The 121,896-nt window shown below is 35.2% G+C and overlaps 2 long non-coding RNA genes across 3 annotated transcripts; one reads left to right on the top strand and one right to left on the bottom strand.

The window, feature by feature from the left end:
- Positions 1-20,877: 20,877 nt before the first annotated feature.
- LOC308190044 lies at positions 20,878-72,057 on the bottom strand. Of its 2 annotated transcripts, XR_013946797.1 has the most exons (5): positions 67,685-72,057; positions 62,067-62,120; positions 48,918-49,181; positions 26,776-41,603; positions 25,762-25,889 (listed from the first exon to the last, which is right to left on the bottom strand). It is a non-coding gene; the product is annotated as an uncharacterized lncRNA (long non-coding RNA). The 2 variants fall into 2 exon arrangements; XR_013946798.1 differs by having other exon boundaries at positions 20,878-40,022; positions 67,685-72,040.
- Positions 72,058-95,156: 23,099 nt separating this feature from the next.
- Positions 95,157-115,893, top strand: LOC308190046. The gene is made up of 5 exons (XR_013946799.1): positions 95,157-96,211; positions 97,778-97,890; positions 98,256-98,361; positions 114,844-115,085; positions 115,628-115,893. It is a non-coding gene; the product is annotated as an uncharacterized lncRNA (long non-coding RNA).
- Positions 115,894-121,896: the final 6,003 nt, after the last annotated feature.

Below are 121,896 nucleotides of genomic sequence, written 5' to 3'. Positions count from 1 at the left end.
GACAGTCAGAAAAGTTTTTTTTTTTTTCTCCTATTTTTTTTTTTCTGTTGGGAAAAGATATTAAATCTTGTAGAAAAGTCAAAAGCTTACAAGTCAATAGTTAACTTTTGAGTCAGTCCAAACCCAGGGGGAAAGCCTGTGGACAGATCAGAAAATGTGGTCGCTGTGATCACTACAAACAGACAAGTGGTTTGGCCTTACCAGGTTCAGTGAGTCTAGTGTTGAAGACATACAAGTTAACTAACAAAGAACAATCAGTGTGAACTGGCCTTTTGCAATGTAAATAAAACAGCAGCAGCATCCATCTGGTTGTTATTCTGGAGGATAAAATATGCAATTTGATATAATGGATCAACACAAAAGACCATGTTTACTTTTTAACTTCATAAGGAAAAAAGATGAAACTTGTGGCGAGCCTGGAAACATCCCAGTGCAATCAAGAACCTTGCTGATGCAGGTGTTCGGTTTCTTAAACAGGAGTGACAAAGGCAATTGTCTTTACAAAAGCATGGTCAAAACTGTCCAGATAATGATCCAGATAAGGCTTTGTTGGCATCCTCAGTTGACTGTGTGTTGTGCTGTTTTCATTTTGGTTTTCAGTCTTCCCAGTGTGATCTGAATCACAGTCAGATGTTGGGAAAACATCTCTTCTCCAAGCATGTGAAGGATAAGAAGGTGATCAGGAATAGTCAGCATGGATTCACCAAGGAGAAACCATGTTGTGGTGGTTTTACTCGGGTGGGCGGCTGAGCTCCACCACAACCGCTCTCTCACTCCCCCTCCTCAAAGAGGAACGGGGAGAAAATATGATGAAAAATGCTCAAGAGTTGAGATAAGGATGAGGAGATCACACAGTAATTATCGTGACGGACAAAACAGACTCAGCGTAGGGAGATAGTGAGATTTATTACCTATTACTAGCAAGCTAGAGAAGTGAGAAACAAAGGAAAGAAACCAAAAGCACCTTCCCCCCCATCCACCCTCTTCCACCTCCTCCCCCCGAGCGGCACAGGGGAACAGGGAAATAGGGGTTATGGTCAGTCTGTAGCGCTTCTTCTCTGCCGCTCCTTCTTGGTCACTCTCGTCCCCTGTGCTGTGGGGTCCCTCCCATGGGATGCGATCCTTGTTGAACAGATCCAACGTGGGCTGCCCACAGGCAGCAGTTCTTCAAGAACTGCTCCAGATATGGGTCCGTACCATGGGGTCCATCCCTCAGGAGCGAACTGCTCCAACCTGGATCCCTCACGGGCAGCATCCCGTGCCAGGTCACCTGCTCCTGCGTGGTCTCCTCTCCACAGGCTACAGGTCCGGCCCGGAATATGCTCCAGCAGGGGTATTCCACAGTCCACAGTCTCCGTCGGTGCAGGTCCACCTGCTCCACCGTGGTCTCCTCCACGGGCTGCAGTGTGGAACCCTGCTCCACCGTGGTACTCCATGGGCTGCAGGGGGACAACCTGCTTCACCATGGTCCTCACCACAGGCCTCAGGGGACTTCTGCTCTGGCGCCTGGAGCACCTCTTCCTCTCCTTCTTCACTGACCTTGGTGCCTGCAAGGCTGTTTCTCACTCCTCTCACTCTCCCAGCTGCTGTGTGGTGCAGCATTTTTTTTTTTTTTAACCTGTCTTAAATATGCTCTCACAGAGGCGCAAAACAACATCACTTATTGGCTCAGCTCTGGTCAGCAGTGGGGCCCTTACCAAACATGGGGCAGCTTCTAGATCCTTCTCACAGAAGCCACCCCTATGGCCCCCTGCTACCAAAACCTTGCCACGTAAGCCCACTACACATGTCTAACCAATCTGATATCTTTCTATGATGAGATGACTAGCTGGGTGATGAGGGGAGGGCGGTAGAGGTGGTCTACCTTGACTTCAGCAAAGCTTTGACACTGTCTCCCATAACATTCTCATAGACAAGCTCAGGAAGTGTGGCCTCAATGAGTAGACAGTGAGGTGGATTGATAATTGGGTGGATGGCAGAGCTGAGAGGGTTGTGCTTAGAGGTGTGGAGTCTAGTTGTAGGACAGTAGTTAACGGTGTTCCCCAGGGGTCAATACTAGGTCCAATGTTGTTCAACTTATTCATCAACGACCTGGATGATGGAACAGAGTGCACTCTTAACAAGTTTGTTGATGACACAAAGCTTGGAGGAATGACTGATACCCCAGAGGGCTGTGCTGCCATTCGGAGGGACCTCAACAGGCTGGGGGTTGGGCCATGAGGAACCTCATGAAGTTCAACAAGGGCAAATGCAGGGTCCTGCACCTGGGGAGGAATAACCCCAAGCACCAGTACAGGCTGGGAGCTGACCTGCTGGAGAGCAGCTCTGCAGAGAGGGACCTGGGAGTCCTGGTGGACAGCAGGCTGACCAAGTCAGCAATGTGCCCTTGTGGCCAAGAAGGCCAGCAGTATCCTGGGGTGCATTTGGAAAAGTGCTACCAGCAGGTCAAAGTAGGTGATCCTCCCCCTCTACTCAGCCCTGGTAAGGCCACAGCTGGAGTACTGTGTGCAGTTCTGGGCTCCCCAGTACACTGGGGCTAGTCCAGAGGAGGGCTATGAAGATGGTTAGAGGACTGGAGCACAAGGACAGGCTGAGAGACTTGGTCCTGTTTAGCCTGGAAAAGAGAAGACTGAGGGGAGATCTGATCAATGTGCATAAATATCTGAGGGGAGGATGTCGAGGGGTTGGAGCCAGTTTCTTTATAGTTGTGCTCAGAGAGAGGATGAGAGGCAATGGGCACAAACTGAAGCACAGGAAGTTCCAGCTGAATATGAGAGGACATTACTGTGAGGGTGACAGAGCACTTGAACAGGTTGCCCAGAGTGGTTGTGGAGTCTCCTTCTCTGGAGATATTCAAAACCTTCATGGATTCCATCCTGCGCAATGTGCTCTAGGTGATACTGCTCAATAGGGGGGGTTGGACTAGATTACTTCAGAAGTCTCTTCCAACCTTGGCCATTCTGTGATTCTGTGATTCTGTGATTCTGTGAAAAGCTGAATGGGATGTGAAAAGTGTTGGACAGCTATTCCACAGTAAAGTCACCTCCCATTCACGCCAGAGATCAGTTCTTTCTGCTACTGCAGGCTTTCTTTGCAAAAGCAAAAAACCCACCTTGACTCTTTGTGCCTCAGGTTCCTTCAAAGAAGCTCAAGGTCCTATTGGCTGTCTGCTCTACAAGGCAATTGACGGCATTAGATTGCATAGACTGCCAGTTGCTCAATGCTGTAGCAAAAAGGGCTTAAGATATAGACAGTACATCACTTCAGCAAGTTATTTTATGCTATAATTAAGAGAACCAGGAAGTAGATTTGTGGGTGTGGCTACAAGAGAAAACACTTCCCTTGACTGTGAAAGAAGCACATTTATTTTCATCCGTGGAGGATGTGATCCACAAAACTGGATCAGGGTTTTATGTGGTTCCCATGTAACAGGATTGGAGATCAAAACACATCTCCCATGCAAAGTAATTATGTTCTAGGGAAAGTCTGAGAGCATCCTATCAGTATTGCCTCATAGTATGAACTTCCACCCCTTGGCCAACAATGAACATTTGACTCCTGTCGCCTACCTCAAGGGTGGATACTCTAATTACTGAGTTACTGGGTGGGGTATGAAGGGAGGGTGAGACCATGTTTTATGTGGCTGATTGGGAAAGTCTGCTTGAGAATGCATCTCTGGTCAACCTACTAGGTTTGTGAGTTTACAAGATTTGGCAGGTGCACAGTGTTCAACAGCATTAGATTTGGCAGTGAACGTGTTCAGAAATAGAGTTCTAGGCAAAAAGAAAAGTGATGACAACATCAATGCCTTTGGACTTCAGCTCAAATTTTAGAAGTTAGGTTCTAGAGCAGGAGTTTTGACAAACTACTTTTGATGAAGTTTATGGGTTTAATCCATTGTTAACTGATAGTCCTCCTTATTTGATAATGTAGTATAGTATGAGTGTGTTAATAGTTAAAGATACATGTAACATATGCAATGGAAGTAATATGTACTATCAATATTATATATTATATATTATTACATATATTATATATATTGATACATGTATAGTTATGTCAGTCAGCTGCATTTAGATGCCACAAAAGGCAGAGATCTGAAGATGATAGCTGAGCACATCTGCTCAAATAATTTGACAAATTTAGATAAGCATAGTGAAAACAATCAAAACTATTTATATATGCCTCAGCTCATGGCTGCACCTTAAACAGCTAGCACATGGGGCAGCTGAACAACCTTTTGTTTCTGCCAAGCTGAACAACCTTTTGTTTCTGCCAACCAAAAGGTTGTCAAAAGTACAACCTTTTGTTTCTGCGAAGTAATCATTTGCTTTGAATTTAACAACTGAAGAGGCATTAATATGAACAGATGGAAATGTGATATTAATGGGTTACCAAAAATATTTGAACCAGAGAAAAGATTATCTTTCCAGTGAAGGAATGAGAGGTAATGATGGCTGAGCTACTTTTAAAGTCAGACACAGTGGATTATATTACAATAAAACTAATGTGCAAAGGACAGCAGATTGTTCTTCATAATGTATTTAGTTATTTACTGGGGTTTAGTTATTTATTATTATTTAATATTATTTAATATTAACTATTTATTATTTCGCAAACTAGCAAAGGAAATATTGGGCCATGCATATTTTCATGTAAAAAAATCAAAGCAGGAGACATATTTGACATTAATCAAAAAAAGATAAGTGGGTCTAGTACAGAGTAATGTTGTATAGCAGTCTGGATATAATGATCCCTTCTGGCCTTAGAAGAACTTGAATTTGCCATCTAGAGTATTTTATTTTTTCTTGTATTCCCTAATAAGCTAGAACTTCTCACTCTGTAGTGAAAAGGGAAAAAGCCTGAAGAAGCTGGCTTCTTTCAACATGAAATTAACCCACAGGCTTATTTTTGCAACTCCTGTATGAGATAATCCTTTTTAGCTACAGTTCCCAGAGACAGACTACTCTCTCATCTAATTGCTAGAGCATTTCCCCTAGAGATGCTGGTTCAGTCTCCCTGATACAAAATTGAAATTAAACTATTTTCACAGCACAAACAAGTATAGTACTCACTAAGCTAGAAATATAAAAGAGGAGAATCCTCCTTCCCTGTTTTTATGAGAGAAGACTGACCAGCCATACTATTCTTGGTGAAGCTAGGTCAAGTCTGGAAGTTATTCCTTCAACCCCAGGCAAAAATAGCTATTTTCTAAAGATCACTTTTTATAATAAATCTAAGAATATTATTATTTTTTTAAATCAGGTTTTGTGAATCATATTTTTAGGGCAGATCTGCCTGGCCAGATAGGTATGGAGAAGCTCCCCATCCCAAGCTGGCCAGACATTTACTAGCTCTCTTTGGGGATATGAATATCTGTCTTAGAAACATATTCCTCAGAAAGATAGAAATGATGCACAGCTAGCATGATGTTCCTCCTCAGGTTGGGAAGAGGATTATTTTTTTTTTTTCTGTCTGCATGCATTCATGTATGCATCTGCTTAGATATCCAACTCTCCTCATCCATCACATATGGAAAACCTGCGTTTGTTTCAGCATGGTAGATTTCATTTGGAGATAAATCTTCTAAAATTCAGATATTAGAATGTCCTCTATTGAATAGCTGGAAGCCTAATCAAGAATCAGGGTTAGCTATTCACTGAAGGACAAGGGGGCTACTTACTGTCCTCTGAGAACCAGGATTCTGTTGAGCAGTTGTGTTTGGGTCATAGATAAATGCTCTTCATACAATAATAATAGCAAGATATCTGCTACTTATTGCAAAATAAGATATATGGTCAGCACAGGCTGGGACTGCCTCAATAAAATTCCAGACTAGGATATATCAGAAAAGAGAAGAGGACAGATCTCAGCAAGATTCCTGTAACTCAGCCAGGTTTCATTAAATTCACGAGTAACTCCTAAGTGATCGATTTAGCCTATATTTTAAAAGAATTTCCTTACCAGCAGAAAGCATATAATGTCAAAATTTCTACAGGCAGTTTATGTGAAATTCTTTACAGCTGTGCAGCCATGTCCAAACCATGTCCTTGCAAGGAGCCAAACAGTGCCATCCAAGGGAGTAGCCTGCCAACACAGGGTCTCCAGCTGGCCAGTGGAAAGGTCATCTTCTGATACTGCAGTCTATTGCTTTCCAGCTGAGGAACAGAAGGAAAAGCTAACATGTTACTGATTATGATTCGCTATCAGTATTCACTTAATGGAATATGACTGTATGTTATCCTGGATTCTGGAGTGAACTTAAAAAAATTAATCCACACACACCTATATTTTCTTTCTCCTGGGATGTCCAAGCTAACTGACATTTTTCAAAAGTCATCTTTGAATCCTTTTCTTCTGAATTTAAGCTATCAAGTAAGGAAGGTAATCATGATATAAAATAATTTGCTATTCTGTGTTATTTCTCATAGAAGGAATATATTTCTTATATCATTATTCTTTGCCACATCACTCCAGGGTGTGTAGAATGAGAGAAAAAGCTTTAGTCTTGTAAAATGTTGATCAGTCTTTCCTCCGTGAAATACATAAAGCTATCCATTTGAATAAAGACTGCTTCTACGGTCTACTCCTGAAAGTGTATGTTCTCTATCTTCAGTTCACAGTTGGATTGCAGTGTAATGGCTACTTCTTCAATGAAAGGCTTTTTAGGACTGAAATTTATCTCAGTGCACAAAAGATGAGTTAGGACCCCTGAGTTTTGGAAAGAAAGAAACCATGTCACTTGCCTCCATTTTCCAGCTTCAAGTATGTATTTCTCAATGTTAATGTGTTCTAGGAAGCAGTGTTTCTTGCCTGAAAGTAAGTCTTTGCTCTGTTTCTAGGGTTACCAGAGGAATACATATATATAAGGAAGTATATAGATATAAACTATATATAGTATATATCTCTCTATATAGTGTAGTATAGTTTAGTATAGTATATAGATATATACTATATACTATACTATACTAGATATATTATATATAGAAATAAAACAAAAAAGAAAAGAAAAAAAAAACAAAAGCAAAAACAAAAACACCACCAACAAGCAAGCAAAGAGCACACAGCAGTACTTAAAAGTTTCCAGGTCTGTTTTGCAATACAGAACCCAAGGGTTTTTGATAGGATCTAAATTTGGCAAAATCAGCTTTCCCATCCCTCCCTAACTTTATTTTTCTGTCCTCTAACTATTTTTACTCCAAGTTTCCCTCTGCATCTGTCGATATAGGGAAAAGATCTATGGACAGGAGCCTGGGAATAGGATAAGAAAAGTAAAACTTCAGTAAAAATGAATCTTATTATGCTCACAGCAAAACCAGGGACATAACACTAGAAATTACTATATATTAATATAAATTTATGGGGACTATAGGACTATATAATCCATCAATTCATGTTAAGGAATAGATGGAGTATATTGTCTAATTCACAGATAAACCCAGAGACTGTGGTCTCATTGCCACTTCTTTACCACTTGTGATGTTGTGTTGCTGTGCATGAATTTCCTGATGAGGAAATGGCTCAGAATTTTATTCCAGGATGGAAGGAGTAAAGCTGACATACTTTCATGAAGGCAGGTATCTTCCTCAGGTAGCTTCAGCTACAAGAGTTAGGGATGGAAAGTTTTGTAGATGTCATTTGTAGACGCCCACCCATGAGATTCAATTCTAGTAAATAAATCTAAGCAAGGCAGTAACACCATTTGTTTTTAGTCACAAATACTGTGACTGTGTAAGTCACAAATGTAGGCTTTCAAATTCCCTATCACATCAATGGAAAGTTGTAAGAGGCAATTCAGTACAAACAGATATTTAAATCAGGTACCCAGAAAATGCCTAGTTCAAATACATGCTCTGTTGTAATTCCTGGGGGCATCCATCTCACTTCCATTAGCTTAAGGGAAAACTGGGGGTCTGAAGTTCTTAATTAAGGTATAAAATTGTAGTCAGTGTTAATAGTTAATGTCTTTTGCACCAGATGAATACTTTGTAGACATGGATTTTGCTGGGCAATAAGTCTTCCCAAAATACTGCAACATTCAGGCTACTATGTAGTAACTGTTGATTTCTTTAAAAAGGCTGCATTTTTATTATATATATATATTTATATTTTTTACCAAACATCATTATAAAACAGCATTGAAACAATACACCAACTCTCATGTTAGTTAAAAAAAGATGATGAAAATCAGAGTGGATGACCAGTTGCGTAATCTTTGTTCATTCAGCAGGACTGTACTTTGACTTGAATGTAAAATGTACAGAAATATGCACAAGGCCTTAGATTCTCTCATGTAGTTCTAAACGCAAATTAAGATTTAAGTCTTCTTTGTGTTGTGTCTTTCTATTTTATTGAAAGGTTACATTTTTCATTCATAATAAAATAGATGCTTTTTAGAATAAAGCTGGAGACGTACTTTGTCTCTTCTTAGCTGGATGATGATACTGTGTTTTCCACATTATTTCTAGCAACACTTGGAAACATTAATTGGAAAAAATACATGTATTTATTGTGCGAATTTGATTAACTACCTAAAATGTTTTTAGACTTCATAAGAAGTATTATCAACAAGATTTATCTTTATTCAAATGTTAAAAAATAGTTTCAGTTAGGATCATTTCATAATGTAGATTTATTTAAAAATTCTGACATTATGACTTTTTAAAAATCTCAGGATTTTTTTAACTCAAGGATGTGCAGGAAATCCATCACTACTTGATATTTCTATAGGATCCTTGCTTGACTGGAGTGAAGTCTCCAGCTGCTGTGAGATTTAATAACACCCTGGTTATGATATCATCAAATAGCAAAACCTCCTGGACAGCTGGAACAATTTTTACACTAATGCTGTAATTAGATACATAGAATTGTCTTGGTACAGAAAGTTACTTAAGGCTCAGACAAAATACAATGTGCAACTTACTAGCCAAAGGTCAAGGAACTTACTTCCAAATCCATCAGGCTGTTCTTTAGAACAGTTGTCTGGGAACGTCTGAGTTCTGGAGAGTTTTACTGAAGTGCTGGTATAGAAAGTCAAAACTGCAGTTTCCAACTGAAATTATTTTTGTTTTGTCATCATATTTATACCATAGGCCAGTGGTTCATTGTTTTTCTCCTAGATGGAAATCTTTACCTTGGTTTTGACCTATTTCATAACAGACACCTTAAGATAGTTTTCTTTTTTTTCTGAGAACAAATATAAATATTTCAGATGTAAGTGAAAACAGAAACATAAGATTGTGGCCAGAAAGATTAAAAGCACATCTACATATCTGGGATGATTATATCCATTTGATCTCCAAACTGGCTGATGGTTCTCTTCCTCCATATGCTCTGTATCAAGTGAGTACAGGATGGGGCCCTTGCAAATATGGCATGCTTATCAAAGACTGCCATTTAGCCAATTTGTCTCATTAGTTATTGAATTATTGATGGTTCTTCATATAGCTTTGATAAAAGTGTATGGATTCATACTGAGTAAAGGTGCCATTTGTAATGTAGACTCTTTCAAGACCAAAATGTTATACATAGCACTCTTATTGACAAAATTGAATTTGGCACACAGATAAAAGCTTGAATCAGAAGTCCTTGAATGATCTGAAAAACTGAAGCGGTAAAACTTCTCAATGTGGTACTTTTTTTTTTTTTTTTTTTTTTTTTTTTAAGGAATTAAATCTATATGTGTTTGATAAAACATCAGGATCTAAATCTGTTCTAAATACAGAAAAGAACTGCCTATGACATTAGCCTGAATTTTTAAGTACTATACTAATCAGAAAGGAAGCTATTCAAGCTCTTTAGGCACTGCAGTATTATTTTTACTTTGTCAATAGCTACTTGAATGAATGTGAAATAAGTTAAAGTGATTTGGCTGGGATTCAGTAATGCATGGGAAATACTTAAGATGCAGTCAAGAAGGCTGCAATCAAAATTAACCCAAGTAAAATAAATACCCTTCCCCCCAAGTGGCAGAAAATGTAGTAGAATAGTGAAAAATATCAGTGCAAAAGATTAACAGGGGGGCTTTGAATAACATAGGTTTATTTGTATACTGTATTGTACGCAGGCTCTATAATAAAGCCTAAAGTTTAGAAACTTTTAAAAATTGATCTTTTGTTTTTCTCTGCGTAGAGGAAAAACAACCCCACAAATTTAGAATCAATTTTCTGGAGATAGAATTGATAGTGGCTGATTTCATGGAAGACAAATAAAAGAACAACACTGAGAGATGTGATTAACATAGTTAAGTTCAGAAGTTGCTTAGGTATGTTTCTGAAGGACAGCACTGAGGAACAAAGTGAAATGACAATATTCATTCAGTATGCAAAACACAGAAACCTTTTGACAGATATCTTTTCTTCTACTTTGCATATAGCCTGGTGTATTTGTGACATTGGTCCTAATACACATGGTAATGTGTAACATGCGGGGTTCAAGGTGATTCATCAAATCTTCATCAATCAGCCTCCTAAATCCACTCTGTCTCCCACATTGTATCTCATCATTGAGATCATGACAGATTCCCAAGTAAGCCCTGCCTTATTTGTGCTTCCTAGGGCCAGGGAGACTGACTGGGAAGAGATGGTGCCCTTGGACATTACACAGAGAGTTTGTATACAGATACAAAGCTGGAGAGCCTGTGTGGCGAAGTTTGTGCCATAAAACCCAACTATCATGGTTTGATATCTGACAGCTGCAAAATATCCCAGCAGCTTTTTCCTCTCCCAACCTACCAGCTGTCCAACTGAAATTGAAATGATTTATGTTCCCCAAGGACTAACTGACTGACAGGCAATGCAGGAAGGAGTAGTAGGGCCCTGAAGTGGCTGTGGTATCTAAAGCTATGAGAAGGAACATTGTGGAGATCACAGGGATGCTCACTGTGCTGGGATCAGGGAGATTTCTCATACCCACACAGGCTGAGCTATGCATGGCCCTGGGTGGAAGAGGAGTGGGCTGTGATTTTTATTGAAATTAAAGAAGACATGCACTATCCCATCGGGTATATATTTCGCTGATTTGTAACCTAGATATACATGGTATAATGGATTATATATGTTCACCATATAGCAAACAATCAGATATCTGTTTGACACAGTGTATGTGTATATTAATTTCAAGAGGGTAAAAATATAAACTTGCTGGAGTTTCTGATTTCCCTAGGTAATAAAGTTTTTTTGAGAATATTAGTTGACAGCTACACCCACTTGCAGTCATCAATTCTACAAGGGCTGGTACGGAAGTTTAAAATGCCAGTATTCATCTCTTTCTCTCCCCTAAGTCTTCATTATAATGTCTCTCGCTATTTTTTAATAACTTTCAGTCTACATTTTGGCAGATGTGACAGGCGGCTGCAACATTGATACCATCAGTACTGTTCATCCTACTTCTTCTCACAATGATTTTTAGCATATATTAATTAACAGAAATAGGAAAGGTGCAATCAATTTATTTAATGCAGTTAATTAAAAAAGAACTCACAAGCTACTATCAGATAAAATTTGGCTTGTACAATTACAATTCTAAGAATTTTAATGATTTTTTTTTTTAACCTAAGTGTGCTTCTCAAAGTTTTCTTTCATTAACCAAAGTATTTTAGGGCACATAGGAAGCAAGCTTGAACATATCTTCTAAAACTCAGGAAAACATAAAGACACTGAAAATGTAGGGCTTATGCTTTCAGTGTTCAATGTTCAGCAGAGGGAGGAGCAAGGAGAGAGGAAATGCTTTGAGTGCTTGTAAGAACCTTGTTACCTTTTTCTTATATTTGCTTACATATTGGTAGTCATTAGTAACATTTTAAAATATGATTTATAAGATATTCTTATGAAATGCTACTAACCAAATGCACAAATATGCCACGTGTTAATTAAGTCACATCATCTTAAATAATTGAGCTTAATACAGTTGGAGAGTTCACTAAGACTAGTAATGAAATCCTTAGCATAGTATTTAATTACCTTCTTGTGTGATCCAGCCAAAAAATAAAAAAAATAATAAAAAAAAGGTCTTAACAAGTAATCTAAAGGTCAGGAGATTCAGCCTGTATAAGATGAAAGAGAGGTAGGCAGATCAAGAAATATAGTTAAAATGTAGAGGTAGTTTATTAAAATGAATGATTTAGCTTTTTGTGTGGTAGGGTTAGAAAGAAGAAAAGGTTTTCTAATGAAATCAGAGACCATTTGAGGGCTTTGCAGCTCACTTACAAATAAGCTGTGGTTGAGTAAAACTGTACTTCTATCCACATGAAAGGAAAAGGACCTTAGACTTTGTGTCAGAAATGCTGCTTGAGATTTTGTCTCATTTTTCTGTTGGGAATAACATACCCTAGATCCTATTAAAAACAACTCTTGTTTTGAAATGTGTTTATTTATTTATTTATTTATTTTGCAATGTTGCATGTTCAGAATTGAAATTACACATTCCAAAATTGGAAAAAAAAAACAACAAAAAAAAACACCAAAATGATTAAGCTGAAGATTAAGTAGAAGACATGAGCAGTAACAAATATTTTTCTAATTTTTTATTTTGATTCCTATGCTGAATTGGAATTTTCTCAAATTTAAGAAAAAAACCTTGAGTGGTTACTGCATTTTGCAGGGATGGCAGCTTCCAAGTTTTCTGCCCATTTACAAGACATTGCATTAATGCATCCTGGTTGATCACAGATCTTTGTCTCTCCAGTTGTGGAAGCTTTCCAATACTGTGAAAGCCCACAGATTTCTTATTGCCAATGAAGGATCAATGCCTTGGCTTCAAGAATTACCAATGGAGATTCTACACAATGTTATTAACTGGAGGATATCATTTTCCTGGAAGAAATATGTTCTGTACCATGCTTTGCATTCTGTTTGTTACCTCCTTACTACCATGATCTCTGTTTTGCTTATACCTAGGTCCAGTCCACTAGGGTTCAGCTCTAGGCACAGTGGGTAGCAAGGCTGAAGGACAATCATCATAGAAAAGCTGTGAATAAAGATAATCATCACAGAAAAGTTATGAATTTGCATGTCACTGTTATAAACAATCAAATCCAAGGAATATCTCTCTCTCTCTCCCCCTCTCTCCTTCATAATTCTCCATGCAGATTTGTATAAGGAAAAAATTCTGTAATTGAAATTATGCTTATGTCATCCTGAGGTGAAGAGAACAGGGAAATTTCTGTATTGTTCAGTCTCTGATATTATCTCCATCTGCCAATAGCTTGTTTCAAAACATGAAATAGATTTAAAAGTATCATAAAGGGAATTTCTATATACTAGTACAATATTTTATTGTAAACATTTTTCATATTAAAATCAGAAAGGAAAAATGACAACTGCTTTCTGGCACAACATAGAAACGTTCTTTAATTCATGCCAGTTACTTTTATCCAGTTTGCAATGACTGTCAGGATTATGGTTCAGGAAAGATTTCAGAAACAATCAACAGAATACAGAAAATGGATTTGAGTTCCCATAAAAAATGTATTGTCAAATTGTATAAGAGGAATTAGGAAAGAAATTGGTATAGTTTCTAGGTAAAAGTAAAAAAAAATTGTGGACAGTTGGGAAGATTGAATTAGTGCCTTAAGAATTCTGAAAAGCGAAAGGCAAGCAAGAAGATAGAGTTGAAGCAGAAATTATGAATTCAAAAGTGGTAGGAGAGGGGTAATAAAATCAGATGATAGAAGCTTTATCTCTAGGTTTTTACTTCTGAAATTACTACTGAAATGGATTGTTAAAATACATCAACATTTGTACTGGGTGGTGCTTATTTCTACTAACAGTACCTTTGGAATTGTTTGGTGTAACTACATGTGTGTAAATGGGTCCATGTGGGGACAGTATGTTTTCATGGATTTACTGTATGTCACAATGTGTGTACCAGTTGACCTGTACTGAAAAATAACAGAGCTAAGCTCGTTTATAACATCTGAGAACATAGTCCCTACATGCATTGTACAGTTGTGATGTCTGTAATAACACAGTATGCTTTAGACATGTTTTAGCTTAATAAACAAAGCTATGAAAGCACATACAAAAGTGTATCACCATCACAGGCTTGGAACTACTGAAGGACTGTTTTATTTCTTGCATCATAAATATCTCCTATATACTAAACTAATCCTTTTGGACTGATGCAGTGTGGAGAAATGAAAGGACCTTTTTGCACTTAGCCTAAAAACCTTAAATGACATCAAAATTACTGTATTGATGTTGAGTTTTCTGTTTTTAGAGTCAACAAGTGATTCTGTAATTTAAGCCATACATTTGTTTCTTAGTATTTATCCTGCTACTTTATTGCCTTTGGAAGGAATTTGGAAGTGTATGGTACATAATAGTCAATAAATCATAAAAGGAAAGAAGACAAGCATCTTTGTTCTTTAGCAAACATGGATGCTGTAAAATTATGGCATTTTTTAAAACCAAAAAAAAAAAAAAGAGAGAAAAATAATTGCAGTTTCAGGATCTGATAGTCAAACTGCAACGAGGTTAAAGAAGTGAAAAATTATCCAAGTATTACTACCGTAAACTGTTGATTTTAGAAACAAACCATAGCCAAATTCACAACAGACTTTTTTTTTCCATTTAACTCTTATCTTTATGTTACGTTATGTCACTGATGAAATACAGCAGCCCAAGCAACAGTCATCAGGAAAGCAACATTTTAATTGCAAGTAGATGCAAGTACGTTAAATCTAATCTCAAAAGAGCAAATATTTACCAAGAGTTTATGATCACAGATAGACTAATAGAATAAACAAAGTATACAGTATCTACTTGAATATATGTATGTATTTTTCTTTTTTCTTTTTTTTTTTTAAGTAAAAAAAATATATATATATACTACCGAACACAACTGCAGCACTGGCTCAATGAAATCCTTCATTGCTCTCCAATTCAGCAGTGTTAAGGACCACACACGTAAAAACGTATTCTCATATTCTCATAAGAGAAAGGTTTGTAAAAGAACCTTCAGGATTTGAAGACTTTATGAGTCTTTGTAACATTTTAAATAAACCACATACATATTTTGAGCTTTATTTCATTAGACGTGATCTGTGGTTTGTTGTGTCTATATAGATGGTTATATGAATTTCATACTAGAAAAAGAATTATATGGTTCTTTTGTTCATTCAAATCAGAAACAAAATCAAATGAAAATTATCTGCTTTTCAAGTTTGTTGAAAATGATATGACAAAATGCTTAGCATTTTGAAGACAGATTTCTGTACGATCATATATCATATGCCAGATGTTAGGCAGTACCTAATTTCAGAGAAGATGGACTATAAAAACAGGCACAAAGAGGATTAAGTTGTATACTTTAAAAAGCTGGGCTTAACTATCTTGAATAATTGTAAAAGCAACACAAATTAGAATGACAGGAATTTCTCTTCCTGCATTTGAAGAACTTGGAATAGAGGAAATTCTGCTCTTCAGACAGCAGATACTGCATTTAATACTAATAATCATCACATAGGATAATTAAATACTTTGAAAAAGAAAAACTGTTTTATAGACCCTATTGGTTTACAGGATAATATTGACAATGTGCTATTAGCCTGTGAATTTAGGGACATGATAACTGCCGTGATGGAATTAAGTGCTTTATATAAATGCTGTAGGTCAATTCTTCCTCAAGGGTGGAAAATGACAATTAAAAAGTTACATCCGAATCTTCAGAAAAAAAATAAAAAATGATTTCATACCAACCTGCTAAAATGAAGACTATCACCATACTGAAATCATTCTAAGCCAAGATATTTGAGTAACTGGTTCCTATTGTGTTGTAAGAGAAATAACCTAAAATGCTAAATTACATGAAAAACAGTTTTTGGTAATTGATGTCAGCAAAATATTGCCCTAAATCCCAGAAATCCTTGAAATCTATTTATCTGAAATAGCCTCACTGACCTCAGCAAGATACTCAGAATAACTTTATTTATGTTTTTGTTTGTTTGTTTGTTTGTTTTTCTCTTTGATCCTTGTACATAAAGACCAATTGTAAATTAGAATAAGGGAGTTTGAGAAGGAAACTGGTATAATTTCCATTTTCTTTGCTCCATCAGCATGTCTATTGTTACTAACTTTGTTTTCCCATTGGACTGAAATTTTGCTTAATGTTAAAAAAAGATGAAATTCAGGTACAGTGAACAACAACTCTAACACCTTTCTTCATTCATCCACTCTCAACATAAAAGAGTTGAGTACTAATGTACATGCTGAGAAAACAGAAGTTTTAAAACTAAAACTCTTTTAAAGTAACAGCATCCTGGGGTGACTTTCCCTGTTCTTTGGATAGGTTATATGACGACTATGCTGAATTCTGCTCCTATCACTCAAAGGAGCACAAGACCTTTTAACTGCAACCTTTCCTGGCAATGCAAAATCCACTCCCTAAAATAGATAGGTGAGACAGAGGAATTTCCCAAACTCTGCTGCTCTGTCTTAACATAGCAGTGCTCCCTCTGGTATGATGCAGCTCCAGCCACCTCTCAAATACAGGCTAAGTAGGTACTGCACAATTAAACATGAAATCATTGTGTGATCCAGTGAAGGACAGTCTCCAGAGAGTTTGTCAGAGAATATGAGAGATCTACAGCACACCGAAAGCCCAATCCATGATGCCATTTCCACTTTGAAAAGAAATTGATGTTTAAGACAACCTCTTTCAAGCTTGGGTATACTTCAAAGGACATGCTCTGCCTCTTACATGTTCTCTAGTATTTTGCATGTCTTTCTAAAAGAGTCAAAAACACCTGTCAGTTTCTTCATGTGCTACCTCATCAGGTTACCTGTTCTTGCTGATGAAAAGTGGAGTAACCAGCTAAGTTTGTGGGGAGACAGAAGACAAAAACCCTTCTTGTAGTTCTGCATCTGTGGATAATGTGTCCTCTAGATCCCATTGTGCAAGACTCCAGGTTGTGCTTATAATCCCGAAAAAGATTTTAGCATAAGAAGTCAAAAATGAACATGTCAGGATCTCAGGTTTTGCTGTGGGGCAATATTTTCATGATGATGTTCTCACAGTCAGTCAACAAATTGTGTTATTACACAATACATAGTTATCGTAATTGAAGAGATTTGTTTTATTGCACAATCTGGTGACTATCCTGACTCAATGCCTGTGAGGGAGAGAGTTAATTTTTCATGTTGGCTGCTTCCTCAGTAAATTACTGTGAGCAACACTGTGATTTTGCTTCTGTCTGAATTACTGCTTACTACTTGTATAACCTCAAAATCCTGTCAATTCTTCTTTTACCTATTCCCAGATAAGATTCCTGTTCTCCCTCTTTCAAATTGTTGCAGCCTTCAGGAAAATGCCTTAAGTTGTCTGTGCAGCCAGCCTGACTTGTTGGTCAGCTGGCAAGAACAAACAAACAAATGCTAAATACACGTTGCTGACCTTAGGAGTTTTCAGCAAGCTTCATTACTGCTAAATCTTACTCTTCAGCCTCATTAGTCACTTCAGACACTTCAGGTCAAGGCAGTGAATCAGTGTAGCTGGCTCCAAGCTGGAGCGTCCTGCCGGCCAGCTGCCGTTGTGTGATTAACCAAAGGCACTGCCAGCACAGAGGCACCAGGCAGTCTACTGGTTTTGCAGACTAAGGGTGGCAGTGGTTGTAGCACTGAATCAGTCATCCTTCTCTGTCAAGTGGTGTCACTTAAACCACACAAACTCCCAGATGATGAAAAGCAGACTGTGCTATTTGAAGGCACGTCGCATTTGCTGCTACTCTTTACCTCCACCTACTGGAGCTTATTCCAAACATTCCCTGCTCCAACCTTTTCTCTGAGGACTGCAGTAAAAAAGCTATAGAAATGAAATGAAAAAGTTCTGGCTATGGTTATAACAATGCTGCAACTCGACATACATAGACTTGTGGATATGGGCAAAAATAATTTTAAAATGTTAAAATGCTACAGATTGACTTTTTCTTAATTAATAATTCAGCTTTCCCAATGGAGGGAGTTTTAATTTCTCTGTTTATGTTTGTGTTACAAAGTAACAGAAAATTATTAAAGTTTATAAAATGAAGAATCCAATTCAAAGCAAAGCATTCTGAAAATGCAAATATTTTTTGAGTTTGAGAGGGATTTATTTTTGAATTTGAGAGGGATTTAAATTTCTACTAGAACAGATTATGATTCAGCACTGTTAATTTGCCCTATAAAAGATAAAAGATAATTCTGATTTATGGATATTTGTTATTTTAGAAATAATACACATAAATAAGAGTTCTTTTTCCTTCAATATGTTAAGAAAAAATGAAATTTCCATCTGGTTACATTTAAATAGATCCTAGAACTTGAATAGATGGATAGCACAAAGTAGAGAAGTGTCAGAAACACTATTCAAAAACACAAAAGAGTAGGAGAAGGAGTTTAATTCATTAGTGGGGTTTCTTATATTTATGTATAGAACATTGTGTGAAGAAAAAGTAAATGGAAAGAATAAATTTTTCACGTACTTTGACAGACAGATATCTGTGGTTTATTTATCTCTTGTAGAAAAGTTATTTCCAGTGTATAGGCTCAGTGCTCTTGAATTTTCCATCTCCTCTTCTTATACATTTTTTAGGACACAGTTTTATCATTATAGTAAAGGTAGCTGTTATGAAACGTTATGGTCATAAAAGGAGAAATGATTTAGTATTCACAGATGTGATGAGGAGTAGCCTTTAATCCAGAGTTCATATTTACATTTTGTTCACTGACGTGCAATTAATACCAATAGGTTCAACCCTTCTTGCTGGCTGAGGAGGCCAGTGTTTCCCACTTCCTGGACAGAGATGCTAAGCACTAGGCTCTAATACAGAATCACTTCAGGCAAGGTAATATCTATTCTATGTTTTCAACTTGACTGGGTACTAGTGGCTAATACAGGAATTGCTCTGACTACACACAGAAGGTCTCTGATGAGTTGGTGTTTCCTTGTCCATTCTGCCAGCTGTTAGAGTATTTAGGGACAATGCAGATGGAATTATGAATAGTGACTTAGATTTCTTCAGAGTTAAAAACACATCGGCAGATTAAATATATGGATTTCAAAATTCTGGAAACATTGCAAAATAAGTATTCTGCATCACCTCTTTTAGTCATGCAATTACTATTGGTTATATATATTCTTAGTCCTATAGGATGAATTTGGCTCCGAAACTCCGAACAATGATTTTGTTTTGGGCTTTTAATGTTGTTATCTATTTGGTTTTTTGTTTTGGTTGGCTTGATAGGAAAGATGTTGTTCATGCTGAAATAAAAGAAGTTTGTCTAGAATCAATACTTATCTATGCCTGTATCTTAGCTAAGGAGCCACGGAAACCCAAGAATATGGAATCTGACTAGGAGATCAGGATTAACTGAGACATAATGAATATAGATTTTTAAATAAGAAAGAAGGTAAATTTTATGAACTTTTTCATCTTGTCAAAAAAAAAAGTGAAAAAAATGTTCATAGTTGGGCAGAATTAACAGGAAGTGGAAAAGATTCTTTTCTCTAGAGTGGCAATGTGGATTCACTCAGAGTCTAGGGTTCAGAAAGCTTATCAAAATTTATTGTCTCTGGATCTGAATCTGTAGTGAATTAAACTCTTTAGAGATCATGTTCAGCTAACGCAGAATAAATGATATCAATCAATCAAGTTTCTGTGATCAGAAAATACATTATACTATAGCACTCATGTATGAGTTATGTATTTTTCATAGCACATCATTCATACACTACAGAACATTTCATTTTGTTATGATGAATCATTTACAAAGAGAATCTGGAATGTAATGCTACAGAAATTGTATTAGTTTAAATGTATTCACATCTGTACAACGAATTGCAGTCTTCCCATAGCAGTGTTTAAATGTTTTAAATAAGATTTTCCATTAAAACTACTTCATTCTATATAAAATGCAATCCCAATTAAAAAAAATGGATAAACTAAATAATTTTCAATCAATGGATATTTATAATTTCTAATAAACCCAGATACTATAAGCTTCTTTCTATTTTATTGCACTTTTGGCATTGTGAAGTACATAAGTTGTTTACAAAACTATAACTGCTGAAGGAGTTCTAGGAGTATTCTTGGTTTAAACACAGCACTTCTGTTGTTTAGTCCTTATTAGAGGTGATTCTACAAAGTCAGACCTTCAATGTGTTAATTTTGTCAATAACTGAAAATGGGATCAACCAAATCTACACTTAGCTGACTAAAATCAGAGGATATATTGAGTTTCCTGAATTTAGGTTATTGAGATTTTATGGTGTCTTATGCCTGGCCTCCATCTGACACTCTGGATGTATTAGCATGTCCCTGATAGCCAGTGTCCTGCCTATAAACTCTGGTCAGATCTTTCAGATGATTTAGAGACTCTCAGATGGCACTATAGGTGCTCATGTTTAGTAGCCTCTGCAGGGTTTATTGTTAGGCTATCAACTAAGGATTCAGTTTAATATAGCTACATTTATGGGATTATTTGTAATCTAAGCTCCCCATGGAGTCCACAGAGGTTACTCATTCAATTCAGTTGTCTAGAAATAGTCACCTAGTGTCAGTTTGAGATGCTTTAGGATATCTCACCTTGCTTCCATATTTTGTTCTAGAAGAAAGTGGGTTTTCTATGATTTCTATCCATTCATCCTACGTAGATATCTTAGATTCTACAGGGCACCTTGAACTGCAAATGAAATTTATGTTTCAGAAACCAGATCCAGCCCTTTGTCAATTCAGATGATGGAGTATGGAGAGCCACCCAGCTGATTGGATGTAGGAATCTGCATTGGGTTCTAAATAGCTCTCCAGATGCCTCTAGGTAGTAGGCACTTACATTCATCTGTCTTCAGCTGTGAGACGAGTCTTACCTGTTTTCTCATATTTTGTTTAGAGGTAATGGGAGATAAAGAGACAGTCGATACACATTTCATTTGTAGGGAACTTAGATGACTTCATTTTATGTAGCTAAAATTAGGTGGAATGAATCACAGTAAAGATTTACAAAGAATAGAATATCAACTATGTTAGATTTCTGTTGTTATTTTGTTCTGTCAAGCAAGCAAGTGGGAAAGGAAGGCAGAAAGGGAGGAAGAGGAAGAGGAAGAGGAAGAGGAAGAGGAAGAGGAAGAGGAAGAGGAAGAGGAAGAGGAAGAGGAAGAGGAAGAGGAAGAGGAAGAGGAAGAGGAAGAGGAAGAGGAAGAGGAAGAGGAAGAGGAAGAGGAAGAGGAAGAGGAAGAGGAAGAGGAAGAGGAAGAGGAAGAGGGAAAGGAAAAGAGGGAAAGGAAAAGAGGGAAAGGAAAAGAGGGAAAGGGGAAAAGAAAGAGAAAGAGTAGAAGAGGAGGATGGGAGAAAGGAAGAGTAGGAAAGAAATAGGTAAAGAAAGAGGTAAGAGGAAAACAAAAGGAAAAAAAAAGTTGGACAGGAATAAGGAAAAGAAAGAATAGTAGGTGTTAAAGAGCAGGCTTCTGAATGTGCATACACTTGTGCACATTTATGTGCAAATAAGCATGTGCGTATGCGTGTTTGAGTGTTTGAAGCCATCATAAATGTAGAGAAGCATCTAGTGTTTACAAACAGAAATAAACAGTACCAAATCACTCAGGATATGTGAAAGCATTGACACTGTGTAAGTGTCCTGGAGCTATGTACTTTATCTCTGTAAAAAGCTCTTCATTGAACAAATGTTTTCTACTTCCACAAGGGACTAAAGATTACTAGCTGAGATCTACAACATTTATGTATTTGTCTATAATACGCTTAGCAGAAACAATTCAGTGACAGGAATAAGTCATACTCATTAATATTTTGTGTTAGTATGTTCATATTTCATTATAAATTATGTATATGGATATTGAGAAGAAAACAAAATTTGTTTAGGCAACTATGTAGATCTAGAAGTAACGAGAATACCTGAAATGTCTTGAACATGATAGATACTGACTAGAGTTTGCATTATTGGAATAGATATGGGAGTAACTTGGCTAAATATTAATCTAGAAAAGGCAGATGCAATAACAACTGGTAAAAGATAAAAGTCTGGAAGAACTGTTGTGTCCTCTCACTAGCAGAGGGAGGATGGAATTGTTATTTGTAAGTTTGAAAGCTGAGCTGTGGTTGCATGTCTTCTCAGTGATATTAGTGTGGGGAGAATTGCACATCCGTATTATGAAGACATATCCACAGCTTCTCACTGTGAAAGTGCTTAACATGGGAGGTGATTGTATTTAGGAGGTGATGGGAAATCTTGTCCAGAAAGGGAAACAGGAAGTTGTTTGTTTGTTTATTTTCGTTTTGGGTCATTTTATAAGTAGAGGTAAGAGCATTACTCCAGTACAATCTGTTTCATCACCACAGTTCAGGGTGTGGGGAGTTGCAACACATTCATTTCAAGTCAGAAAAATGGGAGCATTTGCCAATGGAGAAGTAACAAGTCACGTTCAAAGACAGTTCAAAAAGCACCCCTGACAAGTGTATTTTTCAGAGAAGTGTGGGAACACTGAGACCGTGAAAGATGAATTTTGATTATATGGACTAGCTTTTCCCTCTGCAAACGACAGAAGAAATCTCTGATGGACCTGTCACCAGAATCTAAATTTTTTTTTTATGCTGGACACATGAACACAGATAATATTAATTTGATACTGTGATCACCAATGCAGTAATATCAATACTGTTTTTCATAGTTACAAAGGCTTTGCAATTGGCAATATACAAAACACAACAAAACAGCAGAAACAGAAATAACAACCAATCACCACCTATGAATTAAAATTCAGGGATCTGAAAGAAAATAGATGTCATCTAGACATTTACTGATGTCAACCAGTCATGCCACTGGGACCACTACTTTAAGGTACTCTAGCAGCACACAACAATTTATCAGCCGAAAAAAAAGAAAAGAAAAAATATAAAGAAAAAAAGGTAAAAATTACACTCTATAGGCATTTCAGGAGTAAAACAGTGTTTATTAATGTAATCATCAATAATTCTCATACTGGACCATAATGCCCAGTGACAAAGCTAGAGAGGTACCACTAATTGTATGGTGAAATTGCTCAAGGCAAAATAGAATAGAGGTAGGAAAAAGAAAATCATCAACTACAAATGGCAGAAAAGCTAAATTTTTGCACTCCAAGCTGTGATTTTTTTTTTTCCTAGAATAGTTACGCTCCCTAGAAAAAAAAGGCTCTCTGAGGATATAGGATATAGACACATTTGCTTCATAGATAACTTGGGGAAAAGAGTTTCTTAACCTCATCTCCTGTTAATGCACAAGTAAGTTGTTCTTACTTTACTGCTTATTCTGAAGAACAAGATTACTATGATATTCCAGCATCAACCTGATGCTCATATAATTTCTTTCCTTCTTTTTCCTTCTTTTTTTTTTTTTTTTTAATATTTATTTATTTTCCCCACATATGTGGTTTGGAGAAAGAAGGGACTGAGGTTAGATGCAAACTGGGTCAGTATGTATCCTGAAGTACCTTATGGATTACATGTAGTTGCAATGTCCAGCATGTGATGGTGATGGAGAGAAAGACATACAGACACAACATATCCTCCAGGTATGTGAACACAGGTTTTAGGAAAGGCAGTCTCTGCTGTCCCTGCTGTGTACGGGTGGTATTGACACACTTTCTACTCTCCTGTAATCCAGACCATGTAGTTTTAGAAAAGAACTGAATTATGATATTTTAGGTCCATATATGACAAATGGAAATGTCCTATACTTTATTACATTTTCTTTCTTTCTTTCTTTTCACAATTATAGGCAATTATTCTTTTTGGTTACTAGATTTTTTTTTATTATTATTATTTTTGTGTCCCTTGATTTACTACAGTGCAATCTTGCTGTAGATATGAAGAGAGACAGGACCATGACAAAGGTAGGGAAGTAAGTGAAGGTGGTAACACTTGTTAGAGTACAGTTATAATTGAAAAAAAAAAAGAAGGAAAAGAAAAAGAAAAAAAGAAAAAGAAAAAGAAGAAAAAGAAAAAAAGAAAAAGAAAAAGAAGAAAAAGAAGGAAAAAAAAGAAAAAGAGAAAGAAAATAGAGAAAGAGAAAGAGAAAGAAAAAAAGAAAAAGAAAAAGAAAAAGAAAGAAAAAAAGAAAAAGAAAAAGAAAAAGAAAAAGAAAAAGAAAAAGAAAAAGAAAAAGAAAAAGAAAAAGAAAAAGAAAAAGAAAAAGAAAAAGAAAAAGAAAAAGAAAAAGAAAAAGAAAAAGAAAAAGAAAAAGAAAAAGAAAAAGAAAAAGAAAAAGAAAAAAAGAAAAAGAAAAAGAAAAAAAGAAAAAGAAAAAGAAAAAGAAAAAAAGAAAAAAAGAAAAAGAAAAAGAAAAAGAAAAAGAAAAAGAAAAGAAAAAGAAAAAGAAAAAGAAAAAGAAAAAGAAAAGAAAAAGAAAAAGAAAAAGAAAAAGAAAAAGAAAAAGAAAAAGAAAAAGAAAAAGAAAAAGAAAAAGAAAAAGAAAAAGAAAAAGAAAAAGAAAAAGAAAAAGAAAAAGAAAAAGAAAAAGAAAAAGAAAAAGAAAAAGAAAAAGAAAAAGAAAAAGAAAAAGAAAAAGAAAAGAAACCTACAAAACATCTTTGAAACACTCTGAGAACTAAAATTTGTCTGTCTACTGATAATATGGAGCTCTATACAGATACTGATTTTATGGCAGAGTAAAATCTCTATCCCTCTCCCCCTCAGACTTTCCATGTTCCACAGGATACTTTTCTTCTCTTTTCCCTGGGCTGCAAGTACCTTACCATATCTGCTTCTTTCTCCTCTTTCTCTAATTACATCTCCTCTATTCCACAGTCACCAACTGTCTTTTCTATCAAAGAGGGCTTAATTGATACATACCTAACTAAACTCTGAGCCATTGGTCTCTACTAGTATTTAGTTTTTAAAGTTATTTCAGACCTCAAAAAGGCCCCATGTGCTTGAAAGTGTGTCTAATTTCTCCAGCCACACCAGGTGGCAGAATAAAAAGTACTGTCTGCCTACAGACCTCATCTTACTTTGTTAGAAGCCTCCTATGGAGCACCGGTGTGAGTTCAGAATTCCCTCTTCTTGAACCTGAAGTGCTGGGGAGCAATTTTTTGACAAAGCATTATGACTCATTAGTGACTCAGAAACTGAGTTGGCTCAGGCATCCCCTGGGGGATTTATATCAAGGCATTCAATATGATTGGTTCACCTAGTACTAAAAGTAAGAAGTTCTTCAAGGTACCTGACAACCCTAAGACTGTCTTCTTAAATTGTCATCCCATATGACTCTGTTATGGCTCTCTTCTTGTTTGGTATTGTTGGTGTCCCCTGAAATGCCAGCTTCATCCCATTTTCAGAGTTGTTTTTAGGGTACAGAAGCTAAAAAGAATATACCCATTATCAGCAGTAAAATCTAAGGCCATGAGATAACTGTCACAAGTAAACTTTACTGTTCTTTGGATCCTAATATCTAATCTTTTAAGAAAAAGAATGGAAAATGATAAGGAATTTATACTAAAAAGTAAAACAAAACCAATTATTTTTGGTTTTCTTTTAAAAACTTCCTTAATATCATAACTTATTTAGGAAAATGCTTATTTAACAGAAAAACACAACAAAACAAAACCAAAAAAAAACACAACACACATCTATAAACCAGAGGAATAGCTTTACTTTGCCTTTGGAATGATCCCTTTTTTCTTATTAGTAAAAAAGAAAAAAAAAGTATATGTCTACTATGTGGAACAATATACGTCGATTTCTACTTGGAGGAACAATTATTTCTCTAGAGGTTTAAACTAAATTTTTTGAGTTTCCACCGTCTTTAGACCACAACTACTGCAGACTATTTTCAGTTTCAGGGCTTCTTGTGAATCCTCTCAGTGCTCACAAACTGACTAGCTTGTCAGTAGGACTCCACCATAAATCCAGTCTGGGTGTGTTCCTAAAGGAGACAGGAAAAGAAATACAGCTTTCAGGACTTGACAAAAGTAAAGAAACAAGATCACCATTTTGCAATTTCTTTTTCCCTATCAATTTTACTTTCTTAAAAAACTTTTTCAGGTGTGACAAGTAGTTTAAAGGGATTTACTTTTTGACAACAGTAACTGGACTTATAGCTAGATTCTTAAAATAGACATTAAACATTATCTGTACAATTATGTCTATTTTATGCATTTGCTTAAATGAACAAATATGAAAAACTTACAAAAGCCTCTGTAAGATTCTTTATAAAGGAAAGCTATTGAATGAGGATGAATCCTATGAAAGTACAGCTATATGGTTCCTGATGACATTTTAGCAATATAGAGGCACTCAATGTTTCCACCAGAGCCCAAGGTCAGATGGCTCTAATTAAGACTAAAGCTATGGCAGAATGAGCTGAAAATGAGCATTGTTAAAATCATTGACAAAACTGGCACTAATTTCAACACAAGTTATCATCTGTCCATTTCATTGTTTATCTTCTGATTTTTATTTTTTAATATAGTTTAATTTAGAAAATGCTAATCTCATTTTACTGTACAAAAGTTTTATCTCACTCAAGCTACTCCAAGGTTGACTTTATTGTGGCAGTCTTTTTTAGTACACCACATTACCATACTAAGCTGTCTGGTTACTTTCAGGAGACTACCCGTGTTTCTCTTCACTGTGGCATTGCCCTAATTCCTTGCCAAAGATAAATTTATGAATTGATGTTTCAGATGCTCAACATTCCATTGAAATCAAACATTTTATTTCTTTACCACCTGTGAAAGTCAGACTATAAATATAATGTTGTCAAAGAAAATTAGGCTTAAGGAAGTTCAAGATAAAGAGAAAATACATACCATAAATTAACAAAGATTCAAACTGTCTTCTTTGTTGTCTGAGAGGTCTTAAAATATGGTGTTCCTCCATCTACTTGTGGCCTGTATTAGTGAACCAGTGAGGACCAAGGCAAGATCTTGAGCACTTTCTTGTTCCATAATGTTTAGTTATTCATATTTCCATGGTGTGATTTTGGCTTTATTTTATCTGGTTTATTAGCACTATCCCAGACAATGCCTAGGTAACGATAAGGGGATAGTATTCCCTGAGGACAAACCAATGAGATCCTCCTGTTCTGGGCTCTGTCAAAGGTGGTGCTGACACATTTTCTTTGTGGACAACTATTGACCAAGAGGCTGGAGAACTCTCCTGACTAATTGAACTCTCCTGGCCTAATTGAGTGGGAGCTACTCTGTGATGGTGGCAATGCTCACTGCCACTTAAATAACCACCTGGCAGGAGGGGATTTATCCAGATATTTTAGGGGCCTTTGCAGCCAAAGAAAGTTCAACTGTAGATTTCCTGACTTCCAGGTGGCTGCCCAAACCACAAAGGGAAGGATTTGGAGAAACTGTGGTTTTGAAGTTTTTTTTTCTCTTGAGTCTTTTCTGTTGAATTCTGTTGAATACAGGCAGTCAAGACTAGAAATTGAAGGGCTACAGGACAGCAGGGAAAAGTAAGACTCCTGTCTGTTGGCTGAAGAAAGTCAAAAGTGTGCTCTGGGGATTATTTCATTCAGATAGTATTTTTTTTGTTTGTTTTTTGTTTGTTTGTTTTGTTTTCCTGTGATAATTCTCTAATGGAAAATGAATATATAAACAACTCATGGAACCAGATTTAGAAGTATATAACTCTCCACCATAAGCCATTTCATGTTAGACTTTCTATTTGGTTCTTCTCAACTATTATTGAATAGGTTACACAGTGTCTTTTTTCCACTTCTCCTTGAAGCTTCCTAATAGCTTTGAAATGAATTCTGTAGAGTGCTGTTCTAACATAAAATGAAAAAGACAAAATAAAATATATGAAAAATACATGGCTTTTTGTTACTGAAATTCATATAACTGGCTATTAGATTTTATGCTAAGTTATTAACTTGATTATTTGCTGTGCATGTGGTGCCATCTTGCTTTCTGTGTACCTTACGTGTTATGTTGAAGTGTTGCCTCCCTGTAATACAAGTTACTTTTGTCATGGAAAATAAGATAAAGAGCAGTAAAAATAATATTGTGTTAAAAAATGTGCTGAAGATCTGCATAGTGAGAACTCCTAGGAGGATAGGGAGAAAAAAAATCACACACTTTCAGAGACTTGTGTAATGAAGTCTGCAGTTTTTGGCTCAGGTTTTATTTTTCAAACAAATCTGCAATAGCAATTTCCTTTCTGAATACTCTCCCAAAGCAATGTAATTATTGGCAGCATTTCAATATGAATTGAAAACTGAAGTTGAATTAATATTTTATTAATTTCTTGATACTTAAAATTAGAATCTGGAAGATTATCTGGTTATGGTAGCTGTAGAAAATATTACACATGTCTGAATTTTTGAGATCATATGATACATTGTCAGACATTGTAGTAACCTGTAGTTTTAAAATGCAGACAAGAACTGTGTAATTATTTTACAAGTGCTAGATGGTGGGAAAGTGTACTTAAATGATACAAAAAAAGATAATCGTCCATACAGATAGGTAAATGGTTAGAGAAGGGCAATTATTCACCCGGATTTGATTCATGTATGCAACTGCTCTCTATTCAAAACAATTCAGACTATAATATGTCAGCCAAACCACTGTATAAATGAATTGCCACACAATGCTTGAAATGTGCTTAACTTCTTTCTATGAAATGGAAATTCCTTTTTCTGAATTCTTATTTTGCTGTATGTATAACGTTCCTACATTTAATCAGCATACTTCAAAATTTATTACTTTCTCGTCACTAGTATAGATAATATTTTCCTGTTTTATGAGACTTTTGACGCTGATCAGACCGTCATATAGTGTAAGCTGAAAATATATTAACTAACTTCAGCTACAGCAAATAATAAAGAGTAAGAGAACCTGATGATACTGAAGAAGCTACATTAGTAGAATTGTTACTGTGTACTATTTATATTGCTGTAGTAAGTTGATGTTATATAGTGTTAAATTTTAATTCAGCAATAATTTCTCATTTTAGGTATGAATCTAAGATGACTTTCACATTTTTTAACTGAGAATTAAATCTTCTCCCATTCTGATATCTAGAGGGTATGAAGTTGTGAGGAAAAAATTACCTGATGTAGTTACCAAACTGCAAAATACTGTTGTGCTCACATGCCACAAACACACACACAAGGTATTTTTTCTGTTATTACTTTTATGCTTTGTTACCGCAGTGTAATCCATAGATTCTCTTACCTGTATATATTGGGTACAGAAGGCTATATTTCAGTTTGCTTTCCTGCCACTGGCAAGGGAAGATGATAAATGTGAGATACTAAAGGTACTGTGAAATACTAAAGTTTGACGTATTCTAGTCCACAGAGAAAGGAGAAAGATGATCAACATGCAAGACCTAAGCATGGAAGTGTTTCTCCTTATTCCTGAAGTCTTTCTGCTAGATTCCACTGATATGGATTTATGAATTTCATTTTTCTTCCAATGCAAGAGAATTCATACAGTTGAACTTAGTTTTAGTATTCCCCTCTCTCCTTCCCACCTGCAATTTAAAACTTAAACATTTGTACAGTATTATCCATTTGTAACAAATGTCAGGCAAACTGGCAGTATCTTATACTTGGTTGTGCTTTGCACATACACACTTTTCACTACATATTTTTCTCTCTTCAATGTAGAAAATTTCAAAAGTTCCCTCTTCAATGGACGAAATCTGAATTTTGCAGTGACAAACCAAGAGTAAACAGAAGCAAGAACTAGGCACAATTACTAGAATTTATTTATTCAATAGTTTTTTGAAGCCAAGCAATTAAAATAAATGCTTCAAAATTTTGATAAATATCAGGGATTCTTTGACAAAATTCACACACTAGAGTCTATTAGTAAAGATGATTATGATTAGTAAAGATGATTATGATTAAAGCAGATCTTACTAATGTTTACAAGTATCTTAAGTGTGGGAGACAGAGGGATTTGGCCAACCTCTTTTCAGTGGTTTATGGGGACAGGACAAGGGGCAATGGCCACAAAATGGAGCACAGGAAGTTCCTCACCAACATGCAAAAGTACTTCTTCATGGTAAGTGTGATGGAGCACTGGAACAGGCTGCCCAGGGAGGTCGTGGAGTCTCCTTCTCTGGAGATATTTAAGGCCCATCTGGATGCCTACCTGGGCAAGCTGCTGTAGTGGCTCTGTGGTTCTGTATGATAACTATGTTTTGTCTGCCCAGCAAATTGAACAGAATGTATAGGCTGGCAATCTGAAGTAATAACTCTGTCTAACTCCTCGAGTTTCTGAGCAGTGAAGTTTTGCAAACAGTAAGTTCTGTCACTTAATTAGACTATTTTGCTTCTTACTCCTTCTTCCCTGTTGTAACATATTAAACCTTGGCAAGTAGAATTCAGATACCAGATTATGTAGATTGGGATCCTTAAATGTTTTCACTGGAGTAAAGGGAGAAAGAAAAGTCAGTTTTGCTGATAAGAAACCATGTTTCAGATGCCAGAGAAGATTAGGAAGTGACGAAGAGTGCTGGAAAGGAAAATTATTTTAGTAGCATTATGGAAGTTTTGAAGAAAAGGTTAGGGAAAAAGCACATTAATTTTAAAAATAAAGCCTTCATTTCACAAGTTGTATAAGTTTATGGAGCTTTATGCTTTCTCATACTTTTGGCTTCATATACAAAATACAAATTGACTCTGGCTCCTGTGTAGTTTTAAGAGCCAGAAATTTTTTTCTGCTGTCATTCCCCATCAACTTCCAATAAAATATTAAGAAAATTAGACTCTTCACTATTACCATTTTTTTTTCCTGTGAGCTCTAAGTACAGCCAAATTGAATTAATACTTTTTTTTCTTTTTTTTTTCCCCCTGCCACCTCTTGCATTCTTCCATGTTTGCTTAATATGCCTGCCCTTAAATATCATCCCTAAAAATTATAGTTGTGAATGAATTGCCAGAAGTGCAGGTCTTGCTATAAAAACTCGACTTTGAGCGATGTGCAGGGCTATTGAACTAGTCTCTACAATACTTTCAGTTATAGAGGACTTTTTTTTATTTTGGACTGGTGTAGAAAACATGAATCTTTTGACTTTTTTTTTTTTTCCAGAAAATGGTTAATACATTAATTTCTTTGAAAAGGAATAATTGTTATTATGTTTAGAAAAAGAAATAAATATATTCTTTTTGAAAAACAGGTTATATTTGCTTTCCTTCTATGTTTGGTCCAGACATCTGCATGTGAAGGTCCAGAAGTCAACTGCATATGTTAGGTAAAGCACAGATAGTGTCGTAGGCTCTTGGCTTTTAGGTTTCCTGATTAGGAATTCATAGAGGGGCACTAAAAGTGCTGTTATGTGTTCTGAGGCTGGGCCCTAGTGACACAGTGAGGCCATCAGTCAAATCATTTTTGCCTAGAACTTCAGCAAACATGAAAAAGAATTCTATTTGTTACTGCTACCTACTGATGCATTCACTTGCTGATAGAAAAATTACTTGTCACCATTGCTATTTAATCCAATAAATGTAGCTACCTTTAGCTAAATCAAAGGCCCTACGGGATCTTTAGATAAATTTGCTCCTTTGAAACAGAATGAAGTAAATCCTATTTTGTATGTTAACCAGCTCTTCCTACTATTGAAACACAGCACTTCCTAGCACTAGTAACTTATTGTCATCTGCCAGGAAAAACAAAACAAAACAAAATAAAAAAAATCACACAACAACAGCACAAAAACAATGCAAAATTCAAACAATGGCAGCAGCCATTGGAACGTAGCTAAAAATATACATTTATCAGCATATAAATAATTAGCCTACATGCAGATACAGTAGCAAAGGTGCTGACAAATCTCTGCCCCAGACAGTTAACAATTTGAAATGGACTCACATATCTGAAGTTTTGTGCTTGAGAATTCTTTCAGAAGTGTCAAATTTTCTTGGGAGAATTAAAGGACAATACTTTGAACTGATTTAGTTATTTCATTTTTACTGTAACACAAATAGTAAGTTGTCATGCTTTTAAACTGAAATTTATTCAGTTGGTTATAAGACTCTGTGGACATATTATGTGTTACTGTGTTTCAGCCAAAAGGTTTGTCTAACTCTGTATTCTATCTGGATAGTGTTTGCCTTGATAAGAATAAGGACAAAATAGAGACATATAATGTAATTCAACTATTTTCAATTCAAGTGACTTCCAGACACTAAGGTGGTTTGTATGCTTATAAACCTCAAAAAAATTCTTTTCTAGTCCAGTTTCTCTTTAAATGCACATAAACTTTCTATATTAAAGACCTTTGTTAATCCCAAATCTCACAGTATCCCCTGTGAGAAGGACCACCTTTCATTTGTGTAGAACATTGTTTATACGATAGCTTCTGGGTCTTCTGCCAGAAAAGACAGTGAATGATCTCATGATGGATAGACTCATGTCTATCCATCTCCATTCCACTCATGATTTTGTAGAGCTCTGTAATGTCATCTTATTCTACAACTGCTTATTCACTTTTACTGCCTTAAAAACTTCTGACCATCTTTTTTTTTTTTTTTGTGTTCTTCTCTGGACTTTTATTAGTTCTGATAGACTATTTCTTGAGATGCATATAGTGTTCAAGGTGTCCGCAAACAAGCCCTTTTGTTTTGTTTTAATAATTTATAATATTTTATTTTCTTTTTCAGAGTACTGTATTGTTTTTGTTATGGCATAATTTATCATAAAGCCAAGGTTTCACTCCTGGATTGTAATGATCTATTTACTAACAATAATTTTGTGTGTGCAGCTGCAACTGTTATTTTTATGTGTCTCACTTCACGTATATTTCCACTGAATTTCATCTCCCTTAGGTGCCCAGTCACTGAGTATTGCTATGCAGTTCTTCATAGTCTGCTCTCATTCTTGTTACCGTGAATAACTTTGTATCAATATTTTTTTAAATTATTATTATTATTTTTTCATTTTTCAGCTTGCGTCCTTTTCCAGATCTTTTAGGAATATGGTGAATAGCAGAGGTCCTGGCTTGGCTTCTGTAGGCACTTCTCTGTCAAACATGTCCAGTGTGAGAAATAATATTTTTAAAAACGTCTGTTTCCTACCTTTAAATCAATCTATTGTGTTTTTTGTTGTTACTGTTCGTTTGTTTGTTTTTGGCATTGTCTTGTTTTATTTTTTTTTCATTTTTCTATGAAAACATGCCCACACAGTGAAGAATGAGTGAAGAATGGAGTTGTGATGATTTCCCACATACAGCTCAATAGCTATTCCCACCTGAAACTTATTTTGTCCCCATCTTGTGGCTGAGAATCTTAAACATGAGCACACACACACACACACAAAAAGGAAATTCTGATGATAACTTTGACTTTCCCCCCATTTTAAATTGTATCAAATTTAAGATGTTTTAATTCCTATTTGAACTCCCTGCTGTCCATTCCTCCAGCATTCTGTTCTCTCAGCAGCCCAGATTTATTGTGTAGATAATCCGTCAGCATGAATCCAGCTCCCACCTCTACAGATCTCCTCAACTGCCAATTGAAGTTGGGTTTGCTTAGCCGAAAAAATAACAGCAGGGCAAGGACATCTTGTTTTACAACCACTTGGCCTTATCTGTATGTACTGGAAAAAACAGAAGGGTAGAGAAGAAAATCTGCCATTTTCTTCATCAATTATTGTACTGAATAGGAATTTCCAGATTAGTCTTTGTTCCACACTTTTTTTTCACACTTCCTTGCTACTAGCCTCACTTTCCTGCTATGTTGGGTCTTTCCATGTCTCCTTCTCAGCCCAGTTGCTTTCATTTTCTCAATACCATTGTCCTATTTACTTTCCTTTCTGCATTTCTATCATTGGAAACTCTTAAACCTTTGTTAAATTAAGCTAACAAACTGAATTTTTCCAAAGTTACTTTGCTCACTTCACTTCTATTCTTTTATGTTTCTTCTGTCTGTGTTTATAGATGTTAGCACCTTTGCAGCACAGTCTGTGTTTTTGCATGCTTTTGTGAAGTTTCTTTTGCTTTAAGGGATAGAGGTACCCAAGGACTCCACTATTACCAAGACTAATATAAGAAGTTATTATGTATGACCAAGTTGGCTGATATATTGATGTCTGGGGATTCAGAAAGGAAAAAAAGCCAATTTAAAGTTTTAATAAAGAGAAAATCAATTTTAAGATTCCAGAATGGATTAAAAGTGAAGGCTGGAAAATTAATTTACTTGGATTAAAGGTAGTTGTTGGGGAAAAAGAGGTATTTCTGAGATGAAACCTTTGTTTGCTTTTGACTAATGAGGTTCAAACTTCATTAAAATTTCATTACAGTTAGTTTTTAAACAGTGATTAGAAATTCCTTACTAAACAACAACAGCAAAAGCAAAAACAATCAAAAAAAATCAAGGTCAGAAAATATCACAATATCTGGAAAGGTGCTAAGTTTCTATCACATCCACTCACTGAAGTCAGTGGGAGTTGGCTAGAGTGAGTAGCAAGAAATAATTGACAACTGGATTCTTCTCACATAGAAACATAAACTGTCTTGAAATCAGTGACAACATGAGAACATTGCCCTTGACAGTGTTCATTTTGCAAATAAATGGGGTATTTGCTCCATAAATGAAGGATTCCATAAAGACTTCTTATGATCATAGACTGGCAGCTGAAAGATTTCTAAGTGATTAAATCACTTGTTACTTACATGTGAAGGGTTTAACATGTATATATACATATTTACATTCATATCTTGCATAGATCCTTATATGCTATACCAACGCAGGATAAGTGTATGTGTGTACACTCCATTCTATCTCTTTCATTATGATTCATGATAACTTGATGGCAAAAAAAAAAAAAAACAAAAAACACATTTAGTGATGAAAGTATATGAAAGAAAGAAAGAAAAAAAAACCACAACCAACCCCCCCAAAATCTCCCCTGGATTTTGTAAAGTCTGGCTTGCTCACTACACATAGAATTCACCACTTGTGAAGCCAAATTCCATTTGTTCGTCCAGCATTCCATATGTCTGCCCAAAATCTTACCTTAGATCTGGCATCCCTGACACAGTCACAGACACAGATCAGTGTCTGTGAATACCTCAGATATCTCAAACAGAGCTATGTGTCTGTATCTGAGAAGGTGAGGCAAGCCACAAGTTAATCTGGAAGAGCCACCACTATAATGGAGTTTAGCCTAAAGTAGACACTTATTCTTTAGGTATTGTTGACTGTAATGTGAGTTTAGACACCTGACATGTATGTAGACATGCACATGAAGTCACTGCATGACCAATCTCATCTTAAATACTTTCTTCTTTAAATCAATATAACTTTTTACTGTTCTGCCACACTTAAAAGGAATTTTCTTAGTGTATGATTGTAGTGCTGAAGACAGCAAGGTTAATAATGAACATCAACTGTAGTTGATCGCATATATATAATTCTACTTCTTTTCATTAAGAAAAATGTGAAGAAAAAGGAAAAGAATATTCTGACAAAATATAGTGTAATATTTACCTCAGTCTTTCTACATTAGATACTCAATTGAGGGTGGAATACCTGAGCAGTAAACAGTCTTGCAAGCTGACACCTAGTGCTGTCCCAGGCTGCCTTATTTCTCTGCACAAGTAGGACACATAAGTGGAGGATTCCTCCATGGACCGAATCAGTGGGAAACTGAATTCAATCAGGTACTTGGCATTTTTTTTTTCTTTGAAAATGAGAGGCTCATAAGTAGGATTTAAAGCATTCTACTGCTCACATATAGTCTTCCTTTTTGGCATCTGTTAACAATGGATTGTTACAATTGCAACTCCACCCATTATTAGAATAGAAATTTGTACTAACTGTTTTCCAGTTAGAACAAGGATTTCTCACTGACAGAAGAAACAATTGAATGCTTTCTTAGTGACAGGAAAAAAACAAACAAACAAACAAAAAAACCCCACACAACTGAATGCAACCTTTAATGGGACAGTATTTCCTTTCAGAGCACCATGGGATATGAGTGCCCTCTGTAGCTTTCGACTAATTGCACACAAAAGACTGCAGGAGATGGTAGCTGTTTAAAATTGTTGCTGGCATTGCAATAAGAGATGCTACTCTTAGTTGAATTGGAACATGTTATAATTCTGCTCGGGAAAGTGATGGTGCCAGTACAGATTTCAGAACATGTTGGGGTGGCAAGTACTAGCAATAAGAAGGCAAGCACAAACAGCAAATACATTAAAGAAATCTATTTCATATCAAATAGAGTTCCAAAAATACATTTTCTGAAATAGCTACAATTTTTTCCACCTTAGTTAAAAAATCAGTTCCTTTGACCTTACATTTAACAGATGTAACATTCTTGGCTATATTCAGCTTTGGTGAGAAATCAATATAGAGAATGATTTGTATCCTTTAATCATCTGTAAATAAATACTCAAAATTGTTGTCAAAATTTATACCTATAAAAGCAACATTCCAGAACAGTTATGTCAATGAAAACTTACATGTTCTCCAGCCTGCAGCATAAGTTCAGAAGGTTCTTCTATATCAAATGTTAAGTCAAAGGTCAAAATGCAGAATTGGGATAGCTTGGACCTGGACTTATAAATAAAGCATCAAATTAACTTTCATTTCTGACTGCTTTCTTTTGGAAATAAAGGAAGAAAAAGAAGAAAGAATGTAGTTTCCCTTTAGCCAATAACATTATGCTATTTTTTTTTCCAGATGTTCCTTCATCTGAATAACGTGAATTTCCCTCCTCTTCCTAAAAACCTTAGCAGGCCAGAAGCTGACCCTGTAGACAAATAGATGACTTAGGTGGACTATAATGGAAAGATAAATAATAAATATAGATCTTATTTCAGTAAATTTCTTGAACATACCAGTAAAATATTTTCTTTATCACAGGAACTCAGAAACTACCCACCAAAATTCTGTTTCTTGAGGGCCTTCTCAAATTCAGAACATCATTACTCTCTCATCAAAACTTTCATGCTTTCCTAATCATGCAGGAGAGCTAATTGACATTAATACAGGACACAAATGAAAAAAAAAAAAAAAAAGGAATAAGGAAAGATATTTAGAGGTAAGGAAAACCAGTTCCCACTCTGCTATAGAGGGAAAACAGGTCAGATGTGTCATCTGGATATCTCCTGTTCCTTGAACTCATTTAGCTGGTAAATCGGTCTAAATGTTCCACCTCAGACACAGTCTTTCCTTCACAATATTTCTGTTCCAGAAGTTATTTCCTTCTTGCCACCTGCTGTAAACTCTTCAGAAGTTTAGTGTGCTCCTGGTCTCTAATCTGTTAGATTTCTTCGAAGTGACACTTTCAATAAACTCAGAAATTTCAATTAACATAATACAAGATGCCATTCCATAGTGTATTTTGACAATCTACTTCAAGGATTAGGAAAGAAAGTAGACTGCTGAACTTAGACCACTATACAAATAATAAAATAAAATCACTCTTTTCTCCATAGTTTACAAATGATGGTGATCTATTTCACTCTACTATATTAACACCACTGTAAGTTAAAATAATAAAAAAGTGGTCCCTTATTATTGTTATTATTTTTTTTCCACTGTGTGTGCTACTCTTTAAAATGTAAAGAAGTATTAAAACTGAACTTTTTGGCTGTGCATACTCTGAAGCAGGTTTGAAATCTTGAAGTGTTCCCCCTCTGCACCCTGTTCCAATGGCCAATATTCTGCACTGTGCCAGCATAAAATAACAGTAAAATGTGCCTCATTATTTCACCTTAAAAATAACACATACCTTTCAATAATGCTGCACAGATTTTCAATCTTCTTACTTTCCAGCTCCTGTTATGTAACAGTGACCTGAACAGTCAGACCCATGGATACTAGCCTATTCAATTACACATTTTCCATTACATCCAATTTCTAAACTGGGTGCTGCATGCCTTACATACCTATCTTTTTAAAATTCATGCATTAGTGTATGATGAATAGAGCTTTCTGTGCTGAGATGGATCCTTTAACTTCATATAAGTATTACTTGTTGTTTCTCCACAACAATTACTGAGGATAACACTTCTGAAACAAACAGACACGTTGTTATTTCTAAAATTCCTTTATGAAGTATGACACCTTAACTCTGCAGATGGCTTTGAAGGCTCCAGGCTGAACCTGCAAATGATCTTAAAATGCCAGCATTCTTTTCAGTAGGAACAGCTCAGATTGCTCTGTTCTGCAGGTCACTTTCCTACTTCCATCCTTCTCACAAAAATCTGTGGGAACAGATACACCAGCTAGTTTTTTTTTAAAGTATGTTTTAAGTATGTTTTTAATCTGACCCTTGGCAATCCATACTGAGAAGGGAATTCTACAGCTGTTTAGCTCCATGCCAAGAACATCCTATGACAAATCTGCTCCCATTTCTATCCAGACTGGAGTAGAGTTAAGAAACAACAACTTTGTAAGTGTCAAAGAAGGAAAGAGAAAAATTACACTATGATAACACACATTATAAAATCAATGGGATTCTTACCGTTGGGTGTATCCTGTTAGGAGTGCCTTTGCTTCCTTCAGTTTCCATTAGAAACTGACCAAATGCATTCACTCCTTATGCTTGCAATATGTGGAAATAGAGTGTATACTATTCAAAACCTTTTATATGAAACTATGAAAATTTATATGAAACAACACAAATTATGTTTTGCCAAAAGATTTTGGATTTCGATAAAACAGTCTCATTGGTTTAAGAAAAAAAAAAAGAGAATAATAATAATAATAATAAAAAAGGACTACTAGAAAGAGTTTTTGTTGTTGTTTTTACCTTGAAAATAACTTTTCCTTCAGAAAACTGTTTTAAATATTTTAAAAGTGTGTTCAGAATAAAATGGTGATGGATATCTGTGATGTTTCTTAAAAAAAATTGTTTCCTAAAAATAACTTAAATGTCTTTTTTTTTTTTTTTCCCTCAATAGATGGAAAATCTGCTCTTATGCTGACTGTCATGATCTCAAACTTGATGTTCATGTATGCTTTTCTGTTATTAGATAGATTCTCAATTACCATTTTTTATTTATTTTTGAGTTTCCTCAACAATTAACAAACTTCTGTTTCTGGCATGGTGCAAAGACTCTCTAAGAAGACCCTATACAGAAATTTTCCAATCTAACATGTCTATTCTGTAGAAAAATAAAAACAGAGTTTCTAGCTCCATTATTTTGTGTCTCTCAGACTGCAGTGGCAAAACTTAAAAATCCCTATTGTTTGGACAAGTTATTATTGCTGAAGAAAGTAACTCTACAGTATAATCTACCTAAGAGTAACAAAAAATAACAACAAATATGAATGTATGTACATGTATATAATTAATATCTTTGCCAGTTTCACAAGGGTTGTATAACTGATATCTTTGCCAGTTTCACAAGAGTTGCTATGTGCAATTTCAAGCTAGGAGTAAGAACAAAATTTCCTTATGGACAAAGAGACATTTGCTCACAATCTAAAAATTTATAAAATAGATGCTTATATGGGATTGCTTCCTAGACAATGTGTCACTACTGAAACTAGAACACAATCCTGTGACTTTTGAAAATGCAATGCCCATAGTATAGTTTCTGTGGCAAAATTCAGGTATTATTTAATTTATATTGATTTGAGAGTTCACCTGTATTCTTCAAGAGCTTATGTACATTTTATTAATAAATAAATATATGTCATCAGGAAACAACTTTTCTCCTGAGACAAATCATCATGTTTTCAAGAGTACTTAGAGACAGAGAAAAAAAGGGGCAGAGTTTATTCTTCACATATCAACAGCCGACAAAAATATTTGTGCAAAGACAAGGCTGGTTAAAATCTACTCTTTAGAGCTTTGCAGAATATATTATGGCCTGCAGCATAATGGCTTCTGCTTTAGGTATTTCAAAATTTAGCACAATATATTTCAGTGAGGCAGGAAAATGCTAATATTGGACACATATATACTGAATTAATTTCTCAAGGGACACGTCCAGAGTACCCAGGATTCATTCCCATTAGTCTTCAACTAATTAATGTAGTGTTATTTAAGAAAAGGTGGAAGGGATCATATTGATAAGTGTCAATAGTGTGCATTCAAAACATCTATTATTTCTCTTCTGTGTCCTTGGAATCCTGAAAAAAAAATCAAAACAACAACAAAAAATCCGTCAATCACTTATAGTTAATTGTTAAGTAGAAGACAATTAAAAAAAAAAAAAAAGGAGAGAGAGAAAAAAAACACATCTCCTTTGTTCCTATTTTATCTGTATTCCCTTCCCCCAACCTCAATCTATCAGAAGCATATAGAGAAGAAGGAAATACTTTTTTTAATCTATTAATTGCAACACTGTTTCTTCAGGAGTCAGATCATTGTATAATCCATTTGGATGTTAGAAGAATTATTATTATTATTAAGTAGTACTTTTTGTGTCTAATTGCAGTATGCTGTCAAAAGCCTGGCTTGCACTGAGCATCCTTCTTTTTTCACTGGCTTCAATGTATAAAACATTGCAAAATTAGGACATCCAGGAACATTAAAATGTGTAAGTGCTCTAAATATTTCTATAAACTCAGATCTATGAAAAAAAGAAAGTTTTCTTGAGACCTAACATCTATATTTGCTGTATTTTTTTTTTCCCAAGGTTAAAGAATCTCCTTTTGTCCTTCAGTCTGGCCGTGGAAACTTGTAATGTTTTTTGTTTAATTAAGTGACAGAATAAATTGACCAAGGAGATCAGGAAGTGTTTTGATCCAGGTTATTGGAATGGAAACTATACTCAGCTTTCCCAGTAACTTATAAGCCAGCATCTTTCTCCATTAGATCTGACAACTACAATTTGCTCTGGACCTCCTGATGTAGCTTGTCACTACCAACAGGCCAATATGTACATGGCCAGGGGTTACAACATACTGATTCATTAGGCTACAACCATGAATCTGCCACTTCAGAGAAAAGGCCCATCCATCTTCCTACATTTAGCTGTCATTCCTACCATGAATGTAATGCTGTTACTGAGACAGCCAAGTCCATTGCTCATGCCAGATGTTGTTAAGAATTCAATCCATCCTATCTGTGAACACTAGTCCCTTCAAACAACAAGATGTTGAGTGAATTACATATTGAGTGGTGAGTTTTTTGGCATTTAATTATCCAGCTGAAAGGAACATGCTTAATTGTTACCGCAGTTATTGGTTAGCAACTAAATGGAGGAATTTTATGAAGCAACAGTAGAGCATTGGCAGCTGAATAAACGTTTCACAGAACTGCAATGGCTTTGACAAAACATCTTTATTTCTTTACTAAGCACAAATGCCTCTCTTGTTGAGTAAAATGAACAGGTTTTATTTATTTTTTTTGTTTGTTTTTTAAATAAGGAAACATACTATTATTTCAGTAAGGCAAATAATTCATGTTGGTCAACCTCCTGCTAACCAGTTTTGGCCCTTCAAGCAGGAACATTTCCAGTATGTACAGGGGTAGCAGCACAGTGCTCGTTATTCATACATTCTCAGATATTCATGCCCGAGTAGCCAGGGAAACGTCTATTGGGACTGCTGTGTTCAGCAAGGGGGGTATGTAATCCACTTGGAAAAAATCTGTCCTACAGAACTCCAGGGACATAGGACACTGTCACATCCCATCTCCTTAGGTCTGCAGGGCAGCAGTACCCAAGTCCATCACTTCATGTACCACATTGAAGCAGGTCTCTGAAGCTGAAATGGAATTGAGTCACATCTTTTCATGAGGCTGATTAAAAAGGTCCACATTACAGAAATAGTACATTGCTTCTGTACTTGGCAGAAGGTGAAGAAAGAAATATGAATATACATGATATTTTCAGACCAGCTACTAAATATCATATACATGATATTTATACATGATATTTTCAGACCAGCTACTAACGCTGTGTGCTCCTCATGAATGTTCTATCTTATAATATGCCCAGCTACCTTCCAACAATAAAACTTTGAGGATATTAAAACAGGGCTTGGGACTTTATTAATTTATGTGAATTAAGCTATGTGAAGCTTCATTCTTATTTGTAAAGACAAGAAAACAAAATAAGAAGCTGAAAAGACAACAGTTTATTCCCCTAGATTTTAACTGGGATATGATCAGACATGATCAGTGTGACAAACAGAATAAAGCTGACATTTTCTAACAGTAAACATGGACACTACCCTTTTTTATTTTTGTATCTGACTTCACGATATAGTCTGGAATCTAGGAAGTAGTCATCCCATTCATTCACTAACAAGCAAGTGATGCTGGGTTTATTTACCAACTTTACTTTATTGCCAGCTAGAAAATAATGATTTGTGATCTTTATATCCCTTTGACGAGGTTAGTTTGCCCAACATTTTTGAACTGACTGAATTTAAAAGAGAAAAACAAATGCCTGGACTGACTATCACTGGAGGTTTTTTGAAAGTACTTGAACTAAAGCTATACTAAATTTAGTGATAATTTAGAATAGTTCATAAAAGCTTAGTTAGAAGAGGTCTGAGCAGCTTGTGCAAGAGTCATTTTCTTCCCTTCCCTTCCCTTCCCTTCCCTTCCCTTCCCTTCCCTTCCCTTCCCTTCCCTTCCCTTCCCTTCCCTTCCCTTCCCTTCCCTTCCCTTCCCTTCCCTTCCCTTCCCTTCCCTTCCCTTCCCTTCCCTTCCCTTCCCTTCCCTTCCCTTCCCTTCCCTTCCCTTCCCTTCCCTTCCCTTCCCTTCCCTTCCCTTCCCTTCCCTTCCCTTCCCTTCCCTTCCCTTCCCTTCCCTTCCCTTCCCTTCCCTTCCCTTCCCTTCCCTTCCCTTCCCTTCCCTTCCCTTCCCTTCCCTTCCCTTCCCTTCCCTTCCCTTCCCTTCCCTTCCCTTCCCTTCCCTTCCCTTCCCTTCCCTTCCCTTCCCTTCCCTTCCCTTCCCTTCCCTTCCCTTCCCTTCCCTTCCCTTCCCTTCCCTTCCCTTCCCTTCCCTTCCCTTCCCTTCCCTTCCCTTCCCATTATATATTATATTATATTATATTATATTATATTGATAATTACTTACAAAGACAATATCTGATAACTTCATCTGGTTTAAGAGAATATGTTTTTTTTTCATCTGCTCTTATCTGGTGAGACTAGTGGCCTTCAGAGCTGAAGGATCCCAGTTAGCAGCAATATTTAGCTCCACTAGATTGGCATGGTTGCACATTAAGACCTAGACTTAAATCATTTCACAGATTCCAATGGATGTCACTCACACCAGCACAGGGAACACTCTTCTTTCTTCTACCTTAACATCTCTTTCAGAATCTTGATATAAATAAGAACATTGCAGTCAGCCCTGTCTACTACTCTTCTCCTAATTCCTCCCATCTCAAAGCCACAGTGATGATCACTTGAGGCTGGCCACATCTACAGGGTCTGGTTGCTAGATGTTACTTTTCTCCAGCTTGATAAATACTAAAACACTTGACGACTAACTCACAGGTCCCCTGCTAAATATTAAGGACTAATCTGTTGACAGCCTGGTACCTGAAAAAAGTGTGGGAACAGGTATTAATATAGTTAACCATTTAGGGTTAATGATCCATTTATACAGTGCCTTCTACAAGACCTGATCTTGCAAGTTGGAAAGAAGTCTTAACCTTTTTTTGCATTAATGAGGTTTAGACCCATCAAGTGCTGAGCCATGACAGTTCTGTACTTTACACAATTCAGCCTGTAGTGCTAATCTTTGTTTTTAAAAACCCATAACAAGTATTAATAACAGCTTAGAAGAATTTTTTTATGATGTATAACCACAACACCTTAATGAGGTGTATACAACCATCTCAATGGATTCCTCGGTGTATAAAGTATAGCAATAATATGTATGATCTGTCCTGGAACTTGGCTTTACTGGGGCAAATATTTGAATATACAAATATTCATACATGTGATATTTAAAGTAAGGATAGAGTCACAGAAAGATAGTTTATGTCCCAATTGTATATCTAAGAAGTACCATTAATAAGTGATTTCCAATTTTCAGAGGTATTGTTGAAAAATTAGCAGTCTCACGTTTTTTGGAATACCGGAATCATCTCTTGGTTTTCACTATATATTTCATATTCTCCTCAGTTCTCGTTATGCAGGGTGAATATTGCAAACAAAGAGTTTTACTGAACATTTCTTCACTTTTGTCTTAAACTTTCAAATGCAAAACTTTTAACTTAGATCTATTTTCTGTCTTGTACCATGCATAAATAATTTTCCTAGCAAGCAGAAATCTAATCAAGTCACTTCAATTTCATATAGCAAGTACTGACAAAAATGTCCCACAAGCAAATAAACAAAAAAAAACTCCTAAACAAATAGAATAGGAGAGTTATACAAGAAAATCGGGTAATAAGCCATAGATAAAATCTACGCATGATTTACAAAAAACATCACAGAATCATAAAATAGTTTGGATTGGAAGCGATCATTAAGGATCATCTAACTTCAAGCCCCTTGCCATGGCAGGTATACCTCCCACTAGACCAGGTTGCTCACAGCTACATCCAATCTGGCCTTGAACAATTTCAGGGATGGGGCATCCACAGATTCTCTGGACAGCCTGTTCCAGTGTTCCACCATCCTCATAGTAAATAATTTCTTCCTTATACCTAATCTAACTCTACCCTCTTTTAGTTTAAAGCCATTACCCCTTGTCCTATCACTACGGTCCCTACTAATGAGTCCCTCTTCAGCTTTCCTGTTGTTCCCTTTAGGTATTGGAAGACTGTAGTGACTTCTCCATGATCTTCCTCTTTTCTAGGCTGAACAACTGCAGCTTCCTCATCCTGTCTTCATAGCAGAGGTGTTCCAGACCTCTGATCATCCTTGTGGCCCTTCTCTGGACTCACTCCAACAGTTCCATGACCTTATGTTGGTGGCCCCAGAGCTGAATGCAGTACTTCAGGTGGGGTCTCATGAGAACTGAATAGAGGAGGAGAATCACCTCTCTTGACCTGCTGGCCATGCTGCTTTTGATGCAGCCCGTGATATGGTTGGCTTTCTGGGCTGCAAGTGCACATTGCTGGGTCAAGTTGAGCTTCTCATCAAGCAATACCCCCAAGTCTTTCTCATCAGAGCTGCTGATATCACTGAAGGGAGAAGGGGAGTCATGAAGCTGTGAATAGATTTAGGAATGCAAATCCTATTAGTTTTCATAGGGACTCAATATCCTAAATGTCCAATGTGCTTTCATTATTATCCCATCCATTACATTATTTACAAATTATTCACCCTATTCTGAGTAAATGCTTCTCCCAGATATTAGTGTAAATTAACTAATGCTAGTGTCACTTGAAATTCACCTTAAAGGCATGAGATTTAAATTTTAAAATAAGATAACTGATGGATCAGCAATTCAATTATTAGCAACACAATTTTTTATTGCAGAGGAATTTTCTATAACCTTCATTAAAAACAAAACAAAACAAAAGAGATGGATCTGGTCAGCACTGGATGGTATTGAAGATAAATGTCAAGGCAAGATTTTTTAGAAAAATACAGATTCATATGTTTACTCCAGGTGATCTTATTCATTGTAAGACTAGTCCCATTGCATGACTTTCAGCGGCTTGTGACTAGTGCTGCAAGTCTGTCTGCCTTTCTTCCTTCAAAGTGCCTAATTACAATCAGGACGCTCACCATGGAACATTTTGGTCTAGGATGCAGCTTTACAGAAACTGTAACAGAGGCAACATTTTTGCAACTTGCTGTGATACAACTTTTTGTCCTCCAGTCAAATTTTGAATAACTATAAAGGGGTTACAGGCAGCTAACTCAAATATAGATGTCTACAGCATAGACCAGTGCAGTGTAGGCTTTGCATTAGGTAAGGTGGATTTCATCCTATTCATTCAGCCTTCAATGGTTTTGGCTGCAAAGATGTGGTTAGTAAGTTCCTGTGCTTCATTATCTGGCTAGCAAAATATATATATATATATATATATATATAAAAATAAATAAATAAATTCCACCTTTAACAGTTCTTGAAGAAAAAGGCACTGAGAAATATATCCTGTCACACTTGTAGTTTACGCAAATGAATGATTTCTGAGGGACCTGTGAAGTACGTTGGCCTCCTTAAAACCAACATGGAAATATCAATTATATCTGAAAAATAACTACAGACTGCCCGTTGATGGATATTTAAATGCAATTTTTCCCTTTAGGATCACAAGACAGCCCTAATCCAGCAGACCTCCAAGTCATGTCTTGAACATTGGTCATTCAACAGGTTTAATAAAATTCTTACATTTTTGGAGGATTAAGTTTGTGGGCTGGCACAAATCTCTGAGGTGAACGGGAGGTAAATTGGCTTAGAAGGAGTAGAGTTGTTCTTTAAGCATAAGCAGCATTGTTGTGCATATTATGTGTACTGAATAATTTTACTCTTCTTCTCCAAGTACTTGGGGCTTATACTACATGGGACTGTGGTTTACTAAAAGAACTATGTCCCTTGCGACAGCTGCTGGGATAAATAGCATAGAGCAGATATATTTTGTGAAAGACCAGCTCATCATAAATCATTTCTCCTGGCCATCTAACAGGTCTGTGTGCAACTAGTGAAAAATGTATATTTAATCAAACATTTAAATTGGGACCTCAAATCATATCATGATTGGAATGTATCTGTGCAGTAAATCTGTTTTAGATATTTAATTTTTTATTATTGGATATATTTTTTTTTATTGTAAAGTGCAGGAACTGAGGTTCTGGCTATTAGTTATAAATAGGTCAGTGCATGAAGACAAATAAGAAAATTGGGTGATTAACTTCAAACTGATAGTTATGAGTTAAGGTGGGAAAACTGGATTTGTATAGTCCATTAATAATACTACTTGGTGTTAACCATGATGTCAGGTTTATACTAAGCCACTTGTCACTTCATTAAGGCTGCAGTAGGAATCTAGCTATGGTTTTCCATAGCCTGACAGCAGTGTGGCAATTAAAACATGCTTGTGGTGGAAAAGACCTGTATTCGCTTTTTACTATAGAGTTCATATTGGCAAGAAATTGTTGAAGAAAGAGCAGGAGGGTGGGCGGGTAGCAAGTGAGACTGAGGGCATAAAGGAAAGAAACCTTTCAGAGAATTTGCAAGGAGTGAGAAAATGTATTCAAATATATTCAAGGTAGCAGTGGCTAAATGGCTACAGCCCAGACGACAGGACTGCTAGTGGTTCCCTTGGAAACATCCTTCTATTCAGAGAAGTAGAAGAATGTAACTGGCTTTTAGGTCATGCAGACCATCTTTCCACTAACACAGAAATATAGCTGAAAAACATAAACTAATCAATATCAGCTAAAAATTTAAATAAATCCCACTTAAATCCCATAATCTGTAGTCCTAGGAAGAAGGTTTGTTCTGTCCCCCTACCTGGAGTAGTATTTAACATACAATTAGAACATTAAGGCTATTTTGGTTTAGGTCCTCTTATCTCTTATTTGGATATGTGGGGGGTCCAGACTAATACAGGCTAAGAAGCTCTCTCTATTTTCCTCTAATCTGTGAATTGTACAAAATGGTTCTTTTTTTTTTGGTTCTTTTTTTTTTTCTTTTCCATTTTTTTTCCCCTAGCTATCATCTGTATGGTTTAAATATAAATAATAGAGAAACTTAAAATATGTCTCAGATGACACGTCTCTGAATTTGGCCCAGTATTAAAAAAAGAAAGTTATAACATGTTTCCAGAGAAAATAAGAAGTTGAGAAAGCAGAAAAAACCTTGCATTAGTTGGGGAAGATATGCTTTGAGAGATCGTTCAGCTTTCTCTATAAATGAAATTCATTTTTGAAGGAAGTATTATTCGGTGAACAGGATATTTATTGAAAATGAATTATATCCTATTCATTTCAAAATTATCAATAACTAGATGGTTTAAATAAATAATATGTATATACGTGGAATAGTCAGTGTGGTTAATTTAGTTTTATTGTTTCTGAAATAAAACATTCACGGTTGTCAGGCTGGATTTATAGACACTCACAAAACTACAGAAAAAGAAACTTCCTAGCTGAGAGATCATAGGATCCCCCCTCTAAGATCTGCAGTAGGGTAAAAAAAAAAAAAAAAAAAAAAGAGGATTTGAATCTCTCATATCCCAGAAACATAGGAAAAAAATTTCTAAATGGATGAGGTACCTGAGGAATAGGTTAAATTAGCCACAATGGAATTCTTTGTGGATGCGGCTGGGCAGCTGCTGCAGCTGCCTGAACTAGGTCAAGCACCTTCCACATTGCTGCTGGCTGCAATCTTGTTCTCCAGCTCCTGTAGTGTCACTGTATTTTTTTCATTTTGTAGGTTTATGCCTTACTGAAGCTGTGTAAACTGATGGAGGATTGTTTTCCTCTCTAATACATGACTTCTGTGAGCTTATACAACACATTTATATTTGTCTTCCTAATAACTTTTCTCATCTTTGAATTATCATCCAATCAGACCTCACTTCTGATAGAGGACTCTTTTGCTACATGTATTTATGTATCTATAAGCAGGTGGTTCACTGAGAACAGGAAACACCTGTTCTTCCCTCTTAGTGTGATGGCTTTGATTTTTTCTTGCCTGAGTGTACTGACTTGAGTGATTATTTAGCTCAGCTCAGAAAAGCTATCTACTGATACAAAACACATCCATAGCATACTGTAAAGGAGAAGATAAAATTCCAAATATAGCATCTCTTTCACCAGTTTCTTCACCCCATAACCCCTTGATAACCACTACATTTCAGATCTGGATATTTTTTTCAATAGCAGTGAATGATGTGTGGACAACAAAATACAACACTAATAAAATAAGTGATAGAATAGCCAGTGTCTTTCATGGAGCCAGAATTTTCATTTTGTAGATATTTAAGCAGGCAAAGATTTATCAAAGCTAAACACACTTGTGGTTGAACAATATGGTTGATACAGAATACTTTCTACTATTCTTCAGGAAAAAAGTAATGGTTTCATTAGCATTTCAAAAACATCAAGACAATGAAGAAGCAGCTCAGAAATGATGAGTAAAGGTAAATATCATACCTGGAAGAGAAGAAGGTCACGTGTCTGTCTCAGGTTTGATTGAAGAGCTGAAGCAGAGGAGGTTTATGCTATTGCATCGCTTGCTATAGTCGGATGATGTGAAGGCTTGGTGGCCATGCTGGCTTAAAACTTCCTAGCCCATCTTCTCTTCAGCTACTCATTCCCAGTCTTTATCTCAGTTCACAGTCTGCTTGGCTGCTTCAATGCAACTGTTTGTGGCACCACTTTGTGTACTGAATAAATGATCTGATCTGAGATTGCTTTCTGAGGGACAGAGTATGGAGAGAAGAAAAGCAGCCAGGGAGAGGAATAATTAAATCTATCTGTCCTCTAAAACAAAACTACATTCTGACACAAAAGCAGTATTCTATAAACACATGATGAGTTAAAAAATATATAAATAAATAGAGAGGGGAGAGAGAGAGAGAGAGAAAGAGAGAGAGAATGAAGTTGTAGGACTGTAGAGCTGAATAATGGTCATGGTCTAGATAGGTTCTTCCAGTACTGGCAAAAAGAAAGGTCAAATGTGTTGCCATTTAAGGTTGAGATGGTTTCAAGTTGAAAAAAGAGAAGATTTTAATACTGCACCAGTAAAAAGAGAACAGATTTTCTTTTTCTCAGGCTGTGACTTACTATAAGCATTTCTAGATTCTTGCTGGGTGAAATCTTAAATTCCATCTAAATGAAACATTCATCTACTTGACAGTTTGTGGTGAATAGCAGCTTCTGTTTTCTGTCAGTATGAATTATGCATGTTTGGAAAAAAGCTTCCAAATTTCAATTAGTGAATCTTAATTTTCTTTCTTAGACCAGATGGACTTTGTTAACAAAAGGATTGTATCTATATATAATGGAACCTCAAATTGTTTTAATCAATTTCAATTGAGATAAATATTTGAAGCATTAAACCTGTCTCCACTATTTTTTTTTTTTAACAAAGTCAATTCTGGATATCAACAGCGCACTGCTCAGTTTATTACTTTGTTTATCCAATTAGAAAGCAGAATCCCCATGCACTAATTGGCAAGTACATAAAAGAATCTACATGTTGCTTAAGCAGCAGAGAGGCAAGGAAGTTTAATTAAGTTGTAACAGGCAATTTGTAACTAATTATATTTGGTGTTAGATAGTGCTGGTTTACTGGCATAGAGGGGGGAAAATTCTTGTACAGATTATTGCAAGTCCCAAAATTGTTAAAACATTTTTCCTACACCCATGCCATAAAAATTTTAGTTCTGAATATTTTACGTTTTTTTGGAGTCAATGACTTTAAAATACTTAAGTACCACACTCTAGGTTTACACACAGATTCTATTCTATTCAACAAGTCTTTTTTTTTTTTCTATTTTTTTTTTCCTCAGAATAAACACTTTAAATTATGTAGTAAGTTCAGTTTCAGGATGTTGATTTGTCTCAATAACTTCAGCAGTTTTCTCTTTGCTAGTGAAATAATACTTAACAAATATATATGAAGTTATGAGTAATTTAACCTGTATACCTAGAAATTTAGTTAAAACATGGAATTTTTATTTATTTATTTTCCAGAATTCATATGACAGTCTTTCAGGTACATATTCAGAACCAAGAAGTATTTATTTTGTTTGGATATGTACTTTTAACAAATATATTGGCAGTACTTTGATTATAAATCTAATCTAACTCTTTAACTCTTAAAGTAAGTTATTAGCTCCTCATTCATTGTCAATAAATATATGCTGCTTTTGTTAACAAGTGGAAATGAGTGTTTCCATGACAGTGTTTCTGTGAATATGTACAAACGAACTGATAAATATTTACTAAATTAGCTTAGTAAAATTGCACCGTTAACGTTTGCTCAAAGAAGGGTACTAATTCTCATGTTCACTGGTGTCCTGAGCAAGATGAGTTAGGGAATTCAATAGAGCTCCATGAGTTCCCAATACACAATCAATGTATGAAGGACATGAATGTCAAATTAGATAATAACAAATAATAATGAATTGAATAATAATTGAATAATAATGATTACAGATATATCTCTAAAAGTAACCTCTCAAGAAATATTTTCAGACCTACGGCCAGTTGCTTAAATTGTAACTGTGTTATCTAGTGTCTATAAATACACTCATGACATTAAAAAGATTCCTTCACACCCTTAAGTCCTGCTGAAGAATATGCAGTAGAAGAAGAGGGATGTTCATATCGACAAGTCCGAGGACTTTTAGGCTTAATGGAGAAAGTTACATTTATAGGTGATTCAAAGAATTGAAGAGGGAATCCCAATTGCCGCCTAATAAAGGTATTCTCAATAGCCTCTTGAAAATACCCATCTTTCTTCAGAGTATAGTGAGCCTAATCACTGAGGTCAGGCTTCTAAAGATAAGGGGTGTGATTTCTTCCACCTATTTCTAATAACTACACACTGTGGCAAATACTATAGAAAACAGGTGACAGAAAGCTTTCTCTGACTGCACAGCAGATCATTATTTCTCATCAGAAGAATGGAAAAAACAGAACAAAATACTTTTCTATAAAATTTGTGAGTCTGTATAGTATATATCTTATATATATGCATACAGGATATATAACACTACATACAGACACTAATAAGTGCATTTTCCCTCTCATTTTTTCATGGCAGTATGGATCAGCTTGGCTTCTTAATGGGTTTGTCACCCAGACTAGTATAATATTTTTGTCTACAGTGAAAAAAAAATCCCTAATCTCTTTTGAAGACTAATAACATCTGTTACAGTTTTGGATTATATGGAAAGACATTAATGGATGCCCAGCATGAATTCCAGTTAAGTATCAGTTTGTGTAAACAGAAATGTGACAAAAATAAAAGTAACACCAGCAGCAACACATCTGTTTAAAGAGCTAATGCAAACTACAAGTACTTTTGGACAGTAATTTAAGCTATTTTTCAACATTTCCTGTTTGACACATAACCATATAAGATATGTCAGAAGCTTTATTCAGTTGAGGTGATGTATACCAGCTCGTTCTTTTGGGAGAACAAAGCCACGAGGCACAATCTTTCAAGGTCTGAAGGGCAGTGAAAGACTTGGTATGGACTGTTAATTGTGATACATTGCTTCTCTCCTCTGAAACACGTTCTGAATGCCTTACAGTATTAACAGTCCTTTTGTTTGCTAGTCATATATCACTTCGAAAATAAAAAATCATCCAAAATCGGAGATGATGAATACTTCTCATCTTGCACTGGAATGTCAAACGATAAGCCACTTCTAAGTCTGCTGGTGTGATAGAAACAATTTTATCTTGCACAGTCATGATATGTACAACAGAGTCAAAAATAAGTGTAGTTGTGTTGGTGGCCAGGCATTCGCTCAATTGTTTATTAATTAGGTTTGCTGGCTTAGGCATAGTCCTGTGAAAATATAGCTCTGCTTTTTATACACTCTTCAGAGTTACGCATTGGAACATGGGCACTTGTTGAACTGAAGTTCTCATTCAGTTTGGATTGACAGGAAGGACAGACAGAAAACCTCCTCTGTGTTTGCTGTGCAGATGATTTGTGCAAGTGCAATAGGTGTCTAGAGTTCCTGTGCAAATCAAGTATATTGTATATATTCAGTAAAACTTCAGTGTCCTGCAAGTGACTGACAGGATATTAAAGGTATGGTGCACCTGAATGGCAGCTTGCACTTAAAGGATCTTTGAGAATTAAGACTGTCAGGCAACTGTAACCAGTCCATCAGCTTCAGGTTAATTAAAACAGCAAAGAGCTATTCAAGAAGAATAACAACAAAAGAAGTTGTAGAATTTACAGCTTTTATAAATCTGTGTACTTCACAGTCAGTGAACAAACCCCATCAAATTCAATTTGCTTTTAACAGAAACACAAACCTCTCGTTTCTTAGCTGCTTGTTTTACCACTGTGTATTCATTGCTGCGTTATTTTCTCTGCAACACCACATTCTTTCATGCTCCACCTAATGCATTATTTATATAACATTATATGCTCTGGAGATTTTCTAAAATTTGGACCAAGTCTTGATAAAAATACATAGTTCTTCTTGGGACAGGTAATGGACCTTCTTCTCACCAGTTCTTAGCCTTGTAGGACTGATCTATTCTACACTGACAGTCATTGACAAAGTTCCTGGCAGCCAAGAGGGCAAATTCCATTCTGGGGTACATTAAACATAGAATTGCCAGCCAGTCAAGAGAGGAGATTCTCCTAAAATATTTAGCATTGGTGCAGCCTCTCCTTGAATATTGTGTACAGTTCTTGGCTCCACAATATAAAAAATGATGTTAAGGTCCTTGACAGCATTCAGAAAAGCAAACAAAGCTGCTAAAAGGGCTGGAAGGCATGTCTTATGAGGAGAAACTTGGGTTGTCTAGTCTGGAGAAAAGAAAGCTAAGAGGTAACCTCTGCTCCCTACACCTTCATGACGAGGGAAAGCACAGAGAGAGGTGTTGTTCTCTTCTTCCTGGTAACTGATGACAGAATGTGTAGCACAAAGTTGTGACCGAGAAGGTTCAGACTGGACATTAGGAAAATTTTATTTGCTGTGAGGTTGATCAAACTCTGGAACAGGCTTCCTAGCAAGGTGTTTGAAGCTTCATGCCTGTCAGTGTTTAAGAGGCATTTGGATAATGGCCTCATTAATATGCTGTAACTTTTGGTTAGCCCTGGAGAGGTCAGGCAGTTGGACTTGAAGATCTTTGAAGGTCCCTTCCAATTGAACTATTCTATTGTGTTCTGTTCCTTATTATGTCCATGGTAATAAAACCAAGGCTAGTGTTTTTGATTTCGAGGGTGCACATAGCAATAGTGGATGTCTTCATAGAATCATAGAATAGTTTATGTTGGAAGTGATCATTAAGGATCATCTAGCTCCAATTCTCCAGCCACGGGCAGGGACACCTTACACCAGACCACGTTGCTCAAAGCCGTATCCAACCTGGCCTTGAACACTTCCAGGGATGGGGCATCCACAGCTTCTTTGGACAACCTGATCCAGTGTCTTACCATTCTTGTAGTAAAGAATTTATCTTATATATTATATCTTATATCTAGCCAAATTCTACCCTCTTTTAGTTTAAAGCCCCTTGTCCTATCACTACACTCCCTAATAATGAGGCCCTCCCTATGTTTTCTGTAGTTCCCTTTATGTATTGAAAGGCTGCTATAAGAGCTCCCCAGAACCTTATCTTCCCTAGATTGAACAACCCCAGCTCTCTCAGCCTGTCTTCATAAGAGAAGTGCTCCAGCCCTCTGATCATCTTCATGGCCCTCCTCTGGATGTTTTCTAACAGGTCCAATACTTTCTTCTACTGGGGACCTCAGAGCTGAATGCATTATTCAAGGAGGGGTCTCACAGGAGCAGAGTAGGGGGAAAAATTACCTCCCTTGACCCATTTTCTACACCTGTTTTGATGCAGTTGAGGATACAGTTGGCCTTCGGGGCTGCAAGTGCATGTTGCTGGTCCCTATTCAGTTTTTCAGCCACCAACGTCTCCGAGCCCAGCTTCATAGAGCTGCTCTGTATTCACTCATTGCCCAGCCTATCATTCATGTTTGGGATTTCCCCAGCCCAGGTGCAGGACCTTGCATTTATCCCTGTTGATCCTCATGAGGTTCACACAGACCCACCTCTTAAGCCTGCCCAAGTCCCTCTGGATGGAATCCTTTCCCTCCAGCAAGGTGACCGCATCACATAGCTTGGTGTCATCTGCAAATCTTATTAATTTAAGAACATGATCCTGTTGATAAAGCACTACATTGAAATTTCAGACAGACCTTTCTTTTCTTGGCCAGCACTTGGGCGTGCTGTGTGACAGCATCCAATGACTTCACTTACCAAAGATTTTCTTCCTCCTCGCCTTTCCCTCATACATTTAACTATCAGCTCAGGACACAGACTCTTTTAGATGGAATACTTTGTATAAGTCTTAATACATGTCTGGCCTTGATTAAAGTTTCTAGATACTACCACAATGTAAACAAATAATACAAGGAAAAGTTAAGATTGAAGTGATTATAGTTTATAAACCCATTTCTGTGAATAAATGTTGCCAGGATCAACATGAGGTAGCAGTGCCAAATCCATCAAAGTACTGACATTAATTAGAAGCAGATTTTCCCCTTAATTTCTTGAAAGAGAGAACCATGGCTTATAACACATTTTGTATCAAATGTACATTATATCTATTTTCTTTATGAAATCATCAGATAAGCACAAGATGTGAGCAAAGTTGAAAAAATACATTGAATGTATGTAAATTACATTGAATACATTGATTGAATAAAATAATAAGATCAGAGATGGAACTTCTGATCAAGCCCTGGCCTCTTGGAAATATAAAAATCATACTAGTACAGAATTTAAGATTAGCCAGTAGCTTGGGGTATTGGTAATGTTAAATACTACGAATCCTGTTAAAAGTTAGCAGTCATTTGAATTTTCAGATAGGCTAAACTGCAAAGGGAATTACCCATTTATTTCATCCAAGATTAAACTAAACAGGAATTCATATTTATTGAAGTTCATCTTCAATATGGGAAATGACAGAGAAAAAAAAAAATGGTGTGCCAGAGGTTACTGTGCTTTTGTGAGAGTGCTTATCTGCTCATATTGGCTCCTTGGGAAGGAAATGACTATCAAAGGACAAGAATGGTTTAACAACAAGAATAAAGAGAGCTATTTAAAATGTTATAGAATATTTTTATTTAAAACTCATTAAATTTGACTACATTAACAGAGAATATAATCTTGCCTTAACATCAGGGACCACTTTGCAGCATCTGTCACACAAAGAGTCTCACACAGAGCAGTATGGATTATCAAACTCACACTCACCCAGTCAAGAGTAGATCCTGATAATTTTGGATGTAATAGCTGGCATGTGGGATGAGAAAAAGATTCTATTTTGTTCACAAGAAGAAGACAAAGGGTGAAAAAGAATCCCCTTTATGGATTTATTTTGCTCAGAGCCCTCTCTGTGCATAAGCCTTCAGTACTTCACCTTCCTCCACTTCCCTGACCTGACATGTCAAGAGGTAACTTGAAAGGTTTATACCATCTAAGAAGATTCTCATGTTGCAACCTATGAGACCCAATCTGCATGGAACTCTAAAATGCTATTTTGACACAATCTTCTTAAAGTAAACCACTTTCTCACAATGACTTACAAATTAGAGAAGACTTGATTCACATGAGTTTTGACAAAAATAGGGCACTGAGAATCTCCTCTGACAGCAAGAACATGCTTTGTGTATTTTGTTAACCTTTAAACATACTGGTTACAAGATTTGCTGTAGCCACTCTGCCCAATTACAAAACAAAACAGAACCATAGTAAAACTGTCTGCCAAGTGTTGTGAAATACAGAAGTGGAAGAGCCAAACCCACAAAAATCCCTTAAGCAATATGACCTCCAGGACATGCAGGTATGCAGACATCTGGAAATCTGAAGAAACATGCCTTTAAATTTACCATAGAGGGAATATAACAAAAATTAAATGAAAACAAAATGGATTTGGAACAAATGAAAATATTTTATATTCTCAGGCCAACCTCAGAAGTTGTTAAGTATCTTCATCTATAAAAATGAATGAATGTTAATTAACTCCACAGCAATAATAATAATGTCGTCATAGGTTGAATATATTTATTTTCTATTGTAATTGAATGAACTATTCTGTTGCTAGTCTGGAAAAATAAATCAGTTCAGAAGTCATCTTAGCCCTAATTTGTTGAAAAATTTATCTCTTCACTGAATCATGATCACTGAAGAAATGTCCACATTTCTGAATAGAAGTGGATGAAACACTGTAAACCTTTATTTCATGCAAACAAGGTCTCCCTGTAGAGAAACTGATCAACCTCAGCAATCCATTGGATTAGACACTTTAAAAGTGTGGCTAAATTACTTACCACAGGTAAAATGTGAAACATTAGTGATATCAGAAACACTGCACTAAACTAAACCCTCTGACTATGATGGGCAATGGGGAATTTTTAAAAAGACCTAGAGTTTACTCAGAACTAGTGAATGTTAGAATAAATAAGCAAACACTCTGAGTTAAAACACAATTATTTTTGACTACAGCGATTTTAAGTAGGACTATACACAGTTAAATAAATTTGTTTAGCATTTCAGTGACCTCTTGGTCAGCCCTAAAAATTAAAATTAAAACAAACAAACAAACAAACAAAAACCAACACATTTTAAATAGGACTGTGTGGGACCCAATATTTGCCGATATGTACTCGTCGTTTGTGTGCATACAAAAGTGTAAAACACTCACTTATATATCTTGTTCTAAGAAAATATATGCAAGCCTATTAATTTTGTCCATCTTAGTAATTTTATTCATCTAAAATATCCACTCCTGACTTGTTAAAATAGTGCCTATGAAGGAACTTGCTCACTTCAGTTGCAAGGACTTTTTTCTAAATGCAGATAATGATACTCAGCTAGGCTAAGTCAAAACACACAGATTCTTGATCCTTCTGTGAATAAGTTACCTGGAATAATTTGTTCTTTGTATTTTACTTGGTAATTGTCAACAAAGACAGTGATAGCGTTAATTGCCTTATCATGCTTGCTTACTCCTGCTGGAAGATTTTACATTCCATTAGAGAGTCCACAAGCCTTGGCACAGATTTCCGTGTTTATTTATATGAGATTATGAAAACTGGGAAACTGCTTGTCAAAAAAATATGTGTTACTGTATTTTATCTTGTTTAACAGGCTTTCTGTTGTTTTACATTCACTTAGGACTATGCTAGAGATGATAAAAAAAATAAAAAAAATTAATTACACCTTGAGCTCAAGCCATTTCTTCCCTGAGATATACTGCAAAAATTCACTGCTTAAATGTAAAATTTGTGAATTACCTTAAAAGATCTTACTCTCTAAGCATGAAATACTGTGATAGACAAAACAATGCCCAAAGTGATAGACTTAAATAATGTGAAGTAAAACCCTGCTGATTCAGCTAATGCCACAGGAAATCTTTTTCCTATAATGTTCTTTGGCATAATAGAAATACTATTTGGGTTTGTTTGTTTTTAATTCGCTTTGCTATTTGGGCCTGTTCCTGCTCTCACTGTATTCTCTGCTAATTTCACAGGAATTTCTATCACATAATACTGGATCCTCAGACAGGAGTACTATCATGGTAATGGTCAAATGATGAACAATTCTATTGTAAACAATAATCTCTTGGAAGCAGACAGGTTTATCATCTCAAATGTTAGATAAAGCAAAAATATTAGAATAAAGTTTGAAAGCAAACATTTGTTATTTTAATCAAATAATCTGCAGAAATATGATAAAATTTTAGAATGGGCATTGACAACTTTCCAGATGAATGTTGCATAGCATTTCATTTTATTTCTCTGATTTTTTTTTTTTTGAAAATCCACAAATACACTTGTTCTTATAGGATAGGATTCTGAAATTTGTGTAGACAAAACAATGTAAACAATGACTTAAAGTCTTTCTTCTGTGCTGCATGAGGAGAAGAAGCATATTCATAAATGCAGACAAAGCTTCTGATTTGGTTAAGTGCTAGTCCATGGAAAGTGACTGTTTAAATGTAAGGGAGATCCTGCAAGAAGATTGTTGATGATGAATACCTTAACTGGACATATTTTCACTGTCTCTTTTCACTATGTCAGCACACCACAGTGTAGTGGCTTCTTGACAGGAAGCTGGGAGTGAAGACCCCATAGCTGGATGGCTTCACAACTGCTCAGTAATTACTGCTAAGAATATCACACCCCTTATGCTGTTTATTGAAAAGATTTATAGAGTACTGAGTGTTTACAAGTTTGAAGACAACTGCCCGTTTCACTTCAGGTCTAGAAAGACATAGGCATCTGACTATATTTGTGGAAAGTTGCTCAGCTGTACAATTTGAAAATATGTTCAGTCACTTGCTATTAGAGTATTGCTAGAAGTTGAACTAATTACCTCACACTGTTGCTTATAGATATTTCAAATAAGGTGAGCCATGGCCAGCAGGCCTTTGGCAAAATTCATTAGAGATTGGAATATCAGGACAACTGCTGTTAAGCAAGAAAACTTGTTATGAGATAGGGAGATGAAAATTCAATTTAATTTATTTACAAGGCCTGGCCTGGTAAGCAGACAAATTATTATTAGTAGTAGATTTTTCTTTGTTAATTGAGTTTTTAACTTGATTTAAAAAGAAAAAAAAATAAAGTTTAATGGCCTAATTTACTTTTGAAGAAAGCTAAACAACATTTTGCAATTGAATCTTTTTGCATAAGACTTTACAATCTCTCATATACATTAAAAATCAGGAATTTCTGAGTGATCATTATTTTTCTTCCTTACAATGTTGCAAAATCTTAAATATCTCTTAGAATTACCAGTAAAGGGAAGAATGACAGTAATTACAAGTGGTTATTATTAATAATAAACACACCCTCAACCCCACTCCCAAAACTTTTATGAATTTTCAGAAATATTTTTAAAGCAAATTAATTTGCAAATGGATTTGAAAACAAACAAATAAAATAGGTTGAATTGTAAAGACTTGAAAGGATTAAGCAAAAAGATTTAAACATTTTCTCTTATTGCTCTACTCCTCATGATAAGCATCCTAGAATTAACATAAGAACATTGGAATAAAGAAAAGTAATGGCTGGAAAACTCTTGGAACACTGAATTAGCCATTTCTCATTACTTAAGGATTTTAATTTACATTTTTTTATTGGCCATATGATGTCTAGAATTGTACAGCTAGTCTTCCTAGCCGATGTGCCAACATACTATAATGCAATAGATAATCTCCTATATTAGTATGACTGTAATGAACTTAAATTATGCATGAATACCCAACCAACATCTGGTCCAAGTGATACACAGAAGAGTATTTTATAATACATACAGTGTTTTCTGTTGCTAATACCTATTAAGTTTCATTTTCTGGCATACAGATTATATTTAGTTTTAGATTACCTCATAGCTTTAATATGCATTCTCAGTTTTCCTCACTATCTACGCTAGGGAAAAAAATGCTTATATTCTAGGTCTCATTTTCATCACTTAATACTTCCTTTGACATGCTTGTTCAATCTTATAGGGCATATGGTTTAGTTACCAAAAATAAATAAATAAATAACAGAGTTACCTTTTCTTGGTGATCTTGCCAGCACTGGTTATTCAAAATTAATTTTTTTTTCTAAGTAACATCATGTGTTCTCACATATACATATAGTGAAAGGCTTAAGTAGTTCCTCCAGTACTAAAAGACATATCAGTAGGTTCAAGATAATGAGGCTGATTCAGTAAGACTAGACCTTCAAGCTACATTTTCCATTCAATGAATACACATTCTCCTTAAAACTACAATGACACATGCATGAATGAACAGCAATGAAGTGGTTAATTCACTAGGAAAAGAAAGAACAGCTGTGGGCAGCTTATGAAAAAACATGTTTGACCTGTCCATCATGGAGACATTTGTTCCTTAGTGCTGCAGGTGGCAGAGTTACTAAGAAAATCAACTCAATTCAACACAATCTTTGGAACGACTTGCTTGCTTGATAGTTTTCTGAACAGTGCACCTCTGTGTCAAGTCATGATCATTGCTGCAATACTTAAAGATCCTGACTGGGAACCAAAATATCATTGCAGAGATCATTGTGAAGGAGACATTATGCTAACCATCTTTTAGCTTATGCAAATACAAACTAGAATGTAGGATTAGGTACATGATTAGGATACAAATGAAAGAAGCATTTCATCGTTATTACAAAATAGTACCAATTTATTAGAAAATAGTACCAATAAACACACTGTGATTACTAGTTTTAAACTGTTATCATTACTTCCTAAAGTAAGGTTAAATCTACTAAAATACTTCTTTCCAATACACACTTTCCTGTAAGTTTAAAAATTACTTGCATATTTAATTTTCTTTTATCTTATATTTCTCTGAAATTTAGGTCATGCTTACTATATTTAAACAATTAGTCTGCAGGTCCTCAAGAAGAATTCCTGATAAAAACAACGGTACTACACCAGAGAGGAATGTCGTCAGTTCAATACTGTGGAAAATACAGCTCCCAGGTATCCAAAGCTGTTGGAAATGTATTTTTGAGGGGCTTACAGATTTCAGACAAACAAAAAACAAAAAACAAAATATGATATTAATTGACCATGAGGCAGGAAGAGAAATAATATGCTCCCTCAAGTCTTGTTGAGGAAGTAGCTCTAAAAGATAGCAGAGAGAGCTGGCAGATCTTTTTTTACATTCTTCTACTAGTTACTGATGACTTTCTGACTCCCTTCTCAATTCGCAAACCTAAAAAGTCCTACCCACACCAGCAGCAGAGACAGAATGTACAACATATACAATGAAATATAATGTCAGTGACATATGTTGTGTAGGCTATTGAATCCCTGCTTTAGGCCAATGACCACTGCTTTCTGTCAGATGTTTTTATGAGTCCCAGCAGGGGCCCATGCACCACTCTGAAGTGCCAGTGTAATATTGGCTTTCTGGATCTGGCCGTGAACATAAGAAGCTACTAAGGTACTTGATAACATTACACCTCTGAAGTGCAATGTATTAACTAAATTTGTTTGCTTCTCACATGAGAATTATGAGAGTTTTAAATTTGTTGAAAACATTACATGGGTACAAAATGTCTTCTTTTTTTTTAATAATTTTTCTTTGATAAATTTTGGCTGCAACACAAACATAAAATCCTATTTGACGTGGAAAATAATTTAGTAATCCTTTTCTTCCATGAAGCTGTAATTTTAAGTTTACGCTGCTGTCCAACTACACCAACTACACCAAGAGGAACATTTATAGTGGTCTAGGCAACTGGTGGAGAGAAAGTTAAATTTATAGAGAGATTAAAATTCTGAATTCAGCGAGATGAATGAAGTTCAATTAATTGTTGTGTTTACTATTTTAAAACCCAGGGGAAAATCCAGAAGGTAGTCTGTTATTCCAATGTGCAAGATGCCTGCCCTAGAGAGCTTATCATACATCTGACAGAAATAGCTATTAAATATATATCAATATACAATGGACTAGATATTATGTCTTTTGTCTAAAAATGATGTTATAGATTTTGTTTAGAGAAATGACTTTGTAAATTTTATCTCTCTAAGAAAATATTTTTATCTTGCTGCTACTTACAGTGTTTTGCTCTAGGCATTGGATTATTTCTGTGGACTTTTTGGAACTGCAACTCTAAAAAGAAAATAAATGAAAATATAAAACAGAACCGGTCTAGTGTAGTAGTTATTGGCATACATTCAAATAAGAAATGTGTTTAAAGCTCTTGGAAACGACTACAATTTAATTGCAATAATACAAACAAAACTGGTCACAATAGGGTTAAACTGGGGAAAAATACACAGGAGTAGGTAATAGAACACGTGCTGCTTTTATGCAGGTGATAATGAAAATTCTTTAGACCTCCGCAGGTGTAATTTAGTCAATTAGAGCACAAATTGAACAATTTCCTAATTGTTAAAGCAAATAACTAACATTATATCTATACCCTGAGACATCAGTTGAAGAAAGAAACATATAATTAACAGCTCATCAACCTAAGGGCAATTTACCAAACCTAAAATAAACAGGTTGTAATTCTCTGTAGTCTAGTAGTGACCAAGTTATAAATAACTTCTTTAGTATGAGTAATGGGCAATCATTTCTAAATGACAGTCCTGGACAACTCTAGGATTACCCTTCCTAATTCTAATGTAAATACCAACAAATTGCTTGGAATCTAAGTGCAGAGATTAGTGAGAGAAGAGCTTTTGTTTTCAACTACAGATGTTAATCATGGGTAAACAAAGATCTTATGAAAAACGGATCTGCTGTGTATCAGGTTTAAAGAGATAAAAAGGATTATTTCTAGATTTTTTTTGTTCTCTCAAGATACTTGTTTAATCTTTTTTATTTCATTCAATGTTTTCTTTAGATGGAGGAAGGGAAGAGGCTTTATCTTATATACATGGATTTATTTAGTCTTTAGGACCACTGGAATAACCAAATAATAGCTTTTAAATCTATTTACTATGTTTCTCTAGCAACTAGATTTGCTCTTACAAAATCAAAGGGCAGCTTCAGACATCTTCTTGCATGTAGCTCTGCTAATGGTCAAATAAAAAGTAGGCCCATACTTCTCAAGTTTTTCTGTCATCCCACACTTAAATTTTCATCAGATTCGCAATTCTGTGGCCAAATAATGATGTATCCCTTTCCAGGATATAGTTGTTCCATCTTGGTTATAACTGGCTATTGATATTTCATGGTCATACTATTATTTATATAAAATAGTCTCATAAATGAAACTATGTATCTCATGATCTGTCATATCATCAAAAGAGCAGATTTTTTTCACACCTGATATTAAAAGTTGGCCAAGGGCTCTGCTATCCCTTTCATTTCCTATAGGAAAAGGTGAGGCCCCATAAGCTGTAAACTGTTACATTCAGATCAGATAATTTAAGTTACAGTGAAAGAAAATATCTATTAGAAGCTCATAAGTTATTTGTTCAACTGTTATACAGCAGTCTTGTTTAAAGCTACAAAACATATTGCTTCAACATTTTATGAGGAGGAGACACCACAGAGCAGCACTTAGTCGTGCATAGGGATCTGAGCACATTAGCAAGGCCATCAAGTTATACTGAGGAACCTGGGTTTCTGGGTTTCTTCAGTCACCATGACAGTACCATTTTCCCCAGGTGGATAATGGATAGGTTTGCATAGTAGTTCAAAACCACCACTTTAAATAGAGAATCCCAGTTAGATCTTCATACTCTTTTCTTCATTGATTTTGAATCTACAAATATCTAAACATCTTGATATTTAACAGAGAGGGAAATGAAGGGTGGGGCTTGAAATTCAGGTACCTGTACATTAACAAGGTATCTATATTCCCACTACTATTAATAGAGCTCTAGTCAATATAGTCATTGGACTGTTAAAGCTATTTATATCACCCTAGAGCAAAGAACCACACTGGGCCAGCTGAATACCTCCGTATCCCACTAATTGTGTAGAATTAGTCTCCATTAATTTAGTTAAACAGCTGAAACTCCCTAGAGTAATGCAGTCACTGTGAAAGGGTTGGCAGATATGACGCGAGCTTTCAGCTTCTGGGCAGGCAGGTGGAAGCTAGGAGGTTGCCATTGGCTTCTCAGCTGTTTTTTGATATCAGTATTTTGGCAACTGATTTAATCCTTACTTGTCTATTTTCAATAATGGAAATTTACTTATGTAACAAAAGTATGCAGACATAAAAATATAGGTGTATTAGTCCATGAATTAAAACCATCTCTGAATGTGTTTGTACTTGAACTTTCCTATATATTGCACAAAAAAGGTGGTGTTAATTTACTGAAAAGTACAATATCTACTGCCTGAATCTTCAGCACAACTAGATCTTGAAGACAACAAAACAAAACAACAACAAAAAACAACCAACCAAACCACTTACATAAATGGGAAGAGCTGACATTTTACATATGAATATATATGTATATTGAAATGACCTGCTAACAAAATGAATGAAAGCACAGGTTAACAGAATAGCACACAGCTTCATTTACATTTCAGTTTTCCTAAAGGTATTTAACCACCTTCTCACAGTAAGTAACCAATTGCAATTCCCAGTCTACTTTATAGGCAATTTATTTGAAATGCACTTGGTAGTCCATGCTTTACTACTCCCTAAAAACCAAGGAAACATTAATCTTGCTTTATTTGCACCTGTGAGATCTCATGACAGCATATATATGCCAACAAGTGTAAAAACCCATGGCATATAAATTAAGTTCAGAAACAATAGCAAGCCATTTTTGGTGGAAATTTGATGTTTTCTATACATGCCAGTGCCAAGGCAATTTGTACTTTTTATTTTATTATTATTATTTTTTATCTTGATGATGTGCATAAAAACAGTTTTCAGATAAATGTATACTAAAAATAGAGAATGTTTTGGATGTCCATTCTAATTGGGAATATATTGGAAAATTACATTGTCAGGTTTAGTGCTGTTCTGCCATTAGCTGTTCTTAAACTGAGCCAACAAATGTTTAAAAAGAGCAAAAACTGTGGGGGAAGTTTACTGTTATGAGTGTTCTTTGTATTTTTTGAAGCAAAATGTTGTACAGGTTTATTTTTTAAACACCATGAAGACAATAATTCTAAAAATAGTATGTTAAATTCTTATTTTAAACACCTCATGCTTTCACTGAGTAGATATTTATGGATTTATTAAATAATCCTGTACCATAAAATGAGGGAAGAGTAACTGATCTTTATTGTAATTCTATCAATGTTCTTAATGACATGAATTAATTTGGACATATCATTTTCCTATAGTAATACTGCTCTTTCCTTATCTTTTAGAGGAAACAATATGTCTTTTACCCTAAAAATAATGTTGGAGATGTTGGATGGTTTCTCAGTTTCTCACAAAAGTTTTGAAATTAACTGCTGAAATATAGATATTTTATTTTACATAGAACAGTGAAAAAGAAGCTTAACAGTAAAAAACAAAAACAAGCCAACCTCCCCCTCCCACATACAAATTCACAAATTTCTGGATTTCTTTTTAATTTATTTGTTTTAGTGTAAAATTAAGTTACCAATAGACAGAATACAGCTGTGTAGAAACAAATAAACAAATAAACAAATAAACAAAACAAACAAACAAAAAACACCACCAAGAAAAAAAAAGAATCACCACTACAAATTTTCTTCCCCAGTAACAGAAATTAAAACAGTGGAAATGCAAACAAACAATAACAAAAACAAGTCTTGTGCAAGATGAATGTTAAATTATTTTATTTAGGCTGCATTTCTCTGGTGTTTGACTACCATGTGTAATACAGTCAGAGACTGTTCTTGTAGTACAGTTTTAATAGTGAAGAAATTAAGAACATAAGAATAAAAGAGAAATTAAAAATAGTTAAAAATTTATGAATGGGTAGTGTTCCATCCACCACTTGTCTCAAGACTTTATTTTTAATGTGTTTTGTTTGATACAGTTTTGCAGATTTTGCTTGCACACAAACATAAAAAGGAGTAGAAGTCTGTGAATCTTAGGACTCTTCAGCTAAAGTTCTTATTCTTCACTGTGGTTCTTCCTAGAGTCTGTTTAAGGGAGCATTTTATCTCTATATATCTCTCTATTCTTTTTCATTCCCTTGGTTTCTTTTTTTTTCTTTTTTTTTTCTTTTTTTTTTTCCTTCTTTGTTCCCTGATTCTCTATAACTTATGTCCAAAATTTGATCACATCTCCATTTTTGACAGTGATACTGTGATGATGAATACTTTCTGGTTTGTGAGGTTGTGAACGTTCGGATTTTTTGCACAAACTTGATAGATCAACAGGACAATACCAACAAAGATTTATAATGTTGACAACATATGTTGTCGAAAAACAAAATTTTGCATTCAAACCTTGAGCCATTTCTCCTGGTTATTTAATTTACTCTGGCATAACTCATGTGCTAATCTAACAGCACTGACATTCTTTCTCCAGCTTAACTGTGCCAACTTGTCATCTGTTTTCCTTTCCTCTAATGCAATTTTATTGTCTGAAATGTAAGTGGCAACAAAGACATAGATAACATAGTGGAAGGAAAATGTGCAGGGTTTTGGAAAATGCCCATATACTTCTCTATGGGAAGAACAAGAAAATGTGTCTAATCTCCATTTCTCCTAATGCCATAAATGCTTTAGTTTGACAAAGCTAGGAAATTCTGTTGATTGGAAATTTCTGAAATTTAAAAAGGTCTTATTTTTGTACAAGCAACAGTGGAATTTTTAAAGTTTGTTTTATTTTATTTTTTATTTTATTTTATTATTTTATTTTATTTTATTTTATATTTTATTTTATTTTTGTTATGTTATGTTATGTTATTTTTACTTTATGTTAATTTATTCCCTTTAGAAGGATAATTCACTGTTTAGAAGGAAATTTATTGTTCAGATCTTTTTCAGAAAATTAACCCTATTCCAGACAAGAAAAGGATGACACTCAGGCAGCCAGGACTACACCATTTACTTCTTTGCACTTTTCTACATGACAGATCACACGAGGGCTTGCTCCATACCTTATGCTTCACTGCAAAAAATTATATTTGATCTAAAAAATCTTTTAGGGCAATATGTTGCACCATGTACCTCTCAATATGAGTTCCAAAGGACTATTTATTAGAACATTTTTTTTTGTTTACATCACAACTAGCTGTGTTTAAGAAGGTATCAAAAAGAGCTAAGAAACTGAGCACCTCTTAGTAAAATCTATTTATTTAATATCAGCACGTTTTACTCCATTGTCATCTTCACATGCTTAGGTAGGTTATTATTGCACTTAACTGTGGCAGGACAGAAAAAGAGTTAAAAGCTCTCAGTTTCCAAATGCTACAAAGAACACCCACAACAAAAATCATCATCAAAACACCAAGAACTCACAGTCAAACAAAGGCAACAGTGCAAAAACCACAGCCTTCAGACACAAAGAAACCAGAGAACCAACAAATATGCAAACACAATATCCCAAGAAGTTTGCAACCAAGACAAAATCAATTATTCAAGTATTCAGGCTGCACAGCTAATACAGAGCTCTGGTTTGTATTTAGGTGAACATATATCTAGGTGAACATATTTCTTGAAATTTCTGGAAAAGAGATATCTGTTCCAAGCCATTTTAAAACTTAATACGGAAAGAGAATTTTTCCTTTCTACTGAGCCAAGTCATACTTTTGATTTCACAGGAGACTTCCTACCTGGATTTTAAAAACATTTCTTGAAAGTTTTCTGGTGGCTGGCAGTCACCATCCATCATATTAAAGAGTACTTAGCCATCCTTTCTGAGGTGGTGAGAAATGTCCTCTAGTAGAGGAACACCATTGCTGCTCAGTGTGTACTGGGTCGGTCCGGGATGTTAACTTTCCCTGCAGCAGCCCATACAGTGCTGTGTTCTGCACTCGTAGCTAAAACAGCAGTGGTATCACACCAGTGTTGTGTCTGCTGCTGAGCAGTGCTGGCCCAGCATCAGGACTCTCTCTAACCCCCGTAGGGGTGGGCAAAAATGTGAGAAAAGAAACATCACCAGGGCAGCTGACATAAACCAACCAAAGGGATATCCCATACCATATGATGTCACACTCAGCAATAAGAGGTGGAAAAAGGAGGAAGAGGGGAGGGGTGGGCTCTCGTTGTGAAAACGTCTGTCCTCCTCCTGAACACCGGCTATGTGCATTGAGGCCCTGCTTCAAGGACATGGTCAAGCATCGCTCATTTGTGGGAAGTAGAGAGTAATTTCTTTCCTCTGCACTTCCACATAGCCTTTACTTGTTTTGTTTAGTTTTCCCTTTCCCCCTCCCTTTTCCCCTTTCCTTTTTTTTCCCCTTTAGTTAAATTGTTAATTGTTTAGTTAAATTGTTTAGTTAAATTGTTTAATTAATAATAATCTTTCCTCAATAATTATTATTTTTTTTCCTTTAATTAAATCATCCTTATCTCAACCCGTGAGTTGTTCTTTCCTTTACTTCTTCCCCTCCTCATCTAAGGAGGGAGAGCGAGAGAGCGGTTGTGGTGTACAGCTGCCTAGCACAGTAAACCCACCACACAGTGTTGCATCAAGTTTGTGTAATGATTACCTCCAATTTGACAAATTCAGCATTCTTACTCTAGGGTTTGTAATTATGAATGCCTAATCCTTTCACTGCTAAAATGAATCAAAACTATATTGTGGGAATAATCAGGATTATTTTTGATTTAAACAAATCTTGACAATTATTGTGTTGCAAACCTAATCTGATTATTGGCTCTACTTTGGTTGCTTATCCTGATCTGAAACAAAGAAAGAAAAAACAAACAATAAAACTAACCTCTTAATGGGTACTGTGTTCCTTCAGAGCGGTGGTAGGCCTTAGTAGGGTATTCTTCTAGAGCTATGGTAAACCTTTCACTCAGTGTGTTTCACAAATAACCCGGAATTAAACAATAGCAAAAGTGATAGACAGAGCCATCAACCTGATCACACCAGCAAGTGGAGCATGCTCTTGACATGAACAATTTGATTTTGCCAGCCTCTGGACTCAGAGGATATGCTCGCAAATTGTGAAACCTCAGATCTGGTGATAAACTCAGTCATTAGAAAATCCTGGCATCCAGTGAAAAACTTTCAACTTACCTGGTCTTATATATCAATGAAGATTATATATAGGTAGATATGACTACTATTTTGTCACTTCTCTGACCCAATTAAATCTTTCTTGTAGAATATTTTGTAGGAAATCAGGTACTGTGATACTTTCTAACAGCATAAAGAAGAAAATTATACCACATTATTGCTGTAAGTAAATCATACGTTTAGTTTGCAGAAATATGGATCTTATATTGATTAATATGCTGCCCTATGAAGCAGTTTTATTGATTAATGGGAATGTAAATGGGAAAGCACACTGTTTTAATCAGATTAGAAAGTGAAGGACATGGAAAATTAAAATGCATGAAAAAGGTCCTGGATATGTTTTTTAGTCATTCATCTTTTTGGTATGAAAACATAACAAGCTAATGTGTCAAGAAGGCATAAGATTGATTAACAACAGTAAAAAGACAGGTATGTAAGTCCAGTCTGCTCAGAGTTCTTATATCTGAGAATACAAAAACTCTTCTGGAAGTGGTTGATCACAGATTCGTTCATACTAATATAACAATGGCTGCATTAGGTTAGATTAAAGGTCCACTCCACCTGGTATTCCTGTGTCCAGGAATACCAGGTCAGTAGAAGATGAAGCTCAAGCAGGAATAAATTTGATTAAGAAGTGCCTACAGACACGTGAAGCCAATATTGATACCTCAGATACTGTGGTCTGTGTCTCCTCAGCTGGTAGTAAACTATTTGTGCATGTTAGAAATGTGGTGTCAGTAGGCGACAAGTACCTCTGGGGAAAGCTGTACTGAAATTTGGAAGGTTGGCAGGAGAATTCTGGAAACTGTGGGAATACTGTTGGCTCCCTGGTCCTACCAAACCTCCAAACCAGCACCTATCAGCTTCCTGGACAATTTCTAGGAGTCATGAGTGCTGTTGGTGGTATGCTTATTATTGGTTGTGCCCTACCTGAGAATAAGGAACCTCTCTGATTCCCTATTTTTGCACTTTTCATCTTTTGATTGTTCCTTTTGTTTTCTTGCATTAGCCTCAATAATGATTTGATTGTATCTACAGCTTTTATTATTATTATTATTAATTTATTTATTTATTTTTCCTCTCTCTCTCATTTGTTTTGTCATGCTTTCTGCTTCGTAGGTGGATAGAAGAGGGTATCTAGTGTTAGTAGGAATGAAATAGCCTCTGGTTATTAATAGAACTGGAGAATATTTTCATTTTCATATGGGCAGTGACCTACACATCCTTCCTGACTATTGTTTCTTCCACTAATGCCAGTACCACTGCCTAGGTCACATAACCTTGTCTTTTTAAAGATTTTTTTGCAGTTGCATTTAATCTGTAATCACGATGATAACTAAATGACTACAGTTTAAATAGTTTTGAAACAATGTAATCTTACAAAAATGTGAAGAGAGATTTGTGTTTTTATTCCAGCAACATCATCCAAATCATCAGAATAAAGAAACATTTTCCAGAAGAATTTGGTTCTTCTTCTTGACCAAAAATAAAAAATAAAAAGTAAAAAATCACTCATTTCTTCCTGGATGGAAAGGTGTTTGTTCATTTTCTTCATGAAGCTGTTTCCCACCAAACAGAATTGTACAAATATATTAAAATATAGCTACTTAAGTCTGTAATGCAATGGTTTTGCCTTCAAAGTGTTTGGCTTCTTTAAAGGGCCAACATTTGGGAAGTTTTTTGTTTGTTTGGTTGTTTTTTTTTTTTTAGCCAGAATAAAAAGCCATGCTATAAAGATGCTAGATATAACTCAGCATTTAAGGTCCCAATAATGTTTTGAAAACCACTGTTAGTATATCAAGAAAAAGTCTCATATATTTTTCTGAATCCTTGGATGTACTGCTTATGAGTCAGGAGGAAAAAATACTATTAAAAAAAATGAAGGAAAAAGGTGAAGCTGAGAATAACAATTCTAACACTTAATATAGAATATAATTATTATATTTAATAATATTCAAGACTATAATTAATATATTATCATAAAACATTAAACTGAAAACATTTCAGTCTAGAAATCTCTAACTTGGGATCAGTTTTTAGAAAATGAGCATTATTGTAAATTATAATTCATTTTTAATTTATTATCAACATTAAAAACCTAAACTGTGAAATAGACTCCACACAGTAGAACAACATGTTGATAATACTTTAACTCCTGAAAATAATGACTATGGACTATGTTTAAAAGATCTGTTTCTATTTGGATTAACCCACAAAAGCATGGATACATTTTAGTCTCAAGGCTATGAAGAGGAAGCACTTGAGTCTGCTGCTATAATCTAGAGTGCCTGAAAGCTGAATAGAGCATAAATATGTGCCCATGTCCAGTTTGTCCACACTGGAATTCTTTGTAAACTCAAACTAGTGGAGCTCAGAACTGAAGTTGTTATGGGATACCTTGGCAACTGGGAGGGAGAGACTTCATTCTACAGCATAAGTATAGCTAAAGACTACAGAACTGCAGTTTGGCCTCTGATCTATGGTATTAAATGTGATGTCACATATATATAAATCGTTTCATAACTACCTTGATGGATTACAAAGAAAGACCATGACAATGAGAGAAAAAAGATTAAACAAAGGGAGCTAAATAACCTGATCAGTGGCTCTTGTCACCCAAACTCTACTCAAAGATCCTCAGATTTACACAAATTGGAATTAACTCTATGCTTATCTAACTTTCTCAGTAGAAAAATGATAGATACAGTTAGAGTTCCAGGGCAGGATTAAGCCATAAAGACAGGTCTCAATCAGTTTTGGACTATGCCAGCCATTTATGGCTTGTAGCAAGGATGCTGCAAATCTTATTATCCATTTCTTTTTCTCTCTCTCTCTTTTTTTTTCTTTTTTTTTTTTTTTTTTCTTCTTTTCCACACAGTACACATGCACTGCAAAATGTTCTAGAAAACCTTGAGTGCTACAGTGTGATGGAAAGGGCTAGAAAGCCACGCAATCCAGGCATTCCAGGGAACATGTTTAGGCAAAAACCCTGATTTTCATAAAGATGTTACTGGAAAACCATTTTGTCTTTTTTGCATTTTGAGTCAAATGTCCTGGATGCTTTCCATGATGTTCTTCCATGCATGTATCCTCCTCATCTATTATACTGGTAGTGATACTACTCACTTCAATAAGTATTATAAATGGAAGATGCTTCCTGAAAAGAAAATGCATGAGGGGATATTGTATCCTAAATTTTGAACAAAAAGAAGTGAAACAAATGATTTTACCCTGAAAATGTTGTTTCTCATAGTCATTTCTAAACACATGATTACAAATATAATTAGTTTTTGAAAGGATCACAACAAAAATAAAAGAACTTATTAAACCATATTGTTTATTACATAAAAATCCTATTGAGAGAAAAACAGATGATGAAGACAAAAGGTAATTTGGGGTCACAGTGTTTGTTTTCAGTTACCTTCTCTTAGTATTTCAAAAGATTTGAGTTACTTATTCAAATCTCTTCCTTAATAATCCATCATTTTATTTTCGAGACGTGCAAATAGGTCATCTGAAAGAAAACTTTCTGAAAGTCACAAACAAGTACAGAGGACCCAGAGGCAAGAGGTCTGCAGAATCTTTAAAAGGTAGCTGGAGGCTAGAGCTAAATCTCTGAAATTTGATAACCAAAAGCTCTAGTCTAACTAATACATGTTTAGGGGATAGACATACTCCACAAAATCATCCAAACCTAAGGTTGAAAAATAATAATAATTGAAGTTAATATATATATTGTTCTTGATATTAATTCGTCATAATATATTTGCTCAGGAGTGTCAAATTTTGTATAAAAGCATCATACAGAGGTTTTTTAGCCTCCAAAGAAATTCTATTTTTTGCACCTTATGACGGGGTAAGAGTTTGAAAAGGTATAATGTTTCCAAAGTGAATCTCTGTTAGAATAATTCTGCAGGCTCAACTATTATGTCAGTGAGATGCATCATGATTGTTCTTCAAATGGTGCTGCCCTTTCATGTCCCACTCATATTGTTTTCCTAGGAATCTAATAAAATGACAAAAGAAAATTGCTTGAAGACAATCAAATAATTTCTACTACAAAATGCAATAATGCATTCTGACATTCATTGTCAGAATGTCCTAATGGTCATAATGCTGACAGTATAGAGATCTAGAGAGAGTGATCTGGGGACCATTTCACTAAGGAAATCAAGGGGGAAATAGGACTCATTAACACCTTTCCATGATGCTTGATAGAACAGTCATTGCATATTGGACATATTCAGGAAAAGGTTGACAGACATATATTTTGAAGCAAAGATGGTGAAACTATTGTAGCAACTCCTCTGTGAAATTTTCCCAGGAATCTCCATATCTAGACTATCTTTCTGTTGCACCAATTTCATGGGGCTCAGAGCTGACATAGTTCTGTTCTACCAAAATACAGGGCTCTATTGCGGTCTTGCAGATTCTCTAATTGGAAAATCATTTGTATCTTAAATTCTGACTACTCTACCAGGCCATTCTTCTGTGCCCAAATGGAGTTTTTTCAGACCACTTGCTGAATTTTGAGTGAACTACTGCAGTAAATTTTTTTAATAAGAATGACAGTGTTTGCATTTTCTGACCTTGTTTTTCTCAAAATCAGTTTGAAACGTCACTTTTTAAATTCATTCATATCTATATCTGTAACACAGGAAGCTAATCCAGTCAACTGATGCTATGTTCACTGTATAAAAGGTACTAGTAGTTTGGATGAAAAATCAGTGTGGATAAGCAATGTTAAAAGCAACTAAATTTATCCTTAAAGCAACTACTTTTTATCCTAAAGGTGAGCTGTTGTGACAGTACACATAAAAAGCAATCCAAATGAGTAGGAAGAAATCTTTTTTTTTTTTTTTTTAAATTTGTGTTTCTGGTTGAGTACAATACTGCCTGAAGAGTGTACTTCATTTTTCATAAATAAAATTAGTCTGAACTGGAAAAGACTTTTTTTTTTTTTTTACTAAATAGTTTTTCATTGCTCGTTTAAATGTTAATCTGCAAAATCTAGTATTATATTATTGCTAACAGTCTTTGTGAAAACAGGTCAGCTCTGACTAATATATCAACTGATAAAATGTGAAGATATATTTAAAGTAGTTGGTATTTTTTGTGTGAATTTTGCTAATACAAAGTCTATTACATTTACAGATAAGCTGTTTATAGCACAGTATTATGGTTATGAATGGCTAAAATCAAAATAATACATCAAAATCCTTGAAGAAAATGTTGCAAGCAAACTTGAACTGAAATTTTCTTAATAATATATTCAGCCATTAAATGAAATAGTTACCCAAATCATTGACTAAATCCAATGGAAGTCAGAGAAGTACAGCAAAATTAATCCCATTGTAAATAAGTAAAATACAGAATTCCACAGGACTCTACCCTCTATTCTGAGAGCAACATGCAGTGGCTTTCCAGTAAGGCAAAAATGGTGTCCACCCTCTGCACCTTCTGGGTTGACTGAAACCCAGATGGAGGGTCCATGACCCGCCCTGGCAGACAACTCTACCCAGGAAGACCTCCCAAGGACTGAAAGAGCTGCCCACACCCTCAGTTGCAGGGAACTCCAGAAACTGGAGGTCCCCCTAGGGCCTGAAGTCAGAGCTGGGTGTTGTGGGTGCAAATGCGACCATATAGATGAACTCTGAACAAGCTACCAGGTTGCAAGAGGAGGTCAGCAGGCTGCGATGCATCCAGGAGTCTGAGCAAGAGATCGGTGTGTGGGAGTCACGCGCTAACGTGTGCTGAGCAACAGCTCTGCCTTAAGTCCTCGCAGGAGGGTGGTAAAGTGGCTTCCAACCTGAAACCAGAAGAATTGGCAGACTTGCAAGACAAGGGAGGCTGGACCCTTGTCTCTGCTTGGAGAAGAGTGAGGAATCACCTCCTTGCCCCTGAATTGCCCCTATGCAACAGATATGATGCTTTGGGGCTCAAAAAGGAGAGGGTGTCAGTAATAACAATAGTAACAGTCAAGACCCAGGAAAGGGCAACTGCAAAAAGATGGACCAGCAAACCTCTTGTATAAGAACCAGTACCATAAATAAGCACGGAGGTTGTTGGTAATTAGAGACTCCTCTCTGAGAGGCCTCCCAGATTGCCTCCCAGACAATCCCTTGAGAGAGGTGTGCTGCCTTCCTGGGGCCCACATTCATGGGCACAAAGAAGCTACCGAGCTTGGTCAAGCCAGAGGATTATCACCCATTCCTGACAGCTTGAACAAGTATACACCAAAGAAGCCATATGAACTTTCTCTGTTTCTGTCTTTTCTGGTAACACCAGGTGAGCCATTGAGGGATATCTGTCTCAGTTCTATCTTTAGCCCAGCAGGGTTGCTGATAATTTCTGTAATCCTTAGAGTGGGGGCTAGAAAGTAGAGTAATTACTGCTATCCTGCTTTCCTGGACAACTCTTTGTGCATATAAGAAGGGCAATATATTACTTAAAGTTACTTCTTCCGGATATTTCTTTTTGGTTTTTATTCTGTCCTTTTCTCTACATAACTTGGTATCAAAACCATCATGTTGTCAAGGTACAACACTGGCTACCTCATCATCAGCATACGACAGCTCCTTTCACAGCTGTAAATGTTTTCTGCATCTTACCTTGCTTCAGAAGAAATAATGTAGGCTGGAAATATCATGACATATTTTCACAAAGAAAATATCAATTTGTCAAACCTGAAGGCATATAATATGTATTTATTTCAGTGAAAGTTTTTTTTTTTTTTTTTTAAGTTTTCAGAAGAAGAGCAAACATATTTAGTTAGAACTTGATGTTCAGTTGAACTGATTTAGGCAAAGAGAATCTGGGCTCCTGACTTTGCGTAAGACATAATCTGTTGATTCAGGAATGAGAATCCCTTAATAACTTCAAGGGAAATCTTACTTCATAAGAGGTTTATTTATTTATCTTTCACTCATTTCAATGATTTATTAAATAATTTTAATGCAACAACTTAAAATCTCATATTTTCTTAGGTGGGATTTGTGCTGCCCCAAAACTGTTTGTTTTTTTTTCTAAAATAAAGGTTTGTCATCTTGAAAACAAGAAATGAAGCTTTGTTAATAAATACTTGGAAGTTATTTAATACATTTTCCTTTGATTTTACTACTTTACCAGGTGAATTATTTCCCCCTCAGACCTCCTCAGTGCAGATGTTAAGACTAATTGCTGTGATTTTTTTTAGAAAAAAAAAAAAAAAGACTGCTTTGCTTTGGGACAATATTAAATTATTTTTACAAGGTAAATTCTAGAAGAGTGACACTTGGTGTCAACACTATATAAACAATAGCTGCCCTGAAATTGCAAATCTATTTCCTTCATTACTGCTGATGTCCTGAAAACCACAGAACACCAGAACTGACAGAAAAACAACCCATTTCCTCCAAACTTTCCTGCTGAATAATTACTTCCTGTGTTTATCAGATACATATTTCCTGTGGGCTATTTACATACGTTTTTCCTGTGCATGAGATTCTTAAGGAATCTAGGAAAAGCTAAATTTTGCAGAGTGCCATCTCGAAATAACAAGAAATTGAACAGATTAGCAATAGGCAGAAAAATATTTAAATAAAAAAAATTGAAAATATTATCTTTAAAGATGTATTCAAAATATCTTTCCTAACAGTTCAGTCATAAAAAAACTTAGACTGCATTCAGTTTTCACAGGTGTATCAACTTTGCCTATTTATTACTGCTGTTATAAATAAAACAGTTTTCAGGCTTCTTTCCTGCATACACAAACCCCTAATTTCAGCCCATTAATTCTAAAAGAAACTATTGTGATATTTAGAAACAAGAGACAGACATTATCTTTAGAAGAGCTTAAAGAACTCAACATGCTCTCCTGTTCAATTTTGTGGGATGGTAGTCTTCTGAAAATCCTTTTGCTAGCTTGCACTGGACAACATCACAAAGCCAGTATGAAAGAAGGCTTAGGGACATAGATCTTTTTCCATTTTTCCCTTTCTCCTGAGACATTTGGAATTCCTTGAAGGACTCATGATAAAGATTTGGTGTTTCTACACGTAATTAAAAGATATTTGTTTTGGCTGGATGCCCACCTGCACTCTTCCTTCCACATCCACACTAAAAGAAGTGCTTACTTCAAATAGTAAAATTTATTAAATGTTGATAATACAATGCCATTCCCCTACCACCTCTCAGAGTTGTGTTTTTTTTCTCTGGTTGGAGTCTAATACAAGATTTTTCAAGAAAACTGAAGGACCTGTTGGTCCCATGAGTTATTCTTTGTTTTATCGTTCTTATAATTGGTGTTGCTAGCTGCTGTGTGTGAAAAGACTTTTCACTAACCTCCTAGCAGAATTGTCTTTGATATATATCAGCATTCAAAGTTTCTTTTGCCAGCAGCTATTGCTTCTTACACATATGAGGAATATGTGGAAATGCACTACTGAAATCAGAATCTCTGTACACTACAAAATTTCCTTAGGATTCTCCCAGAAATTTTCTAATGCAATACGACATCTCCAGGTTGGGTGAGTCTTGGGTGAATGGGTAGTTGCTTGAAAGCTGAATTTCCAAAGTCCCAGGTTCTAGTGTCTCCTCAGGTGGTAAGATTCTGGTGTTGGCTTGTGGTGCTAAATGACAAACAAAGTGATTAATTGAGCTATATATTTTAATCTTTCTTCAGAATCAGTTTTCGAGCAAAAGGGGAATGCATGTTTCATCTAATGGAATGAAACTGTAATTCTGCACTTCCTTTGTTAAGATGAATTGAAGTGTTCCTTCTATACAGAATGAATCATTCTCCATTGTCAAAATGACATCCATTATTTGGAGCTGAAGCACAGATCAGTCTAAATAGACTTGACTATGTATATGCTTGGATTAAAGTATTATTTGAAAATAGTGTTTTGCTATATGCAAGTCAAACCTTACAAACTTTACTAGCATACCTATCTTGATTAAGTATTTGGTGACATCTGCTTCATGCACAAGAAAATTGTTAGTGCTTTCAGTTACGTCTCATCCTCTAACTGTTTCTTGATATTCTTTAATTGTTCATAATGCATTCAAAGGGTGAAGATTGTATCTATAACAGGGAAGATTTTCATTGAGAAAAGTATTGTAGAACAGAGAAAGCTAACTCACTTAAGTGAGATGGCTGTGTTTTCAAGAAGCAGGCTTGATTTGGAGAATAATGAAGAAAAATTTCTGTACTGTGGGTAGAGGGGCACTTAGCTGATGCTGAATGACAAGCCCAACTACTCAATATTTCTGGTGCTGAGTAGAGCTTCAGCAGAGGCAGTGTTTTGATTAAATGCTTCCACCATATATCCAGTGTAAACTGGAGACCTAAATATGCAAACTTCTTAAATTAAATTCATTTTTTAGAAGGAAAAACAAACAAACAAACAAAAAAGCACCTCCTTTAAATTAGTTTTTAATTTAAGCAGCAAAATCCTAGTGTAACTGATTTAAATTAAAACTCAGTTATTGTGTAGTTCTTATCTTTATGTTGTATTAAGAGGGTACAGTGAGATACTATTGTCTTGGAAGAAAATTGAAACTCTTGCCTAGTTTTAACATTGTAAAAAGAAACAAATGGATTTTAATATTTTAAGCATCTAGACTTGAACAGCAAGTGAATCTCATTAATATCTGTTGTTCTTTATTTAGCTGTTCCTCTTGCTGACATTTCTCCCTGTGGTTTTCATTTTAACAAACCTTTATCTTTAAATGCAAATCCCCAGGACAAATGCAAGAGTGGCTGGATTTGATACAAATCTAAAAGTACACATATCTGTCATTTGGGCTGAAACCTAAATAAATCTTACAAATTATGCAGTGGAACATAAGATTAATTTCTGAGTTTCGAGGTTCTACTTTGCTAAAATACCTTGTGTGAAAAAGAGAAGAAAAAATAAAACAGGATTATAAAAATTAGGTCAAGTGAATCTGGGATTTCAAACATTTATATCCATCACTCATGGTTGCATGGTTATTTCATGGGGTCATTACACTGCTAAACAGCAAAACTTATGTTGTTTTGACTGTGTGTTTTTGTATCTTAATATATTTGGAAGTCTTTCAAGTTCAACACTAGAACTGATATACATAATTTTATAGTGCTTATTTCAGTTCCACTACATCCTGTATTTTGGTGCTCTCATCGGAAGAATCTGTTGACTTCTTATTAATACCCTCAAACTAATTTAATGGAGATTCTACAGATTTCGTCCTTCAATATGACCTCAGGTGTGTCTTTCTTGACTTATTTTTTTTTTTTATTCCTTTTTTTTTCTTTAAGTTCATTTTTTCCCCTATAGTTAAAGAACAAATTGGATGTCTTGTAAGTACAGATGTACTTACACTTTATCTTACACTTTGGTTTGCCAGCTATGTTAATGTATTATGATTTCTGTATTGCTTTGACTAAAAAGGTGCTCAACCCGATTAGTTTTAGGTCAGATAGAATATCTTCACACTAATCTGTTCAGATTTGGAAGGTACAAGAGGTACTGGGATGGAGACAATGCAGTGTAAAGCAACATAAAATTACTACAGCTTTGCCAAGAAAAGTCACAAGCGGCCACCATCAAGGATGAAATTATATGTGTAAGTCATACCACATCTTTTAGTAAAGGTCAGATATTTAATGCATGACTCAAAGGCTATATTTCTTATGTGAACTTCCATGACAGGAGACATTACTCTTGGGGTACGTCCAAAATTCCTTGCTATCATGACATTTTTCCTTTATTATAGTAAATGGTCACATCTGTCTAATTAAAATAATTATTCCTCTAGCTATGTTGATGCTGCAGAACTTTCATTTTTCCATCTATGGAAATAGACACTTGCACCTCATGTGCAGCAATAAAGCCGGTGAAAAGACTAGAAAACGAGAGTTAAGAGCAGATGAGGGAACTGGAGTTATTAGTCTGGAGGAGTCTGAGGGGAGACCTCATTGCTCTCTACTACTACCTGAAAGGAGGTTGTAGCGAGGTGGGTATTGGTCCCTCTTCTCTCTCAGACTACATGTGATAGGATGCAGAAAGTGGTCTCAATTTGCACCAGGAGAGGTTTATATTGGATATTAGGAAGAATTTCTTCTCAGAGAGGGTAGTCAAGCATTGGAACAGGTTGCAGTGGAAAGGGGAAGTGGTGGAGTTCCTCACCACAGGGGAGTGGTGGAGAGGTTGACAGATGGACTCGATGATCTTGAAAGTCTTTTCCAACCTAGATGGTCCTGTGATTCTTCTGTGTGGAAATCTGGGAAATATCAACCATAAAGCAACTTGGGAAACAGCTAAAATTGGACAAATTTAGAGAACCTTGTTGAAGGACATTGGGATAAACATGGACTAAATTCAGATATTCCATGTTCCAGGCCCATTCATCAGTCTGGGTCCTATAAACTTCATTACCTTCTTCTCTGGAATGTGTTTGATAGAGGAAAAGCATTTGTCTTTGCTTTGGGAAGGCTTCTCCACATTATGCTATGAAATAACTAGAGAAAAAAGTAATTTCTGAATGGTGTTAAAATACTATGCTAATGAGTCTGGTCAAGGCCAAATACTTAGAGAAATGAGAAAAGTCTAAATGTGTTATGAAAATACAAGGAACCAAGAGAACGTGTCTTGAATTATCTAGCCACTGAGAGGCCAATTTTGTACTTACGGAAACTTTAAGCAACTTTTGGAATACAAACAAGTGACTTTTCCAAAGCTTCTTGTAGATGAGAATGGACAGAAATTTGTTTCAAGTTATGAGAGAAAAATCTTACAGGCTTTGTAGCTGCAAAGGCCAGTAAATAAGTAAGTTGACTGTTTTCTTGCCCAAACTTCAGATGACCTTATGTAGTTTGCACCTATATAAAGACTTACATCATGCGTCACGAGGATTAATGACTCAAGTTCTGTATCTTTCATTAAATCTTTACTGAAAATAAACAATGGTAGATTAAAATAAAAATTAATTGTGTCTTGAAAAACTCTATATCCAATATTCGTTTCTGACTTAAAGTAAAAATGTCAAATTCTGTAAAGTTACTCTAAAAATAACTTTTTTTTTTTTCACAAGTCTTCTGACTTTTTAATTAACATAGATTCACTTTACATTTTCATATATAAAATTCTCTTGCCTTTTATTTTAAAATCTATAGGAACCATAGCATTTTAAAAAAAATTGGCACTTTCTCCCCCAGGCCAGGGTATTCACGGTCACTGATATTTTTCTTTAAATGGGTCTGGCTTTAGCTTTTCACACCCTTCTCTGTGTGGTTGTGTGAATGGCTTTATAAGTACCTATGTGTATGGATGGAGAAATAATCACCAAAACCAGCAGGTGAGGAGAGAAAAATTATGAGAGCGAGCATGTGAAAGTCTTCCAAGAACTGAAAATCTCTGGATACTATTGTTCTTATTAAAACTGAAAGAAATTATAAACTCGGAACAATAAAGAGTTGGTGAATTTGACACAGGCCACCAGCACACATCCACCCCATCCACATTGTATAACTCAGACTACACCCAAGAAAAGGGTGGCAGATAATGCAAAAACAATAAAAATAGGATTTTATATACACACCTGAATCAAAAAAAAAGCTCTGAAGGACTTTCTGAACATCTTCCAGAAGCCACTGGTGCATTAGTACTGTGGTATTATTTATCTGCTATTAATTGGAAGTTTGACTCTGTTAATAATAACAACTTCATTAAAAATAAATAAATAAATTGTGATTTACACCTCCCCCTGATTTAACCACTTGACAGAAAAAAAGGGAATTTACAAATTGGATACAATAAGGTATTGGAAATCAATTTCTTGTCAGGAAAAAATTAATACTTTTGCTATTACCAAGACATTTAACAAGGCTAACAGTGTGACATAGATGAGCTATGTATGAATATACTGCCTACTATGATTTCTATTAAGTTGCCGTCATAATCAGTAGCAAGAAAATCTGGGAAACAAGTCATATGTTGGAAGTCTCTCTTTTTTTTTTTTCTTCCCTTTTTGTGAGTACTGAAATCAAAAGATGCAAAGTACAGTTTATTTTTGTTGTTATTACACTCTGGTTAAGACCCAAAGGTTGAAACACATCCTTTGGAATGGCATCCAGTGTGCAGTGTTTCCTACTTATCTAAAATGTCATTTGTAATGTGGGTATGTTTCAACTCAGTTTGTCTCAAGGCCTGTGTTTGTTGTTTGACACAGTATTGTATGCAGTACATATAGCATTATGTGGATTGCAAAACAGCTCTGAGCCAATGTTTTAAACTGTGGCAGCACAATGACCATGAGTTGAGCACCAAAGAATGTGGCAGATAACCACAAGCTGTAATTCTGGCAATTACAGCAATGATATTTTGAGAGACTGGATGGCTGCAGTGGTATTTTTCTATTCCCTCTTAAGGTCTCCCTTCAAAGTTAACAGTTCAGTTTTTCTTAGTTGGTCTGGCATGAATGTTTAACTTATACTGGAAAAGTTATTCTGCCCCAGCAAGATATTTAAGCTGTATGTCTCCTCTCTTTGTTTTTTATTCACAGATGTAGCTATGTCAGTGTATGGAAAAGAGATGCAAAACTTAGAAGATTATGCATAAGATCTAAGATTTTTTTAACATGGACAAAGAAAGCAGATATTTTGGATTTGAGGGGAAAAAGAAGCAAGAAAGCTAGCATTCTTCTCATAGCTGCACATATCATTTCTTAAGTAGGAAAATAAAAATATAAAAATGTTATTACTTGAATAAGAAGCAAATTTCATATGTTGCAAATATATTTGGACAGATAAAACAAACTGGCACTTGTGGAAGAGGTGTGCTGCCACAAATTGGAAGTGGTAAATTGCAGTTTAGAATATTCATAGCAGGTTGGTCTTATTTACAAAATTTTTCTCATCTAATTTTGGCTTCAAATGATCAGGTAGAATGAAAATGAGTGAATAGTACAAATATTTAAAAGCCTTGTTTAAAGTCATGGCAATACGTTCATCCTTCAATGTTTGTCAGCACATGGTTAATAATATCAGCCATTTTGCTCATGACATACCTACTGCCACATGAGTAACCAAATGTAAGTCTCTCTATTTTCTCCTTCCCACTTCCATTTATAGAAAAGACTCATCAAAAAGTACTGTTGCTTTCCACCATTTCCAAAGAACAAATTGCTTTTGTCTTATTCAATTTGGCTGAAGAATTGTAACCACTATATTTATCTGAGCCTTTCTCTTAAACTAAAATCCCTGGCTAACTTTCACAGATAAACTGTTATGTACCAAAGCTATTTTCAGTGTGATTTTAAAAGAAATATGACATTGATCTATTATTTGACCATCATCTATGCCTAAGTATGCAATTAAAAACCTACACTTTTTTTTTTTTTTTGTTCTAAGGTAAATGACATTACTTTTTGTAATACTTACTTACTTTGGCCAATATTTAGCCAATATTTATTGTTTGGTGGTTTGATGGTGCTGTAGATGAATGATGTATCATACTGCTAACAATAACTTATGGTAGCATGCTGAAGTGGCATTTCAGCTGTTGAAACACATGGTGCATGTTTGAGTCTTCACTACAGAAATGGACTGAGAGGGTTATTGACCTACTAAATGCTGATAAACACAAATATCTGATTTAGATGCTACAGATCTCACCATGGTCACCTTTTGGCTTGGAATCATCATGTCATAGAAAATGTGAAGTATCTTCCCATATTGCTCCAAAATGTGGGTAAGCCCAGTACAGAAAAATATTTGAGGAAAGTATCCATGTTCTATTTTTATCCATATATTGATCTTATGACATTAATTTTCCTGTAAAAACAGCTACTTTATTTTTTCTCTTTTTGTGTAAGGTATCTTTTGTTTCCAGTAAAGCTGATGCTGTTCAGTGACCTATGTTTGTAAAGATGAGGAGGCATAAATGAAAGTGCCTCTGCACATGACAGAATTTAAAGGGCAGGATTCACAATTGCCATTCAAAGGCACAGATACATTTGATTCACTGAGGTGAATCAGAAGACAAACTTTTATCTATATTTTTTTTTGTTCAGAGGTATTGGCTCTTCTGATATCTGTTAAAGACAACTACCGATAGGTTTGCCTTTCATATTGTTTTCATGCCTACTGTTGTGGAAGTCTGGGAAACACCAAGTGGCCCAAACTAGTTTCACATGTGTAGAACGAGATTAAGGATTTGAAAACTGTTTGTTTTCTTTCCTATACTGACTTTTTTCTTTTATAATTATTATTATTGTTTATTTAATCATAACATAATCAGCTTCTATTTTTAATCATTGTATGAATTGAAATAGAACTAACACATCACTGTAGGTCAAACAATGCTCTAGTAATTTCCAAGAGTGGTATTTTCCTTACTGTTATTTCATAAACTGAAAAATATTTAACTCCTGCAGAAACCTATAAATGGTGAATAATTATAAAGTTGCAACTGATATAAACCTTTCCATGATGTTTCATATTTTACTAGAACATACAGAGTAGGTGGTGTGTCAGACCTCTGAATGCTGATAAAACATATCAGTTGCATCAGCTTGAATGCTGTCCTCTCCTGGACACGTTATCATTACTGAAAAATCCTGTGTAATTAATTAGAAAGCAGCAATCAGACTATAGAATTCCTGAAGCAGTCTTTGGTTTCTAAACAGGATTATCTATCACTGGCTTTTAAGAAAAATATACTTAGAAATCATCTTAAGTGCTATTTAATGCTAACTTTCACTTCTAATACCTACCAGATTTATCTGTGAGAACAAACTAAGAGAAAATGTTTGTATAAAATGGATGAAGGGAGTATCCCTTCCCATCAATTTTCTCCAGTGCTTTTTTGGAGGATACCTTTAAGATTGTGAGAGAACTGCTTGTCTTATATTTAACTGTAGAGGAAAATGGCCACTGTCCTTTCTGCCAAAATAACAGAGAGTCTCTCCTTGCTTTAAGTATCACAAACAAGAAAGAACTAATCTCATGAATAAAAATGTTGACTTATTTATGTGCTGAATTATACATACATTTAATAATAACAGAATAAAGTGAAGTAATAATATTTATACAGAGTCTAGATGAATATGTGGAAGATTTATGTAATGTACCCAAGGTTCTCTGGGTACAAAATAAATCAGCATAGTACTGAAACTGATAGAGATATGAATTCACATCCATCCACCTTGTGATCCTGCCCATTTTATATCATACAGACAATTTCATGTATCATAAAACTGGGCAAATTCTTGTTAGTACATGCTTTTTTTAACTGTAAACTGTGCCTTGGAATGAAATACACCAGAGTTAATCCATTGCCATCTGTCTTTATTTTGCTCATCCACTGGATCATATCCCCCACAGAGCATATTATTTTTGAAATAAGCAAGCTCCCATTGACAAGGAAGACCATAATGGCTCTGTAAGAGACAATGTGGTCTGCTGTGCAGAAGTCCACATTTGAAAGCTCCTGAATTACACACTAAAAGAGGTTTTTGCTTCAGGGATATGAATACTGAACATGACAAAGATGTCTGCAAAAATAAGCCAGACCTTCTGATTCTGGCTTATTTTGAATCTTGCATAATAACACTGAAAAATGCATTCAAAACATACCACAGTGTAGTGTTAGTGTTTCATAACTACTTCATCCCATTGGAAAACTAGAAGAGACACACAGTGGAGCCAAAATCTACTGTGGTTATTTTATAAGGCAGCTTAAAATAATTTGTGTCAATGGTTCATCTTGAATAAATCTGAAAATTGATCTGTGCAATTGCTTACATAATGTTAAAAGGAGTGCAAACTAGGGCATTCCTTGCTAAAGAATGCTTATCCTCATCTGATCAAAACTTTCTCTTTTTCACCCTTTCAATTCCTTCTTATACTCTCCAAATCTCACCTGTTTAAAAATGGTTATTCATAAAAATTTATTGTGAAGTCACAGGAGCTTGAGTGATTGTGGAAGCTACTGAAGTGAATCAGAAATAAAGTAATATCTATAAAAAATGTTGTCAAAAATCGCAGTGGATATGGGAATCCACTTTGTTCCCGAACCTTAATTGATTTTCCTTCTGTTTCTGGTGGTCATTCAGAAAGGTGCTAACTGGGAAAGTTGTTCCTATGTGACTTTCAGAGATGACTGAAAGTTTCTGATTGGTTTATTCTCTGTGATAATGGCTTCCATCTCTAGACCTGGGTGAATGGAAAAGGTCACCCTTTACCCAACCTGAATATGAATACTGAAATCTTTTCAGTGAAAGTCCAAAATCTCCAATATGACAGTTACGGTGATATTTCTCTTCTTGTATCAGATCAGTATCTTTTTCATATATTTGAGTGTCAGGAGGAGAGACTGGCTTATGGAAAACAATTGGGAAAAACATGAGGTGGCACAAGAGGACCACTTTGCAGCAGCCTGAAGTGAAATCTGATTGCAAATGCTTTGTTTAGAGTGTAAAGAAAGGAAACATGTTGACATTTCCAAACAGAAAGACATACAAAGACATATTTCTTCTGTTCTAATATTATTTTCACAGCCAAAAATGCAATACTCCGGATTTTCTAGAAAAGATGGAAATATATTGCAGGAATTAAATCATTTTTGGAAAGGAGCAAGTCTGCTAAATACCAAAGTTTCATATAATAGTATTTAGATGGATTATATATATATCTTGAAGAGACTCACTGTTGATGCTGAGTTTATCATGTGAACTTTCTTAGAATAAAGAGGTACAGGTAGGATGTTTCAGGTACAGGTAGGATTGAAGAGATAGGTGTTTTGTTGCCTTATCAACTAAGCAGTGATTGGTGTTTAGTGTGGTTTAGTGGTGCTGTAGCCTCATAGTGTTATGGACCTATTTAATCAGAAAATCTCTAATCAGAATGGGATTGAACCTGTCTCTGTATCTGCTTTTTGATACTTCTGGATTTCATACTACTGAAACAAAGCTTATATCTATAAGCTGTGTAAGTCTGATTCTACTGTTTACTGCAGTTACTATTACTTGCTGTTACAGTTTATGGCAGCAAATGCTAGAATATATAAATGGAATATTTTGTATTTATTTTGCCTTTGGGCAGTTGCTGCATTCTCTATGCAGATTGAGCCTGAGCCACTTAGAGAATGTTATGTGGAAATGAAACTTATTAACATCTGCACAAATGTGACAGAGTTGATTTGCAAGTTACAGGAAATAAATCAGCTTCATCACTCTGTGATTAGGCAACATTATCTATCTATCTACCCATCTATCCATCTATCTGTCTATCTATCTATCTACTTTTTGGTCTATGAAACAATGTTTCTTAGGAGTTGCTGGTAAGGCGAATCCTTGTACTCTGAAAAAATAAGTTGCATTGTAACTCTAAAGCAGTAAAAATGAATAAATAAATAAATAAATAAATAAATCCAGATACAATTTTCTATAGAGTTGACCAGGATAGTTATTTGTTAAAGCTTTTAGTCCAAACTATATTTATAAAATGTATTCACAAAGACAAGATATAAAATTTTGAATGTCTTTACAAAACAAAATTGTTCAGCCTTTCTTTTTGTTATTATTTGTCACAAGAGAAAGAAGTAGTAGAAGCAAAAACTTTAGTAAACTTTTAAAGACCAGATGTCAAATTTCTATATGAAGTACTGTAGCTATTATACATTTTGACTTCACATCTTTTTCATTATTTTTTTCCCCTAGATACAGTCTTGACCATTATACTGACTTAAGTAACTGATATTGTAGACAGATGTTAGCTCAGATCTGCTTGGATTAGTTTTCTTGCAGAAATTTACAGATATGGACACATTATACAGACATCTAAGTTTTCAGAAACTAATCTATTACAGATATCCTTTAAACTTCTCAGACTGGGTGTTTGAAAACATTTCTGCATTGTGTCGTATCAATTTGCCACTTGAGAACAGAAAGCAGGGAAGAGTTACTGTTGCAATCAGCTACTAGGACACGTGATTTCATTTTAATATTAGAAGGTTACATACAAAATACTGATTATTTATTTATTTATTTATTTATTTATTTATTCTAACTCAGAAGAAATAAGGGAAAGGTGTTATGAGTTCTGAGCATCTGGTTTCTGTTTCTAACTTTCCTGTATTTCTAAAAGTCATTATGTATCGGTTTATAAGGCCAAGGAAGAACAAATGATACGACTGAGTAGCCAAAATGAATCGTTATGTTCCTCTTCTAGCTCCTATTGTTTTTGGAACTCTGAAGAGTCCAATTACAATTTTACTTTGAATGCTTCTGGCTTTTCTTGTTCTCTGTTAGGAAACAGTTGAATGGGTACACTGTTGTTCGTATTGTAGCAGGGAGGTAGCAATTCATCCTGGACAAGGCTTCAGTGACTTGGCAAATCTTTCCACACCTCTTCCCTCCAAATAAATAAATGCATACATACATAAATAAAACCTTTCAATGAAATAAGAGTTTAAGTAGAAGAAAAAGGTATGGAGACAGAATTTTCCAGTTTTATAAATGTCTCTCCTAATTAATGTATTTCTCTTTTCTGCATGAGTACTGATATGTTTTTATTCATTCAGCTACTTAGAACAAAACCTGAATGTATTTCAGATCTTACGATAAAATGCAGGATTTTTTTTTTGTATTTTTATTTACTTATTTATTTATTTTTCCAATATCATTTGCCTTTTATCTCATCTCATTCATTTCTGTGACACTCACTTCAGCTGAAATTGGGAGTGGGTGAGAAAGTAATGAGGCCTAAAGTCTGTTCTTGAAGGGTCTATTCTATCTGAAGTGCTTACACTACTATTCAATTTGTTCAGTGTTTTCTGCCTCTCTACTTGACTGCTTAAAGATAAAAGACAAAGTAACATAAAGGCTGAAATCCAAAATGTAGATTCTTAAAACTGTCACTCAGCTTTCACAGTCACCTGGAAGCAAGATTTCAGTAGACCTGTCCAAAACTGCTTCTGCCCCAGCAGTGCTTCATGGCTGAGAGCTCATGGACATCACTGTTTTCATCATCTTTAAGAACTTTGAGCTGACAACATCCCTCAGAATAGTTTTGGTAGGCTGGATCTTATAAAAACACAGAGAAGGAAAGGACTTTTGTTCTTTTAATGCACCTTTTGCCTACTAGTCCTGTGACTGGATCTCTCAAATGAGGTACTGCAAATTTAGCTTCAGCTTCTTTTTCCATTTGAAGGAAACCAGACACAATTTCTAACATTCAGACTATGCAAGCATCTTTGGGGTATTCTTTCACTCTTGCCTTTTAAGATACTGTGAAAAAAAATTTCCTGAGAAAGAAAGTAGTGGCTAGGATACTTTGTTAGGAACAGACTGGTCTAGATTTAAATACTGTGTACTAATGCTCGGAAGTGCAGAATGTAGAATGCAGACTAAAGAAAATCTCTTGAGTCATGTACAACTAAGCCACTGTTTTATTACTTCTGAAATGAGGATCTCAATGAACAGAGAGTTTGTATTAAGTTTTAACACCCTCCATAACAGGCTACACTTTGTGGCAGGTCTGAATGTGGAGAAGGAGTCCAACTAACATCATTTGAGCTAAGCAGTATCTGAGGAAGGTTATAGGATGTCTAGCAAGAAAAATAATGTACCTCCTCACATCTGTGAAGCAGAGGAATAAGTATATTCAGTGCTTCAAATACATTGCACTTGACAGTAGCCTTATATGCTAAACTACCTCTCCTAGTTTTATGCATGAATCTGAAAGTATTTAAAGGGAGAAGAAGATGCAGGTGGACATCTCTCTTGTGCTGAAATGCCTTGCCATGGTTTTCAACCTATTATAGAAATACAGGCCCAGATTTTTGCCCCTGCTAAGGAAACATCTCTCACAGGTATTCCTGAGGTGATGTTTAAAAGTAGGAACAAAGGGCATTTTAGTTCCCCACATCACATATATTCTGAATCTATCTATTTCCTCATCTTTAATCTACTTGTGCCTTAGTTGTCCTTAGTTTTAGTGTTGTATTCTAATATCCTTCTATTCCACCAGGTCCTCAATCTACCCAGTTTGTAGAGCCCGAGAGACAACTGAGATGTTGGCAGGAGAGGACCTGGATTAGAGGAATTTATTTTCAGGCATGCCTGTGAAGTGTCAGTCATGCTGTTAACACTAGATAATCTGAAACTGGCAAATGTGAGGAAATTAAATTTAAAGCTGGCACTTCATCTTTAATTCACTGTTCTGTGTGCTGTAATGGTATAATTTTACAGCAGTGTGAATTAAGGTTGGAGTAGGATCAGACTTTAATCTGACTTATCTGTTTTTTGTCAATTTAATCTAGTTTAACAGCATGTTTAATTTGGAAGACTTTCCAAGTCACCTAAGGGAATTGCCTTGTAGTTCAGCACAGCATTTGATACTGAAATCTAAAAAAAAGATAAAGTCACCAGTCTCCTTTCTTTTACCTGATAGTGTTGATATTAGCACGCATCTTGGAGTGGAGTGTGTCTGTAATAGCCAGGGGCTGACCGAAACTTGGACCTTTAGCACGGTAAGCAAAGGCCTTGAGTACACTAAAGAGAAGTTTTTGGTACTAATAGCTGTTTAATGTCATTGATGTCAACAACAGATAGTGAAACAATCATTAACACTAGGACCATGTATCCACATTCTACAAGTGTGATTCTGCTAATATTGTTTTCACAAGTGGAGTTTATTCATGAAGTAAAAGCTCAGTATATTTTCATAGCTTGACAATTTGCTGGACAGACTTCAATCTGAAATAAGTAGAGGATTTGTTTATACCCCCTACATGTTTTTTCCAGATCTTTTTATCAGTACAACAGTACAAATCTTTACCCCACAACCTCACTATATTTTATTTCACTTAATCTTCAGATGAACAGGGAGAAATTTATACATTATTAATGCTGGGCTTCTGTCTTATTTTATAGTCACAGCCACATTAGCAAAAGAAGGGTGATAAGCAATATTTTACAAATTAAATGGTTTACCACCTTGTCTTGACAACAGAACTTGTCAGTGAACATATTTTCTTACTCCTAAACCCAGTGCTTTACGTAAGCATGGATAGCACAGGCTAACCAAAGGGAGCAAGAAGCAGATAAATAATTGAAAAAAAAAATAAATAAATAAAAAAGCCCTGTATCATGCCAGAGCCTGTGATACTGCCGTTCTTAGCTTCCTATTAGCCACAAAGCAAGGTGAAAGATCAACCCAGCCAAGGACAGTTATGTCGGTTACAAGCATGTGTTGGAAACAGCCTGTGACAGAGCATCTTCACACATAAGAGCAAACAAACTCACAATGCTAGAAATACTACTTCTGGTTCTCCTTTCTCCCCAGGTAGAAAGACGTGGGTTCAACCTTTGAAATGGGTGGGTCCAGCTTCACATAATGACACTAATGGTATGAATTTGTCCATTAATACCTTAAAGTTACAGACATGCTTTCATAAGTTGGGGTTTAGTTCTCAAACAAAGGAAGAGAGCAAAAACATTTTGTGTATATTGGTTTGGCTTTATTCAACAAGACACATATGGCTGTCTAATTTCAAATGAGAGCTAAGACCTTTCACTAGGTTGTACTATTTACCTCTGAACACAAAGTTTTTATTTAAACATTAAAAAATTGGATTTTACATACTTAGCTTCAGGGACTTAGTATGAACATGTTGGTGTACATCTTCCACTTACATTCATTCAAAGGCATTTTGTGCCCTCTGGTGACCAATCAGAGCTCCATTTTGCCAGGTTAGCTGCAACCTTTTTGATATCAGGACTCATTTTAAGTATTGCTAAAATTTTCTACTCATAGGCTAAAGTAATAGCTTACTTAAAAAATGCAGGGTTAGTTCATACTTGTTTTTTTGTTTTTGCTTTTCTTCCATATATTTTAACTTGTCATATGTATGTGATAGTCTTTCATTTAAGGCTGGATTTCTAAATTCTCAATTTGGCCCTGTAATCAAAGCATTTCATCCACAAATATTTGGTCATATGAGGTAAAATTTGGAAAAAAAATATCATTGTGAGCTACTTGGTATAACTGAACTACCTATCAAAGCAAAAGGAATTTAATAATGTACAAATATCATGTCATAATAACAATACATCTTACAAAAAAGTGTTTTCCATACTAAAAGATCATAGAATACATCACATTCAATATAATTTTTTTTGCATACAAAAAGTCAAAGTCAATTTTTTTATTTTTATTTTTTTATATATATGTGAAGATTTTGTCCTGTAGTGTCATGTTTAGAGGCATCACTAGAACCAAAATGTAACCACATTTGGAAGTGAACCACTGCATATTTAAAACAGTACACAGAAAAAAAAAACCAGTCAGCAAATCAAATATTTCCTGGCATATAAATAAGCATATGCATAAAAAGAGTGATAAAAGGAATAAGTTAATGTAATACTTCAAAAAATTTGAGGTATTATAAAGAGGCACAAAATAACTATAATTCAGTTAGATGGAGTTGTCATCAATACTTTTGGAAAAGTTGTCATTTAGTAATAAGATCTTACTTTTTTCTTTCATAAAAAAAAATAATCAAAAAGAATATGGTACGTTGTCATACTACACTTTGGCACCAATCCAGTGCTGTAGGGGGAAACCATCATAAAATGTATTTTTCCCCTGAGATTTTCATTTACCATCCAAGGACTACCCTGAAGAAGGAGAAAGGACAATTTGTCCTTACCCACAATACCACGGGTTTTCTGTATTGTTGCAATTTAATATTTTTTCTGGCAATAGCCCTGATTAACAGTCTGATTTGTCTCTTTGTGGGCAATTCAAAGTCCCATGAGGTCAGCTGAATGTTTTCTGCTGATTTTGGTAGGTTTTGGATTGGGTCCTAAAGGAAAGAGGCCTGGCATACTAAAACTAAGAAAACAAACAAGCAAGCAACAACTACAACAACAACAACAACAACATAGTCAATATCTTTTCCCAAGGATATACTATTGTTTTTAAGGCAGGTCTCTCAATTTGATAAAGTGTCAGTGTGCTTAATACTAACAGTTAGTTAAGCTGTTAAAATGTTTGGAGAATTAATTAATGCTTGTAAAGATTGTAAGTGAATTAAAGGTGTTAGAAAGTGCATAGAATTTTAGTATTGTTAGCAGGTCTGTTTTTAGTAAACCCCCCTTGATCATAATTCATTATCCCTCCGATAATTCATCTAAGCCTTTTTAGTCAACACTTTCTGTTGCAATCCATATTAATTAACAATATTGGTCTGTTGGTGCTACAGCATTTACCATTTTCCCTCTGGTTTCAGAACACTGTAATTAAAGTAATCCTAAGAGAACTGATTAATGAATTGACCTGAAATGCCTTATTATAGATCCTACACAAAACTTACTTTTAAAAATGTACTACAAAGTTTTGTAGAGTTTAGCTAGGAAGCCACTAGAGCCTGAAACCTGATCCTCTCTGTAAAACACAAAAGACAAAGAAGACCAAAGTATAAAATTTAAATTTTCCTCTACCTCTGTGTGTAAATCAATCTCAGGAAGTGCAGCTTTACAAAAGGTGGTTCATATTAGAGAGTGGAATTTGCTTATGCAAAAGATTAGTTTCTAATTCTACTATAAGAAAGATATATATATATATCTGTTCAAATCTGAAACTCAAGTTATTTCATTAATGTTCTTATTATGGTATTGACATTTCACTCTTTTTATTTATTTATTTATTTATATCACTATTTGTGATTTCGCCCCTCCTTTGGTAACTATATATATGTGACACTAACAGGAAATTTTTAAAAGCAACTTTCTTTTTCTTGTCATCACCAAGAACATTTAAGATTATTTAGTTAGTTCTCTGCTAAGAAATAAAACTTTGGGTATTTGGGGGAGAAAAGAAAACAAAAAGATCCTGCCAGAACTCATCTGTAGTCTAACATGCAATTTGTAACACAGGCAGTTTGGTTGTTCAGACGGTTTCCTTCTCACACTTCTCCAGTTAAAATGAATGAAAACCATTCTTTTCAATATTTTTCATATGCTGGATTCTTGTTATAGGATAAGAAGAGAAGCAAACAGATGCTTATGGAATTGTAGTGGGGGAAAAGAGAAAGGGCTATTCATGGATGGATTTGGAGAGGGGTGAAAAGGGTGGTAATATAATAAGTTGAAGTATTTTTTTTTTTTTTATGCCTTGGGGAAACAAATGAGAGCAAAAGTAAATTCAGTGTGAGAGCACACAGTTTGCTTATTTATTTTTTTTATTTACTTAAGCATTAAAGTTTGAATTAGTTATCAATGCTAATACAACTTTAAATGTTTTGTCTTTGGACTATACTCAGGAGAGAATCTTTTTGTGTGTGTTTTTGTTTAACTGTGGATTGCTATGAGATAAAACTCAAATGTAGCAATATAATAGATTGCTTTGGTGCTAATAACCGGATTCCATGGAAAACTGGAATTTTATAAAAAATTGGCAGATACTTGAAGATGACTGCACAATGCAACAATCTGAAAATTCCACAGACAATTATGGTAGTCTACTGAAGTGGTATAATTTCTCTATAAATAGAAAAAAGTCTATCACACTACCAAGAATTGGAGGGTATCCAAGAATATGTCATTCTTCTCAAGTGTTATTAAAAAAAAAAAAAAAAAGTCTGAAGCTTCCATTCACTGAGACTAAATGTTAAAAAGGCAGGATAATTTTTCGAACTGCCCTAATTTAATGAATTTACAAAACTGATTTCAGAAAGATGAATGAGAATGAGGTATCTTGTGAACTAGCCAATGACACTGTCAGAGCTGAAAACAATGCCTTATTTTTTCTCCCTTTAATCTACCACCCATCCATTTGTTCAAAACGGACATAGCTCAGTCCTGTAAGGTTAGTATTAAATGTTCTCTACTAAATCCAGCCAAATTTAAACCTTCCTTGAATCGTAGGAGTAACTCAATGTAGTAAACTACCTTTAGGTTGGAGTTTCACAATATAGTTTTAATTGGGTGGAATTTTTTTATCCATTTATTTCAGTAAGAATTACCCATATGCTTGTAGTTAGGTATGAATTAAAGTCTAAAAACTGTGAAGAAAAAAAATAAATATATATATATATATATTGTGAAAGTTCTAGTTCTGTGTGCAGGCCTGAAGACAGCATTATTTTGTTAATCCTGACCTGCTACATGAAATATTGACTCCAATATTTAACTAAATTATATGTTCTGGAAAGGCACAGGGCAGAGAATGTGAACATAAATACCAAGATGCATAAAAACACATAAAACAGGTTGTTAAATTGATACCTACAATTTTTATTGGGTTGGGACTTACTTTCTTGAAGGACTTTAGGAGCCCAGAAACATGCCAAAAATATTCTTTAAGTAAATAAATAATAAGCTAATTGGAAATGGGACATATGAAATAATTGAGGAATTTATGTGATATCAGGGTTCAAGAAAACATTTTTCATTTTAGCCATGTTAGCTCACTTCTATTCTGGTAGCCCCATGTTTTCATTCCCAGAGCCTCAAAGTTTAATAACTGATGGTTTTAAGACCTAGAAAACAAACAAAAAAAAACACAAAACAAAACACCTGTATGTCAGATGTCAGTTATCAAATTAAATTCATTGTCTATATTAGCTTTTTCCACAAGATGTCAGAACTAATATCTCTAATATCTACAGTTTTATGCCCAGCAGTGGAGAAGTATGTTACATATTAAGTAATCCTCAGTGTTGATGTTTCCCACATCTCTGCATTAAAAGTATAAACTTTTAGAATTCAGTAATTCATTTTATTCCATTGATCTGCTGAACAAAAACAGAGCCACTGATTTCAAGTTGACAAGAGAAGATGCAATGATAATAATAATTTAGCATAAAAACAGTTAAATGATGTTCTCTCTCTCTCTCTTTTAGCTTCTGTTTTCTCCCTTGAGAAACTTTTTTTTTTTTTTTTTTTTTAAATGGCAATTCAGCCAATTCAGCTGGGGAAACTCTGAAATTCAAGAAGCAGGAAGAATTATTTCAATTGCATGTTGCAATACTCACTCCATGGCATTGTTAAATATTTCTCATTTTATTAATTGGATTGACCCCAAGAAATAGAACCAGTGACTCTTGAATTTTCCAGAGAATGAATCTTTTCATTTGAACTAATGGTAAGTTACCCCCAGAAAATTGAGTTTGCGTTCATAATGAAGTTATGAAATCTACTGCTGAATTCATTAAATTGGAACAACTTTTATTTCATTATAGTAACAAACACAGCAAATTAATTTTCTCAGCTAGGCATCAGTATGTGTTTTTTAATAGAGAACACTATTATGTGTGAACAATTAAAATCATTTACATTTGGAGAACATTGATTATGAATGATGTTATTATCCCATTAATACAGTAAAACCAATCAAAACCGAATGTTAAAGAGCTGAAATTGTGCATTTAAACTAATAAGTAAATTATGTGCAGATGTAGACAGGAGTCTGGAACTTCGGTACAAAATGTTGGCTGTGACTGGCACATACGATTAGCAAATTTGCACTGTCCCTTAAGGTCTAATTAAGCTCTATACACTATAACACAGAAAGCTCCATACACATAATTACCCATTGTGTGCTTGCTTATCTATTTAAAATATTACTTTTGTTGTATTTAATTGTGTGTGAAAAATGATGAACGTCACTTTATCGGTGTAATCTTATCAAGTGATCACTCTGCCTGTCAAGGAATGCCAATATTTTAATTCTTTATAAAGGAACAACAACTTGAAGATATAATTTTATATATATATATATATATATGTATATATTTAATGAAACTGTGGTCTTTTATATATATATATATATATTTCCTAACAACATCCTTTTGGATAAATGGAGAGCTATCTGTATGTAATTGCGTCTTTTTCTTTTTTCTTTTTTTCCTTTAACTGGAATAGGAAATAAAAATCAAGCTGTCCTACAATACAGTATGGATACCCTAAAATACAGAAAGGGTAGGTCTCTCTGCAAATAGGGTCTATGCTCCTTGTCACTTTCAGACTCCTAAAGCTGTTCTACTTCAGAATCAGTATGGCCAGGGTGAAAAAAAAAAAAATTATTCTTGTCTGCAGGCAGCAAAAATATCGGGAAAAATATGCATTAATCCAATAAGATTTTTAATACTCTCCTTGAGGACTTACCTTGCCTAAGGTATTCAGCATAGTGCACACCTATGCTAGCATAATGGAAAAATAATCAAAGCAATAAAAATTCAGATTAAAAAATATATATTTACACAGCCAATAGTGAAAATCTTTTTAAGCCTGATGGCTAACTTAACAAGAAGGCTTCTGCTCAATCACCTGATCCTCCTAAGGAAATTTAGGTCTCATTATACTATCACAGAAAAATAGGGCTGGAAACAGACCTTTGGAGGTCATGTTGTCCACTGCTTTGCCTGAAGGCAAGATCAATGATTCCTCACAGATGTTTGTCTAACCCAGTCTCCAAGAAATGGGTACTAGCAGCTGATTTTATCTCGTCAGTTCTTAACTCTTGCAATTGCCTGGAAGTCAATAAGGTGACTACTCATATGTCTAGCCCAAGCCCCTTTACATCACTGTGTGTTTTCTCATGTGTTTCCTTAATATGAATGTGACATTTGCCTCCTTCCAGCAATGGCATTTAAGCTTAAGAACTATGACTTCTCACTTCACTAATCAGTAAATAAAAATCTTCTTGTAGGTGCTAAGGAATGCATAAACTCTCTAGCCATATGAGAAAAGGACATTCAAATGGGTGGAAGGTTATGATCTTAGGTCAGCATGCTCCAAATTCACCTGAGTACCTGAGGCAAAGTAAGTGCATGAGAATCCATATGCCTTTTTTTCATGTAAAACAGATATTTGTATTCACTTTGGTGGCTAAGAAAATATTAGTAATTTATTCTGCCAAGAATAATAATGTGCTTTATATACACTGAACTGCATTATACAAAGGGAAGATTTCTCTGCTAATGTTTAGAAATGCTGCTTCTGAAAAGCAAAGTCTAATTCACACAGATGTGGCTGCTGTTTGCACCACAGCTCTGCTGGCAGCCAGCAGTTTCATGTGGAAGCTTACCAAAAGACAAATCCCTTACATCCAGAAATCACAGACGTGTGCAGCTGATTACTTCCTCCCTCCTCCCTGATTTTTTAAATTGCTCTTCATTTATTTACAGCAATTGGATATTTGGTCAAACTACTGCCATATTCTTCCTTCAAGCCACTATGCTATGAAGAGGCATTCACCCTGCATAGCACAGAGCCATCTAGACCTTTTCAGATGTAAGTGATGTTTGTCATCTTACTTCTTGTTGGTATTCATCTGCAATTGTATCAAGAAATATTGCCTGGTCAGTCTCTCAGACTAAGTAGCCATAGATGATTACCTTCCTGACTGAATAAAGTCTATAGGTGTGAATCTGTCCGGATAAGGTGAGGGACACCCTGTGACTTATGGAATACCTGGACTGGGTTCACTTCCCTGTCTCTTTCCTTAGAGCTGCTAGTTCATAACAAAGCTTAGTTGCAGCTCCTGCACGACCTTCCCCTTCCAACTGAAGTCAGCTAGTTGTAACGTCCTAAAAGATAGAGAAAAAAAGATTAATTCTCAAGTGGAAAGTTGATTTTTTTTTTTCAATCAGAAATTAGAGAAGGGTTAGTTTGTAAACATTTCACGAAGAAAACTTTCTTGGCACCACTATGATTTGAGTATCAAAGATGGGATTTTTGCCTGCAGAATAGACTATTAGTAGGGCTATAGTTTGACTAGCTGTGAGATCACGGTAATCACACATTTTGACAAATTACTTTTCTTCTCCTCATTAACTTCAGCTTTTCTCTGGATTAGTTTGAACCAGCTGTAATTCATCTAGGCTTTGGTCTCCTCCCTGCTCTGAGAGATAACTGGTAAACAGCACCATCTGCATGGAATAAGAGAGACGAAGCTACTCTTTCAGTTAAAGATTGTTGCATTTTGTTTTGTTTTGCTTTCTTATTTCCCTTTCATTACAGAAAGCAAAGCAGCACCAGCTGAAATTAATCTTTATGATGAATAAACAATTTATTCATTCCTCGTGAACACCCAGATGGATTAGTGGGAAAGGAAAAGATTTATATTAAGTAGATGATCACTCTCTACAACACACAGAGAAAATGTGATTACTTGTGTGTGATGACATTGGTACTTACTGGCCTCATAACTGCATCTGCACCACTTATAGTACAGTGACAGAATGTAATCTGGTGTGAGTTAGTGTCCTCCCATTATGTCAAACACCATTCAGATCTTCGTTTCTAATATTTCATTTAGTAGGAAAATATGCAAAAGACTGGAATAAAAACATAAATAGCCTATATATATATATATATCACTGATTTAAATATATATATATATGTTTTTGAATCTGAAAATAAAACCAAAATATCTCCGTTTTTCTCTTTCAACCTAGATTAATAATCTGTAATTTTGACTGAGGCTATGTAGTGATAATGATGGAATTCTCACATCAGTGATTGTCTCATAAACTAACAAGAAATTATTTTCTTCTTGGTCCACATTACTCTGGGGTAAATTCAATAACAAAATGGGTCACACAGATCAACTCAGAAACTGACGTCAGAGAACAATGTGGTAAAACAGAAATAAGTCACTCACAAAATTGCTAGGATGGATCAAAGATAAACTATTTTATTACCCAGTTATTCTGACTGAAGAAAAAAAAAAAAGGAGTTAAATGAACATAGTTCTCATTACTATTTCTGAAACAAATGTTTATTGAATATAAGCTCTGAAATTCTTCACTATATCTTTGGTTTGTGCAAATAATAAATGCTGTTCTGCAAAATAGCATTTTCATTTTTAAATAGCTTTCCTAGTGACTTGAATTTCAAGAGAGTTTGTGTGACTAGAAATCATACACCAAATTGTTTACTATTAAATAGCACAATGACTATACATGTTACTAAAAATTGTAACATACTTCCATTTCCCACCCAGTAGAAAATATTCTTAAGTATCTTTCATATTCTTCTGCTTGACAAAATAAGTAACTATGGAAAAACGACAACTGAATATTTCAGATTATTATAAATCTGAATTAACTAAATATAGATATAGTAATATCTATAATAATATGTAATAATAATAACAATATATTAACTAAATATAGATATAGTAAAATGTTTAGTAGGCATCAAGGTTTTGTCAGAAAAAAAAAATCAACCCCAAAGTTTAAATAATTATTAAGTTCTCCTTTTCTTAGTAATTTTATTCCTTAACAGGAAATGTAACATCTCTTCTGAGATCTTTTCAGTAGAAGAGCTCCATGCAAGAAAGATAAAAATAAAGTTTTCACAGGAACAACACCTGTTTAGGGCGACACCTATTTTTTATTCTTTTTAGTTTGTTAACAAAGCAAAATAGTTTATTTTATTTGAAGAGAAATAAGTAGGTGAATCATAATTAATTTAAAACTTCCTGAAACTTAGAAGTTTTAACAACTGACAGAAGATTTTGGAACACTTGTGTAAAGCCTGTGACAGTCTGCTGTTTCTTTTCAAATTTTTGTTCCCACTAACAGTGACCTTAGCAGTTCAGTCCCTTTTGGTGTCACAAAGGTCACCTAGTGTTAGTGGTAGCTCCAGACTCAGGCAAAACACAAAGTCACTCCAGATCAGGGAGTTACAGATTTCATTCTAAACTGCATTCATTACTGGAGTAGTTTCTATACTGGCACAAGATGACACAACTGAAACTGCGCAAAACAACACACAGTGAGAACAAGCTATCTTACAGCTTGTTCATGAATAATGACTGTTGTCTCTCCTGACCATTTCATATGCCATATGTCCAAAGTTATTCTTGGGGCTGTGATTCTTGGCTATCCAACTTTCTCTCATATGGTTGTCTGGCATTCTTTAATATGTTGTAATTATACATCAGCTGTTTATCATACCATCTTATCCTAGATGTTCTTGTGTTTCCGGCAGCACAAGTGTGTTCCTTTCCTAATGATCATTATGTGTTGTATTTGGAATTGTAACTGCTCTATATTCATCTGGCAGTTAAAAGAGAAGTCCTACTTTTCCATCTGTATCTGTCATATAATAATATATAATAGTGGGCAAATTCAAGCTATCTTTGAGCTGTAAGAAGGAATATTGTTCCAACTTGATACCTAGATACATAAATAATTTGATTATAATTTGATTATAATGTGTTTAGCTTCATTTCACTACTAATTCAAACAATTTAATTATTTATTTTTTTAAAGCACATTTGCATTATGCTCTGTCCAGCTTCTGGATATATTAGAGATCTGAGTTGCACTTCTGTTGCAGTTCTTTTCTCTTACAGAGGTACTTTCTTCCTTGGATTAGATCCTTAGTCCATTCCTGTCATTATGAACTTGAATCTTGCTCCTTGTTACTAATATTTATTTATTTATTAACTATATTGAACATGGATCCTGTTTGGTCTCTGTCTTCCCATTATTTTCTTCCTATCTTTGAGCTGTTCAGATTCTGATCACTAACAAATTTTACACACTTATTTGGACATTGTTGTTCTCATAATCATTTCTTTTGTCCATACAAATCTATATGTTTGTTAGTCTCTGTTTTTAACTTTGATCTGGAATGGTCTAATATTTTCAGTTTCTAAATGTGACTATCACCTTGACTTGGGTCTTTATCTGATACATTTAGGATTCTTATCTTCTGCTTCAGTGCAAGGCTGTTCCATTATGTTTTTATGAATAAGTCTCACCCTCATGGGTTATTCCCAGATAGTTTCCAGATGCCTTCTTTAAAACAGTTTCAGATTATTTAAATTGCATTCCTTGTATCCTGCTTTTGCTATTTATATCCTCAGTTGTGCATAGACATAGCAACTATATTAAATACAAAATTTTGTATTCAGTCCTGCAGAACCAAACAGATGAGCACAATGTTATATGCTAGCTCTTAACCACTGTTTTTGTCTCAGCTTCCTGCCTGAGATCATACAAAGCACCTCAGAACTGAATAATAAATAAATAGAAAATAAGAAGAGATCAAGTAAAAGAGGGTATAATCTTTCCACCCTGCTAGCACTCTCTGTTGAGGTATGTGCCTTATTCACACCATGGAAGAGGAGTCATGTAGTTGGTCAGCTCTAGCAACCCCACTGGGAGCATATCCACATCCAGATTTATGTGTGAGACTAATTACTTACTGTTCTTAAGCCACTGTGAGATTCTTCTAAACAAATAGAAATGTTATTGGCAGTACCGGAGAAAGCCTTGGATTAGGATGAAGACCAAGATGCAGGCAGGAGTTTGGGCTTGTGGAAACAATGACAGGGTTGTCTCTAATTGTGAAAAAAAAAAAAATAAATAAATAGGATCAGGATTCCTAAATCTTAATATCCCTCACATCCTTTCCCTGCAGTGAACTGACAGCTGTGAAACAAGGATGTCACATTCCCACCAGCCAGTCAGACATTCACCAGAGTGCTGTAATAGGATCCCAAAGTTGTTTGTAAGCCAAGAAGATATCAGTGTGATTCTGCAATAGGATATTTTTAAATTTTTTTATTTTTTTTAAGATTGTAAAGGTTGAATCCAACATAGATCCAATGTTAGAATTAGGTGAGTCAGGAAGGCTTAATTAGTTCTTTTTTTATTTTTTTTTAAAGGCACGAGTACACAGAGTTTAATAGTTTAATTATGTGGTCACATAATTTTATTTTTTTCATTAGAAGATGAGCCTTACTTGTACACCAGCAAGTGATTGTCTGTACGTTTTCTGTCACTGATTCTTGCTTTACTGGAAAGACTTGAATGCTAGTTATTTAAGGGATTTCTGGAAAAAGGGTAAATGATATATATATATAAAAAAAAGGTTCTTCAATGCTTTTTCTAGATCTAAGATATTATGCACAATATTGAAGGAACTAGAAAAGCCAGGCCAGTCCACACGGAATTTGGGAGGGGTGGATACCTTCTTTCCACATAAAAGATACGTATGTTAGATTTATGAGTGGAAGAAGATATAACCACAATAGCAGATGTGATACAGTAACTGTTAGAGCAGAACAACCCTCCAATACTGTGACCCCAGAATGTTTTCAAAATTTCTGAATCATGGCATCATTATTAATGTTTCAATACCAGTTCTGAAATTGCTGTGCAACTGGGGAATGCTTTTTGTGTTTGTAGGCAAGCTCAGCTGTGGGCACTATTTAGAAATGGCATGGGAGTGGTAAGAGGTGAGGAAGGTTGTACTGCTTTGTCCTGCAATCTATGATGTGACATATGGAATGGCAAAAATAGACTGTCTGCAGTCCGCTTTGTAAATCTGGTTCATAGGCACAAATTTTCTTTGAGTTGGGAAGGAGTCTTGGAACAGATCAGTTCTACAGTTCCATCAGTGAATTCATCACCATTGTCCCAGAGACCAGAATATGATCAGTGAGATGTGGCTCATGGGCTAGGCATTGGCAAGTTTGCTTTTGGTGGAAGATTGACTGCTGTGTGTGTGTTACAGTTTGTTACACTTTGTAGGTACAGATAATTACAGATATGAAAAGTCTTATATAGATTATAAAATGTTCTATTGTATTCACATTTTATGAAGAAAAAAAAAGTATGAAGAAATTTTTTATGCTGACTTCCCAAAGATATTTTATACTTTTTCCTGCATTTCATTAAGTAGTATTATTTAGATTAAATAGGTAAATTAATCTTTTTTCCTCTTTGACATTTAATTTTGGCTTTGACATATTTCAAAATATTTGGTTTATTAATGAAAGAATTGCAAGTTAACCATTATTTTGAGGTCTACACAGTAATGATACATTATTAACAATGTGGTTCTCACAAGAATAAGCTGTAATGAGTCAATAATTATCTAGGTAGGCTTTTACAAATGTGATAGGTGAGGCACCTTGTATCTATCAGAAAACAACTTTTCTAAGAGCTATATTTTTTTCCTTCCTTCAGGCTGGAATCATATGAATAAAACAGCAATCAGGTGAAAGCAAACTCATTTGAGGGCTTTTTGACACTTAGTAGTCAGTAAGCAGTGACTGGATAATTGAGCAATGTTTGTAAGCTTTGGTCTAATTAAAATGAAATGGGCTGATACACAAATTCTGAGAAAATACTTGCTCAAGCTTGGTAGCTGTTCATGCTCTCAACTCAGAACTATTCAAAATGTATCAGGCTGAGTATAAGTTCTCCTTTGTATTTCAGCTGTATCTAAAAGGTCAGATTAGAACTATGGGAATTTATCCCATGTGATTCAGAAATAAGGAAAATGTGAAACTCATGAGAACCGAAAACAGCTGTTTTTCTACTTCCTTTCATTGAGCACAGACTGACACATGACAGCCCTACCTTTGAGCATATTGCTTTGTCCACAAATTGGGTGTCACCTGCAAACCTGGTCAGAGCACATTCACTTGTCTCCTCCAGAGTGGAGGAGGCATCTATATAGAGCCCATCATAGCTCTATACAGTGTATGCTCCATTTCTGTCTTCCTCTTAAAGACGTTGAGGATAGATCACAAGACACGTACCTGTGATACTCTACTGGTTACTAATCAATGACTGTCCTCTGAGCCTGACTATCTAATTAGTTTTTTAACCATCCAGTTGTCTACTCACCCAGACTGTAAAATTCCACCTTCAGTAAAGGAATATTGTGTGAGGCATACCTTGCTATATTCAAGGCCTGTCTGGGCGTCTACCTGGGCAACCTGCTCTAGGGAACCTGCTTTGGCAGGGGGGTTGGACCCATGACCTCTTGAGGTCCCTTCCAACTCCTACGATTCTGTGATTCTGTGACTCCCACCAATCTCCCATCTTCCTTATTCCTGGTCATTTTATCATAGAAGGCAATCAAGTGTGTCAGGAATGATTTACACTTGTTTACGAGCATGGTTACCCATGCTGACTGGTCCTGGTCTCCTTCTTCTCCTTCATGTGCCTAGAAATGAGGCCTAAGAAGGCTCACACTGCAGTTTTACCAGGGGCTGAAATAAGGCTGACCAGCCTATAGTTCCCTAGACTGTATTTTTGGCCTGTTTTGAAAAGAGAGCAACAAAAGAGAGCTTCCTATGTTCTCCACGACCTTTGGAAGATGTAAGAAGTGGCCTTACACATCAGCCAGTTCTCTCAGCACCCTTGAATGCAACTTGGCAGGTCCTGTGGACTTGCATCTGTTGAGTTCTCCAAGCGGTTATTGACTCCATCCTTATCCTCCTTAGGCTTCACCTCTAAGCACAGAGGAATGGGAGAACTCGTCCCCGGGACGCTCTGCTCCTTCTCTCCTTTTTATTGAATGAAAGATTCCCAGGGTAGTCCAAAAGTATGTGCACTAACTGGATTAATAGTGGCAAATCTATACCAGGTACTATGTTTGGCACAGGATGTGTAGCCAGCAACGTTACAATGATTTTTATAACAAGCTTAGCACTAGACAAAAAAGTGTGTTACTTCTGCTTGAGACTATTACAGGGAAAATAGGCACTGTTCCTGTCACTGCCCAGAATACAAAGTACAGCAAGTCTTTCTTTTCTCTGAACAGCAATGTCAATTTTCTCATTGACAGCTTAATAATCAGCTATTTTTAATGACCTAAATGTTAGTTGCATTTGGAAATTTACCTCATGAATCATCTATATATAATTTTTTTTTTTTTTTTGGGGGGGGCTGTACTTCAAAAGGAAATGAAGGAATAGATTTAGAAATTACAATGAAACATCCAAAATATACTGATAGCAATATAATTATATAATTTGGTTTAAACATATTTAGTAAGCTGCAGTTCCAGCAAGAATGAATTTTCCTCGTTGCTTTCTCTTCTCTAGGTTCTTTTTTGATCATTCCATTCCATTGTCACTCTAACTGTTTGTGTTGCCTGTTTTTATATTGCATCAGGTTTTAGGAGCAAAACTTGAATATGTCAGTAGAGCTTTTCAAGTGTGTTAGAGGAATCATTGCAGAGAAGCTACTTCACTGTAATGTCACTCTTACTTTAGAATTTTCTGCTTTTTTTTTTTTTGACTTGCTTTTATCCAATATTTGAGTCCTAGTCACTTCTTTCTCTCTAAGACATTAAATAGACAACATTTTTCTCATTAGACTTCTTTTTGTTTCCAGACGGTTGAAGGAATTCATCGAAGTAAAGGTCAGATGAGGCAGAAAGACTCTATCTGATTTTTAAAAATAGCAGACTTTCTAGGGGAGGTGATAAGGTTTCTACTAAAACATGGTTTTCTGAATGTGTTGAAATCCTGAAGCTCCTAGGAATCTCTGAAAAATTAGTGCAGTGCCCTTCCATTGCACCTGTCCAATCTGTGCCAAGACCAACAGGAACCCAATGGCAATAAAGGAATTTATCGCAAAGCAGGTGCACGCATGGATTCACAGGGAAAAAATGCTGTATTAGCATAACATGCTTATTTCCTTGATATTTCAGCTAATCCCATAGTAACTGTTCCTTCTATATGACCAACTTGCTTGCTCTGCCTTATTTGGGAAAACTTCAGTAGATGACATCAAATGGAGACAGTGAAAAAAAAAAAAAAAAAAAGAAAAAAAATACAAACATATGGAGTGAGTTAAAACTACATAACTTTGATTAAAACCAAACAATGTATAAAATGCAGGGCAAAAAATAATGTTCCAAAACGACATTTGATTACTGTTGACAGCTTACTAAGGAATCAGACAGTGCTTCTGAATCTTTGTAAGAAATGATCCTAAATATGAGACATATCATGCCTTAAGATGGGAATTTTAGGCAAAGAAAAATTATTACATGAAATGTCAGGAGATTTTGTTGGCTTGACATCATGAACAGAACTGCAGAACCTAGACTGTCAAATAGCAAAGCAAAGAAAGTTCCACACAGCACTCAGATAACACATCCTGTCAAAATAGATATGACAGGAGGGGGTCTTTGGAGAGAATTAGCAAAAGTTCCTGTTTATTTTAATAGTGATTACCTTGACATACAGGGCAAAAATATTTTTAGAATACTCTCCTCAGCACTGTTAGTTGTGTGGTATGCTATCTGGTTAAGATCTCTCATACTTCACTACTAGTAGGTTGGTGTAGAAAATAATCCTTTCCTCTAGGGCTTTTGTGAGAGACAGTATGTTTGGAGGTCAAGAGACTGATAAAAGGCAAGAGTGCAAGAATGCATTGAACTTCTTCAGTTAAAACAGTCATGAGACCCATACATATATTTCATTCAAACTACATTGTATGGAGACATAAGTCAGCAAAAATGTAAAGTTTTTAAAGACACTAAACTGGGTATTACAGAGCAATTCAGGGAAGAACATCTGGTATGATAACTTGCCAGATCTTGTCTGAAATTTTCTTGGCCTATTTTGAGTGTTTTTCTACCTTGATAAGCTGTAACAACTTCCTAATGACCGGAAGTCAATTTCTTAATTTGTTTAACTTTTGCTTGTCTTTGTGTAATAGTGCAAAAATGAGTTGTAATTTTTCTATAGATAGTGTTAACAAGTAGTTACCCTTTGCAAAACAAAAAAAGTGACCCCAACATAATGAGGCAGTGTCAGGGTAATACAGATGTGGTGTGATGTCAGTTGGAACACAGGATGCTGTGTGGGGCATGGAAGGTAAGAGACAGGGCAAAACTGGAGACCAAACTCAACCATGATCAGTTAAAGGAGTGGGAGATGGGCAACACTGATTTAGTAATAATGAAGAGAGTAAAGAATAAACGTTTAAGATAAGTAAAACATATGATATAGTCTACACGGAAGTATACTGTAGAGTGAAGGAAGTGCAAGGTATGAAAATGTGCAGCCTATAAAGATGTATAAAAATATCCCCACCTGGACCCTACAGGAAGGAGAAAGAAACCATTAACATTATACTGCTCACAGCAAAGGAAAAGAAGAAATCCCATCATCAACATGACTCTCCTTGGGGATGCTGTTTACTTGCCGCAGATGTCTTGCTCCTTCTGAGGAAGACTCTCTCTGCTGGCCTGAGGATATAGAGCTGTGGTGGAAAAGAGCACATGCAGGGAAAAGGCATAGAAAATAAGTTTTACATAATAATTTTTAATGTTATTATTATTGCCATCTGATTTCCATTAAATAGAGAAATTGGACTAGAAGAATCATGAATATTTGGTGAAGGTTAATATAATTGTAAGTGAACTAATAATGATAGGATTTTTTTTTTGTTGTTGTTCTTAGTGTTGTTCGTTTTTTTTGTTATTTTATTTAGATTTTAGTAAGACTAACAATAAATGTATAGTTTAACATTTGTGGTCTACTCCCCTTTTTACCCATGTGAAGAGTTAGAAAGTAACAAATGAGAAATTAGATAATGGTGACTTAAATTTAGTGTATAATATCTGAACTGTGGTAACCATACATCTGCTTTTAGCAAAAACAATTGCAGGACGGTTTGGTTCACAGTTGATATACTTTTGCAAATCATGGTCAATGCATGAAGAACAAACAAAAAATTATACAGCTCAGCTGATGTCTGATTACTTGATGAACCACAGTATTTGGAGGATTAGATATAAAAAAAAGTTAAATTCTAGAACAAATCATAGCAAGAAAAAGATGATAACTATCCATTTTACTTATATCTGTCCTAAACAGAATTTAAAATTCATACCATGCAACACTGGTATGAATTTAATAAAATTTAATTAAAAAAAAAATAAAATTCCAATATAAGAACTATACAAGAATTTCTGTAGAAAGTACTGATTAAAATAATGTAATTATCAGTATACAAAACAATATTACCTTAAATTTTAGAGCATCTCTGTTATACTTCAGCAGTAGATTATTAATTATGAGATAAAATAATTGTTTTGCGCTTATATATTCTTTAAGGACTGCAGTTTATATGAGCCTTAGCCTGTCATAATTAATACTGTTAAGATGGAACTGTAGGAGAGGTTTTCCTGAATTGAAGAACAAATGAAATGATAAAATCTTTTCCCCTCCACAATGAATACGCATTTTGAGACTTTTTTTTTTTTTCTCTTCCTCTCCTCTATAAAGCTCCCCAGCAAAATGACAAAAATTTACAGTCCTATCCAGGAATGGGTTATATGGTGCAATGTAAATGTTGTGGCATCCACCATCACCTTAAATAGTGCACCTTATTTCCCTGAAATCAATTTCCACATTGAAATGCAAGAATCAAATAGCTTAATTGCTCATTTGTCTGTAAACCTCTGAAATAGGGAATGTTAGTATATTTAATGCATAAAAACTCTAATTTCCTCAATATGTATTTTCCACTAATGCATCAATCATATTCATTTGACAGGATTCTGGAAAACATAATCTTTTTGACTGACCGTAAAACATTAAATATACCAACATTTTCAGAAGGTGATGGGAAAAAAGAAATCCCTACACAGCTATATGGAAGTACCATGTTATACATATTTCTCTATACCTATTTCCCTAAAGAGGCAGAATTTATTCAGGAATTCCTCTATTGTTCCATTTCAACTCCGAGAAAGAAGGAGATTGAGTAAAGCAGAATCTTAAACTTCAGATGTACATGTTTCCAACATTATATAGCAAAGACAAATTATATAGCAGAGATAAATAAATGGATAAATTATTTCTGTGGCCAAAATCAGTAGGATAACCTACTCTTAAAGGAAAAAAAAAAAAAAAGTGGAAACATTCCCCTATAAAAGATATTCGGAAAGAAAGGGATTGTGATGAAACAATGACTGAACCTTTGTCCATGGAGTCTAAATCATCCTGCTTCTAAAAAATAAAAATAAAATAATTCCCATTCTCAATCAGTTCACTGCATTCAGCCCTCATAAACAATTCTTCCAGTGATGTCCTCTAATATTAGGTAGAAGATGTAGGTGTGCCTTGCATTGCCTAAAACATGCCACAAAATCAGTATGAAACAAGAAGAGCAAGGAGGAATGGGAAAGAAGAGTAGGAGTGTGCTGGAGAGTAAAAAAAAAACCAAACCAAAACAAAAAAAAACACCCTATTGAATATTTGGGTTTCCTTAATCATACATGGTGCTAAACTCTATACATAACTTTTACATTTTCCAACTGTGTAAATAAGAGATCCTTTTACTGTTCTCTGTTTGTCTATAAATCTGATCATCTAGAACAGACATTGTTAAGGAAGATGTTACAAATATTAGGGTGAAAGTGTCTGAAGATACCTGCTTAAAGATTTTGGATCTGGCTAAAAAATCAGGAATAGTGACAATAGTTACTAGACACACAGCATAACAACATTCTTGAATCAGTCATCTTGAATCAGCCACAAGAATCCAAGGGGGGGAAAAAAAAGAAAAAAAAAAAAAACTTTTTTTGTACTCAAGTATTGCTGATCCTGATTTAATAATAATAATAATTTTAATGCTTGCTTAAGCTATTTTCAAATAGAGCAAATTCACTAACTTCTGTTCCTTTTAGGCGCTACTGTGAGTGAATAAAGTTCTTGTTGTTTGAGCAGCTCATTTCTAAATTTGAATACGTTCTGAAGCCCACATTGCATTCATCCTGAAAACATCTAAATTACTGTTGCATATCATGTATCTAGTCAGCATAAAAAATCAACAGTATCCATACATTAATGAGCCTCAAACTTCATTTTCCCAGATGATATTCCCATTGTCAAAATAACATTACTGCCTGATAAGTACAGTTTAGCATGACAGAAAACAAAAATAAGTTGTCAGTTTGTGTCTTATCACTAACATTAAATTTTTTTAGATTAAATGAATGCCAGCTGGTATAAAACTTACTTTTGAGCACTTCACACTAATAGAAAGAAAAAGATGCCTCCAGAAGGTGATTCACCAGCTTATTTTAGACTTTTTTCCCAGACTGAGATTAGTCACCCTCTGAAGTTCCCTATGCACATTTCTGCATAGCATTCCAGCTTATGAATCCATGTGAATGTATGAACAATTTTTTGGTTCCTATTTTCATTTAACTTTCTATTTGATAATTCAAAGAAAAGTTTAAGAACAAAGACTATAGTGCTTTAGAAATTATTAGGGATTCTTAAAATGATTGTTTATTATTCTGGGGACAGTTGCCTGGTTTTCAGTTGATTTTGTCATCAGAGTGGCTAGAGTGAAGCTGGATGGTGAGTTCTTTATGTTGGCCTTGATAAGCTTTGCCAGTGCTCAGCTGCATCCAGGACAGTGATCTCTCTTAACCACTAAAAACTGTATTTATTAGGAAGGTTGATTTTATTTTTTTCGAGATAGCAATTTAATGGTAATAATAATATTATGAATTTTGAATACACTTGTGAGAGAATCTTTTTTTTTTTTTCCTGTGAAAATCTTTTTTGTATGCATCTTGTTTGCTGTGAAATTCCTGGTAGTTATTAGTAGACAAAATAATACAGAAATTATTTTTGGAAAGTTAACAATTATCTGAGATGTTAAGAAAAAACAGGTTCAACAATCATCATGAGAAATGTCAATAATTACAGATATTTTCTATCAAATCTAGAATCATATACTTTCATTAACTAGAGAAAATATAGTTTGTGATTGGTAGAAATGAAAAAAGCTACCAACCTATCAAGTGATAGCAAATGAAAAAAATATTGTAAGATTTTTTTGATGGATATCACTGATCAACAAGACAAGAATTTAGAAATGCCATTATTATAGTCTCTTTTAAAGTATTCTTAATTTTGAGTTATCTTTTTTTTTTTTAAATGTTTATGTTCATGTATATGTTACCTTATGTATTAAAGACTGAGCATTCAAAGAGACTGACCTTGGTATGACAAAGTATATACCTATGTGAGCAATTCAATTGGAAAATAGCACTGAAATCAGTATTTATCAGGTTATCAAACAAAAAAAGTAATAATGCAAAAAATAGATAAGACTTTCAAGAAAGTACCCTATGAATGTTTCTCCCCCTCTCCCCCCTCTCCCCCCTCTCCCCCCTCTCCCCCCTCTCCCCCCTCTCCCCCCTCTCCCCCCTCTCCCCTCTCTTTCTCTCTCTTTCTCTCTCTTTCTCTCTCTTTCTCTCTCTTTCTCATTTTTAACTTATGTTTGGCTTATCCTAAGTAAATTAATGTTAAAACTTTTTTTTTTTCTTCTTTTGTCTGTAATTGCTATCATTATACCACTATTTCTATAACACAGTTTAGTCAGTTTTCTTTTCCGAGACTCAGATGTCTTTTATTTTGAAGATTTAATGCTATTTCTTTACTGGAGATACTCACTAAATGTGTGCTAGATAACAGACAGCTTCTGTTCAGATGGTATTATTTCAATGTTCTGAAAGCTTTTGGGTTGTGCTCTTTTTATTATTTTAACCTTTTGCTCTCATACAGGCTAAGGAGTCCATTGCACCTACAGTATAAGTCTATTAACCTTCCAGACAACTAAAACAAGATTTACACTTTGGAGTGAAGCTTACTGACAGAAAATTGGACAAATTCAGTGTTTGGTTAGACATAGGACTTATGTTTATATTTGAGTAGTTTCTAGGTTCCTACAAGCTGTGGATCTACAACACCAACTAGGCAATTAGCTGAGACCCTGCATATGTAACACACCCAGATCTTCAGCAATAACAAAGGTCACTAGCAGTGAGCAAAGCATGTCCTTTGCCAGAAAAGAAATGTTGCTGCATCTGCAATGAACAGCCCTTGAAACAAGGGTTAATTGAGAGGTTAGCGTGATGGTGTGCTAAGTAGTTGAGGATGATATTGCAGCAAAAACAGTCACATGTGCAATTAATTTTGTGTAAATCCAAGAAAAGGAAACCTTTAATAAGAAAGCAGAGATCATGTCATTACATGTGTGGTAGGAATCTTTTTAATTATGCCACCATAAAGTACTTCCTCTCTTCTATATGCAATAGACTTGTAGGCAACAGATTTGTTACCTAGTGAATTAAAAAACAGATAAGGAGAGGTTACCACTGTAGACTCATCTTATTCAGTTAAGATGGTTTAATATATTCTGGTTGTTCATCAAGTGCTACTGTGTATGTATGTGAGAGAGATGAAAAACAAGAAAAAATCAGGACAATTTTTCTGCAGAGTCACTGATTTGGTAGTGTGTGTGTGTTGTCTGAATATATCAGAGTTACTCTGAAGTTAAGGAGGCTTCACATATGGGACTGGAGCAACGGGGTCAGATTTCAACAAATTTCCATGTACCTACAGATGTTCACAAGTGTTTCTAGAATTCCTTAAGTGGGATAAGACTGTTATGACTTTGGGAATATCTCCCTCTGAGTTCATCTGCAGTCTTCGGTGCTTAGCGTCTTTAGGAATCTTATGCATGTTTAAGCAGCTTTATGCACTGACTCCTCAGTGACTGCCTTTCACAATGCTCCCCTTGGCCCATCCCACTTCTCAGTTCTGTTGTTCTGTTCAACTACTTTATTTTCCTGCATTCCCAGAGCAGGAAATACTCATCCAGTATGGTTTTTTTTTTTTTTTTAATTTAGTGTGGGCCCCCATCTCTTTTTCCAGTTCTACCACACAGTTTTATAATCATCCCCTTCACTCTGTGTTGCCTTAAAATATGAGATGGTGAAATCACAAAGAAGACATAGTTAAGACCACAACTTTAAAAAAAGAGAAATATCATTCTTAATATGAAAAATTTCCCACAACCTCTGAACTTATTTTTATTTAAAATTATCAAAATTTCCTAAACTGTAAGGCAATGATTTTCAAATGGTAGTCCACAGACTTTCATGTTCCATGGAATATTTCTACAGGGAAATATGGAAAGAATAGACTTCTGTGATGATTGTTAAACCATACTTTTCAGTAATGTTGAAAACAACTGTTGCTAGGCTCAAATTTATTATCTACAAGTTTGCAGTTTTACTAGAAAATATTTATGGTATCTACAGATAAAAATCATATGTAATAAGGTATAAATATTTTCAGAAATGATTAGTGAAATGATTGATGTGTCCAATGATTTTGTCTTATTAAATCATTGGTCCACCGGTTCATGGCCAAGACCCCATGCAAAAGGGTCCTAGAAGAGTTGCATAGAAAATCTGGTGCCAAGAGGAAAGATTTGTTCTGTGTGCACTGCACAGTTATGTATGTGTTTGCAAAGCAATGCATGTACGTACAGTGCATAGCACATAAGGTGAAAATAGTCTCTATATGGTTCAGCAGAGCCTTCTTAGCTTGTTCTGTTAAGTCTTTTTTACATATATGCTTAACTTTTTTTTTTTTTACTATGTTAAAGCAAATTGTGAAGAGAAAATGAAAGAAGACTTGAAGTTCTTAGTACAGTATAGCAGTGCACTCACAGATTAATAGTAATCAAAAGAAAGAAACAGCTAGTGGAGCTGAGCTAGTCCAGTGAGAAGTTCTAGTGATTTTCACTTCATAGTTAACTAAGAATAAGTAATGAATAGAATTTCCAGGAGGAATAGAGAAAGGAAGATAAAGGCTGTGAAAATATAGTTAAAATAAAATGGATAGATTTACCAAAGGTTATTTGAAAAAAAATCAAATTCTCTGCCCTTCCGGAATAGAAGGGATATTGGAAGAAGTGGGAGGGTGCTATGTCAACAGGGAGCAATAAATTCAAAATCAAACAGGAGTCAATATCTGCCTGGATTTTCATTGCAAATTGTAGATTTCTACACCTAGGTTGATAGGACAAGATGCTTAGCCCCTCTACTTGAAGCAAATAAGACTGATGTTGGGGAAAATAAATAAATAAATAAATAAAAAGATTTAATCTTTTTCTTCCGCTGCAGAAACCTGGATCACCTCAGACCCTCAGAGGGAAAATCTTCATGTGAAAGCCTAGAAAGTTCTCCAAAAAAGGGACGCTGAAACTTCTAGATCTAGAGGAACATAAGACTTGCCCCACTTCAGAAAAAGTCTGGCGCAAGCAGGAATGTCTCATACCTCTTAGTATGTGAGACAAGGTCCACCCATAGAGGCTCCTATCAGCTATCCATTTTGCTGAGCTGCCAACTGAGAGATAAAGAGGAAGGTAACAACAAAATGAATGGCACAGGGGTTTTAGTCTTAGTGTCCTACGTGCCCAATCCAAATAAAAGATCTGTTATTTCAACTTCAATTTATAGAAAAATGTTATATATTTACATGTCTTTGTAGCTGTTGTTCTCATAGATGTACCTGTGCTTGCCATGTATGTGTTCCATACAGTTTCTGTTAGCTGTTGTCTGCTGTAGTAAAGGGAAACTTTCAGGGCACCAACCTAGATATTTTCTCACAGCTTAAAAGAAGTTGTGTGTGCTGAGACCTGTAAGCTAAGAGATGCTTCTGGATTCTTGACATATTTACTGAGCAGGAAGGCAATTTTGCAAAGTCGTAAAACTTATAACAGTTCCTTTAGTGTGCATAATAATAGCAGTCTATGCTAGAAATAATCAAATAGTAGCATCTCACAACCTATCAGCAATGGGTTGTAATGTAACTGCAATCAGCTCCCTAGGAACGGTGTCTTCATCATTCCAAGAGCAGAGTAAAAATTATATCTTTTTAATTTTTTTTCTTTTTTCTTTTGAATAGGAAGGAACTTACCTATTACTAATACACATGGCTTGGAAACAGAAAGGCATATGAGATCTTTCCAGTGATAGCTCCTTCCTGCACAATTACTTGCTGCAAGAAAAAGATCTCTGATGTCAAAAATAGGTTGTCCACAAACTACTGAACAGTCTCTCTGTAGAGAGAACAATCCTTGAGTTTTCCATCCACAATAATCCAAGCAAGAGGATACATTATTTTAAATGTTGATCTGCATTAAAACTATTCATTAAAAAAATAATAAACAATTAGCACATTAAATGATATCATTCTGCTGTTTCCTTCAGTTTTCTCTTCTATTTCTATGTATTCACCTTTTTGGATTTTGCCTCGTAATTCATTTATATGATTTTGGACTAGAAAACAAACACATTTGATCAGTATTTGAAACATACTTAGAAAATTAAATTAAAAAATACTGAGGGTTGTGCTCTTGTGCGTTCCTGATGTTTACAGGAAGGAAGGAAGGAAGGAAAGGAGGGTAAAGGAAGGGAGGGAAGGAGAGAGGAAAAGAAAGGGAGAGGGAAAGAAAGGAAGAGAGTAAGGATGGAAAGAGGCATTTATTTAAGAAAATAATAAATATTTATATTTCAAATTTATCAAGAATAAATATCTCTGATTTTATTCTCAACAGCATATCTAAGAGAGTGACAATTCAGCTAGGTAACAAAACCATTTGAGGCAAAGAAATACTCTAAGTTCGTCCCTTTTTTTTTTTTTTTTTCCATAAGTGTGTGTCAGTTTTACACACATTGAAGTCCTATGTCTTTCATGCCAAAAGCTGTGAGATGTGATCAGTTCTCTAGTCAGTCTGGCTGTACAATTCCAGTGTTACTTTTTAGTCAGTGTTGATTAATAGCAACAATTCCTAACAGGAATTCTGTACAGCCTATGCATTTCAGAATTGGCCAGCATAAGAAATAGGTGTTTTAGGCAAAATGTCTACAGTATTTTGTAAGCCATGTTATTTTTGCCTCAAAAATTTACTGTAGCAAACTATTTTAGCTAGATTTTTCCCCCTCCTATGCAAAAATTCATCCAGGAAAAAACAGAAATATAGAAGGTACTTTTCAGAATCATTAGCATAAACCATGCATGGACATTTATTAATGCATATGTACACATTTCTTGAATGCACAATTTGACTTACATAGCAATCAATTTCTGCACGATTAATGCATAATAAAACAGCATACATTTTCCATTCTTTTTCTTCCCCTTCTGAGAAAAGACTCTAGGAATTCTATACTCTAATATGTTTCTGGGCTATCCAGAAGGAAAAATATACTTCCAAGAATCTTGCAAAAATTCTATTAACACATATGTTGGCCTGAGATTTCTTTGAACATCAAAGTAAGCTGCAGTTAATTCTCTTGCATCCAGCTGCATTTGGTGGTATGCTCATCACAGTGAGGAGGCCCTTTGCTGTTTCCATCCTTCACTACTTATGTCAAACAGTTTACAGAGCGGCAATATAAATTCAGACAGAGAGCTAGGAATGCCATCAATGAGTTTGGGAGTTTACATTGTGTTTGTGTGAGGTCACTGTGTGTTGTCTTCAATGATCAATGGCCTAGTGAGTGTTTTTAAAGCTAAAGACTATCCTCAATGCCTTTAGTTACTCCATGTTAGGTTATGTTTTAATAGGATGGCTCAGGCAATTCTTCTCTTTCATTTCTATGTAACGGATTTGTGACTGTTTTTTTTTTTTTTTTTTTTTTTTGGCATTTTCCTGTACTAATAACAAGAAATCAGGTGACCAGTAAGATAAATGATATTTAAACTAACTGTGACAGATGTAGTAGAGGTGAAAAGGTTATACCTATTAATAAACAAAGTTTGAAAGCCTTTTAACACCATCTTTCACATCACGCTTATCTAACCTTTTACACAAGATGACTTCCACAGACTTATGAGAGGGAAAAAAAAAATCCAACTATTTTTTTTTTTTTAAATACCTATCTCTCTCTTTCTCTCTTAATGTAGTCATTAAGAGTTTTATGTTGTCTTCCTAAATGAATGAAGGAAGTACTGGTGGTACAGCAGTTAGCATTTTACTTGGATAAAGAAATGCGGCAGATTTATTTTGGTCCCAGTGGGTGCTGACATTTTAACCCACTTATCTCTGATTTATTCAGTATTTGACAGTCCCCAAAAAATGATGTATTTTGCCTGAAGGCTCTGTAGGTGAGGCAAGTTGACATATGCTTTATCCTTTTGTTATGGGGGTGATTCCTCTGCAGTCCAGTGGATGAAGCAGGGAAAAATGGAAAAGGAAAATGTTCATGCTAAGAATTTTTCCTCTTTTTCAAGTTCCTGGGTTTTATTGCATTTAGAAGGCAATAAAACTAGAAAACATTTTATTTTATTTTATTTTATTTTTTATTTTATTTTATTTTATTTTTGTAGCATGGTAATGCCAAAAATAATCCAGCATATTCTGCAATAATCAGTTATTTTGATTTTCTATGTTAATCAAAAATATTGGACACACCTATAGATATGACTTTATCTTGTAAGGATTAGATGGAAGGATATGCTATATTTACACACTTGGGCAAATTCAAACACATTTGACAGCAAGTGGGCCAGATCGCAGGGTCTTGGGTCTGGTTTTGTGTAAAGAACGTCACAGAACTACTACTACTACTACAAAAAAAGGCCTGATCTTGTATTTTTGGTCAGTTTGTGAAGATGGAAGCAGAAAATTCCAAGTGAAAGGAAATGAACAGGATATAACCATAGTATATTTGAAGAGAAATATCTTGCTTCAGTAATTCTGGGAGAAAGGACAGTATTCAGCTGGGAATGCATGCAGGAGTTTGCTTTTCTGCATCTCGAGTTTCTACACAGCATATGCTGCTTGTTGTTTTATATCTAATAGATTGGTCCTTGTTTTAGTTAACACTCTTCAAAATATGTTTATATATATTGTTCTTTATGCAATCCTTCAGGATGCACTTGAAGATAGAAGTAAGTGAGCTTACCTAAACTGAGATCTAACTGGAAATGTACTCCTTAGGGGGCACAAAGCTTTTCCTCCAGGGCCTGAAGTACTGGTTGTCTCAGTAACTGACCTCACCTTTGGACTCTGGCTTGCTAGGCAGATGGATTTTCTTGCCAGTTCTGTGTCAAGATGTGCAGAATGACAAATGCAGAATCAGGAAGCTAATTTGTTTTACAAATGGCCATGTGCACAAAACTGGGGTTTAGTCTCTTGTCTTTTTACAGTACAGTAAAAATTACCATAGCTATTTTTTTGACTGGAATCAGTTTTTGTTTATTTGTTTGTTTTTAAAAAATTAAATAAACTTAATTAGACATCTGCCATTTCTTTGTCTCATCTGTGGGTTAGGGGATGTAAAACATAAAGACTTTTTTTTTTTTTTCATTTATTCCCCTGTGTCTTGTAGACATTTACCAAGTAACAATAGTAATTTGAGTGCAAGTATATTTAAAGAAGGAAATAATTAATAATGCTTTATTCTACATAAGTTACTTTAGAGACTGGCATTTTCATAGTCTTGCAAAGCTAAATACTGGTTTTGTTGGACGTAGCTCTCACCAACAGAGTGATAGAAACAATAGTAAGACAAAGAAAGCAGAAATCCTGATTAGGTTTCCACTTCATACCTCTGTCTCTTCGGTTATGAATTTATTTTTCATCTGAGACTGTCAACTTACTCCATAACTATTAAAGCTAAATGGCATAATCCAGTTTCCAACAGCATAAGGCCAAAATTGACTGTTGATGGACCACATCCATATAGATGCCTTAGGCGTTATCCAAGTCTGAGTCAAATGGCCCACAACCACTGACTATATCGGAAATTAGCTGACACTGTTAGCTGCAAGCAACATCAGAACAGGAGATGCTTGAGTATACTCAGCAAATCCAGCTATTCAGCTCCATTTGGGAGACACTTTAACATATTATTCAATGAATTATTTTTCCACTACATCCCAGAAAGCAATGTTTTATTAACATTTGATAAATAAGAAAAGTAATTGTCTTGATGGCTTCTTAGAGAACAAAATCTCTGTACTACTTTTTTCTCCATATTTCTTCCTAATACTTCACAACAGTTCAAGTATAATGACTAGCTTCAATAACTCTTCTCTTGTTCGTAATGAGTCTTCCAACAATTAAGACAATTACATTTGAAAAAAAGGATTATTGTTTTTTTTAGGAAAAAAAGCCCCTACAGTATGCTTAATATTTTGTTATGAAATATTGCCAGCTACACCATTGCTTTCTTGCTCACATTTCCCTGACAGTCAAGAGACTGTTCTGAAGCAAACATCACATTATTGATCAGATGTTTCACTTGTTCTCTTGCCATTTCATTGGAATTGAGATTCTTCTGTGCTCACAAAAGAAAACTAAAAGAGTAAATAATACCATTGGCAGAGTTTTGTTGTTTCTTTTTGTACATTCATGGTAATTCTAGAAAAACAAGATTAAGACTGATCCTCAGTAGCTGCCTTTGAGAAGGCAAGTATCTTAAGTACAGCAAGTTCTGTCATCTGGAATTTCTTTCCTCCAAGTTCTGAAATTAAGGTGTCAGTATCATATTTAAAGTAAATTTCTATAACTTTCCTATATTAGCATAGAATTTCATATTTTTACAGTTTCATTTTAGGAAAAACTGTTGACGACAAAGACTACTATTGTACAGGTCTTAATGGACATGTAGATCTCTTCTCTTTGCAGAGTCATGAATAGGAAAAAAAAGTAGCTTCCTTAAAAGAAATTGTGCTTAATAGTAAGTAAAAAAGTATGCTGGCTTAGGTGCTTCCACAGCTCCTATTACTGTAATGTTAGAGCAATTCAAAGTCTTTAGTGTGTTCTGTGAAATAGTGAAGAACTGTCATTCTCAATTTTGCAGATGGGGGAGAAAAAGGCAATGTAACTACAATTTTATGTCTCTGAGCCATAAAAATTTGCCAGCTGACTACTCTCAGGAAAGTCTGTGGCAGAACAACTACTTGAATCCAGGTTTACTAATGCTCTGAACAGTGGAGTGCTCTTCCTCTCCTGCATTTGGAGAAGTTATTACAAAACTGAAAATGTACTTTTTGGTGCCTCAGGACAGCATCACTTCAGTAACTTGAACCAGTGTCTCCTATTCTGGTGCCTCTCTCCAGTATCTTACTTTGTCCCTGTTGCTTTGTAGACACTTCCCTCTGTTTCTTTAATTCTTCCCAGTTCTTGCTCGAATCTGGCACCATGCTTCCCATTTCTGGGAAGAAGAAAGGACAGATCGCTAGTTCTCAATACTTTTCTCAGTGGGTAATCCTAGCCAGATAAATTAGTCTGCATTTAAAGCCTTAGGTCAGAGGGCTTTATTTTGTGGACAGTAGGAAGTTCTGACATTCTGTGAAGAGAAAGCAAGCCCTTAGAGAATGCTTCAGCACAGGCAGTGCCTTTGCTGGCAATTAGACTCAATTTGGTATAAAATTATAGGTCTTGTGTCTGGACAAATATGCTGAAGCAATTCTATCTCCAACAATTTTGTGGTACAGACATACATTCACTGCAGAGCTTTGTGAATACATGAGAGATTTTCATGGGGAAACAGGGCTAGAAACGTCAAGTTCTTGGTACTCTACTTAAATATACATTGTTTTGCTGACCGTAGTGTTTTAAGCATTCGGTCATCCTTTATATCTGGTAGCACTAGTAACCACTAAGGGTCACAATCCTTTTGTGAGATGTGGCCCTCTCTAGATCCTGGTGGTTTCACAATAGAAAGGATTGCTTGAGTGGGACAGGACATTTGGGTGCCACCCCAGTCTCCCAGTGTGCTGCCAGACATGAACAGGCGTGAAGTGAGGAGTGTGGGATATCTTCCTTTTTTCTCCTCCGTTCCATCTGCTGCTATAAAAGGAGTTTCACCAGTCTGTATCCTCCAGAAACCCTTATCCTTGATATACACAAGTAATACTCAACCAGGAGACTTAGTGATATAGCTTGATCAAAGTAGGGTTAAATAAATTAGTAGCATGGCATTAAGCAGTCTGAAATATCTGTCCCAACAACTGGGTAAATACCTAGGTCAGTTAGACCTCAGCGAGCTCCTTGCTGCCACAAATGACTGGCTACAGGTTCTGGACTGGTAAATTTAAAACTGTAGCACGTAAGGGCACAATATAGTGTGCTGCTACAGGGGGGTGAACTTAGCCATAGTTTAACTAGAGCATTATGTGTTGTGAATCTGTCCAGATAATTCAGTCTGACCACCAGTATG

This window comes from Anser brachyrhynchus (genome assembly GCF_964034855.1).
Source record: "Anser brachyrhynchus genome assembly, chromosome: 2".
Taxonomy (NCBI): Eukaryota; Metazoa; Chordata; class Aves; order Anseriformes; family Anatidae; genus Anser; species Anser brachyrhynchus.
The sequence above is the reverse complement of the archived record's forward strand: the minus strand, read 5'-3'. Positions and strand labels throughout refer to the sequence as shown.